Source organism: Uloborus diversus, chromosome 8 (genome assembly GCF_026930045.1).
Source record: "Uloborus diversus isolate 005 chromosome 8, Udiv.v.3.1, whole genome shotgun sequence".
Classification (NCBI taxonomy): Eukaryota; Metazoa; Arthropoda; class Arachnida; order Araneae; family Uloboridae; genus Uloborus; species Uloborus diversus.
Genome location: NC_072738.1, coordinates 102,230,616 through 102,374,794, shown reverse-complemented (window position 1 = coordinate 102,374,794; position 144,179 = coordinate 102,230,616). Strand labels below are relative to the sequence as shown.

Sequence of the window (144,179 nt, the reverse complement as noted above, 5' to 3'; positions counted from 1 at the left end):
ATTCAGATTTAAAAGTTTAAAAATGTTAATGTTCTTCCATTATAGCTTTGAAATAGCTATGCACTTTACTTGTACTTTCTTGACAATTTGCACTATACTGACTTTTTTTTATTTTAATTATATCACACACAAAGCTTGAAGCAAAGGGATGCAAGTGGCAAAATTAAAAATTTGGAGATAACCAGTACAAATGGTAGGTGAACCTCTCCTCTGTCTTGGGGCAAGAGATTGTACTAGTAGCCCTGGTAGGTGCTGCTGTACAGCATGATAGCATGATTTAGAAAAAAATTTCAAGGAAAGCCTACCTAGGAGCTGATCTTTAAACGCGTTTTACTTGAAACTTAAAATAGTCCATTTCAATCCCTTTGCTTCTCACTGCCTCATTTGATCATTTTTTATTCAATTCATATTGTACAATCGATTTTTGACAGGGCTCAAAATACTTAAAAAGCATTTTTAAATTACAGACTTACTCATTTCTGTTTGAGGCATGGCATGCTTCTGATATCCTATAAGAATTGTGTCGATAAGGTCCAACTGCCTTCTGTAGCTACATAAGTATTTTAAAGACAGCTTATCTACATCTGAGCCAGAACAATTAAACAAAGACACACCTGTAAAACAAAATAATTTATTTCATTTTCCCAAATTACATTTACAAAACCATTTGAATGCTAATAAAATAATATTTATGCATTGATTATAAAGTAAAAACACAAGGAATGGAGCATTAGTAATAATCTGTAGTACATATGAATATGCAATACGTTCCTTGACTCAAAATATGAAATCAAAGTTGAAAGAGACTACGTAAAACATTTTAAGTTTCAAATATAATATATACCCAAACCTCTTTTGTGCAGTTTTTTTTTTTTTTTTTGTGCAAACTTTTTTTGTGCAGTGTATGAAAATTTCAATCAGATTGCGACTGAATTGACGATAATATTTATAAAACAGACGAAGTTAATTATAAAACAAACACTTTTTTTATGCGGTCCCTATCCACCACACAAAAAGAGGTTTGGGTGTACAGTAGAGTCACGGTTATTCACTATTATGTGTTATTTGCTGTACCACCAGTATTTTTGGTTAAGATTTAATTTAGAAGCTGAAAACCATAAATCTGAAAGATGTGGCCTATTGGATTGCAAGTGCCTGGGACAATATCACGGCACAAACTATTGTGAGGTCATGGAATAAGCTCTTGGCCGAGAACAGAAAAATGCTGTGAGTAAACCGGTTTGAAACCCAGAAAGACATTTTGCTCTTAGTGCAACATATCCTTGGATGAGAGGATACATCTTTATTTGAAGCAGGAAAGTTGCCTTCAGGAGATGACTAGTATGAAATTAATTGACGAGAGAATTGTCACACTTGTTAAAAGCAGTGATGCTGAAGATGTTGAAGAACATGAGACTGTTGAACCTCATAAGGAAGCTCACATAGGGAAGGAAGGGGTTAAAACTTTAGAAGCAGTCATTGCATACACTGAGCAGCAAGGAATTAGGGTTGTCAACATTATGATGCTCCAGAGATGGCAACTTGGCAGCAAAGAAGTAAGATACATCAGGAAGCAGCTGAAGATCATTAGTGTTTTCACTCATCTTGAACTCTCCTATTTAAAACTTCTACATGTAAATCAATAACATTAAATTGATTCATAAGTTTATTTTAGCATGTTTTATTTCTTCATTAATACAACCCTCTCTATTATCCGCTAATTTAGCTTATCCCTCTTTATGCCAGCTTGTTTATGGCAGACAATCAAGACTTTCTTAATGGTTTTAATTTTAAGGTTTTAATGTTTAAAATAGTATTAATAAAAGGAGAATAATAAACTTTTAAAGTTTACTTACTCATTTTGTCGATGGAAGTTTTAATGTTCATAAGTTTTTTCCATGTCCAATTTAACAATGCTTTTGATGTGCAGCCTTCGTGAATTGAATCTAAAACAAATATATGTACACATCAGCAAAAAGCAATCTTGCTTTTAATTAAATACACAATAAAACTGATAAATTAAAAACTATTAAACAATATACCAGGGGCGGCAAATAGGGGGAGCGAGAAGGGGCAGTTGCACCCCCAAATTTTTGGCTCAGAATGATAAGAAACGGGCAAATGTAATTCATGTAAATCGAAAATCACTGATCATATGCAAAAGGAAATTACAATCAAAAAAGAAAAAAACGCCAGCTGATTCTCCATAATAGTTGATCAATCTTGAAACATTTCCAGACACAAGCAAGTACAGGGTGATTATAATTAAAGTTACCCTGTTAAGACCTCTCTAGTGACCGTTCTGCACATCGGATTTCGATGAAACTTGAAATATAGATTATGTAGACCATGGGGAGTAGAATTATGCAATAAAAAAAAATAGTTCAAAAATCTACCACCAGAGTAAAAAAGGGCACATGAATCAAATAAGACGGGGACTGTGACACAAAATCGATTTTATTTACAGAATTTGTTCAATGTGCATTCCATCTGCGTCAATCACATGTTCAAAACGTGTTATAGCGTGATCCACAGTTGCACGAAGAGTTTCCCTTTCAATAGCATGAACATGCCGCCTTTTGCTGTCCTTTAACTCAGGCACTGTCCGTATGCTTCCACCATAGACCCGATCTTTCAGGAAGCCATACAACCAGAAGTCACACGAATTTAGGTCTGGCGATCGCGGGGGCCAAGCTGTAGGAAAATGCCTAGAAACTGTCCTGTCATCACCGAAATGCATACAAAGCAGTGCCTTTACTGGACGAGCAATGTGAGGGAGTGCACCATCTTGCATAAAGACAGTTGAGTCCAAACACGCTGGTTGTTGGTAAGTAGGAATGACTTGCTGCTCAAGAAGTGCACAATATCGGGGACTTGTGACGGAACACCTTTTAGGACCTAGCGGTGGGGTCTCCTCAAAGAAATATTGACCGAGGATGAAATCACCGGTGAAACCACACCATATGGTAATGTAATCGGGATGCAGTGACTGTTTATACACAACATTGTTGTTGCCGGATGTTTTACGTGTGTAGAGCGCCCCCTATCGTCGATTTCTGAACTATTTTTTTATTGCATGATCCTGCTCCCCATGGTCTATATAATATATATTCCAAGTTTCATCGGAATCCGATGCTTAGAACGGTCACTAGAGGGGTCTAAACAGGGTAACTTTAATTATAACCACCCTGTATTATTCACTATTTGAATGATAACTTGGAAAATCTTGATTCATTTGTAGTCTTTTTCGAAAACCTGGTGGAGAATCAAAGTTTTTTCCACTAAAGAGGTACTCTCCTCATGCAGGCAGAATATTTCATACTTGTGTGCCCAGTGCTATGATAATGCATCCAGAGAATGCTGCACGATTTTACTGGAATTTTGCATAAGTTATTACGTTCATATTTCAAATGTATGTCAAGTTAGTGAGTGAACACCAATTTCTTCTACTAGAAACACATTTCACCAACTCAATACATTGTATACTTTCATAGAAAACTCTTACAAAAGACGTACTTTTTTTGAAAAAAGTCGCACATCAACAAATTCATTTTCTAGGTGCTCTTTAACTTGGTCATCTCTGAGTGACACAAGATGGTCTCTAAGAGTTAAAGCTGTAAAAGCCCTCTTTGTTAAATCTGAACATTTGAAAGCGGCTCTTTCAATGGTGGTAAAGCTGATGCCCTTTAACATGTATGACTTTGTTTGAGTTTTTATTCGCTTTGTTTGTACTGTGAAGATTTTTTGAAAAATGCTTTACTCTATCAAAACATCTTTAATCCACTAGCCTGAATTTTCGGACTGTCGAAGCTTCAACTTAATCTAAAATTGAAACAATTTGGAATTTTTGCGCTGATGTATATTTTAACCAAGAGTGAAATGAAAAAAAAAAAAAAATCTTACTGCGGACCAATCTTTAAAAAAAATCCAAATGAATTTAGAAGAGGTGTCAAAAATCTACATGATGATATAAAGTCATAAAATTGAATTAATATTTTGTATAAGATAATAGATTCAGTTTCTGACGAAATTAAAACAAGATCTTATGATAAATTTTTATCTGTGTTGCTGTCCAATAAGTTCAATATTTATATTGATATTTTATTGAAAAAGAGAAATAAAATATTACAATTATAAGTAAAAGTTATAGCACAAAAGCAAGAGGAATTGTTTTGCAAATAGCGACTATACTATTCAATGATGAAAAATGAAGACTAGCACAATTTTCAGTGACTGGCGTTGTTTTAAGGAGAAAAATTTTGGCGATGTGTTTTCTATCATAACTTTGTTGCTTGAACTGTTTTTGAATTATTCCAATTAGCTCAGCTAGTTGTGAAAGTTTTTTGTGTGTTAGGAGGTTAGAAAATTATCTTCCGAGCACAACGGGATAAAAAAACTTTCCTCTTCAATTGTATTGGCAAAAAAGTACCACACTGCACATTAATGGAATCAAGTAACAAGATTTCCGGATTCTGAAAACCATACATTAAAACTTTCTAAAAGGTAAAAACTCTAGTATTAAAATATTTTGTGATATAATTTATTACAAAATAAGCTAAAACTAGTAATTAAAATTTGAATTCTTTGAATAACCTTCTATTTTATCCTGTAAACCAATATGCATTTTATTTCATTCTCAAGGGAACTCAGATTCAAAAAACTCGACCCCCCAAATGAAATGTTGAAATGCTGCCCCTGCAATATACCATTTATATAATAACAATTTAAATAACATCAACCGGGGATAAGAGCCACCAGAGAGCAAAGAGGAGAAAAATCAAAAAAAAAAATTCCATAAAATCATGTGGAGAAGTGATGATACTTAAAACTGCATCAAAAAGCCCACGGAAGGCACAATATTCAAAAATTAATTTTAAAAAAAAGCCTACCAAATCCATTTTTAAGATAAAGTAAAATTTTCTCTACACTAATTATGCGTCAAATTTTTGAGTGGAAATTAATGTAAGGCACATTGCTGTTGAAGTATAGTAGTATTCCAGTATTCTTCAAATTTCAATTACAAAAAAAGATCAGGAAAACACAGATCAGACCAAGTTGGTTTAAACCTAGCTTGGTTTGAACCAATGTGGTTGAAACCAAACTACCCTGCCTACAACTACTATATACTCCTCATAAGCTTATAAAGGCTGTCCGATAATTAACGCAAGATTCGAATTTACCCCCATTTTTGCAGTACAGTATACTCTCGTTTTACGTGGATTTATTTTACGTGGTTTCGATTATATGTGGTTTAAGATTTGACACCTTTATTTTATTTTATGCGGATAAGTTTCAGTTTTACGCGGATGCGGCAATGCAAACAGATAAAAATTTCCCCTCTTTCAAAATCCAAACTCCTAAAGATTTCAGATAGTACCTTATAAACTCCATTTTGGCGTGCTAATCATCGAGCTTGGGTTACTGGAGACATTATTGTGATTGGTTCCAAAGCTCTTTCCATAAGTAAAGTTATTAAACTCACACAGTTCAGAACTCACTGGAAGAAGAGCTTTTAGGAGCGACAAAAGAGGCCAAAACCAACGAGGATACCAATGTTGGTGACGTACAATCAAAAAAGTTCACATTGAAAATTTTTAGCCATTTCTAGACAATAGAAATGATCTTTCTGATTTGTTAGTGAAGGAAGACTATCATGGAACTGATGCAAGTGATCATGGATGGGTTAATGCTCTACAAAATTAGATAAAAATTCGTGATGACTGCCAAAAGACTATCATAGCCAGCTCCTCTTTATAAACAGAACACGTAATTAGTTTATGTTATCTTTATGCATGTTGTGCATAAAAGTCGATATAAGTACACATTAAACTTATTATACAATTAGTCATCACTAGAATGAAGTGTTTTGTTATCTATGGAAGCAAACCCCTATTTTAACACTAGTTTAAGGTCTCAATTTACGCGGTTTCGATTTATGCGGCATTTCCAGGGAACGTAACCGCCGCGTAAAACGTGGGTCTACTGTAAATCGTTGGCAACCCTGAAAATAGAACTATATGACAGCTGAGAGTTTAGGGCATTAAAAATGGAGCGTTATACAATACACACACACACACACACGATAAAGCATTTTAATTATTGGACAATTATTTCAAAAATAATGAAAGTAGAGGCTGGTTAGGCAGTTGCTGTTATTGGTGCTCGATATCGCAACACGGTAATGCACGGGTTGTTGTGGGCTTGTTGACATAGACCTTTGACTTCAAATAACCCCATAAGAAAAAATCTAATGATGTTAAATCACAGGATCTAGGGTACCAATTCTGATCACTGAAGCGAGAGAGTACACAGCCAAGAAATGCTTCATGGAGTAATTGAATTGTTTCACTGACTGTATCGTAGTATAACACTCTATTTTTTACAAACCCTAAACTCTTAGCTGTCAAATTGCTCTTTTTTCATGGCAGTCAACAATTTACAGCAAAAATATTGGCAAATTCAAATCTTGCCTTAATTTTGGGACATCCTTTACTATAAGTAGAATTAATTTTTTTTAACTTTATTAGGAAAATTCAATCCTGGACAAATCTCCTGGAAAAAGAATATTTATTCTTTTCAAAGTAAAGATAACTTTGTTGCATTTTACACCAAAAAAAAAAGAACAATGGTATGATATTATGATGAGCAAGAAGAACCAAAACATGAAAGAAATCACACAGCTCAATAATATTCTGTCTTAACATACCACTACATCGCCATTCTTTAAGACATTGCATGAAGAAAAAAGGCAAGTTGTACTCCAGGGCCAATTGCATCAGCATTTCTCTTTGAGAAATCTTTAATCAAACAATAATAAAATGAATAAATATTTAAATGATGATGTAAATATCAAAATTACATTATGACATACTAATATAGTATACAGGGAAAAGGATGATCCCAGAGTTAAAAAGTACAGAATATCATCATAGTAAATTTTTAACAATGCTACATATACACAGAACAAAATGCCAGTTTGGAAAAAAAAAGAGAATTTCATACAAATCGAAAATTATTGCAAGATACAGATACATATATCAGAATGAAAATGCTAATGAATGCATTAAAAATACTTAAAACAATTAATCAACCAGGAAAATTAAAAAGTAAAAATAATTTAATAACTGGAATCAAGGGGAGAAACAAATAAATTACAGTAGAGTCTTGATAGTTTGAGATTCCATTTTAATTCAAGATGCTTCATATATATTTTAAAAGTTACATTTTTTGTAGCTAAATAATGATTTTCATTAAAATCTCAATATGAAAATCATTTGATATTGAAAAACTCATTTAACTACATACAATAAATAACAAAAAGGCATTGAGATGTAGGTGTTAAACATTCTAAGGTGCATAAAATATTTAATGACTATAAGATAGGGATTAAAAGTTGCTTTGGAGATAATAGCTTGATATGCAAAGTGACTTGAAAATTAAACTGATTTGGCAAAGAACATATAAACATACTCTTTTGGAATATCCAATTTCAATCAAAAGAAGGTGCACAACTTGACAACACATGATTTGTATATATGAAATGTAACTTTTCTTTTCGAGATATATACATTCGCAAATACGAACATAGCTGCAGAAATCACGACAAAACTTGTCGAAATAGATTCTGGAAGAGTTGAAATACCTTTTTTGGTTGACTACGAATTTACGCACAAATGAGAACAGAGTTTTTAAAAAATTAAAAATTAGTATAAGGGTGATTAAAAGAGAAATTCATGTTTAAATTAAGAGTGAAATTTTTTCATGAAGACAATATTTCCATTTCTTCGTACAGGGAAATAAAAGGTGCTTGTAATTTCGACGTCCGAGCAGTATAAAATTTTAATTGGGAAGAACTTTCTGAACAATCTGAGGTGGCGTGGGCCCCAATTACCTTGGACTTTTGAGACTCTACTGTATTAAAATAAAAAAGTAAAGCAAACAGTTTTAAGGTAGAACTAGAGGATCCAACAGACATTGTTCTGTTCAAACTTTGTAAATCGAAAAGTAAAACAATTTCAATAAACTATCAAGTGTTTGAACTGTTTTGTTGAAAAAAATAAGTAAAAAGAAAATGATTTAAGCTGCTTGGTGTCAGAATGCATATATTTATTACAACTTGATTTATCTAATGCCCAATGAGCAGTTGTTTTATTAACTATTCTTTCTCCAGGGTTCATACTCACTTCGGGTAAAAAAATTCCATGACTTTTCCAAGACTTTTTCATGACTTCATAAAAATTTTCATGACCTTGTTACACAAAGAAAATAGTACTATTTAATGTCAAACTTGGCAATTATTTCTATGTATTGCCTGATTAAAGTCTTTATTTTCTAAATAAAGCCTTCAACAAATTAAAATAAACTCTTACACATTTAATGCTTTTTTTACGAATGGTTGAAATAAACTCGGATGCAACTGAATTACATGTTTTGAGTGGGTGTGGTAAAATCAAAAACATGCAACTCCACTACTATGCAATATGAGAAACAAGAAGTGCTGAAAATAATGGTGAACTCAAAATTAGTAATGTCCCAGCAGTAAAATCTCATTACAAAAAAAGTTGGACGGCTGTTACAGAAGCGGATGCAATAGGATTCCTAAACTCAGATTTGTTTTTGGGATCGTTAAATTTTCGAGCATTAAAAGCTTTTACTAATGTGGCACACACAACGAACTAGCAATACTATTAAATACCTCAAGATTTCTAATCCTTTTTTAGCTACTGTTACTTGATTACTGTCTAAGACATTTTCCCATGACTTTAAATTAATTTCCATGACTTTTGATGAAAATATCAATTTTCCATGACTTTTCCAGGTCTGAAATTTGTTAATATTTTTTCCATGACTTTCCAGGATTTCCATGACCCGTACGAACCCTGTTTCTCTCGTACTTGATAGTTTGTTCCTTCAGCCATACTCAAAGGATAAAAAGTGTTCTCAGATATTAAGTGTAAAAAACTAACTATCCATCTAGAACAAACGGCAAATCCCGCTGCAACATTCCCCATATGAAAAAGAATAAAACCATTGAAAAGATATCGTTTAAAAAAATGATAAAGGTAAAAACAGTTCTCTGAATAAGTGAAAATCACTCATTCCCCCCCCCTCCTGATGTAAAATAAACATTCTTCAACTAAAATAACTAAATACTCTTTAAAAAAAAAAAAAAAATCTTTACAATTTGAAATATTTTGCCAAACAAACAAAAAATACAATAAATTACATTAACAGTAGCTTTAAAATGTAAACAAATGATCACACAACTCTTTTGTTGATAGCCAAAGTCGCCAAGCCACCACGTTACTGTAAATCAGCCGATCAGTGAGCGAAGCTAACTCCGACCGATTAACGTTCCCATCTTTTGAACGAAAACTTTTAAAACTTCATATATTGCCTAATTTGTTCCTTCCATCAAAGATAAAGATATTCCACTGCACTGATCTTGGTAATTTATCTGGACGAAAATAAAATTTGCTTTGTCTTTAAATTCCATCATCTTTTCCTTTAATAATGTACTGATTAGTTTGATAATCCTTAAAGTATTCTTGACATTGGTGCCAAAACTCAGATGGATTTGAGCCAAGAAAAAATGTTGCTTGGTACGGTACTTTCTGATTCATTTGGTTAAGAAAACCTAAAGCATCGATCCGGTCACATAATTCAACTACTACATAGAGTAAAGAAATTACATAGAGAGGCCCCGCTATGCTAAGAAATTGAAGCCGGAAATTGCACTGCTGTATCCCAAGATTCTTAGCTTCTTGTTAATTATATCTTAAGATACCTTTTGATTTAAAACATTCCATTACTAAAGCTCAATTGGTTGTCAATTTAACCTAAGATTTATTGTTGCAAGTTTATGAAGCACGTTTTTGAAATTGCATTAAAATATGAATAAAAATGCAAACCAATTCGTCAGCTACTTCATTTGGTCCCTTTGTAAGATTGGTGAAAACTTCTCGTAAAGCAATCATTTAATTATAACCCCGCCCATCATTGCACCGCTCTATCCCATAATTCCGGCTTCAATTTCATCTTTTTATCATAGGCGGAACCTCTCTATGTATATTTCTTTACTTTACGAACTACCACGACAGAACACACGTTTTGCGTGAACCTTCCAGTACTTTACTTTAAAATATATAACGGGACCTAAAATCATTGCTTTCAAGAAATGAAAAAAGGCTTCACTCTCTCTCTCTCTCTCTGTTTTATCTATTATCAACTGACATACCACAGTAGGAAATTTCATTACAAAAAGCAGAACTGGCTTTCTTATTGTCCTTTGGCAACGGGTTAAATATTTATTTCAGTTCTTGCTCAACAATAGGTTAAAATTAATATTCATCATTTGGGAGATATAACCATCCAATGTTTAAATTAATTAATTAACGAAAACGTTTCCAATTTGATCCATCGCACTTCAAAACCATGCTTGCCACAACTTAATTACACACAAAAAATTTGATCAAAATTGGTCGAGCCGTTTAAAAGCCTTATGGTGACAATTGTCCACACAGAAGAACATTATATATTAAGATAAGCTAAAATAACTTTCAACTTTACAAAGAATTGAAATCTTTGCAGAATGCAAAACCATTGGAATCTCAAAAACGGCATGTTCATGTAATTGTTTGGCAATAAATGTGTTCAATCTCAGCACATCTTAAAAATATACTTTCAATTTTACTTTTATATTAGAAATCATGAAAATTCATTTGAACTACAACAGGTGTTTTTTTTTTTTTTTTAAGTATGAAAAGCATTAAAGTAAAGTGGATTTCTGAAAAAAATGGAAAAATTTCATTCATTGTGCAATATCTCAGTTTCTTTCACTTTCCTAGCCCAACAAAATCCCTCCTACTAACTAATTGACATTACCCCCAATAACTATACACAAAAGTAAAGTTACACACTGCTACATTTACTGTATTTTACGATTATTATTTTTTGAGCAGAAATATAAATTCCATATATGAATGGTGAGTATGGAGACAAGGCATCCTGAAACTCCTGCATCACAAATTGGAGAACATTCATCATGAATACAAAATTTATCTTGTGCGAAACGTCCCTCGAGAATGTGCATTCAAGGAGCTGAATTTTGTTCCTGTACTATATTTCAAGAAAGTGAAAAAAAAAAAAAATAGTCCATCAATGTTCTTAGTTGTTATTAGAACCAAATTATGTTTCCCATTTACCTTCATTTCCTTTACAGAGGGAAAAAACATCTTTTTCCCTATGCTTTTTAAAGCCTAAAATGAAAAATCATTTTGGGCTTTAAAAAGCTGACTTCTGAGTCAATGTAAAGTTGATATTCTTCAGGGACTCGAATGAGCTGAAGAATTTTCTACATGAACTGAAGTTGTTGATATCCTTTTACACTGAATCGTACAACTATCTAACAAACACAGCCATAATGAGGAATAACCAATTTTATAAAACCGGAGAAAATTTTAGCACCACAGAATTATTTATTCCTATGTTGTTCAAGAGAGACATAATACAAGAAACTGTATTGACAAAAGAAGGTGATCACAAAATTTCTAGTGGTGACAGAAATTTCAGCTGTAAAGCATTTAGTCTCTCGTATTCAAAAATTAAAAAGTGATGTGAAACCATAGTTATGTATAACACATGCTTTTTAAATGAATAATTCCTTCTATTTCAAATTACAAGTTCATTAAAAAATATTTTCATTATTATATGTGTTTTCTGAAGTAAAAATAAGAAGCTTTAAGAAAAATATTCCAAATTCCTTTCTTTTATACCTTCTTAAGGCTTTTATATCAAAAACTAATTTCCTTTGTATCCAAACACACAATTTGTTCTTCTACACCAATTCTTGAAGAATATATCTATCGCATCTCAACTCGAAAGACTGTGTTGGTGGCACCCTCATGGTTGATAAAAGCTCATCTATCTAGTTGTGCTAGGCAGTCTTTACCTTAAGTGCTGGTGGAGATGTGTTGGAGCACCAATAGTTTGTTTGTACCAAATGTTATAGTTACTTAATAAAATGATTTTAACTAAGTTTTATCCATTTGCCTTCTGAACATACAGTCTGAGGCCTCGGTGGCCAAGTGGTATTGCTCAGCAACTGCTTGCAAGCAGAGAGGCATGGGTTTGATTTCTGCCAACTGCCCTGGGTGTTCTTCTGATTTCCTTGTGTTGTAATAAATCTGAATTGGGCTATCTGTCTTAGGTGTCTGAGCAAAAGTTGGGCTTCCACCTAAATGGGGCTCAGTCAAAACGGAAGCCGCTCATATTAGTTTCAAAAACGAATTAACGCCTTCATTATCCATAACCTTAGGGTGCTCCATGGGGCATCAGAAGCAACAAACACGTACAGTCCACTATGAATTAACCGAGTGAACCTTACCAATATCCACAGGGTAAAAACAACTCCCATATTTTGCTATTAAAATTATTTAATTGGTAAGAGGGAGAAGATGCTCTGCATTTATCTTGAAAAACTGCTTGATGTAATGTTTATTTATCAATTATTATTATTAAGAGGGAAGAAGGAACAAATTGCTAATTGGTAAAAAGTACTTTACACAAAAAGATGCATCAGAATTCCCTCTTTCCCCCCTCCTTTGTTCGGAGGAATACATGTGCACAGCTAAAACAAAATTTCTGGTCTGAAACATGAAAAAATCCCAGAATTCTAGAATGCAGACTTGCCAACCTTATGAAAAGAAAAAACGAGAGATCCAGTCAAAGCTTTACGGGAGAAAAAGGGAGATTTTAAACGATGCTATAATATGTAAAAAACTGTTACAACAAGTATTTATTTGATTTTTTCATGAAAGAGAATTCACTTGTATAATCGCTCTTATAAGTTTGTAGATATTTCTTTTTTTCAGACATCGCTAAAGATGAATGTTAAACTACAACGCACGCTGTAGATCAAGGAGCAAGATGAAAACACGCGGCGCAGTTAGCATGCGTCTGAAAACTGAACGATATCGCGAAAACGGCAACGGCGCATGCGTGAGATAGCATTTCGGTCGACACTCCGAATGCACCCATCGGATGTTTGCTGCTCACCTTGCGTTCGACGAACCTCACCGGTCGATCGGTAAGTAACCGGTTACCGCATCCGTTACCATTCTAAGCAGTTGATTGGTTGATTGGAGTATGTGATCATTAGCTGTCACGTGATTAACTAACCAGTCGTGCTCGTCGAACGTAAGCTCACTGAGCAGTGCGGGTTTGCTCTGCTAGCCACGCCATCTATTAGGGCTGTGAGTAACTATTTTAAGGTAAAAAATTAAGTTTAATTTTAAAAAAAAAGAAAAAAAACCCGTAAAGAATAAAAAAACGGGAGAAATGGATACTCAAACGTACAACCGGGAGAATGGAGTAAAAAACGGGAGTCTCCCTTGAAAAACGGGAGAGTTGGCAGGTCTGTAGAATGTAGTGCATAGCTAGAACACAATCATTAATGAACACAGTCAGTAATCCTCATATATATAGTAGCGAATGACCGAGTTAACGCTCCTGATCTCATCAACAATGAAACTCGCTCCACGGCATGACGATTTAATAATATTTTTAGTAATGTTTGACATGCAGGGAAATGCTTTATTGTGACGAGGCTGAGCTGAATTCGGTATCTTAGCTGTTTTACTGGTAAGACTGTCAGTTTAAGAAGAGTGAAGAAACAAAAAAGTGGTCAACTATTAACACTATCTACTGGAGTTTAGGGTTAATCCACTGGAGTTAGGGTTAAAATTTCAACCATCGAAATATCACCAAACAGGCAATTGCTTCGTTCAAATGTAGAAGAGTAGAAGCAATTTTTACCCATCATACCTTGATGTGCAACTTTCTAGTATATTAGTTATTTTGTTATTTGGAAACACAATGATGAAAAATTACCAAAGGCACTCTTTCAGCTCCTCCATGAATGTCAGTTACCAAGCCACTCATGATTAAAGATGAATAGATTTCTTTCGGACTTATTACAACTTGTGGACTCTGCTCAGCCATTTCTAGCAGAAGCTAAAGAAAACAAGCAACAACAATGTATAACAAATTATCAGTAATGTAATTGTAATGCCAAAATATTTTTCATAACTAATATAATGACAAAAATGAAGCATAAAAATAACATTGGTATGAACGATATGAATTGCTAATTGGCATTAACAATGGCCGCTTTTTAATTAGTATTTCAGAGCTGCAGCAATGTTGGAAGTTTATTTCAAAACATATTTTAAATAATCAAAGCATTAGAGTACAGTTATTTTGCTTTAAACCAAAGTTAATGGAAATCAAATTAGCAATGTATCTGTTTTTATCATCACAATTCAAGTGTGGGAGGGGGGGAAGTACTGTGTTGCCTTAAATTGTGTAGAAAATCTATCCAAGCTGAGCTGAAAGCAGATCCTTTCAACTCACTGATAAGCTCTATATGCAACTCACTGATAAGCTCTATATGCATGTACATACTGACACATGATTAGGGCAGAGGTTTTAAATAGTGTCGTGTGCTGCATAATTCACACTTTAATTTCTTTCTTAACTTTAGTTTAATTTTAAAATTAACACCTGAAAACTTTTGTATTTAAAAGATGAACAATGAAAGGTTGGATAGTAGTAGATTTTTTAACACAATTATCTTTGACAGATGAAAATATATTTAAGCATAATGGTGGTCCTGACCAGACAAAAGCAACAATGATTAACAAAGGCAGTAATGGGTGGCAAAGCTCGTATGGGTGGGCAAGAGTGGCAACTGCTCCCTCACTTCTAAAAGTAAAGGAGCTTTGCTCCTCACTTTTTAGAGTTAAAAATTGACAATCGATTGAAAAATGATTTTTACTTTCTTCTATATCTAATATATAGAAGAAAGTATTGGATTCGTGCAAATTTTCGAATTTCGAATTTTGACGGATTCGAACGTTTTGAGGTGTGCTGAGTCCATTTCGACTATTTTTGGAAAATGTCTGTCTGTCTGTGTGTGTATGTGTGTGTGTCACGTCTGTGTGTGACCAGTTTTTTGTGGCCGCTCTACAGCAAAAACTACCGCATGAAATCGAACGAAATTTGGTAAACATATTTGCCCCTATGTGAACTTGTGCCCATTGGTTTTTGGCGCGAATTCCTCCAAGGGGGGTGGAGCAATGGGACGTTTTTTGAGTTACGCGTGATTGCTATTCCTTAGGAAGTAACTGGCGGAATCAAACAAAATTTTGTCCATATGTTGCCATTAACAGGAACAGGTGCTGATTCAATTTTGGTGTCAATAACTCAAATGGGGGTTGAGCTATAGAACGTTTTTCGTCGTCAATTGTGACTGCTGTATCTCAAGAAATAATGAACGGAATGAAAGAAAAATTTATTGGCAAGAAGTCCTTAGTGAATATAAGAGCTGATTTTATTTTGGTGTCAACCGCTAAAAAGGGGGTAGCGCAATCGCCCGTTCTTTTTTTCCATTGTGAGTGCCCTATCTCAAGAAGAAATGCTACGTTCTGGTTGAAATTTGGAATATATGTGAATCCATATGTAAACAGGCTTTGGTTCAATTTTGACACCAATCGCTCCAAGAGGTGTTGATTTTTTTTTTTTTTTTTGAATAAAAATAGCTTTATTAATGCAACAATAAGAAAGATAAATCGTAATAGATTGTCATCTGCATATTTCCCGTGATTTTAATTGTATGGAAATGATCGGAAATATTATCTCAATGATTTAAAATTTTTAACTGTTGCCATCTTATGTTTGTTAACAAATGAAATATTTGTAATTAATTCAAGGAAGGCTTTTAAAATAACTTTCAATTTTCGCTCTCTGCTTTGCTTTTGCAATAATTCAGACATTGGGATGGTCGTCAAGTTTTTGCATGTGTAACTTTGTTTTCATTGGGAATATTGCTTCCTCGTCAAGCATGGGGAGGGATAAGAAAAAAAAGAAAAGTATAGAAGAAAGTTTCGTGATGGCCACAACATACTAGTTTATTGGGTGGATTGATTCACTTCATGAAAGTAAAAAGAAAAAATTCTAAATAAATGGCCTTTTCTCATCTTATTTCATAAGAATGGAACTTTGAAATGGAAGGCAAAGGTCAATGGTGGCCATCCATCCCTATTTTGATATGATACCCCACTTTTTAATCAGTAATATTAAAACCCAGTAATATAGTTCAATTGTACAAAAAAAAAAAAGCTTCATGCCCCCTGACCCCTACATTTTAACCCCCCCCCCCCCCCCCACTTTTTTACGGTAGTAGTCACCTATGATAATTACTCTACTCAAGGACAGATAGAAAGACAATGAAACAAAGATATTTTAAAGAAGACATTCAATTGAGAACCAACTGATTATTTTGATAGAATGAAAGATATACCTTGTTTTGATTTTCTTGCTATATTTTCCGTGAGGATAAACTACTCTTAAACTAAGACAAGAGAGACAATATTCTGTCACCTTTTTTTTTTTGCAAAAAATGAATAAAAAAACATAAAACCTTCATGGAAAGAGTATTGAATTAAAATAGTGAAAAACATTTAACATGAAACTGATGCGACCAAAATATTTTTTCATGTTAAAAGATTTGTATAAAATTTTACAGTATACTGTATGATTTACTGCAAGATCATTTAACAGACTTCTCATGTTAAGTGTTTTCACAAGAAACGTATTTACTGTGGTTGAATCAAGTTTAAATAATTAGAATAGTTTGGGTACACATTTTTAAATTATTTCTCACATTATGTTAATTTATTTTGTTGTTCTAAATGATGTTTATTTTTATGCCAGTATTTTATGAGCAAAAATATAGTAAGCATAATATAAGTTTTAAACTACAAGTAGAGCTTCTTAGTACAAGTCAAAATTTGCAGTGCCTCCAAACTTGTGATCTAAAAGTTCTCACTATCATTGATATTTGAATAAATTTATAAATTGAAAATTAATGTTGAATTAGCAAATGAAAAATACCATTTAATAGTACAATGTATTGTGATTGTGAGTAAATTAACTATTTAAATATTGGAAGTTCAATGCATGGACAATGTTGAAAAATAATTTAAATGACCTCAAAATGGTTCATTACAACATGAAGTTAAAAGAGAAGTGTACACTTCTCAGAGATGAAGAGAAACTTATGTTTAATAGTAAAGAAAAACAAATCACCTTTTTTTGAAAACTGAGATATGTTCCTTTACAAACACCAATTTCAGAAAAAGAGATTATTTCTGCAAAAGACATTAATAAAGATAATTAGAAGAAAATAATAAAAAGAGCTTTGAATGCATTAGTATTAATTGGGTACAATATATCTATGATTAATTAGAAATATTATAAAAATACATTAAATATATATATATATATATTGTTACGAATTCTATATTAGTAATTATTGTAGTAACGTAACCTGTAAATAGTTTCTTGTAATGCATATACAACCCCTTTACATTCGGCTAAAGTATACGACCCCCTATTTCCTTTTTTTTCATTGATAAAATTTGACAACGGTCTACGCATTTCGGGAAGCGTTTGGAATCTTGTGGAATATTTGAGAGCTTTCTTTCGATGTTTATAAAAGCGTCCTGCGTGATAAAAAGTTAGTTTCGATTGAGAATTTGTACTGAGAGTGTATTAGCTCTGTTTATTGTGAGGCATTTCGCTGTGTTGTTTTCGTATTTGGAAGTAAATACGTGTGTAACCGTTGAGTTTACGGTGTTGATTGATACTTGTTTAATTGCTAATGATTAATTTAGCAGTTGTTAACGATTTCTCCTGTACATAGTGTAAATAAAGCTCCTGTGTTTTTATCAAGAACTGTGTCGTCCTTTCAAGAAAGTTGGAAGTCTCGCCGGATCCGCTACAATATATATATATATATATATATATATATACAGTCAATTTTTGATAACTCAAATCTGATGGCCCGACGAAAAACTTCGACTTACCGCTAGTTTCAGTTTTCGACATTTTAATATTAAAAACCAATGAATATTTTAATTAATATTTACAGATAACTGACAAAATTACAGAACTTAAGAGTTTTTGAGCACGATATGCACAGTTTCGCCATAAAGTGTTCAGATGACGAAGTTGTGTCTGGTCTTGAACTTCTGCAGCCATCCAGCACTGGTGTGGAAATTTTCTATGTTCAGTAATATAGCGAAATTCGTTGCTTTCTCATGCAGCAAATCGTCCATAATTGGATACTGCTGGAACCACTTGAATTAAGCTGATTCTACTTCAGGAAAGTTGCACATTTTCATTTGTTTCAAATTCGGATTCATGAATTCGTACCTCTTTTGAAATTTCTCTATTAATATTGTTGACAGAGTATTTGGAGCTATATTTCAATGCATTATCTTTCTTTTTTATTGTTGGATACCTTTTAATGTTATAAATAACATTTACTTTACTTTCTAAATCCAAAATTTTTAGCTTTCGTTTAGACATCTATAAAAAAACTCTGTCTCTTTCAGCCATGAAGAGGAACGTAGTACAGCAGCATGTCTACGTGTAAACAGTACAGTATAACAAAAGAAAACAAGTCATACTCATTTTCGCACGTGTAACTACTTTATTGCACATTAGCTCAACACTCTCTTTGCTTAAGAGGTCTATTGTGCAGGAATTGTAAGTGAAGGTGAATGAATTTTTCTCTCATAATCACTTGAAATATATATATTTTTCTTTTTTGTGTTCTTTCGAAATAAATTTCAAGTCAGCTTTGAAAAAACTTCGTGTTAAAGGTAGTTAACTTTGAGATAATGAACATAATTAGCATAGAGTTAAAGACAAAGGGATCGGGACTTAATAAAAACTTCAAGTTATAGTAATATTCGAGTTATTGGACTTAGAGTTATTGCATATATATTGTATATATATAAAATTTCTATTAATTCCATTTTTCAAAAGAAATATGGTGGTGCTCCCATCCCCCCAATGGGAGGATTGCACCACCATATTTCGGAGAGCTAAAAAAAAGAAAATCCAGCAACTTTTAAGTATGATAAAATAGTCTCAAGCAGAAAAGTGTGTCATTAATTTTATGAACAATGCAATATACATGAACAATGGGGTTGTTTCCTTCAGTCAAAAGTACTACTTTTAGGCACTGAAATTGTTTTAAAAAAAAAACATGAAGCTAGTAAAAACTTTCATTTTCCCAATGCATAATTTTTAATTAGTTTTTTTAAATGTCTGATTTTGGAAATAAGGTGGTGTAGTCTTTATGACATCACAAGTGATGAATTTAGACACGCGGGCATGCTGAATGCTTGCGCTTGCAGTTTACCACGTTTCCAGCTTGTGATGATTAAGAAGTGAATTAAATGTTGCGCTCTATGATTGTTATCAACCATATTATTGCCAGTACATGTAAGTAATGAAGCGACTTAAATATTGAGCTTTCTGCTAATGACATCAGTGAGTGGCATTTTATTACTTGTGATGTCATGTACAGAAGCATAAGAATGAAATTGAATCTGCGCACCAATTAAAATAATCGTTAAAAAATATTAAACTATGTCAAATTATTTTTTAAATGGTTAAATCTAGAGATGAGTGGTTCATGAACAAGCGGGTCAAAAAGAACAAATCCTCAAAATGAACGGATCCGTTCGTTCACTTAAAAAATGAACGACCGCTTTTTGAAAGGTGAGCAATTTGGAACATTGTATTGATTCTTCTGTGATAAAAACACATTTTTTTAAAAAAGTGACATGCATCTCCAAATTTCTAACTCTCATTTCATCTCAAATTTCCTTTTTCTCAGTGCAGTACGATGTATTCATTTCAAACCTTCTTACTTTCAGGTTTTATTCATCATTTTTCTTTAACCGTTTCAATTCATTTGCACTTTTCCAATGCAGCCATTAGTAATGTTTTGTGTAACTTGTTTAGGCTACTAAGAAAATGTTTGGGCTACTGAGAAAATGCCCACTTCCTGTCCCTGCAACAGCTAAAGTCCTTTTCACGCTTTCTGTCGCAAAATTATTTCTAAATCACTTTTTTGGCCATCCTTTCATTTTCTATAACATCTCAATCAACTAACATCTATTTGACTTTATTTTTAACTTACTTCCAAAGACTTCCAAGTCCCTTATTCAATATCCAAATATTTTAAAATGGATTATTGCTATATACATTTTTTTTCCGTATTTAAAAAAGTGTTACGGTTTTTTTTTCTGTTCTCATCGGTACTGTGAAATAATTTTGAAGCTCCCTAATATTTACGTGGGTCTCTTTTTAGCCTACCTTCCCAGTAAAAGTCAGAGAAAGAAGAAAAAAGCATGAAAGAAGGCTTAATGCATCTTAAAAATATCCTGAAAAATAAAAAAAGTCAAAAATAAATAAAATAGTTAGATAAATATTGAAAAATTAAAAATTGGAAAGTAGGGTATTGAGATGGGGAAAAATGTCTGTCCGTCTGTCTGTTGTTCTGTCTGTCTGCCCCCCCCCCCAATAACTTTTGAATGAATAGTCTGATTCGAACAAACTTTTTTTTGTTCGAAAGATCTCGGTGAGGACACCTCATTCCCATATTTCACTTTTTGATTTGAACTAATTTTGTTCAATTTTGAACAGTTCAAAAAAACTTAACATTAGCGCCTACAGGGAAATTCAAGGCAATTCCGAACTGTGAGGTGAATTTGCTTCAAACAAACTTTGTAGGAAAAAACTTTTGAAGAAAAGCTTGTATATAAAATATCTTTTTGATTTGAACAATTTTCCATTCAATTTTGAACAGTTCAAATCCCTTAACATAAGCGCCTACGGGGAAACTGAAAGTCAATGTAGATTCTGTACTTGAAGGCGGATTTACTTCAAACAAATTTTGTTGGAAATAGCTCTTGACGCCAAACTCTGATTCCGAGAATTTAGGGGCACCTGACTCTGACTCCTGTGCCCGATAATTAATCGGACTCCGACTCCCCGACTTCAACTCTGACTTCTTAGCTTTGGCAAAAATTTATACACAGAGGACAGATGACTGACTCCGATTCTTGGATATTCGACTCCGACTCTTTCATCCCAAAATGAGATTGACTCCCACTCCGCAGCTATAGTTTTGACTATGAAATAATTATTGTTGATATGACTTGTTTTTATTTTCACGCTAAAGTTTTTATTTAGGCATTCAGTTTTTGCCGAATAAACTCGAAGTCATTTATGTTTCTACATTAAGATATGTGCAGACGATTTTTTTTTTTTTTTGACAATGAAAATTATTTCTTTAAGTTGACATTTTATTGTTTTTATTTATTTTGGTAATTGCATGAATTCATTTAAAAAAATATTTTTGACAACAGGAGAAAAAGAAACGATTCTTTTTTTGTTGATATGATGTATTTATTTTAATAAACTTATTAATTTTAATTATTATTTTTTCGTTTTGAAAGCTGTTAAAGAATTTTTTAATGGAAAAAAATTGTATAAGCTGCTTTGTTTAAAAGGTGCTTTTTTTTTTTTTAAAGATTAGTGAGGAATATTTTATTCCTAGAAATCAGCTTAAAATATTAAAAAAATAGTTTTGAAACAATTTGTGATTTTAGCTATTTTTGAGAATATTGATCAGGTACTAGAAAGTAGTATGGGTATATGGGAAAGTAGGCTCGTTTAGTTCTAGACAGAACTTCTTGTTAAACTAAGTTATCCGGTACCCCGGCTCAGCTACCAATTTATTTATTGTTACCCTTTTCGTTATACGTGGTCTACTGGCAATACTTTAAGTATACATACTGTGTTGTTGCTGGGAAAATTTAATAACTTAAGTTTTTTTGAAATGCTGAAATGGAATCTGTGATTTTTAGAATGGAAAACATGTCTTACAAATCGGCAACTAAGAAATATTTTTCAATATGAACTATGATTGCTTTATGCATTTAAACCTGAATAAAGTTTTTTGATTCCTTTTTAATAGGCTTATTTTCTTACTTTTAAATAATTATAGTTATCTTTCCTTCGAAGAAGATCTGATCTAATGAAACACATTGAATGTGCGAGAGTGTGTTGCGCAGAGAGATCACCTGCAACTTTTTAAAATGAACCAAATAGTTCAAATGAACGAGTTAAATGAATGAATCAAAAGAATGAATGATCCTCTGATGAACGGATCATTAAAAAGAATGACATTGCCCACCTCTAGTTAAATCCTATGTTTATAAGCATGCTCTTTCAGAAAAAAAAACTTTTGAAATTCCAGAAATAACCGAATTGTGTGGCTATAACGTAACAGCTGCGAGGTTCCCTTAGGTGATGAATTATTATATCTAAAAAGCATTTTTCTAATGAAACAGCTCCTTTGTTTAACTATTCAGAAGCTGCTGTTTCAAGTCTTTAACTGAATCCTTAGCCTACAACTAAAAAAAAAAAAAAAAAAATAAGCAATTATGTTTTAAACTAAATACAGTAAAGCTTCAATGAGTCGAAATGACGAGTCCTGAATGGATAATCCCACTATTTTCCATAAGCAAGAGTTCAGTGATTGGAATTATTCCATAAACTGAATTTTAATCCTCCTGGCAGCAAGTCTGAGCATTCTCGGGCTGGTCTATGGAGTTTATCATCGAGTAGGTGTGTCCTACTGCTAAGAGGGTTAATTGGACCTAGACAAAATTTAAAACTGTCTACAAACACAAATAGTTTCATTAAAATTTTCTGTAAAAGCTGCTGCGCTCCTCCCGAGGCTTATATAGCGTATAACAGCCCTCAGTTATATTTACGTCTGTTTCAGTATTATTAATTGGAGGAATCCCAAAATCAGTGACCAACATTCGTCAAAAAAAAAAGGAAAACATAAATGTCTTTTAAAAAAATATATTAAAATTGTCTGAAAACTTAAACAAATTTCTGTGACTGACGTTTGTGTATTCATCTATATTATCTGGGTTTGAAGTTAATACATTCTATCCTTTATCTGTACAAAATCTGAAAAACAATTTAAACATTTTGAATGTATTTATTTATTTGATATGTGTGACTTTTATGATCATGTCTTTTCATAACATTAATACAAAAAGTGCTTTCTTAAATTATACCTAAGTTGTGATTTAAAACCATGTTCAACAGTTATTTTAAAGAAATAAATTATATTTTGTTAACCATTTAATACAAGAAAAAGTTCAAATAAGTACTTACGAAAGTCTAAAGAAGAAGGGAAAAAGAATTCTTCAGCAACTGTTGTGTATTTGAACTTTTTTATGCTCTGTGGAATTACATGAAGACTCTAATACAGAAAGAAACACTGGGTGAATAGACTTTAGGAATATGCAAAAGAAATTAAATTGAAGTTATATATGCTTAAGTCAAAAGTATCTTCATGATATAAATTATTTGAGGTTTGGTGATTATAAGTTGTCTGTAAGTGGTATCTATTTGGAGAGTGCCTTTTTTAGGATTCCAACACTCATTATTTGTTCATTGAAATAAGACTTTTTATAGCCTTATTAAAACTAAGATTTTCTTAAATTTTTCTTCTTTCTATCACAGCACATCTAGGAGCGTGCTACTGTTAACAGTATCAGAAACATGAAAATCATGCTCTATTTAATGACTTTCAAAGGATTGAAGAAAATTGTTTTTAAGTACAATGCGTTCTTAAACAGCATTTTAAAAAACTATTACGGAGAATCCGGGACCCTGAAAAGTTCTCTTTAAATAGAGAAAAATCGCAGAGTGACGTTAAACAGATAACCAATTTTATGTTTTAAAAAATAAATTATCAAACAGAAATAATACAAATCAAAGATGATATAAAGCAATATATATGACGCCAAAATTGAAGAAACCTTTGTCCCTACTACTTTGCTGTAAGTGTGAGTCTCGACTGTGATGAGCTGAGAAAGAAACAATTCAATGTTATGTACAATTTTAAGCATTACATTTGGTGCCCTAGTCAGGAAATCTGGTTGTCAAAATGAAATATTTGATTGCAAAATAAACTTAAAATCATTTATTTTTAATTCTGCTTGATAGAAGCTATAATTTTCATTGCATGAACTTGCATTTATATTGATTGAAAAGCATTAATTGGAAAAATGCTAAAATTAGACATTGCCAATACTAAAAGCACATGAATAAAAGGCACTTAATGTGCTCATTTTGGTGGCATTCAAGCAAATTTAACAGCAACCCTCTATGTTTACTTCCTTTATCATGTCTAATGAAACAGGGTATAGGTTTCTTTAATTAACATTAAATTAACATCATATATAAGTATTATTGCATTTTGCGGCTTTATTAACACAAAACTTGTGTAAATTAATTTCATATTATTATTTATTTATTTATTGAACAACAAACAAAATTGATAATTACCAATAGTGCATCACCATCGAGCTTTTGTTTTACTTCCCTCAAAGAAAAAATGCCAAAAAATGGGCTCAATACAGAAGGATCACATCTAAAAGTTGTTACGAATGAAAACATAAATGAGTGATTTCTGCAAAATTTATGCAGCTTAAAACATATTAAAAAATAGTAAGCAAACAAAGTGAAAATATTACTTCAAACAAAAAGGCATCTGAGCTTGATACCATTGATTCAAATCAAACAGTATCATGTGATATGCAGTTGGGTAATCATAGGAGTGCGACCAAACTTCCCACGAAATGTAGCATAAACTCATATTTTCATTGCTGCAATCACCTATGGAATGGAAAATGCAAAATTAAAAGCAAAAAATTTTACATAGAGTTTTTATGAATAAAAATTTTAAAAACTAATATAAAGAATATGGAAATTTATTATGTCTCTCTATTACTTAGAGCAATGCAATTATGGAATAAATAGAATTGTTTAATTATTTAACAAACATATGTTATTAAATAAAACCCTTTAGATTGGGCATGTTTCATTCATTCAAAAGTACTACTTTTAGTCACTGAAATTGATAGAATAAGCAAAAAAAAATAAATAAATAAATAAATAAATAAATAAAAATAAAAAAAGAACAGAGCGAGGAAAGACTTTTATTTTCTCAACCTTTGATTTTAATTAATTTTTCAAAATGTCCAATTCTGAAAATAAGGCTTGTTCTTTATAACGTCACAAATGATGATGTACTATGGCGGATCTGTATATGGCGTTTCCACGCTATGATAATCAAGAAGGGAATAAAATGACTGCGCTCTGAGCTTGCTATCAATGATATTGTGGCCAGTACACGTGAATAAAGATGCAAATTAAATATTGAGCTCTGTGAATAGAATTTCATCATTTGTGATGTCATTGGCAGAAACGTAAACAATGAAAGCACGCCAATTAAAATAATTTTTTTTTAAATATTAAACTTAGTCAAATTATTTTAAAAATGGTTAGATCCTATGTTTTTAAACATGCTCTTTAAGAAAAAAATACTTTTAAAATTCTGGAAATGACCCCATTACTCCTGAAGGAGCGTATTTGAAAATATTTTTACACACCAATTCAATGGATGACGTCTGTTCGTCTTAATTTGCATATTGTGTCCCATCGTTAGACACTTTTTCAGTTAAAAAAGCCCCGCCGATTCTCTATGGGGTTTAAATAATGACTTCTTGCTGGCCTGTCCAGATTTTTCCCTGAATTACAGTAAATTCCTGATTATCCACAGATTAGGGTGGCATGGTAACTGCGGATAAGTAAAATTGCGGATAATCCGAATTATAGGTAAAAAATGATACTGGTGTATACAATAGCTAAAAAATAGAAATAAAACTCACACATATAGAAAATTATAGCTAACATCAATAACATTGATTGCAAAAAATACATGAAAAAGCTAAAAACAAACGATAACATAATCATAAGTCACCATCGTTGAAGAAAAGAAATTATTTAAAGACCCGCGGATAATCCGACCGCCGATATAATCGGGAGTTTACTGTCATCTCAAACCATGACTGTGATCCTCAAGACACATGGCAACTTACATTGTCTTGGTGAAACAAATAATCGTCACTGGTGATAAGGTGTGCTACAGGTAATAAATGTTCAGCTAGCATATCAACACATGATTCTGAATTTAAGAGATCTCAGACGAACACAACTGGTGGTGCTCCATTAGCTGCAAAACCTGCCCACACTCATTACAAAGCCGCATCCGAATTGTTTGGAAAAAAAATGTTTCGTTTTACAAATCATGCCAGTAATGGTGAAAATCATCTGTTCCGTGCAAATAAAAAATTTTGTCATCAGAAAATATGGTATATTTCCATCGAGAACCAACAGAAAAGTGTTTCTTAGTGAATTCCAATCAAAGCTTCTTTTGAACCTTTGTAAATTGTGAATGTGATCGTAGTTTAGCACATGTAACATAGGAATTCTTTTTTGCAAAACATTACGCACCATTTGGGTAGTGCAAGGTACATTCATTTAACTTTTAATTTGAGTAGAAATGCATTTTTTTAAAGCCAGCTCCATGAACGATTGCTTGTTTCTGGCACTTAGTAAGTGTGAGAAGCTTGCCTGTACGCTTTTTCTAGCCATACTCTTTTGGATTCTTCAAAAAATTATAAATTACTATATTAGATCTGTTTACCCTTCTTGCAATTTCACGTGCACTAATTCTACATTTTTTGCAAGCATTACTTTGTCTCTTTTCACATTCAGAGAGTAGTGTGCTGTTCAGCCTGATAAAAGTCGAGATTAAGCGAACAATCTTACTGCGTAACAGATTTGAGTTATTGTAAATAATCATATTATACAACTAAATATGCAAATTTTTGTTCCCGGACGCAAAATAAATGTGTGCCTTTAGAATTTTTCCCCAAGTGGCAAACTAGTAAAACCTTAAATATTCATGCAATTTAATAATTTTCAAAAACATTTAGTTTGTTTGAAAATGTTTCGTTTCGTGTATTTTTATCATAAAAATATTTGCATTATTTTCCAACCAAGTAGCACCTAGAATTGGTGATTTTTTTCTTGTCCTTATAAGTTTTGTCATGGCTGTACACAACAGAAGGAAGAAATCTGCAACTCAGAAAATATGAAGGGGGAAGTGGGTCAGTTAAGTTTATATACATCAAAAATTAATAGTTTTAAAAAGGCTTATAACTATTCTTTTAAAAATATATTGTAGAAGTAAAAAGTTAAAAAAAATCAATTAAAATGGCTTATTGTATTGTTTCTATTTTAATGAGTTAAGCATTGAAAATAAACAGATTTAACAGCATTTTCTTAAAAAGCAATGCAAAAGCATAATTGGTTTAGAATGCAGAATTAATTGAACCATTTATTTCAAAAACCAATCAAGCTAAACACTCTAAAAGTTCTAAAAAAAACATTTTCATTCTTATTTTAAAAATTTTCCATAAAGATTACAATATTTTAAACTGATATGTATACATATTTAGATATATTTCTTTCAGTAAAAAGTCTTGCAATTGAGATTGAATGATGTAATGTGATGATATAAATGCTTTCTTAAAATTATAAACTTTGTTGCTTGACTGATTTTTGAAATAAACCGTTCAATTGCAAAATGATACATACTGTCACTTCCAGGCACAGCATCTGTGTCATGATGAACATCTGCTTGGGATATAGTTTGACACGACAGAAGACGAGTTCCGAAAGATGGATTTAGTTGCAAAGGCATAAATGGATCATTCGTCATGGGATATTCAAAGCGTTTGTTACAACTACGCAGCTCCTTAAATAATATGTGCAATGATCAATAACTAGTGTAAACATAAGGCAGATGTAACAAATATAAGTGAATAAAAGTGACAGTGAACATTACTCCCATAAAAGCCTTTTTTTATATACATAAGTTGTTCAGCTGAAATTTTTGACTCAAAGTAATTCGATTTTGTACTAACAGCAGAATTGATTCAATATTACAAAAAGGAAAACAGCACAAAATCTACAAGAAAATAATTTATTTTTAACGGTATTGGATGATTTTAAGTTTCTTCAAATCCCAAAATAGCAGAAATGGTGAGTCGTAAAAAGGTCAAGATGACCTAAGACCCCTTTTAAAATGCTTCTAGGAGCTTCCCTATTAAGAGACCTTTTTTTTAATTCCATTTCAAAGGGAGAGGGGGGGGGGGAGTTTTTTATATTCAAATTAAGTTTCAAGAACTTTCCATTTGTATTTTGTTATTTTTCCTCAAGATATCTGTGCTTCATAATACAAATTTGTTTATGGGACATTTTTTTCATTGATGTTCAAGTTGCTCAATTTATATTACGGGATTGAATCAAGGCTATTTTTTTTTCAATTTATATACTTGAACATATTTAAAATTTTGAAAGCAAAATCAATGCTTTTGATTTGTGGTTATTAGCCCTCATTCTGCTAGCTAAACATGTCTGAGTCTCAACAAGTATCCACAAGTCTTGTCACTTACATAACTTCTGTCAGTGCAAAAGGCTCCCTGACCAAGGTATTTCTAGATTTTTTTTTTCTTGTGCTCATGATATTTCTCTCACCATTGTATTTTTTGTATTACTACATTGCATTGTTATAACGTACAGCAGCTGAGAGCAGATATTTAATAAAATATAATATTATTTTCTTGTTTCTTATGTACTTTTTCCTTCAGCAAAATAACTCAGTCCTTTTGATCCAAACCAATAACATGCTAAGTTATTAATAATTACAAATTCAAACTTTGATAAAATTTCAAATTATTTTCCTTTATTTTGAAGAAGAGGGAAAAAAAGTTAACTTACAATGTAAAGAAAACCAAATGAGTCAACATACTCTCTTTTGAAATAGGTCAAAGAGTATAAAGTAGCAACTGACACATCTTGAGGCCTGAAAAATTATGCAAGGAACAATTGTTTACCATAATGCAATGATCAAAAGCGTAAAAGAACACTGCAACAGTTAAAATTATAAGGTGATTATCTGCATAGTTTTTCCAGAGTTTGAAATTTCTTCAAACAAACATCTTCAACAGGGTGGGTCGTTTTATTATTAATTACAAAAAGAAGCTAAAAGGCCATGAGTGAATGAAGTGGTAAAGTATGAAATGTTACTGTTTTCAGAAAAGTTATTATGAATGCATTGATTTGAATAACAGTTCAATTTTCAAAATGTTCATGTGTTAACCCATCTAATCAAGTTATTTTATAAATTGATTAGAAAATTCTTAAGTTGCATTCATCAAAGAATGAAATAGATTTGTTTTCTCCACCAAAGGATACTTAATAAGTAAAGTAAATTTTTGAGTATTGCTTATTTTACCATGTTCTTATTTCAAGTTTTGTACAATTGAAGAATAGTCCCAAAAAGCGGGAGCACCCACATTTATTTTCAACATTACACCAGTTGTGGGTGAATGTTTGTTATACAAGGTTACTGTATATCAGAAACTTTCAACTATAAATGACATAATCTTTACTAATAATAAAGCTGAAAGTCTCTCTGTCTGTCTGTAGGATCTCTGTGATGCGTATAGGGCCTAGACCGTTCGGCCGATTTTCATGAAATTTGGCACAAAGTTCGTTCGTTTATAGCATGGGGGTGTGCACCTCGAAGCGATTTTTCGAAAATTCGATGTGGTTCTTTTTCTATTCCAATTTTAAGAACAAAACTATCATAAGATGGATGAGTGAATTCAGAAATTATCATAACGTGGAACCGTAACATGGGCACAAGTCAATCGGCGAGAAAATTCACCATACATTATTTGTAAATATACAGGTGAACCAAGAGAGCTTTTAATTTTTCTATTACGGGCAAAGCCGTACCGGTACCACTAGTATGGAAAATAAAAGGGGGATACGCTCACATTTAGACCACTTTGTACTTTAGTCTCTATATAAAATGATAAATGAGTTTTTTTTTTATGAAGGAAAAATAAAATTGCTGATAATCAATACTAGGGAAAAAATTAGTTTTTATTCATACTGCAGATATTTATAAAAATAAACATTGTTAAAAAGATTTAAATTGCCGAACAAAATGACAAAGAAAAAATTACTTTTGTTTTTCTTTTAAAGGACCTCTGATAATCCACAAGTAGCAAAAGTTTCTAGGATCATTTTCAGGTTCTTGAAAAGCAAAGGTAATTGTTGGTTGCTCATCAGAGCCGCTTGTTACAGTGAATCTGAAATGGTAATATTTTTAGTTACAAAAGAAAATATCATCAATTGCACATTCATAGGCATTAGCTCAGAGCAAAAGATTTTCAGCAGACCATAACTGAAATATAAAAAAATGTACAAGTTTTAAAAGCCATGGGATATTTATATGCATTTTTTTTTTTTTTTTTTTTTTGCATTTATGACCAAGTCAGAACACTCTCTGGTGCTTCGGGTAAATATTAGACTGTCCCAAAATTTTATGGAGAATTTTTTTTTTTTGGAATTTCAACTCGCATACCATGGATAATTGTGACATATTACGCAAATAACTGTCGTGCAAAATTTTAAACCATTTGAAGAGTATTAAGTAACAGCTCAACACCCTTAAAAGTTTTTAAAAACCTAATTTATTGAGAAATATTTTGTTTCTCTAAGTTTTATAAAATTTACACAACACAAAAACACTTTCTCTTAAACTTTTCTTTTAATAATGCACTATAATTGAAATTTTAAATCTTCTTTTTGCTGAAATTACTTTTTAAAAAATTTTAATGGAAATTTCACCAATTTTTAGTTTGATTTCCGCCATTCGAAAAACGAGTTGACGCTGTTCTACATCATTAGTAAGTTTGAAATAAAAATCTCTTGATCTGCTGCAATCATTTACTACCTTCAATGCCAACACTACTTCCTGAATTTGGTGTAATCATTTCTTTTTGTTCATGTATGAAATTAGTATAAAATTTCATTACAGAAAACAGGTTTCAAGACTGCTCTGTAACAAAATCCAACAATGGCTCACTCCAAAAAGAATTTATATCTAAAATCCTTACCAGATTTTGGTTGGTGTAAAGCTTTAACCATGGCAGCTTTTTCTTTGGAGGTGCGAGATCTGAGATAAAACCTAATGCAACTAAATCCACACTTATATACTAAAAGTTCTCCATAAAAATTATTAGGTGCTATAAGAGTCATTTCACTATTAGTTTCTTTATAGTTCCTTTAGTTGTAGAAGGTGTAGGCCATTATGTGGCTCATTGCAGCTACTGGGGGCATTGAGCCAAATTTTTATATAGATTTGCTGCCATGAGCAGACATATTCTTTTTAATGCTTGGATCTCATATGATGGTAGCTTTAACTCCTTGCAAAAGCACAAAATCTTCAAGCAATAAATGCCTTTTGCCATCCATCTTGCTTGGTGAAAAGCACCAGGTGAACTAAGCATACTAAAAAAAATGTGATCAGCCTCACTAAGAACAATCAGTGATAGCTTTAAAAACTCTAAATAATCACGACAAAGTTGGATTTCCTCTTTTAGTTGTTGCCTAAGGAACTGTACAACATGATTTTGTTTATTCTATAACCACTGCTTTTTATTTTCTATTAAAACATAATCAGTAGTGTGTTTATCAATTGATTCATAATTATCTCGGCTTATAATATTTCAAAAATCTTTTAATCGAGCAAGAATGGCAAAGTGTAATCCTGATGATGGATAGAACAGTTCAAATACATTAGTAGCCAGGATTTCTAGTATATGATGTCTATATCCCAAAATAGGAGATGCTTTTGAAACTCATGCTGAATTTAAAAACTTACCTATAAGTTAAAATGAAACTTAACTATAAAAAATAAAAAATAATTAAAACTTAATCAAAAATGAAAAGAATGTAAGATTTAGTTTGTGTACAAAATGCTAACATGCAATTTTAACTTTAGAGCGTAACTTAAGTCGGGAACAAAACGACAATGTTCTGCAACATACGATGGCGGCTAAATTTAAGAGGTTCCGAGTTCTGAAAATACTAAAGCTAACCAGAACTGATTGCTTTTAATGTGAAAAACATTAAGTTTTAATCTTTATTATGCTTTAAACGTAAAAATTAGTAAACAACAAAAATATTTTTATGTGAAATATTTATTGCATCATACATATTTTGTGTCAAAAGGGGGAAAAAAATACTTTGGATGTTCATGAGAGGTCTGTTAATCTTAAAATATTTGGTTAAATTTCTTTACCACACCTTTAAAATGTCATTTGGCGCAACTTTAGCTGGTATGCATATTGATTTCAGAAAGATTTTTTTTCGGGGGGGGGGGGCAATCTAGCAAATATATTATTTTATATAGCTTTAAATCATTCTCACTTTTTTACAACACAAGAACAAATAAATAATAATAATAAATTAAAATGCAATGGTAAGGAATTAAAGTTTTTTGTTTCATTAAGATTTTTTCTTCAACTATAGATACAAATAAAGAATAACAGCACAATTAAAGTAATTAAAAATATGTTAGGCAATGCAATAACCCCGATGCATAAAATGTTTGTCCTTACTGCAGTGAAAAGTCATGAAGATCCCATAACTGGATTCCACCAAAGCTGAAGCCAACTGCAAGGGTAGCAGAGCTACGAATATACTTTAAAGCTGTTACAAACACATAATCTGAAATTGAAAGGGAATGAGAGGGGGCATGAGAGTATACTATAATAACAGTGTACAAGAAAAGGAACTTTGGGCTGCAGGATGTTTTAAAGTGATTTTAGAATAAAATTGCTTTTAAGCGTATAGAGAAAAAAAAATCTGGTGATTCACTCTTCTCGCAATCTTTGTAGAAGAAATGGGGAGGTATGGTCCCGAGTGCCATTCTAGCTGATTCCAAACAACAAACTACTAGGTCAGGTGCAGCTCTACTGAAGTGAATATTTGATTACAAAACTTATGTTCCCTCTTATTTGATTTTAAGGTAATATATCTATTTTAATACAATTATAGTAAGATCTGCTCATTTTGGGGTAATTTCAATTGGAAATTAGGGGATCAATGAAAATCTGACCTAACTTCAGTCCTCCTCATCTTTTCATCCATTTGGATACAAGCAATCCACACTAGTATAAACCAAAACAAATGAATTAATCTGAAATTAAATACTTCAAGTATGTTTAGAACTAAAAAATGTTCAACTTACAAGAAATTTTAAAATTTGATTTAAACTAAAGGTCTCCAAAGCAGAATACTTGACGATGTTCTGCAACATAAAATCGTTTGACCAAAATTGTTCTGCAAGTACTTCAAACATTGTATGCATTTTTTTTTTTTTTTCAGTTTTTAAAACTTTACTGTTGCCATGCATTTCTGCGGAACCTAAACTAATGGAGATTCTCCAAAAATATCTAAAATGCATAGAAAAAGCAAAGATATAAAATTTTATAAATATCTGAACCTAGGTGTCAAACCACGTAGATTTTACATGGAATGAAAAAGTAAGCAAAAAAATGTTAATAAATAAATAAATTACTAAAATAATAAATAAAATGAGTCAAGTTAGGGCATTATGTAACAAAACTCTTCAAAACTTTCTAAATAATTGAAATATTTTCGGGATGCAAAAGGATTGAAATCTTAAACAAGACACGCAATTTTCGGCGATGGACGTGTTTCAATGTTGGCAAGTTTTCAAAACATACGTTTATGGGGGAAAATCCAGTGGATGAAGATCGATAGGGAAAAATAAAAAAAAGGGGAACCAAAAACGCTAGAAAAATCAGAATCTTTTCAGATTAAGAATATGAAATTTCTGCAGAAACTGCCAATTTTCTACAAATATCTTCCAACTCAAGACAGAATTTTGCACAAATTCTGCAGATTACTTAAGTTCAAAGTAAATCTAAAGTTCCTGCAGATGACTTATCGAATTCAACATGTTTCGCAAACTTTCCACCTAATTATTACAATTTCCGAGAATTTAAGATTTTCTTCTAATTTAAAGAAATCAGCAGGATTTGTGCAAAATTCTGTCTTGAGTTGGAAGATATTTGTAGAAAATCTGAAGTTGCTGCAGATTTTCTGCAGAAATTTCACAAAAATCTGTCGAGTTTCTGCAGAAACTTTGTCTTAGTTTTCCTCTCACATTTCAGCAGAATTGCTCTGCAGCTCAGACATCTGTTCTGCGACGTATGTCGCAAATTTAGTAGTATTCTGCTTTGGGGCTAAAGGTGAACTTTATAATGAGTCAATCTAATTTTTCAGGTAATGTAAATATAATATATTATTTTATACATTTTTATTTACATAAAAAACATATCATTGCCTTTTTGGAATTTACGAATGTATGTGAAAAAAGTTAATTAGTGTTTGTCTTTTTCCATAACTAAGCATTACCCGTTATAGGAATTCATTTAAGGAATTCCAAAGGAAAGAACCTAAAGAGATTCAAACAATTTTAACTGAGCAAGTATTGTAGCTACATTTTATAGTTCTACAAAATGAGAAATTTTAAGGCACATTAATATTAAGTCACAGTCAAATTCAAAAAAGTTAAAATTATATTGTCTTAACCATAAACATTATTTCTTTACTACATACCATTAGGAAATTTAGATAAAGAACTATCCCGGCCCTGAAACTCAAAGCCACCATCTTTAATTGCTTTACCTGCAAAAGAAAACAAAAACTCAAAATAAAAAATAAAATTTAAAACAGATTTTGTTTCGCAAATAAGGAGAAAATCAACATACCATTCAAACAAATAAAAATATGCTGGTTCTTGGAAATAACATGTTCTCTTTTCTGGGGAGAAAATTCTTCTTTATTGAGAACGCAAGTTATATTTGGCAATTTCTCATCACACACAAATTCTTCATCAAGACACAGATCAAGGAAATATATTTGTCCATGTACAGATCCAATAGCAATCACTCCAAACATACATCGAAGAACAGGGTTTAAGAAATGGGTTTCTATGCACGCTCCACCATTGCCATCAACTATTTCTAATGATGTTACCTATAATTCCAAAAAAGAAAAGAATAATGAAGTCAGTTATCAAATAAGTATGTTTAGTAGCGGTTTCTAAACTTTTTACTTTTTTGGTCAAGTCATTCATTCTAAGATGTGTTGCCTCCTTTCCTCCTCTTCCTTAGCATTCTCTATTTAAGCCTCACATGCTATAAAAGGTAAGTAACCCCCCCCCCCCATAATGCTTTGAAATGTTCTACAACAGGCTTTTGGTTGATTGCAAATGTTCTGCAGCATATGGGACACAATGGAGTTTGATAAAGAGAAACACATAATAAAATGTGGAAATATTTAGAGTAAAGTCCCTAGTCCAGTGCTATGGGGACTAGGGACTTTTACCCTGGCAACATTCTGAAGAAAGAACATGGGATTTTCACCTCAAAAATATCTCAGGCTGTTTTTGATAGAATGTAAGTCACTTTCAGTGACAATCTACAATTGTTCTAAGATATAGCGTTTGTTATGCACATGGGCGGATTTATGGGGGAGCAGAGGGGGGCAATTTCCCCCCCCCAGTTTTGGGAGGACTTTATGTAGTACAACACATCTTTCAAAAATAAAAATATATATATATATTTTTTGGAATAGTTCAGATGGGCATGGTTGGATTTATAGGGGAGGGGGGCATAGGGGCAATGCCCTCCCCCAGTTTTGGGAGGATTTTATATAGTAACAACACATCTTCCAAAATCTTAAAACAAAAAAATCACGACTTTTTCGTTTTTGAATAGTTTAATGAAAATGAAGAGAAAAACGAATGTCCTTTTCTGATGGGAGAAAAGAAAAAAAAACGGGGGGCGGGGGGGGGGGGGAACGAACATTAAATACAAATAGTACAGCTGTCACTGGGGTGCTGAAAATGTGTCTAAATTCACTATTTTTGACTGAAAACCATTCGGGCAAGTATATGAATGAAAATATAGGCTAAACCAGCGATACATTAAGTTGCAACACTTATAATAATTGACGATTATTTTAACAAATTAGAATCTAAAGCAAAGGGGACCCCCCCCCCTATTCGCGCTAACAGAACGATCTACTCGTTATGATTTGTGTCAACATTTCAAGTATATTTGTCCATAATATTTATGTTCTTAGTAGATTAATTGGCCTTTTGAGAAATTCTAAAAAACATATTTTTTTCTCTTCTCTGTCTTTTTTTTTTTTTTGTAAAGAGAGAGAGAGAGAGAAAGAAAATAAATACTACCGCAAACTGAATAAATTTCAGTTATCTGAGTATTCTGATTAAATGAATCTTTTTACTTAGAGGGAGAGTACAATTTTACTTAATTTATAAATACTGTTTAAAAAGTATGGTAAGTCATAATCATCTAAGTCTAAGTGAGTCAGTCCTTGTCATAATTGAAATCTAAATAACTGAGTCATCAAAAGTTTTGGAAAAATTTGCTGAACTTTCATAAAAGTCTATAAAAACCTAACAAAGATTGGTAAAATAGTAAAAATCCTTTAACCGTAAAAACTGACGAATTTTCGTAAAAATTACAAAAAAAAACTCAAGCAAAAATTTGCAGGTAAGACTGGATTACAAACAGGGTCAAATTTGCCTATAAGATAAACAAGCTATTGCTTAGAGCCTCTGCTTTGAAGTGGGTCCCTAACTCCCAAAAATAATTCATGATTCGTTCCTTAAAAAATGGAAATTGTTTGAAAAAACTAATTTCAAAGTGCTTGAAAACCTTGAATATTTTGAAACGTGTCGCTACAAACCTTAAATTTTAAAATTTCTAACAAATGGTAGAGGGGGAGGAATGCCAAATTATGTCAAACTCAGCTCCTTGCCACATCCTGTATTAAAAATGTAAAAATCATGGTTCTCACTTTTGTTACCATATTATTTGAAATAAATTTTTGTGACTCACATGCTTCATATCTTGCTATTTATTCAATCCCGAATGCCGTATTTTGGAAATTCTTTTGTATTAATTGCTTTTATCTTGCTTCTTCTGCATATTGTCCATCTGTTTAGCACGGAAAAAAATCACGGAAACTTCTATTTCTGCCCCACTTACAACTGAAGAAAAGTTGTTGTCATGTGAAATCTATGGTTTCCTAATAGCTATTTCTCACAAAGTCAGAATAGGATTCTAAAAATTTACAATCAAGTACTAAAATATCAGAGACTGGAAAGCACAAATGAAGTGCGTTAAGTAATTTTATTTATTCTAGAGTCCTTGAAAATAATTACATAAGTCTTTGAAAATTCTAAGCAAAGTGTGCTCCAATTACTTCTACTGCATATTGTTAATCTGTTTAGCCAGAGAAAAAATGATACACTACCTCTATTCCTTTTCATTTTCTGCACTACTTATAGTTAAAAAAGGCTGTTGTAATGAGAAATCTATAGTTTATTTTTTCTTTCAAACTTAAAATGGCTGTTTCTTACAAAGTTAGAACAATACTGTACAACTGTATAATCTAGTTATGAATTTCTATGTCTATCCAATTAACCTTTATAAGGCTTCAAAATGCAGAATTTTATATCCATTTTACAAAATTTCCTCCGGGGGCAAAACCTGGCCCCCTAAAATTGGAGATATTCTATTTCACACTTAAAAGGGAGCCTTGCGTCACTCTCTTGATACCAGCTCCCTCTCTTAAGGTCAATTCAAAAAGGACAGCATGAAAACACACATTAAATGAAAACGACACACAAAAAAATAAAGCATGAGATTATGCATTACAGGAAACAGACAAAAACATGGGAGTGGAGGGCGATAAAAATGTTGCTAAAAAAAAAATCCTGCCCCCCCAGGAACTCAGTCTTAAATCCGCCTATGGTTATGCAACATATATGCCAGTTTTCAGCACATTCTGGTTTGGCAGTTAGATACAGTTAAAGAATAATTGATTAGCTATTGCCAGAAAAATAAAACGTTACAGTCCAGTCATATTAGGGGTTTCACCTCGGAATAAGAGATAAGAAGCTGTAAACTTGTATAAACCTTTATTTTGTCTTTTCAAATGTTGTCTCAAAAGTCTCATAAAATCACAAAACTTGTGTCCACGTCTTAAGATATTCAAGGTCAAATCTCACAATTTTTTTTCTTTTGTAATCTTATAGGTTTAATGTGAAAAACATATATTTTAAATATTGTAGAAAATAAAATTCTCTACGATTTTTGTATAAAACATTTTTTAAAATACATTTTACTGTTTTTGAGATAGAGAGCAAAGAGTGCAGCCCTTACGTATTTTCAACAAAACTCAAGGTCAATTATTATTTCCAATAAATAATGTGCCATAAAAAGTCTGTATATCCTCAAAAAATATATAGTTAGGAACAATTTACGATACTTATTACTTATCTGAGTATACAAAATAATATTTTTCATTAATCAAATATATATGTGTTAAATTACACCCAGCTGCTCCTGTAATTTAAAAAAATGTTAAGTGAAATATTTTCATTGTATTTTAATTATTCTACTTTATATTAGTTACATTTTAAGTGGGAAAAAAAAATACTTTTCTTCAAAATGTACAACTTTTTAAGTTCTTTTATTACTGTAAAAACTATACCTGGTCATGTGGAGCCATATAATAGGAGAGTTTTAATTATAGCTAGCAGAGACAGATGTTCAATTGTTTAGTTTCAACAGATTCCCTTTTCAACGAACTACATCAACAAGAAGTTTTCTTTAAAAAAGTTGATAAAGGAAATTTTAAAACTCTAATATACCCCTTTGAAAGTTTTGATAAATACCCTTGTTTTAAAAAAACATATTACGTCTGCTGCTCATTTGCACATATACATAATTTGTTAGATCACCTGGCAGGTAGAAAGTCCCAGCAAAATGATCTTTCTTTTTGAGAACATTATTTTTTGCCATGAATAATCTCCTCTTAAAATTTCAAGTTGCCTCAAATACATTTTTTACGTTTTCTGCAAAATATTTTTGTATGCGTCTGGAAATGTTAAAACCCCAACTAAATTGTCAGGCTTTTTTTTTTCTTATTTTTTAAACCTTAAACTACAACATATCAAAATTGCATACTGCCTCAAATATATTTTTGGAACCAAAAAAAATTTCTTTTTTAAATTTAGGGGTTGATTTAGCTCCGCTAATCCTCAACCAGGTCTGCAGTTCAGAGTTGGGGTATAATAAGAGAGATATGTGACAAGTTTTCAGCTTGCCTCAAATACCTACCCAAATATTGGTGCCAGCTCTTGGTCTAAATGACATTGGCTATGAAATCCTCAACAAAATTGGCACTTTTAATTTCGTTCAAGTGTCAAAGTGACTCGTAGTCACAGTGAAAGTGACTACGATGTTGCAGAAACCTCTAATGCCAACGTATTTCACACACACAACTATTTTTGGCATTAGAGATGGTAATGGTTTGTTACGAAGCACAAACAGGCGCCACAGGCGGCAATCGATACTAGCATAGAATGGAGCCCACTACTAAGGATATAATTTAGAGTTTTTTTTTTTTTTGTTTATTTTATTCATAGATATTCTTTACCAAACACTCAGCAGCATATAATGAATCGTACCAGGGATCTCAAAGTAGATACAGCAGCATTCTAGGGCTTCGCAGGTAGAGGTCAGGGGTGCTGCAAAATTTCTATGGTATCAATGTGTATATAAGTAACACAGATGGGCTTTGGTGCCGTGAGAAAATGTCAATTCTTCAAAGGGTGCCGGGAATCAAAAAAGTTTGGGAAGACCAGGATTATACAAATCTTGGGGTTCCCAAACAGTTTACGTCAGATCTTTGCCAAATTTGGCATGGATGTCCTTTGATGCTCAGGATTTTGCATAGAGTGTTTTCACCAAAAAATCTGTGAAATGGAATGTTTATGCCTATTAATGATAAGGACTGAATTTTTGGACTGAAAGAAAATTTAAATTTGAATTTTGAGTCTTAAAATTTTTCTTTCCTACATGTTAAAGAAAAATTTTACACTATCTTTTCCTTTTTTTCCACTTGATTGTTGAACAGGCAACACTTGACACAACTTTTATTTTCACAATAGACCATGGCAAAAATTTCAAAAATCTTTATGACTTAGCTTAAAATATCATCATTAGGCACAAAACAAAATCTAAACTCTAGTATTACTTTTAAAAGTTATGTCACAGAAATCAAGAACTCTTATGCTTTGCAGTTATTATGTCAACAATGCTCTCTCCGAAAAATAATAATAATTTGAATTCTGAATTCAAATTATGTTTTTTGCAATCTCGAGTTGCGACAGGACCCTACTCATTGGACTTATTGTTTGTAGAAACGGCTCCTGTGTCCCAAGTCTGCCCCTCCTCTTGGGCGGTTACGTGTGTATAGTTGTGTGTTTGTGTAGGCTTGTGTGTGTGCGTAGACCTGTGTGTCAACGTATGCACACTAACGTGCATACATTGGCGTAGTTGTATGTGTGTAAAGGTGTGTGCGAGTGTGCATATGATGTATAAACGTGCTTGTGTATGAGCATGTGTGTGTAGGAGATGGATGCCACCGACCAGGAGAAGCAGATTCAGGGGGCAGTATTTAGGACCAGAGGAGCCACACATGCAGAGGACGATGGGCGATGGTAGCCCCTGGTCCAAGTTGAAAAAGGAACCACAACATTAAGTACAGTCAAATGAAAACAATTAGCAATCGTGATTGCTCAAAAAAAAAAAAGAGCACAGTTGGATTTTGATAGACATTCATTATAAAACATTATAAAACATTCAACTTACCTTCAGAGGTACAAGAACAGATCTCACAACTTCACAAGTGCTTGCATCAAACATACAAATTAAACTTTCATGATCTTGATCAACTGCCAGAAGAAGACATGGGAATGAAACATGAGATGAATTAAACTCCACCACTGTAGTTATTAATGCCGCTGGATTTTTTAAGGATTTGCCAAAACAATGACCACCAAACCACTCACTGTTTTCTGTATTATATACATCAATTACTGTATCGTGGACAATCCACATCCACAAACCATCTGGAAAAAAACAAAGGCCATACACTATGTTATTTATTTCACAATTAAGAAACTTCTTCTGAAATAATACCACCGAATTAAAACAAAACCTCAGTTGATCAAAGTGATAGAGACTAGACCTCCTTCATTTTCCATACAAAAGAGAGTACTTAAAGGGGGAAACAGTTTAGACCGATCAAAAAATCACTTTTTTTTATGTAATAAAGTGCTAGTAAAGCTTTAGGAATACATTGCCAAAATTTGAAAGAAAAAATTTTGATTAGTTCCGATGCTATGAGCACTTAAAGTGATAGTGGAGATTTGAAAACGTTCACAGCATTTTTTTTTCATTACGTTTTTTTCTTGAAACAACTTTTTTTTTAACTGGTGTGCATTCTAGCTCAAAGAGTTTTCGGCCAATCATTCTGAAAATTTGTGCGAATATTCTTTATTCAATTATACTCTATATGAGCCTAACTATTTGATGATATTATTAATAAAAATATAATTTTTAATGCAAGTGCGAAAAAATGGTAGAAAAGCATAACATCATAATCAAACACTTCAAAAACGTGCAATTTTCATCTTTTTTGATCATAATTAGGTTCATAGTCTAGTGAAATATGTTGTTTACAAGAAAGAAAAATTATCCTGATTACAGGCAAAAATTGGTTTCAGTAATGCACACCAGCAACAAGCTCTGATGGCGACTGCACATGGACAGCAGCTTCTAACTCCACTAATTCTGGTTGAAATGACTTCAAAAAATTACACAGTGTACTTCAAAAAATGAATAAAATATCCTCCACGTTTAAAGAAATTCTGATAATTTCTTTCCTGTTAAAAAAAAAAATCACAAAAAATACTAAAATTACAGCCTTCTAAACTGGTTTCCCCCCCCCCCTAAAAATGGCTGCTGGAAGACTGCAGAAACTGAAACTTCAGATTTGAACATGTATGCATTTACCAAATAATCCTACTAATTGTGATTTTTCAACTATATTGCTCTAATTGAAAACATTGATTTCTTTAATAAATGCCACACAGGTTTGAAAAATGCAATGTAAGTTTACTATGACACAATATACAGTCGGACTCTGATTTAACGAACCTCTATTAAATGAATTTCGTGATTTAACGAATATTCTTCTTTATCCCTGACTAAAATGAAGGCAAAAACCCCTATTTACTGAACAATGAACTCCGCATTAACAAATTATTTTAAGTCAGATTTTTTTTTTGTTTTTTTGTTAATTTGAGTTTGGAAATATTGGACTGTTTTTCAAATGTATTTTACAATCCATAAAGACTTTTCTTGGAATCAGAAATTTTTGACAGGAGAGGGGCAATCAACGAATCTTGATTTTGATGCAAAAAGAGATAGCTAATGAAACTCCCATTAAAAATGTTACTTTTTCTAATGCTTTACATGGCCTGAAAACTGTAAAAACATATCTTGTGCTGCAAATGACACAGTATTTTCTTCTCTCCATAAAGTCCAAAGAGAACTATTTCGAGTCAAGTATCAAGGAAATTGTCAAAGATCTATTACTCAGTAGCTTAAAATTTCAAATTAACTAGTGTGTAATAAGTCGTGAAATGCTGAATAAAAAGTGCACACTTTCAAATTATGGATATTTTTGCGCAGTTGCTTATTAGGGGTTTTAGATAAGGTAGGTGCAATTTTTTAAATTTTTTTCACCCCGATTTTACGAATAACCCCGATTTAACGGATAAAAGTTTCAGTCCCCAGTTAAATCAGGATCGGACTGTAGTAAACTTAACTAGTGATTGTATTATTAATAAAATAACGCATTTAACATTAGTTTTTACACCTTAACTTAAAACATAAATGCAAAATTTAAATATATATATATATATATATATATATATATATATATATATATATATATACTAGCAGTACCCGCACAGCGATGCCCATGTTAAAAATTTAATGGAAATCCGTTGAATAAAAAAAATTGACGCCCCCTCCCCTTCTGATGTGAAATGATCGATTTTCTTTGTATAAAATGCGTACACATCTTTTCAAAAAAAAAAAAAAGACTATTTAAGTTTCTTTGGAATTTAAAACTTTTCGTCAAATCATTAAATTAGATTTACAGTTGCTTTAAAACTTGATTTAGCGAGTGAAGCGGTTTTTACTGCAATTTTAACTACTTCACCAAATAAACAAAAAAAGACATCAAATAATATCTTTCAAATGTAAAAATAATTCCGCAGCTCTATTGTTTATCGCCAAGCTTGCCCAGCAACCACGCTATCACAAAAAAAAAACATCCCGTGGAACATTAAAAAATCATCGTCAGAAAAAAGAAGAAAATGTCGTACATTTCACTCGGATAAAAACAAATCAAAAGTTTCTTTTCTTTCAAAACAAATCGCCAAAACAATGAATTACATTAACGGCTGCCTTAAAACAATAATCCTAGACTGAACCCCTGCTCAGCGGCTAACGTGCCAAGCGACCACGCTACCGGAACCCAGCCTTTTTGCGAGTGAAGCAGATGTTTTTTCTTTGGCAAAAATAAATGTTCCACCAAACAAACAAAAAGGTATAAAATTGCATTAACAGTAGTTTTCATATCTGTATATATTAAGAGCTGCGTTGCCCGGCTTTGCCCGGTCTACTTTGAGAACAAAAATTGTGTCAAGTGACATATATTAAACAATTAATTAAAAGAATAACTTAATAACTTAAAGAATAACTTAAATAAAAGAAAAAAAAAACATCATGCAAAATTACCCTTCCAAACAATGACGACAGATATTAAAACACTTTTAAGAAATTAAAATGCGAAAGATGGATTTCAAAAGTGTAACCATGGAAACATGAAATAAAATAAGTTTAAGAAATCAGATGCAAAGGATTCAAAAAGTGTAACCATGGAAACGCAAAAAAAAAATGGTTGACAACCTGAATCAAAATGACATATTTCGAAATTGATTTAAAAACGCTTGTAACCTGTTTTTCTTTGAAGACAGAAACTAATTTTTTCGACCAAAGGTCGAGAGAGATCTGGAGTAAAAAATCTCGCTTTTTCCAATGCTGTCAAAAAGAAAACTGTGGGACAATTCCTTCACTTTTTATTGATAGATTTAATGAAGAAAGTATTGCCTAAATTTCAGCTTAGCCTAAAAAAATTCGAGCTAAAAACGCAAATTACTCCCCTTGTAATTAAGTTAGAGCATTGAAATAAATTGTTTAGAATGCAGAAAATTCTACCCTTTTTAACGATATATAATATTAATATGTGCAAGTAATTTTTCACCCCTTTAATAGCCAATAATAGGCAATTTACGTGAAATTTGGGCCTAAATTTGAATAAAAAAAGAATTATTTAACGGATTTTTTCGAATTATAGCCTATGTTACTCAGTAAGAAAGCACCTTTCATATAGTGAAAGACTTTTTCAAATAGGTGCAGTGGTTCCGGAGATTACCTCGAACATATAAACACACAAAAATCCGCCCTCTCTCTTTATAATATTATTAAAGATTTATTAAAACAATGCTTTATTTCTATTTCCATTGCTTTTGAATTTTTCACTTAATTCAAAAATTAGATATATTAATTTAGTGTTCCAGAAATTTATCATTTGATTTAAAAGAAAAAAGTGACGAAAATGCACAGATAATTCGCAACCTGAAATACAACTGTCTACAGTGACACTGAAGTGATGTTTTTGTTACAAACCAGAAAAAAAAAATTTCAATAAAAAAGGGGTTCAATTATTCAGAGGGTTGTTTGGTTTAAACCACGGTTTAAACCAATTGTTTTTTTTTTTTTTAAACATGCGTTTTTTTTTAAATGTTTTTTTTTTTTAAAGCCAAAACAAAAATCCATTTTACAGGTTTACATTGATTTCCCCACACATACTGAATAAGAAACTGTTGGGCTGAATGCCTTTATTTTTGGTTCTTGAAGGATTTCACCAATATTGTTTAAAAAAAAAACATTTTGTGACTTACCTTTTGCCATTCCGAGAGAAAACCTTGCGCGGGGAATCCCATCCACCTGCCACCAACACTCAAATGTCCGAGTTTGAATCGGAAGTGTTCGGAAAAACATGTGGCACGCTATGATTGGTTGCCGTCATTCGGCAGATGTCGGTAAATTTCCGAAAGAGCACGTGTCGATGACGTGATGAAATCATGTTGAGGTGTTAAGTGCTGAATGCCAAATTAAATAAGAATAGTGCAACCTGCAAGCTGTATGATTACGGAGTAGTGTTGTTCTGGCAATATGCAAATCATGTAACGTCACATTGTTTCGGGAAAGGCCGAATCTGGCTATAAATACGCAGACCGGCCGTAGCTCGATCGCTTGGCTTCGTTACTTTTTCTACTCGTCTCCTCGTCTTGTGTTGTCTGTGTCTTGTGAACGTGTTCGTCAAATGTCATCATAAATTTTCGCTACTGGCCTCTTGGGTGAGGTCTGGTCTTTCTTGAAAAAGCACTGCTGATGTCTTAAGTTTGGAAAGCGCGTTGTGATGACGTCTACCAAAGTGAAAAGTTATAGTTTTCCCTGATGGGGGTTATTTGTTCTCCTGTGAAAGAAGATCGTGTCCATCCTTGGTGTGCCTTTTCCTTGATGTGGTGAACTGTTGCTCACGCGGTACGAACTGACCTGCCTGCAATTCGTGGAAATTGCCATGCCGTCCAACGACCGGTGAGGCGTCACCATGGAACACCAATAGGACTTTTGATCCATGCATGGACTTATTGTAAGATCTCTTTTTTTAATTTTTCTTCGGGGAACAAATCATTGTGTTGTAATCATTTTTCAATATGTGTCAAATAAATGTTTTTCAGTGTAAAGAATGATTCATGTTTTATTTTCTTCGGGCAGACCACTACCTCAAATTTTTAGTTGGAAATGAGTTGCCTAATTTTCAGCTTAGCTGTAGGCCATTAATCTCAAATTATATCCAACAGAAACAAATTAAGATTGGAAAAAGCTTCAAAGCTAATCTTTTTGTTCAAGGCTTTCAACTAAATGAATTTTTTCTGAAGACTGTTGGAGAAAACAACGGTTCTTTTGGTTTAAAGCAAAATATTTTTAATCTGTTACAAACAAAAACTGTAAAATTACATTCATAAATAAATATACAGGGTGTTCGAAAAGTCCTTTACACATTTAACCTAAAATACCATTGTTATGTGTCGAGGACTTTTCGGACACCCTGTATATGTAATGCATTCAACTCATTTCAGAAATATGTGTATAAATCTTTTTACAATTACATAAAATCAACTTTACACCACAATAACATATGCATAAATACATAGCAACTTTTACATTATTGAAGACTTTTAAAGACGGTTGCATTGCATTTTTCAAATTCTGTTTCCTGGCTTTTCCACCACTCAGTCACTGTTGCAGAAGATATAATGTTTTTGGCAAAAAAAATTTCTTGAAATAGAATTTGCTACACATTTATTTGTTCTAAAGAGTTTGCATTTAATATTTTTTAAACTTCAATGCTGGATGCAACATGTATGCCAGTAAATAAGCTGTAATTTAAGCCATGTTACACCAATTTTTGTATTTTTGATTTGGTTCTTTGTTTTAGCGATAGTCGATATCTTTTCCAAGTCTTTCCAAAATAAGAACGGAATCGAATATAGAGCAGCACTTTTTTTTAAAACTTTGTCAGTACCACAGTAATCGATTTTTTTGACTGTTCAATCATGTACTGTTGTACATTTTGCTTTATTTCAATATTTGCGACATTGTGTATATAAAAATCAGCGTTTTGTAAGATCAGAAAGAAAAAATATGAAAATTGTTCTTTTGAAAAGATGATGCTTAAAAATATAACTTTTACCTTTATTCGATAATTATTCATATTATGTTGGTTTTATAAAAAAAATTTCTTGGATCTTCATTATATTTTATGTTAACCCGCATTACAACCACTTCTTGAAGTATTTCGTATCATAAAGGGTCTATATATACATGCATACTAATATGTTAATCAAATCAAACATTTCAATCAGTGTTTCCCGGGAGAAAGCTATTTTAACTATTTAATTTAGTTACAAGATTTTGTTCTTATCTCTTTAATTAATCAAGAAATTAGGTATAATGTGACTATTGAATAACTGTTAATTACATGGAACCTTAATTACCTTCCGAAAATTGTTTTTCTCACAAATAGTATTTAAACCAAAAAAAAACCCGGTTTAAACCAAAAAAACCTGGTTTTAACCAAAAATAAAACGGTTCTTTTGTTTTTTTTTTATGAAAAAAACCGGTTTTTTAACCAACCCTGATTATTCAAGGGACTTCCTTCAAATTTTTAGCACAGGCATCACTGTATGTTGAAAATAATTTAACTAAATTACTCTCTTAAATTGTAACTTAAAAGAGGAGTTAATATGATATGGTCATGAATATAAAATATATACAGTAGAGTTCCAAGATCCACACAGCTTGGGAGTAGAAGTTTTGTAAATTTTGAGATTTCACAGACAAAATTCACAGTACAAACATTACAACATTATTGAAAGGATTAAATTTGTTCATCTTCTGGAAAACTTCTGTGCTTTTTTCTAGACTTTTGAGACTAATTTTCAAGTTTAGCATTTTTGGGAATTTCATGACCCTAGGGTAACTAGGGGACCTTAAGTAAACAAAGTGATAAAACCCATGTCTAAAAGCAAATATCAATCAATGTAAACTACTACAGTGAAATCCCATTGCAACAAATACCAATACAGGGATATATCCCTTTCAATGAAATAAATTATCAGTCTCAATTTAATTTTCATTATGTTGCTTGAATTACATTAACAATGTTATTTCCGTTACAATGTCTTTTCAAGTTCGTTGTAATGGGATTTCACTGTACTCGCGCATAAAGAAAATTCAGTGTGTAATTAATATAAATATATGCAATCATTTATTTCCCATAATTAGTAACATAAAACTGAAATTGTTCAAATTTTCAAAAAATCTTATGAAAATACTCACTCTTGCTGATTCCACCAAAAACATTTTCTGCATCATCAGAAACATATGATGAGTTCAAGTTTGAAGAGAAAGGGGCTATATCCGTCACTTCAGTTGGAAAAATGTTGCATTTCATTTTCTAATGTATCAATAGTGCTGAAACATTGTGATTTAATTAAAACCTAGTCAAATTACATACATATGATTCAAAAACAAGTACCATAATATTTCTTTAAAACATTTATCAAGTTCCTGAACAAATTTTACCGCTCCAGCTCGGTCACATTTGTAATTCTTTTATGATGCACAAATAACACCAGCCTGTTAGAGGAGTAGATTTATAATTTTGATTAACAGTTTAATAATACATTGAATTGTGCAAGATAATTGATGTGAAATTAAAACTGATGAAAAACCATGCTGATATTCAGTTTTTTACGATCGTGATTTTAGGAATTGCTACTAATGATGATGTACATATGTGGCAACATTCGAAACAAGCATTTAAATCTAGGCATTGCAATGACATAAGAGAGGGAAAAAGTTAAGACTTTTCATTCTCTGGTCAGGACTTTTAGCCAGGGTTGGCTTTCTGCCAGCAGAAACTAGTTTTTGGTGTTCCAGTGGCAGAAACTGGTTATAACCGGTACAAAACCGGCAGAAACTGGTAAAAACTTAAAAGCGTCTTTAATAACCAAAGTAATTATTAAATGATATTTGTTTAAGTTAACTAAAAATAAAACTTAATTTCATCATTTAAAAAAATAAATCCTATGCTAGTGCCCTTGATTTAGTTCAGAAAAGGAACTTTTCAATTGCAGATGCTCGAAAAGTTTGGATTAATATAACAAAGGAAGAGAAATAATACGGGTGCTCAGGAAATAGGAGTGACATACAGAATTAAACAGGCATCACTGATTGTAATTTGCTTGCTTATATGCTTCATCTAAATTGCTTGTGATTGAAATTATTGTGTGCTTCAAGAAAGTGCCAGAATTTTACTTGCCAATATTAACATAGATTTTGTCGCTATGTCACAGCTTTATAAAATAAATTGGCCCTATTTCTCAAAACTTATTTTTCCAGTAAAAGTTTTACCATTACCCTAGTTGGTGAACCAGTTTAGAAAAATATACATACAATAGATGAAAGTTTCACAAACATTGCTTGTTCCTTTATGCATTGCCTACTAGCTCTTCTGTAGCAAGAATATTATAAAATTTCTTGTTTGTGCACATTAAATTGAGAAACTGTTTAGATTTTTGAAAACACCTTTTCTAAGAAGCAACTGCAGGGTTAAAACAATGTCACATTTAAGTTTTAACTGTGAAGATATTGTAATTAAAGTGTGCTTTGGGGTTAACAACTAGTTATGTTTTTCCATGCATTCTATTGTATGTCAGTAATTAATTTTTTGTCATTTTGTGAGTTTTTGCCAGTTTCTGCCGCAAATGTGGCAGAAAGTGGTTTTTGCTATGCCGGTTTTAACTGGTTTCTACCAGTGGTTTTAACCGCCTCGGCAGAAACTTGCCAACCCTGCTTTTAGCACATCAAATAGGTAAGAGATAATAGAAAAATCTATGAATAGAAGTTCAGGTCCATCATTTCAAATTTCTTCTACGCACTTGTTTTAATTGATATAGTGAATCATTTAGCATAAGTAAAATTTAAAAAAAAAAGTTGTTTTTGCCATTTTTGGAATTCTTGAAAATCTGAATCGCAAACACCCCTGAAATTTTCTCACCCACATTTTTACTTCCTTTTACAAAAATGGAAGTATTGTATTCGCGAAAAAATTTTCACGCAAAAATCGACCTTAATCCTTTTTGCTCATCCCCGAATGAATGTTAAGTTCTTTTTCGACTCGACCACACGTGGATAAGTGCTTAAGAACCTATAGACAAGCAAAAGATTTATTTTGACGATTCCCGAGTTAGTTACAATCAGTTCTCTCATGACGTCAGTATGTACAACGAGAGTTTCTTATGATGATAGCCAGTATATTGGCAGAATACTAGAATTTGACGAAACTATCAACTTGAATAAAGTTAGCTTTTTAAAAGAGAGATGCTTAGGATTTAGTAAGCCCAAAAACTATGTTATTCAGTTAGTAAAAAGTTTTTTTTTTTTTGGCACATTCATATTGAGTAAATTAAACTGAATTCTTCCATGCAATTTCGTATACTAATGTAGAAAGAAAGCAAAGAAAGAACCATAACGCAAGATAAAAAAAAAAGTTCCTAAAAGGCATAAAAGTAATGTAAGTGCAAGAGATGAACTACAAAAAGTTTTATATATGCATGCATCGCTCGTTATTCGATAGTTACGTTTAGTCAACCCGGTTTTTCGTAAAAGTACCAGTAAGGGCAAAAAAAATCAGCTGTAATAAATGTGTAGTATACTTTTTATAATGGGTTGTTCACCTTTGACAAATATATCAGCCAATTTTAAATCCCTGCTTAACTTTCAAAAAATGTTGACTCGTAACATAAGCATTGTTTCTCAGGGTTGCAAAACTGTTAAGCCAGTCACAACGCCTTTTTACTTTCTTTTACAAAAAAAGGAAGTATTGTATTCGCAAAAAATTTTCACTCAAAAATCGGCCTTAATTTCCATTTTTCTCACCCCCGAATGAATGAGTTTTTTTCTGACCTGACCACACGTGGATATATGCCTAGGAACGTACAGATACCAGAAAAATCCATTTTGACCACCCCCGAGTTAATTACAACGAATTTTCTTCTGACGTCCATATGTACGACGTCCGTATGTACGTATGTGCAGATGTATGTCGCATAACTCAAGAACGGCATGTCCTAGAAAGTTGAAATTTGGTACATAGGCTCCTAGTGGGGTCTAGTTGTGCACCTCCCGTTTTGGTTGCATTTGGATGTTTTTAAAGGGGTCTTTTGCCCCTTTTTGGGGGGAAATCATTGCTAATTTTGATGTAAACTCAAGTGGTGTTGCAATTTGGCGGACAGTTGGCAATATATCACCAGTCTTTTGGTCCCCAAGATTTGTTGCCAACTTGGCGACAAATTTAGCGATTTTTTTTAATTTAAATTTTTAAATCTGGTTTTAATTAAGCCACTGTTGGTGATATTTAGAGAGTAAACCATTGAATCACATTAAAATTGTCAATGATGGGAAAATGACATTAAATTGGAGTAAAAGGAAGTCATGTGAGGCACACATCAGCTCATTTCCTCTAATGAGAGCCTTACTTTACATATTATCAGACAAAATGGGAAGATTTCTATAATTGGGAATCTCTAATGATCTCTTTCAACTGACGTCGAATCTTTGGCCCCAACCCATGAAAAAAAGAATATTTTCCTTTGAACCACACAAACATTTTCTAAAAACTAAAAAAAAATGAGTTTACTTGACTAAATTTCTGATAATGCATTATCTAAACACTTAACAAGTCACCCACTGCTTAACAAAAACCAAATGATTGCAACATGTTGACATTTTAGCTTTTTTTTTTTTTTAATGATACTTACAACTTGCTGACATTAAATTGCTAAATATATCTAATTATTCACAATCACAAATTTTAAGCAAATTAGTTTTATTTTAGCTATATTAGCTAAACAGTAAAAGGAGTTTCTTTGGATACTTGGAACTTTGGCACAACCACTAAATCTTGGGCAATAATAATTTAATACTGCAACATTGGCAATGTCAAAATACTCTTTCAAATCAAAAAATTCATTAAGAATAGGGAAAAAAAAGAAAAAATGCTTAGAAACTCAATAGTTGAAAACTTCCAAAATTAAACAGTTTGACTATTTTAATTTAAGGGACACTTAAAATCATGTCAAAATAGAGTTATTATAGGTATTTTATTTATTTTTTTTTAAAATTTTTAAGGAAATATTACAATAATTGAGATAATGATCACCAATTTTTTTCTAATTAATGGCTTCTTCACCAACCTGCATAGTCTTTGACATTCAACAATTTGGTTACAGTTAGCAAAACTGGCAAGAAACTTATGTTATGAAAATCATTCCACTAAAATTTAAGCTAAGTGCTGTGTGGAAGTTTGGAGAGATTTATAGCAAGCCAGAAATGAAAAATAAATAATGAGAATAAAAAATGTTAACTCACAAGTTGCATTCTACATGTTTGGTACAGATTTTGAAATGGGTTGACAAGACAAAAAAGTTTGTGAAACGCTGCCATACAGCAACATAGAAGAAAGAGTTACAAAAATAAAATAATTGTTGCCAAAAATCTCTAGGCATTTAAAACATATGGGTCATTTTCCCTAAACAGCGCAATTTGGACAGGGCAAGGAATGGCATTCACTGTGCCAGGGGAATGACACTTAGAGGAAATAATGCGTTTTACTGACGATATTATAATTTATGTGGGAAAAGGAAACACTACTTTTATGAAATTGAAAAAGATCCAATGTCGTGGTGTCCAAAAAGTAGTCATTGTGGTTATTTGTTTCCCATACATTTTACAGGGGAAGGACGACAGTGGAATGACAAAAATTAAAGTTAACTTATATATTGTCATAACTGCAAACAACAAATACCAATGTCACTCAAAGTAAGGGGGGGGAAACTCTATACAAACAAGAGTCAATCATTCATTGAGCGATTATTACAAAATTAAATTAATTATCAAAGACAGGGTAATGACAGTCATTAAAAATATTTATCAAGATTTAACTTGATATTACCCGAATAGACTCGACACTGTATATTTATTCAAAAAGAACTAATTAAGATTATTTCTATGAGGAGACCAGAATTCAAAGATTGAATTATGAGTTAATACAACTATTACCAGGTGTGAGAAACATTCATTCCATTCCTCGACAGGGGAATGACAAAAAATCAAAGGACATTTTTTACTATTTTTTTTTTAAATAATGCAAACCTTGAAGAATTTTTTTTTTCTATTTTACAACATTGCATAACACTTCTTAAGAGGTTAAACAACATTTTCTGTACAAATATGCATGGCTTCCTGAATCTTTAGAGCTGATTTTGCTTTAAGGTGTAGGTAGGGACACACAGGGGAATGACATTTATCATGTCAAAAAATTATTTAAATGTATAATAATAATAGAGTGTTTGTTTTAACTTATTTTACAAACATAAAAACATGTTGTTAAAGCATTCTAGCGTCAATTTTATTTCTATACTAGTTAGTTTGTTATTTTTGGAGCAAGGACAAGAATTTAGCAGTTTAGAGAAAATGACCCATATTCTTGTCGAATTATTTTTGATGCTAAAGACTACAAACTAGTAGAGTTCGACCTTACTGGTACTGCCGAACTAAAATGGTTTTATTGCTTAAAACTTAGTGAATTGGTCAAAATCTGAACTTTTGAAATAATTCCTATGATCTAATTATTGCTCCAAATTTCAACTCACTTTATTAGCAACATTAGAAATCTTTGGAAAAATAACTGGTCCTCAGTAAGCATGGAGGGTACACTGGTCCTTAAAGAAATTGACTAATTCGTGAGAAATATACAGTGTTCGTACTCAATTTCAGAAATAAAATGAAGGAGTTTTGAAGGAGTAAAATGAAATTTTGAAGGAGTACTAATGAGCTGTCATTAAATGATGTTGCACTTTTTTTCAACATGTTTGACCCCCTTCCCCTTTTGTCACACTTCACCTTACTCCTCCTCTTGTCATACATGTCATATTTTTTATAATCATATTTGATATAATAACTGTATGGTGTCACTTATTGCCACCCTCTCTCTTCCCCTTGTCACAATTTCATGAACCCGTCTCCCCTTCAAAGCATTGCCCTTTTTACAATATCATAACTGCAATTTACTAAACAATTGTTTTTTTAACACAATCACTTAATTTAGTACGGTACAGATGTGATTTACCCCCCATTTGGCGACATTCGATTTTTTTGCACAAAATTAAAATATTTTTCTCGCCAATGAGGCGATAATTTTTTTTGCATGCCATCCCTGGTCAAACTAACCTGTGTTTAGCAACCCGAAGGCAATCTTACAGATCTGTTCAAACTTGTTTACTTGGGTTGTTTGGGTTTCACGCAGGAGAGATACATGGTGTTGTTTCGTGCAATATACCTTACAGGAATGCTTATTTTGTGTTAGTTTAAATTCAGTAGTTGTGTTTTGAAGTAAAAACATTAGAAAATGCCAGTTTCTTCAAACTTGAAGGTTAATTAAAAGTTAACTCCAACGTGGTGTGTATCTGTAACATGCCATTGTCATATGATGAATTGTTTTAGAGTGAGTGTGAATATTTATACCATATAAAAAGGTAAGTTCTTTATTTTAGAATTCAAAAAAAACCTCTCACTTCCAAAATTCTTCGTTTTTACAAATCCTTGAGGGGTTCTTGTAGTTTTTAACTTTATTTTTACTGTATGTAAATTAATTTTACAGAAATAGTACGGTTATTTTGTTCTAAAAGTTAATTATTATCGATGCCACGAATTATTTAGACATTCTATTAACGTGCCTCCTTTAGGTACTGAATTTTATGTTAACAATTGAAAGTTCTTTCGGTTGTACTCTTAAAAATGCTGAATTTTATTAATAAATCTGCACAATAATGGTGCATATTTCACACTTAAAACTGTGTCATTATTGTACACTGAACGGAAGGAGCCACCCTTGGGTGTCTCCATGAAAATATACATAACTGTGACCATACTCCGACTGTAATGTATATTAACAGTCGGAGGGATAACGGACCGAGCGGAGCGAGGTCCTGGCGAGCCAGAGGTCCCATAGTACTTTCGTAATGAGACCGAGGCAGGGCCGGCGAGCCGAGGTCTCATTACGAAAGTACTATGAGACCGAGGGCTCGTATCCCGGAGAAATGATGAAAAAAAAATTAATGCATTAATTTCGACTTGTAATTAATACAATAATTTATTTCATTGTATTTTAATATGTTTACAAAAACCCCGGCCCTGTACATTTTTGAAGCATATATTCGTGATGTTTTTTGTTGTGCTTTTATGTTGTTTTTATATATATTGTGTTCTGAAGTGCTTTGATCATGTTTTTTAATCTGATTTTTTCCTGTTGGCGCTAAAAAAGCATCGCTAAGAACGATGTATGACATATGTCGTCATACATCGTTTTCTTGGCGACGCTTTCTTGGCGCCAACAGGAAAAAGTCGCCAAGGGTGGGGTATATCACATCAGTTCCATTTAGTACATTTTCTTATGTATTTTTGAATAGTTAAATAATGATCAGAGAACCTAACTTATTTTGCTCAGAGTGTGGTGGAGAAAAAACAATATAATCATAAAACTTTAAAAAATAGCAAGCACCATTTAAGCGTTTTATTTCACTTATGAAATGTCTTTGACATATAACGATATTTTCATTTTAAACTTTTTCGACTTCTATGATCAATTAGTAAATCACATCTTTATGAAAACAATAAATACACGAAATTACTACATTAAATTCGCCCTTCTACATTCGCTCTTGTGACAAAGTTAAATTATCAATCGAAGTATTTTATGTTACTGTCATAGAGGAATATTATGTAGTCTTAAACTAAAAAAGAAGGAGTTTTGAAGGAGTCAAAACCAAAATGAAGGAGTCTGAAGAGCCCTTCGGAAAAATTTCTTAAATGAAGAAGTATTGGAGGAGTTTTGAAGGAGCGTACAAACCCTGATATAATTCCACATAAATTTATAACCACTCAATTAGATTATATTTTTTGCAAAATTTTCATAATATTGAGCTTTGGCATTTTTAAATTGGAATTAATTTAAAATTCATATGTGAAAAATTTACGTAAATGTTATATAATACTGTAAATGTAAAAAGTAAAGAAATAAAAATGTAAGAAACAGTAATCAACCACTGCTCTCGAGAACTTTTGAATTCTATTTCACAAAGGTCCAAAGCAGTTTTCACTAGCCTGGGACCAGTGAACCACCAATGATTTTGAAAACTGCTATTAACATCACTTTTGTTTCATCAAAAATATGATACAACACATTTCAGGAATACTAATGATAATATTAAGATGGTAGTCATTTGTTATTTCATTTAAGAAATTTTATGTCAGATGAAATTCATCAAGAAACTCTTAACACACAAACATATTAAAACGACAGAAATTTAATCAGTTTTTTATTATTTTTAATAACATAAATCAAGATTCTGGGAAATAAAAGTTAATTAAAATGTTTTTGTAGCAATTTCCGCTAGATGCTCCATAATAATACCAATTGAAAGCAAAAAATTAATCTTCCAAAACATTTAAATACAGGAAAGTTTCAGAGCTCGCAAAACGATTTATATAGGTATAGATAAAAATGTCATACCAAATTTATCAGCCTCGTAAAACTCTTTGACAGACAAGACTGCTTAGCAAAACACACAGAAGCAGAGAGTTTCAAATTGTTAACTAGTTTTTCAGATATTTAAACACATGGACAAGCATGCAATACGTTTAAACAAATAATAATTCAAGCTTAAGATTGATTGAAATATTCTGCAAGCCTTTGAGCTGAAAGTCGCGATGAATTTTGTTTCATTATTCAAAACTGAGAAAAGTAATGTTCATAAATACACGCGCAGACCATATCATTGCTTAAAATTTCATTTTTCAAACTAATTTACAAAATAGATCGCTGTGATAAACATAGAAAATATTCCGTCGTAGCATCCAATCCGAAACAAGATTCGTAGGATCCGTAACAGAACAAATTTTATTGCTCACAGCCGTAACGTACAGAGAGAAAAACTTACGGAGCAGATCATAATTACGTTCCCATTTTGTACAGACATTCCCAAGGTTCTAAAATTTGTCACCACATTCAAAAATGGCTTGCAAATTCACACGTTCTGAAAATTGTCCTCCATTGCTTTGCAGCTTTTGAAATTCTGGTATTGCACCAGCAGGTACCGGCGAAATGGGAAGATTGGGCGCCGACTATTGGGCGCCGCATATTGGACGCCGGGAACATTGGGCGCCGGGAATATTGTGCTCAGTATTCCCGGGGCCTAAAATGCTCGGCGCCCAATGTTTCTGGCGTCCAAAATGCTCGGCGCCCAATATTCCCGGCGGCAAATTTTGAAACGCTCTCAATGCTTACGTTACGGTAGCTACCGTTTAGTTAACCACGTGACAGCTAATGATCACGTGCTCCAATCAACTGCTTAGAATGGTAACCGGTTGATCATAGAACGCTGCGGTTAGTAACCGATAGACCGGTGAGGTTCGTCAAACGCAAGGCATGCTTGCGTTCGCAGAGCTCAACTGGTAGCTACCGATTAATTGATCACGTGACATCTAATGATCACGCAGCGGTTAGTAACCGGTTACTCAGTGGTCGACCGGTTAGGATCGCCGAACAAAACCAATTACAGTACATTGGCGAAATGAGAAATAAAAACGAACGCGTTCTATTAAACAGCATGGTGACTTGGATCATGGCCCCACTGAATGCGCTGGCGCTTACCAGGCCTTGACAATTTTTGACTTTCTTGTGTTAAACCGGGGCAACTATTTCTGCACTTGAACATGGCCACACTAGATGGAAAAACTTCAAAACTTCATATTTGCCCATTCTGATCGCAAGGAGGCGCCACAAGCCACGGTTGCACCAACCAATAAACGACAAGTTTCAAAGCTTGTTTATTTTAATTAATAAATGGAACATGTAACAAACATCAATATTTCGCAAGATGGACTTTTAGATCTTGTTTCTAGGGCTTACCGCTTCGCTTTCAAGTCTTTGAAAAAGACAAAATAGTTTATGGTATCGCCAAATAAATACTTCATATGTAACTTGAAGTAGTCCCCGACAGTAAATAAAATTGAAACTAATCGCCAGATTAAAAAATGCTCCGCTACGTACCTATCACGGAAAATTACCCCCGCCCCCCCACACTTTTTTTTTTATTTTAAGAAATGCTAGATATTTAGAGCTGCTCCTAATGCTATATTATTAGAACAAGATTACAAAAATTTGTAAGCAGATCTTAGATTCCTGCGGATACTTGACGGTGTACTGTGTGTGTGTATTTCATTTTTCCAACAGAAAATTCATATCCTAATTTTCGCCAAACTTGGCGATCAAATTTCCTGCAAAGTTTCCAGTTCAAAGCTCCTTTCTTATTCATGCTTAAAGTGTAGAAAATAGTTTTTTATGACGAATTCAATGTTTACAGGATTTTACATCGCTAAATATTTTAATTTTCTTAAAAGTACAGCAAATTTGCGATACTTCGAAGTCCGATAAATCGAATATTACTATAACTCGAAATTTTTATCAAGTCTTGACAACTTAGTCTTTAATTCCATTCTAATTATTCTGAATAACTCGAAGTTAACTTCTTTCAACTCGAAGTTTTTTCCAAGATTACTCGAAATTATTTCGAAAGAACGAAAAAAAGAAAAAGAAAAAAAAAAAGAAGTGACTATGGGAGAATAATTATTTCACCTTCACTTGCAATCCGAATTTGAAACGAATGAAGATGTGCACATTTTCTGAAGTAGAATCAGCTCTATTCAAGCGGTTCCAGCATGCTTTTGATTTTTTTCTATCAATACATTTGATTAAACTGTGCATATTGTGCTAAAAAACTTAAGTTCTGTAATTTTGTCTGTTATATGTACATATTAATTAAAGTATTCGATGGTTTTTAATATTAAAATATCAAAAACCAAAACTATCGTTAAGTCAAACTTTCGATAAGTCGAAGTTTTCCGTCGGTCTTTTTACATTCGAGCTATCGCAAATCGAATGTATGTTTAAAAATATCATAGAAATGGCAAGTAAAAGAAAATCATATCATTGTTTTCTTTTGCAAAGACAAAATAAATTTTGTACGGAACTCTCCCCTGCTAGGATTTTACAAAATATCAACAGTGTTGATATTTTGTAAAATAATCTGTTCCCCATTTTGTTTTTTAAATTAGTTTCACAAATTCATGTGTAGATATTTGAGGAGTTTTTTTCCCTATTGCATGTATTTGTTAAATGTTAAAAATAAATTTTAAAAAATAATAATAATTTGAATTGTGGCTGCTTGATGAGTTCGAATTAAGTTATTCACGATCATGAATTGCGATAGGATCCTACTCGTTGGGTTTCTTGTTTCTACAAATGGAATGAAATGGAAATGACCAAGAAATTTGCACCCGTCATAATATGACTGTTGATTTTTTAGAATAGGTAATACGAGGCCGTAAGAAAGATAAATATTTTATGGCCGAATCTGACTTTTATCATAAAAATTATTTACTGCGTGAACACTTTATAACAATTGAAAAATATATTGAAGTAATAGCACCTGGGATGCTATAGGGTGGGAGCCTGGGGGTGGGGATGGAACCTGAGCTAAAGTGAACGCTCTCCGGTCTGTGCGCCTTCCGATGTGTGTGTGTACACCCAAACCTGTTTTTGTGCGGACTTTTTTTTTGTGTAGTTTATAAAAATTATTTATAAAGCGAGCGAAAATTATTTATCAAACGAGTGCTTGGTAGTATCATCAAGGGTCGACAGGGGCACCCGATGGGAAGTCACTGTGACTTTCCAAAAATTTCTTAATTCGGGAAATTTTTCGGGAGTCGGCAAAATTATCATCGCTTGGTTTATTTTGATTTCGTTTAAATATAATATTTTGGGTATTTTCTACGTGAGACTTTTTTTATGCAGTCCCTATCCACCGCATAAAAAATATTTTTTAACTCAGTTGCGAAAACTTTTAAAGCTACTGGTGAAGTTTCAAGCATTTTTTTTACACGATTTTTTTATGCGGTCCCTATTCACCGCATAAAAAGAGGATTGGGTGTATATATATATACATTTTTTTAATGCTCAAAGCGTGTGAAGCAACAGGGTCGTTTCCGAAATTTTAAGGTTTTTTTTTTTTTTTGAAATTAAAATTTTCGTCAAATGACGTACGCCCGATAATAAGTCGAGAAATCACGTATTCACAGATGCCAAAACGCCAGCGCTCACAATCACGCCAAGTGGAAACAAAAACAGGGGTAGCCAGTGGCGCCCTCTTTGTTGCCATGAGTTTCAGCGATTGCCACGGCCGTTAAGTATTCAGTGGGGCCATGCTTGGATACATTAAAGCAACCCCGAGTAAAATGTAAACAGAGCCGCCCCTTTAAATTGTGAGGTAGAAATTGCAATGACTACTGATTGCGAGTAGTTGGTGGTAGCCAAACGTGTCATTTTAATTTTTTCTAGGAAATGGGGGGGGGGGGGGAGTGTGCAAAGGCTGACACTGGTCGTTCAAATTCTCACGAGCCCCAGAGAGCATAGGAGCAGTGACTCAACATCTTCGCACCCATCCTTTCTTCTTTTTATTTTTTTTTTATAAAACTAAAAACTGAGACAGATGAAGGTGAAATTAAATTAAATGAAAAGGATTATATTCTTTCCTGAGATAAAATGTATTTCTTAGATCATTAAATGGTAGTATTTTTTACAGATTTTCTCACGACATTTTTATTGTTAAAAAATATGAAATGACCAAAATCTTCAACATATTGTTCAGAGAAAACCAATAAATTAAAACATCAACAACATAAGAGAAGCACACTCAGATCGTAATTCAGTTACTATTCTCAAGAATATTAAAAAAAAAAAAATCAACAGTCAAAGAAACTCATTTTGAAACAGCATGTATCTACCATGTTAAAATCTGTTCTGCGTCTCTTTCAATGTGAGTTTATTGCGAATGTTTACAGCAAGCAGAATTTTCCAAACATAACAACAATACAGATGTAAATTAAGATTCAGAAGAAACCCTACGAAAACGGAAATATTTCACAACACAAAAAACAGTAAATCGTGAAATTAAAGCGAACTAAAACTTTAAACAGCAATATTTCGCATTGCAATTTCTACCTCACAATTTAAAGCGGCGGCTCTGTTACATTTTACTCGGGGTTGCTTTAATGTATCCAGGTTACCATGCTGTTTAATAGAACGCGCTCGTTTTTATTTCTCATTTCGCCAATGTACTGTAATTGGTTTTGTTCGGCGATCCTAACCGGTCGACCACTGAGTAACCGGTTGCTAACCGCTGCGTTCTATCATCAACCGGTTACCATATTAATATGAAGCACGTGATCATTAGATGTCACGTGATCGATTAACCGGTAGCTACCAGTTGAGCTCGTCGAACGCAAGCATTCCTTGCGTTCGACGACTAACCTCACCGGTTACTAACCCCAGCGTTCTATGATCAACCGGTTACCATTCTAAGCAGTTGATTGGAGCACGTGATCATTAGCTGTCACGTGGTTAATTAACCGGTAGCTACCGTAACGTAAGCATTGAGAGCCTTTCAAAATTCGCCGCAGGGAACATTGGGCGCCGAGCATTTTGGACGACGGAAACATTGGGCGCCGAGCATTTTAGGCCCCGTTAATACTGGGCACAATATGCTCGGCGCCCAAAATGCTCGGGGCCCAAAGTTCCCGGCGCCCAATCTTCCTAGACCGTTTGCAGACATATACGTGGATTTAACAAATCAATCTCATTTCTAAAGCGAAGTGTCAAATTTTAGTCAATTATCAAAAAATTGTCACAGCAGAGGGAGGCGTCTTTATGCTTGAGGAGCAGGTTTTCAATGGCATTTGGCGGGGGGGGAGCGAAGTGAATTTTTGACCTTTGTTAGTCAGAAAAAAGTCGTTTTGATTTTTTTCTTTTTCTTCTTTTTTTTTTCTTTCTCTTCTCTTTTTTTTTTTTTTGAGACAAACGTTTCGGGGGGGGGGGGTCCCTAACCCCCCCCCCCCTTAGCTACGCCCCTGTGAGAAGCTGCGTTTTTCAGAATAATTTACAGGCGTTTTCCTTATTGACCATTGAAAATTCTGTGATATCAAAATTAGATTTCAATGATGTGATCGACACATTTGCTTCTGTTAAAGACAAAGAAACCTTTTTAAAGCTTGATGTCCGAATTAGTTATTATTATTATTATAAATACAAATACAAATGTGACGACCAGCAACAGGCTCTGGGCCCAGCTAGGCTGGTCCTAGTCAATTAATTAGTCCCCAATGAAGATCAATGGCCCTCTTAAAGCTATCCACTCCCTTGCTCATTACCACCTCTTCCGGTAAGCTATTCCAAGTGCCCACGACCCTGCTAAAGTAGTAGTTTTTCCTGATTTCCAAGTTAGCCTGAGATTTAAATAGCTTAAAACAATGACCCCTTGTCCTGCTTTCCCCGCAAAAATTTAATCCATTTACATCTTTCATTTTGATAAATTTAAATAACTGAATCATGTCCCCTCTGACTCTCCTTTGCTCCAAGCTATACATGTTAAGCCTATTAAGTCTGGTATCATAATCTAAATCTGAGAGTCCCCTTACTAATTTAGTTATCCTTCTTTGAACCCTTTCCAATACAAAAATATCTTTCTTCAGACAAGGCGACCAAAACTGAACAGCATACTCCAAATGAGGTCTTACTGAACTCCTATATAAAGGCAGAAGAACTTTCTTAGATTTGTTTGAAATAGATTTATTGATGAACCCAAGCATTTTGTTGGCTTTGTTACTAGCAATATTATTATTATTATTACTATTATTATTATTTTGCTATTTTTGCAGTTTTAGATTTTTTTTTTTTTTTTTTTTTTTAACTCATTTTCACTTTAAGGTAAGGCAATTTTAACTATGTGACTATCAAGTGTTTGGTATTCAAATCCCAGGTTTCTGTAGTAATGTGTAGGTTTCTAGTATATTAGGTTTCTGGTATAAAACATCGACTTTAAAATTGGGCTGATTTTCTCATGGGGGGAGGGGGTGAAACACCTTCTTTCCAGGACCTGGGCACCAGTTTGTGTTGATCGGATCCTGCGCTTTAATGCTTTTTTTCATCCTTATTATTCACCGGCTTAAGTACGGCTCTGCCTTGTCGGGCTGAACCTGACAAGGCAGAGCTGTACTTAAGGCGATTATACCAGTGAGGCCCAATCGAGCCCCACGCTAGCTGGGGACAGCGAGAAGATTAAAAAAAAAATAATAAATCCCACTTCAGATAAACAGGAGAAAAAAAGAATAAAAAAAAAAATTTCAAATGTAACATTTAACTAATCTTTAATCTGGGAGCTACTATTTTAGTCCAATCAATGGAATATGGGAGGTTACTGAAGCTTTCAGCTAATTTTAAGTTTAGTAAAAGCTTCAGAAGTTAAAGTTAGTAAAGTATATCTCCGAAACTATGTCAAATAAGGGACAGCCTCCAAACTTAGATCTTTCATCAAACGTGATCGTTAGTTTTTAAAAGTTTGCCTGTATTGAGTCATAAAGTTTTCAATTTCAAAAAAATACCAAGTGAGATTTCTCTCTCCCCTAATATCTCCAAAGTTAACCTAAAATTGCGTTTTAAAAATTCTAATATGAAAAAATTTCCCGAGAAGAGTCCCCAAACCTTTCACTCCTTTCCCTAACCATGGGCGGATTTATGGGGGGTCAGAGGGGGGCAATGCCCCCCCAGTTTTGGGAGGGCTTTATGTAGTAACAACACATCTTCCAAAAATTAAAAATTATTTTTTTCTTTTTTGAATATTTCAGAAGGGTATGGGTGGATTTGTAAGGGGGGGCATAGGGGGCAATGAACCCCAGTTTTGGGAGAACTTTATATAGTAACAACATATCTTTCAAAATTTTAAAACAAAAAATCCTTGCCATTATTGAAATCTATATAATTGAGTCATCAAAATTTTTGGAAAATTTTGCTGAAATTTCATAAAAGTCTATAAAAACCTAACAAAGATTGGTAAAATTGTAAAAATCCTTTAACCGTAAAAGCTGACAAATTTTTGTAAAAATAACAAAAAAATCAAACAAAAATTTGCAGGTAAGAGTGAATTACAAACAGGGCCAAATTTGCCTATAAGATAAACAAGCTATTGCTTAGGGCCCCTGCTTTGAAGTGGGTCCCTAACTCCCAAAAAAAAAATTCATGATTCGTTCCTTAAAAAATAGAAATTGCTTGAAAAAACTAATTCCATTTTTAAGTGCTTGAAAACCTTGAATACTTCAAAACGTGTGACTACAAACCTTAAATTTTAAAATGTCTAACAAAAGGTAGAGGGGGGGGGGGAGGAATGCCAAAATGTGTCAAATTCAGCTCCTTGCCACATCCTGTATTGAAAATGTAAAAATAATGGTTCTCACGTTTGTAACTATATTTGAAATAAATTTTTGTGACTCATATGTTTCATATCTTGCTAGTTATTCAATCCTGAATGCAGTAATTTGGAAATTCTTTTGTATTAATTGTTTTTATCTTACTTCTTCTGCATATTGTCTATCTGTTTAGCAGGGGGGGAAAAAAACACAATACACTACTTCTATTTCTTTTCGTTTTCTGCCCCACTTGCAACAGAAGAAAAGTTGCTGTCATGAGAAATCTATGGTTACTTTTTAACCGACTTCAAAAAGGAGGCGGTTATCAATTCATACCGTATGTATGTTTTTTTTTTTTTGTTTGTCCACTCATAGCGTCTCACCTAGTGAACCGATTTTGATGATTCTTTTTTTAATGGATAGGGGATGGCTCAACTTAGGTCCCATTACTTTGTTTGACCATATTTGTTCTTCAGAAAAAAAGTTATGGGCAAAAAACAGTAAATTTTATGCAATTTCCCTATTAAATGATTTTGTAGCGAAGTTCGCACTTTTCATCCGTGGATAACGGTGGCTCAGTGGTAGAATTCTCGCCTCCCACACGAGCGACCCGGGTTCAAATCCCGACTAGGACAAAGTGAATTTTACTAAAATTTCGTTTCTACTGTTTCCCGTATTTTCTCGAATCTTCTATTAATTTCTGTATCTTTCCAAGTCTGGAAAGTTCCAGCACTTTCTCAAGTTGTATATAAGGAGATGTAACGTTCATTCGTGGTTCTGAATAAAGATCTCGAGTTGAGACTAACGAGTATTCGCTTCATTTGGCTTTCACATTGTCCTCGCTTTCTTCATCTACGTGACAATAGGAAACTCATTGTTATAAAACTTTGGTGCCCTATAACAGTAACATTAATAGTAATTGTAATGATAATTTTGAATGATGGCTTCTCTGAAGCAAGCATCAAATTTCTTCAAGGGATATTTCGATAATGGGGAATCTGGCGCTGTCGTCTCATTTTTTGCGTAAATAATTTTATTTTAGTAACCCTGCTGATTTATAGTAACCCTATGTGAATTATCAAAATCTTCCTTTCTTCAGTGCTATTGCTCCATAGTAGGGGTAAACCTAACCTGGAAGCGAGATGATGCAGTGATTAGGATCTGCTTAGCCTTCACAATGCTACCATTAGGTTTGACTCAACTACTCTGTAGTATTTTTATCGTTATCATCTATGCCGATAACAGATGATCGGGGCTAAGTAAAAAAATACAGGATTGCATCATGAGCAACTTAGATGCTGTGGAATGTAAATTAGTTAGGAAAAACGTAATACTTAAATGGTTATAATTAAATTAACTACGCATGATTTCCAGAGAGGAACAAAGATAAGTTTTTAATGCCAGTCGCTTAAAGTTTAACGCGTGTCAATAGTTTTTTTTTAGTATGGAGCATTTTTAAGAAAAAAATGTGAAGTTTCGTGATGGTAACTTCTTATTATTTCTGAAATACCTACATTTACACTAAAAAGAATGAAATAAAAAAATTTTGAAAAAAAATAGAACCAACTTCAAAATTGCTCTAAAAAGTGAAAAATAATTTTATTCTTTAAACACCATCGATAATGCTTTTAAACATAGTTTTTGAAGTTGGCGCAAAAACGATAGATAAAATCATTCACAGTCATAACTCAAATACCACTATAAATTCAACCAGGACCAGTTTCTTCACTATCACATACATTATGCATTGATGACAGCATATATGAATAGCGATATAAATGTTTCGTTCGTAACTTAGGATGCTTTTCTGAAAAAAAATATGAACGAAGCATGGTTACACTGGATTTTACGTTTTGTTTTTGCGCCAACTTCAAAAATTATGTTTAAAAGCATTATCGATGGTGTTTAAAGAATAAAATTATTTTTCACTTTTTAGAGCAATTTTGAAGTCGGTTCTATTTTTTTTTTCAAAATTTTTTTATTTCTTTTAAATTTAAAATAGCTATTTCTCAAAGTTAGAACAGGATTGTAAAAATTTACAATCAAGTACTAAAATATCAGAGACTGGAAAGTACAAATGAAGTGCGTTAAATAATTTTATTTATTTTACTTACTCTAGAGTCCTTGAAAATAATTAGATAAGACTTTGAAAATCCTAAGCAAAATGGGCTCCAATTCTACTGCAGATTGCTAATCTTTTTAGCCAGGAAAAAAGAAGGACTACACTACCTCTATTCCTTTTCATTTTCTGCACTCTACTTATAATTAAAAAAAAGGTTGTTATAATGAGAAATCTATAGTTTATTTTTTCTTACAAACTTAAAATGGCTGTTTCTTACAAAGTTTGAACTAAACTGTACAACTGTATAATCTAGTTATCAATTTCTATATCTATCCAATTAACCTCTAAAAGGCTTCAAAATGCAGAATTTTTATATCCATTTTACAAAATTTCCTGCGGAGGAGAAACCCCCCAGCCCCCTAAAATTGGAGATATTCTATTTCCCACTTTAAAGGGAGCCCTGCATCACTCTCTTGATACCGGCTCCCTCTCTTAAGGTCAATTCAAAAAGGACAGCATGAAAACACACATTAATGAAAACGACACACAAAAAAGTAAAGCATGGACTTATGCATCACAGGTAAAAGACAAAAACATGAGAGTGGGGGGGGGAGACAATAAAAATGTTGCTAAAAAAAATCCTGCCCCCCCAGGAACTCAGTCCTAAATCCGCCTATGTCCCTAACACCATCGCAGATAGCTTTAACTTCAGCTTTTTTAGAAAATTCCGCGGGATAGCACTTTTTCTTTTCTAAACATAGACAAAGATTGATGTCAGTTTTGGAAAAAAATCAAGAGCGAATCATCTCCTCTTTCCTCTGTCATTATCTAAAGATCCTTAAATTACCTTTTTAACACTTTAAAAACGAAAAAGTTACTGTGGATGATTGGACCCTCTGACGTCAATAAAGTTAGTTTAAATCTAACTTCAGTTTTGAAAATAATTCAATTGAGAACCCCTACTAATTTTTCTTTAATTTACCTAAAATAATGATTTTGGCGTCACTTTTTAAAATTCTTCCGGGAGAAGCCTTTGTCCTCTCCCCAACTAAAACTGCATTTTAAGACTTCAATTTCTAAAACTTTGTGGAGGAAATTCCCCGACTTACTGCTGATGTCATCAAAGACAGTCTAAAATTACGTTTTTAAGTCAATTAGCATTTGGTATATTGCTTTTTTTTTTCAAAGCCCTTTAAGAATTTCTCAATGTCAATCTTGTCTTACGTTTTTTAAATTCACTCTAATTCTGTTTTTGTGTCTCAAATTAAATGCAATCATTCTTTAAAGGGCCCTTTTAGAATTATCCAATCTGGCCCCGAACTCGTTTAGGTTGGCTCTGGTCAGGAAAACAAACCAGAGTGTCAAACAACTCATTTATGTTTAATAGTCAGAAAGAGAGGCGTTGCAGCGTGCCCCCTTCCCCCTCTCTGTCCAGAAGGTAAATTCTAGCAGCGTTAGTGATTGTAATACACTATTTATTTGTTTTACAGCATTTTTCCATTCAAACCAATTTATTTGTATACTGTGTGATACATTTAATGCGACTAGATTTTTAAAATTGAGAATTGGGTAGGGACATATATGCCATCGGTAAGTGTCATTTTTTAATCACCGTAATGTAATATATATCAGAAGTGAAGAATCTCAGGTCTCAAATAAAAAATAATTTTTAGGTTCTCCTCCCCTCCTGCCCCCTTTTTTTTTTCTAAAATCATTGCAATTGCTTTTGAATTATGAAATATGAGACTAACTAATGAATGGATAATAGCTCAGATGTACCCATAAAAAACTAACTTTGAAAACTAATTCAATGTCAGCTACAGAATCAATCTTACAGCACAAAAAACACTTTGCCTAAGACCTACTCTGCTGCAGTGATGTTCCCATCAATTTTCTTGACGGTATACTCACAGTAATCAGTAATGTACAATATGTGTATGCGATCATATTTCATATACATAATGGGTTATAAAATGATGATTTTTTAAGCTTGAGGGTATAATGTTTAAAAAATGTTTGAGATCAGAGCCGTGTCCAAGGGGAGGGTTTTAGGGGTTAAACCCCTCCCATTAGGAAAAACAAAACAATGAAACATTAAATGATTTTTCAAAATGTCTTTTAAGTTTTAATTAATTTTAGAGTTAATACTCTAATAGTGTTCAACCTCTTTAATATTTACCCATCTTTAACAATAAACATTTTCCTGAATTGTAGGATTCTCAAGCACCTTCATTGCTAAATACACTCTGTCGCAAAAAATATATGCACCTAGAGGAAATAGAGCCACAATCATGAAACTTGGCACAAATGCAGTTTGGTAGATGATTAAAATTTCAGCGCCAATGAAACAAGGCTAAGCGCGCTATGAGCATGTGAGTTGCACAGGTGGGAGAGTTTAAAAGCATGAGTACTTGTGCCGTAGGGCTATTCAGTCGAAATTGTTGACTTCAGTAGGCTGTATTGTGACTTAAGCTGCCTCTAAGACGTAACCAGCGGCAGTACGAACAGCTGACAGAGTTTGATAAGGTCCGTATAATAGTCCTCAGAGAAGCAGGTTGGTCAAACAGCAGTATCGGCTGCCACCTCGGTCGGAGTGATACGGTAGTTGCTTGGTGTTGGCAGCAGTAGATCACGGAAGGGTCATCTACCGTCGCGGAGGGTCAGGGCGTCCCAGGAATACAATTGAAAGCGAGGATTGAGCGATCGGAAGAGCGGCCACGCCAGAGCGGACAACGTCGCCAGCATCGATTTAACGCCACTTACCTCCTTCCAGGCATCCGGTGAAATCAAGGGAAACCATTAGGAGACGACTGGCCGAAATTAGCTTGGAGCCCACGTCCATTAAGACGCTTGCCAGTGACTCCACATCACAAGCAGTGTCGACTGGTTTTTTGCCGACCTCGGGCAGCTTGGAGCGTAACAGACTGGAGGTGTGTGATCTTCAGCAATGAATCCCGATTCAGTCTCAGTGCTGATAATCACCGTACACATGTGTGGAGATGCACCGGCCAGAGCTTCGATCCGGCATTTGTTGTCGAGCGGCATACAGCTATTTGACAAGGTGTGACAGTGTGGGGAGCGATTTCTTGGGACACATGATCACCTCTGGTTGTTCTCCAAGGCACTTTGATAGCTCGCAGATACATGGACAGTATTTTAACGCTGATTGTTCTGCCCATACTATCAAGTCGCCCTGGTGCCATTTATCAGCAGGATAATGCTCGTCCACATACTGCGCGATTCGCTCAACATTGTCTTCAGGGATATGACGTACTTCCATGGGCTGCCAGTTCACCAGACCTTTTGCCAACAGAGCATGTCTGAGACTTGCTGGGAAGGCAACTGCAGCCATCCCGGGATATAGAGGAATTAACGACACAGTTGCAAAGATTATGGCATGATCTTCCACAGGGGGTCATAAGTGACCTAATTGATTCGATGCCACGCCGTGTTTCGGCTTGTATAGCTGCCAGAGGTGGCTTTACTATTAACTGATTTGTAACCTTTTGCATGCTGTAACTGCTTAATAAAATTATCTTTTATTCTGAATTTTTTTTATCATCTTCTTATCTCCTTATACACTACGTGTCTGCCAAGTTTCGTGAGTGTAGCTCAATTTCTTCTGGGTGCATATATTTTTTTGCGACTGAGTGTATTTGAAAAAAATAACAATGAAGGAATGGCTGAAAAGTCCGACAATGCTGAGCATGCAGGGGAAACTTATTTAAAGAGAGTATTAGACAATGATGTAGCCAAAAGAAGAAAAAAAATAGAGGGGCACGGGAAATGGTTACTTTGCTTACTATTAGGTTTTTTTATGCTCAAAAAGGGAAAGTATGTTGGGTTTCGGAAAAGGATATATGTATCCTCAAATCCTTCCCTTTGGATACGCCTTTGGTGTTTGCTGGATGAATTTGTCGTTTCATATATCAGAAGAATGTTTTTATGCGAAACAGCAGTTGTTTGGTATCAAATTTATATTTTCATTAAATTCCTGAAAAAAAAAAGAAAAGTAAAAAAAATTTCATTTAAAAAAACATAAAATGTAAAAAAAAAGGTCTACTTATCGAACAAAAATGGTTTATTCAACATGCTTAGTTACTTTCCTTTGAGAATATAAGTTTTAAGGAAAAAAGTTTGAACCCCTTGAAATCCTGGACACGGGCCTGGTATACAGCGGACATGGAGTTATGGGAACCTTAACCTTATGGGAACACCACTGCTTTGGTGTCAAGACGAATTTATTGCTAAAAGGAATCTTTCATTGGAAAAGTTTTTTTTTCCTCAAAATGTATAAAAGTTCCATGCAAAAATACAAATGGTTATAAAAATAAATATATAAAACTTGGTTATAAAAATAGATTTTAAAATTAACAATGAGTAACCAACAAAAATGTTGAAGTATCTAGTTTATTTATATGTTTCCTCATTGCGAGTGTAGACATCTAAGATAGAGTTAGGGGAGGGAAAGGGTTCAGTGACTTTCCTATGGTAATATTTCAAATCTGAAGAAGTCCCGAAAAGCGCAATTCAAGAGGATTTTCGATGATGTTGAGGAGAGGGAGTTTTGAAACATTCCCCCAGAATTATTACAAAATTGAAGTTTTATAGTACAATTTAAGAATACTTCTTTCAACAGAAAAGGAAAGGAATAAGCTCGAGGACCTCCTTGGATAGACCTCAATAATTTAGCTGTTTTAGAATTAGAAAAATGATGTGAGAGCCCCCCCCCCAAGCATGTGTAAATCAGATGCATAGTAAGAGGTAAGTTAAAAAATCAATCGCCCCCTCTTTGAAAAAATTTCTGAATCTGTGCTTGGTACCTATTTTCTGCGGTGTTTTGGGAAAATTATTTGCAGCATTTAATTTTATGTTCATATGCAAGAAAAATAATTTTTGAGAAAATCCATTTTGTTCCAAACGCTGTTCATTAAAGAATACTGCATTTTATGTACTATATGCGCACTTCCAAATTTCAAATGGGTTTTATACATAAAATTTTAGATAGATAGAATTTGAGACATCGTTTTTGGTGGTTACAAGCTGACAACCTCAATTTTTCTACTGAACATTTCATAAACCTCAATTTTTCTACTGAACATTTCATATACTTTGGAAATGTTTCTTCTCTTTTTTAGCTTGCAATATTCATTAGGGTGCTCAAGCCCCCCCCCCCCTTTGGAAAAAGTATTTCGGTCACTGCCATTGTTATGTTGCAGCTTGTGACAAGACTTTTGGTTGCAGCTGCAGCCCTCAAAAACTTGGAAACCCCTGAGACCTGAGATAGATAATATTAACTATGCAAAACAAACACTTTGCTAAGAGCTTGCTTTGGTAAGGTCTTTTCCATACCTAATTGCCTCATTAGTTGGTCATAATTTATCAATTTAACTTAACTAAAATCTACTATTTTAAATAATAATTTATACACTGATATTCACTTTTTAAACAGCTGCAAATAAATACCAATGCAATTAAATAAAAAAAAATTTTATTACATTTCTTTCCCGCTGGTTTTATGATTTAAAACCAACTTTTTCAATATTCACTATATAAAATTAGGTGCAATTTGTGCCAATTGTACAGATCATTTGTTGAATACTAAATCAAAATTTATATAATGACCGAGGAACAGGTCCGAGAATCGGGAAATGATATATAAGTTGAAGGATGAAACAAAAATTCTACATAAAATTGTATTATGTAGCATTTAAATATTTTTGCAAAGAAAATAGTTTGAAGATATGGTTTGCATATTGTACTTATTACAGGTAAGATCAAAAATTCTTCTAATTAATGAAGTAAATTGTTTTTAATTATTTTATAAAATGTTCTATAAAGTTTCATTCTTGAATTTTTCAGGTAAATCAGGGACTGGTAGACTTTTGAAGTGCTGAATAGCTTGCAAAGCACTCTGAAAGCATAAATTATATACTGGATGTGTTGGACACTGAAAGGAAAGCAGAAAAAATATTATACTGTGTCAAAATTTCAAAAGTAAATCAATAATACAGTGCACTCTGTCCAATTCAAATGATTGGTTAATTTCATTGTTCAGTCCTCTCAAAATTTAATTTGCTTCTATGTTTTGAAATGTTGTCTACATTTAAAATTTTTAATGCTGTTTTTCAGCTAATTTGAAGTCTGATCAACAATACAATATGCAGGGGAAGAAAACATAAAATTCAAAACACACAAGTTTCAGAAAACATTTCGAAACAATTCATTTAGGAATAAACTCTGAGAGCTTTGTTTAATCACAAACCAACATCAAGAGTGAACTTTTTCGCCCCATGCCATAGATGACAAGAATATTTTGTGCATAAAAAAATTAATTTATAGTCATTAAGAAGGCTAGTGTAACAGGAAATTGTTTACGTTTGAATTTAAAAGGCACGTTACCATCGAATGAAATGGGTGGTATTCGAAGTATGATATAAGTATCAGTGTTATGATCTGCAGTCTTTTTTGCTACAATAATATTTTTCTCCAGTTTTATTACTATCAGTCTTAGTTCAACTCTTTTCTCCTGTAAATCTGCCTGGGGTCGGATAGAGCTAAATTCGGCTCTGTATAAGCAACGCCTCCTAAATACTAAATGCCTATCGCTTTCAATCTTTTAGCATAGAGCAAACTGATCCTAGATAGAACAATTTCGGTACCTTCGCGACGCCATCTATTGAAGGTCGAAAGTGTTAGAAATTAATAGTGGAGAACACAATTGATTAACTTCTAAAATTAAATTTTGAAATTGACCAATTAACGATTTGATTTGAATTGTTTGGATCCATCGTCATAGCAACTCCATCCATGTATTGCCGTCAGGTAGCGTTGTTAGAGTACCGGCGGAGGATCACCTTCAGAAGCAAATGGGATAGGCATTTAGTATTCAAGAGACGTTGGCATAAGACACATAATGGCAACTTTACAAGAGAGGAAAAACTTTTTTTATGTCACATCCAAAGGATCGGACGTGCACTCTTTTAACCCCGGTAAAAAATAAAAAGGAGTTTTTTTTTAAAAAAAGAATTACATTCATAAGGCTTGATGTGGAATAGGCTTCTACAAACAATGCATTAATAAACAGAAAATGAATTTTTGGATTTACGGTTAGCTCTGAGGTACAGAATTAACACTGTTCTCCATCAGGCTTCACAGCCTATTTTTAGAGTCATAAATAAGTCTTTTATCTGAATGAAAATGCAGAGACTGCTGATAATTTGAGCAGCGATTTTGAGTTAGATGAATTACTGTAATAGGTTAGCATAACTTGCATTTGAATGAGATTACTGTTTATCTGGTCGTCCCCTGCCAGTATGGTTGTAGATTTTATTCTGAGTTAGCACCTTGCTTGATAATTGTTCTGACTATTCAAATTTTGCAACTGAGAACGGGTATGGCGATGTATTGGTTGGTTAATAGGTCTCTACTGTAGATAGTTTCTATGCAGAACTTGGTAAAAATAAATTTCAAAACTATAATAACTTACAAGCTCATTATCTTCATCTCCAATTACTTTGATTTTACCAATGTGACCGCTTGCAAAATGTTGAGCCACAGACAAACCACTCAAGGAATAACATGTATGGTAATAGTCTTTATTTCTGAAAATATAAGCAAATGGAAAATGAACACACACACACACATATATATATGTATATATATATATATATATATTTACATTGAAAATGTATTAAAGAGGAAAAAAAAATAGAATACCATAAACCACAAGCCCAAAGATGCGCAAAGAAGCCAAACAAATAAACCAGGTAAATATAACTATCAATAGAACAACAAACAGAAAAGGTTACAACATAGATAAATGATAGAGATGAAGCCAGTACTCTTCAGCAGTGGAAACTTCATCCTATGGTCGAAAGACCAAAAAATTTCTACTGAAACTAATAATAGGATGTCCAGTTCCGAAAAAATAAACATTCAGGATTACATTGGGCAAAATGCACCACATGTGAAAAATGAAAGCAGATTTTGGGAACTAAGACCTAAAACTAAGCACTGGGGTTTCATCTCGGACATTAGAAGCCAAGGCTATCAATAATGTCCCTCCACCATACCACCAGCAAAAATCAAAAGTCTTACCTATGTGTCCAGGTGCAAATCTAAATCCACATCCATCATTGACATTTCTGTGCCAGTTGATAAAAATTAAAATCTAACTATTCCAATGAATAAATAAATAAATAAATAAATAAATGTGGCATCCATAAAAACAGTTCCTAAGACATTCCAGGTCGACCGAAAATTTAAATTAAAAAAACATCATCAACTGGAGTTCAAACATTTGGTTTCCTCCAGAAAAATCATACATGTGACAAGTAAGATGGTTACAGTGAAGCAAAGTGTTGGTTAAAGCTATGCTAGAGAAAATATTATTTACGAGATTATTCGGGAAATGGTTTTCAAGTAGTTTACTTTTAAGTAGATTAATTTCTTGGTGGAATGCTGTAAACGTGTTGCAAATTCTTTTGATTCTGATGGCTTGCGAAACAATGATGCCAATAAAAACTTTTTTACTGAGGCAAGAAGAAAAACTTTGCAGACAGTTGACTTTGAATTGAAATTTGCATCTTTTATCATAAATAGTGGTTTCACAGTTTTAGTATAAATTTTTTGGTCTTTCGACCATAGGATGAAGTTTCCACAGCTGAAGTCTACTGGCTTCATCTCTATCATTTATATATGTTGTAACCTTGTCTGTTTGTTGCTCTATTGATATATACGTATATACGTATATATATATATATATATATATATATATATATATATATATATACACTGAAGTGACAAAAGTCATGGAATACGTCTTAATATCGTGTAGGTCCTCCTTTCGCCCGGCGAAGTGCAGCAACTCGACGTGGCATGGACTCAACAAGTTGTTGGAAGTCTTCTGCAGGAATATTGAGCCATGCTGTCTCTATAGACGTCCATAATTGAGAAAGTGTTGATGGTGCAGGATTTTGGGCACGAACAGACCTCTCGATGATGTCCCATAAATGCTCGATGGGATTCATGTCGGGCGATCTAGGAGGCCAGATCATTCGCTGGAATTGTCCAGAATGTTCTTCAAACCAATCGCGAACAGTTGTGGACCGGTGACATGGTGCATTGTCATTCATAAAAATCCCATCGTTGTTGGGGTACATGAAGTCCATGAATGGCTGCAAGTGATCTCCAAGTAGCTGAACATAAGCATTTCCAGTCACTGTTTGGTTCAGTCGCACTAGAGGACCAAGTCCATGCCATGTAAAAACAGCCCACACCATTATGCTGCCACCACCAGCTTGAACAGTGCCTTGTTGACAATTTGGGTTCATGGCTTCGTGGGGTCTGCGCCACACTCGAACCCTACCATCAGCTCATAGCAACTGATATCGTGACTCATCGGACCAGGCCATGGTTTTCCATTCATCTAGGGACCAACCGATATGCTCACGTGACCACGAGAGTCGCTGAAAGCGATGTTGTGCTGTCAGTAAAGGCACTCGAGTCGGTCTTCTGCTGGCATAGCCCAAGGAAGACAAATTTCGCCGCACAGTCCTACCGGACACGTCCCTCGTACGTCCCACATCGATTTCTGCAGTTATTTGACGCAGTGTTGCTTATCTGTTAGCATTCACAACTCTACGCAGACGTCGCCGGTCTCGGTCGTTAAGTGCACGCGGTCGACCACTGCGCTGTCCATGGTGGGATGTTATGCCTGAAATTTGATACTCTCGGCACTCTTGACACAGTAGACCTGGGAATGTTGAATTCCCTAACGATATCCGAAATGGCATGACCCATGCGTCTAGCTCCAACTAACATTCCGCGTTCAAAATCTCTTCACATAAACAACTTGAACACAAATGAAAGCTCTGCGAAAGCACTGCACATTTATACCTGTTCTACGCGATGCTACTGCCATCTGTATATTTGCATATTGCTATCCCATGAATTTTGTCACTTCAGTGTATATATATATATATATTGATATACAGGGTGTTAGAAAAGAAAAACTCCCCTATTGTGAAATGACATAATAGCAAAACCGTATGAGATACAAAAGTGAAATAGGTTGTATGTTGAACCAGCCCTCTGGAATTTTTTATACACCGGTTTTCAAAAATAGTTCAAAAAATCAGAGAGGGCTGTAGTCAAATGTTTTTTAACTGATGTATGAAAGTGTGCTTATTGAACAGCGGCCGAATCTCACTGCCCACATCGAACCCATTGTTTCGATATGGCTACCTTTCATAGCTGTAACATTATGCAATTGAACACTCTTAAAAATGTTATGCTCAAAAATGAGCATTAGTATGTTCTCATTTGAGAAATTATTACTTAAAATTGAATTTCTCCCAATCTTGTATCTGAAATAAGGGAGAATCTCAAAAACTTCCATATATTACAAAAAAGTAGATATTATCTTGATTTAAATGCAAATAATTAATGAAGAAACCTCACGTTCACAATTAATAAAGGGATTTTTAACAAATTTTTCTTTGGATCTCTCTCTCTTCCATCTTCCTTTAAAACTAAAGAACTATTTACAGCACGTGTAACGATACGAATTTGATTCACTCCATTCTGCGCACAGCGCAACGTTGCCAACCATTCAACCAAAGTATCTCTCCGTGGCAGGAAACAGAAGGAAGCTATAAAGAGTCATCTTGGATTATCCACTGGATTAAGGATTGGATTTTGGCATTAAATAAGGTGAAATTTTATTTCTTCATTTCAAACAAGTTTATAATAGTACAGTCGCGTCAATTTATAGCGAAACCGTGCACTTTAGCGAATTTTTGGCTACACCTAATAGCTTCATGATACTGCTCCATAAAGGTCCCGCTAGTTCCTGTTGGCGATGAAATCGGGTACCAGAGTTACAATAATAATCTATTTCTTTTTCTTCGACTTCGGTATAAAACAAGCGCGACTGCAAATTAAGAAGAGTCTAAAAGTAATTAACTGTGTAGGATTATTTTGGATAATTACTTCGTCATTTGAAACATATGACTTGTAAAAGTGACATCGAATCAGCTTTTGAAAAAATAAATACAACTTTTTATGTTTATTTTCAATAATTTTGAATAATTCCAAAGTTTTTACTGACTGGGAAGGGGGAGGGGAGAGTTGAACTTCCTCATAGTTTCTGAAAATTTTATTCAGTCCGCTATCAGCACTGTTTACTGGGGGGGGGGGGGGCTATCCCAATGACTGGTGGCCTGGTTGAACATTTCAGAAATCTGGTAAGCCTTTCTATCCATATGTATGTTTTTTCGATGTATTTCTAGTTTTACCAATTGCGTTTATGTTGTTATTTATTTATAAATAAATAAATTAATAATTTTAAGCCGGTTTACATACAAATAAAAACTAAAATGCTTTTCATGTAACTTGCCTTAGACGCATATTAACTGAGCCGTTGAGAGGTCTAAAAAGTAAGGGATGTATGAAACTGATGGCCCCTCAATTATTTCAAGCATATCTGAAACACAGAAGAAAATAATGGACTTCAGTTGTTTGTTTTGAGTGGAAGTTCCTAATAGGATACATTTTCTGTTATGAATTAATCATTTAATTAAAATAGAATCATTAGCTTTAGAATTTCCTAAATATAAAAAAAAACTTTAATTACACATTGGTGCAGCTAATTTTAGATCATAATCTACTTAAAAGTAATAAAATTTAACAATGTGAATAAACTATTGGGCATGATTAGATTACTATAACCAATAGTAGAAAATAAACTCAATGGGAAAGTCAAATGAATTGCTTGGAGACATACATACAAAACTAAGATTTGTAGACTAAAAATATTTTATAAATGTTATATTTTTCGAGTTTTTATTGATGTCACCCCATATTAAAATATTTATGTACTCAGCATTTATTATGGATATGTTAATGTCATACAAATTAAGAAAAATTACTACTTTAGTACAGTTGTGGGTATTCAGAACAGTGTACCAGAAGAGGCTATAATAGGCAAGAGGGTAGATAGCTTTAAAAGGGCCATTAATCTTCATTGGGGACTAATAAATTGACTAGGGAGCAGCCTAGTCAGAGCCTGTTGCTGATCATCACATTTGTATTTGTATTGCAAGAACAGATTTCACTTCATGCTAACGTTTCTTTTATTAATATCAAGTAGTTCTTTTTTTTTTTTTTTTCAAATATGATTTTTAATGTTTTGAAACTTCAACCTTTAAAAACGTTTGATTTCTACTTTTTAATTAAGTACAAAATTTTTTCCTATTACTTTTTATTTAAGAACAAAATAAAAATTTGCAGTTTTCTTATACACCATAACTAATATAGTTATGAAAAGTAATTGTTCAGCATATTATTGTATATTATAAACGTAAATGATGATGGAAACCTTACCTGAAAGCAAAGCATTAAACAAAATCACATCTCAGGATTTGTACACTCCTTCAAAAAACTCCTCCTATACTCCTTTATTTAGGAAATTGTTTTGAAGGGCCTTTCAAACTCTTTCATTTTGGTTTTAACTCCTTCAAAACTACTTTTTTAGATCTAGATTCTCTAATCGTCTTCTATGACAGTAATTTAAAATATTTCAATCAACAACTTGACTTTGTCACACGGGCAAAGGTATAAGAGTGATTTTAATGTAATAATTTGATATATTTCTCCATAAAGATATAATTTACAAATTGGTTATAGAAGTTATAAAAGTTGAATGTGAAAATATTATTAGATGACAAAGACATTTCATAAGTGTAGTAAATCATGCTTAAATGGCGCTTGGCTATTTTTTTTAAGTTTTATGATTATTGCTTTTTCCTCCACCACGCTCTCAGCCGCAAAAGTTTTGTCCAATTAATATTTAAATTCTTAAAAATACATAAGTAGATGTGCTATATTAAGTGATTGTATTAAGTCATTCCTTGCCCCGGCCGATACAGGATCGGCCGCGCAGTTTGTGTTAAAACTGCCCCCGCAGGCTCATTGCAAGAAAATGGTTTCTAATTGCCTTTGATGATCCTGTGTCGCCACGGCGTTTCTAGCAGTTTTTGCATCGGCCGAATATGTGTCGGCGATCCTTCCAGGGGCAGAACCCTGTTATTGCGCTTCTTTGTTGGGTTCTGGTGCTTTTAGGGGAGCGGTAATCAAGCTCTTTTCCTTAGTCAAAAGGGATATAACTTATAGTATTTCAAGAAACTGTTGTTGTAATTTATTTTATTTTACTAAGATATTAACCTTTTAATACTCTTGGATGGGACACGTATAATGCTTTAAATAATCAGGCAATACATTTTTATCTTTTCGTGGAAGCTTTGTTTCTTATCATTCTGGCATTTGAACTCATGATAAACAAGTGTGAAAATATTTCCTTACTCATTTTACCAATATTTCTATGCTTGAATAAAGCAAAGAAACGGAAATGTTTTTTTCATGTTATCAAAGATCCACCTTCTTACACAAGCATCCTTAACTAAATGTTTCATATATTCCTCAAATTTTATAATTTATTTTACACAATATTATTTTTTTAAATCATCTGATATATCTTAATTTTGTACGAGTATGTTTCTTTTTTTAAATTATAATGTGTTTACTATGCTTTTTATTTATTTGTATACTATTATTATTTTTTTATTAGTTTTTTTTATTTTTTATTTTTAAATGATGATACTTTCAAACTTAAATTATAGCTTTTTATATTCGCGGCACCCTTTGATGGATTTTTAGTGATACGGTTTTGAATACTTTTAATTTCACAAACAAAAATTATGACGCCCGCATTGACTATACGTAATAGTTGACCATGCAAAACATAAAATATATACTACGGTACAAATGAAATGATAATAGCTTGAGTTCTTTTTGCTTTACTCATACAAAACAAAACATTCGTTTTCTCCCTTTCTTTTTCAGATTTTTTTTATTGTTTTAAATTAGCTCCAATGTTTTAATTGCACCTCCTTTTATCAGATTTTAAAAATAGAAATAAAATATTTGGTTTCTTTTCAATAATCAAATTGCCTTAGTTAGTAAATAATCTTATAAAACAAACTAAAACTTATCCAAGTATATTCAGTAAGTTACCGCCCATAGCAAGGGCTGAGGCAGAAATACATGAAATACACCGCCAGCTCAATCAATTCCAGCCGAGGACTGCAGTTTCGTGCTTATTAGCACCCATCAGCCCGGCATAGGATTAACTGAGCTGGAGGTGGAAAACCTCTTAAGGAAGTCTTATGTATTTCTGCCTCAGCCCTGGCTATGGGCGGTAACTTACTGAATATACCTGCCTTGCCTGCAATATTCGAGTTGAACCGAACCATTGTTTCGGTCACTCGTCTGGTCAGTGCTAATTCTATATTAGCTACCAGTTTGTTTGGCACTCTTGGCTTCCTTAAGAGGTTTTCCACCTCCAGCTTGGTTAATCCTATTTCGGGCTGATGAGTGCTAATAAGCACGAAACTGCAGTCCTCGGCTGGAATTGACTGAGCTGGCGGTGTATTTCATGTATTATCCAAATATGTTTAAAAAAAAAAAAAAGAAAAAACAATCTGACTCAATTTCAAGCAAGATTTTCTTTTTTTTTCTTCTGAAGACATGTTCCCAAATACAAGCAGTAAAGCTTGCTTTTAAAATTTTTTTCTGATTTAAACTGTTGTGTTGTAAGAAAATAATGTGGAAGGATTGACCACAAGACACCAAGGGGGACATCTCCTTTGGGAATCGACCTCTCTCACAATGCTCCCAGGCCATCTCTGTTATTCCTCTCTCAGCTGGGGGCTTTTAGTTGCATGCACATAAGTATCCTTTAGGGAAATAGAGGATTAGCCGCAAGTTTTGATCTTTTGAAATTATTTATCTTTAAAATACTTCAAACGCTTGAGCAACTGATACCTAGGCACTCAGAAGGGATTTAAAAGTCATCAGAGTTATGATAAAAGAACTGACCAGCAAAGGGATGTCTCTGTTTATTGGTCGTTTTGAAGGGTCACAACGTATCAAAAGGCACCGAAGAATACTTTTTATCCTTTTAGAAAATCATTCCCACAGTTAAAGCGTTTTTGTCCATTCAATTCCCTTGCTCACAGATTGGATGGATCAGTCAATTGTTTAAAAAATGTTTTGTTGAGCCCTTTTGAAAGATAGATCATCTTACATTTAACAGTTTTGATTTTTTAAGTTTATAAAACGAAAAAAAAAAAATGATATACTGAGACAAAAGCAAAAAGAAAAATAAATTAATAAAATATTTAGTGAAATACATCGCCAGCTCAGTCATTTCCAGCTGAGGACTTCAATTTCGTGCTTATTAGCACTCATCAGCCCGGCATAGGATAGTGACTGAGCTGGAGATGGAAAACCTCTTAAGGAAGCCAAGAGTGCCAAACAAACTGGTAGCTAATATAGAATTAGCGCAGACCAGACGAGTGACCAAAGCAATGGTTCGGTTCAACTCGAGGATTGAAGGCAAGGCATGTATTTTTGCTTTAGCCCTTGCTATTGGGCGGTAATTTACTGAAAATATTTAGTGTTATAAAAAGAATTGCTTTTCGTCCCATCCTCTATTGTTTATTATTTTCCCATTACGTACAATGTAAATTTAATGAATATTTCAGCACATATTAGCAACCTTGTATTTTATTGCACCATTTAATTCAGTGCCAAAAAACTAACAAAGCGAAGCGATTTTCGAATGTAAGTTGAACAGCAAAAACAGCATTAAAATCCCGATAGCAAAATGAGGAGAAAAGAGCTATTACAAGGTAGCAAAAAGCAACTCCGTTCGTTACTGCGGCATGCGCATTAAGGGGTTTCGGGCTGATCAAGGAATGGGTTAAAAAAGCAATTGTTTAGTAAATTTCAGTTTTGACATTGTAAAAAGAGTCATCTACAACTGATGCCATGCCTTGTCAGAAGACGGGCTCATGAAATTGTGACAAGGGGAAGAGAGAGGGTGCCAAAAAGTGACATCACACAGTTATTATAACAATATGTTTATGAAAAATATGACATGTGACAAGGGACGGAGTAAGGTAAAGTGTGACGAAGGGGGTCAAATCTGTCGAAAATGAAGTGTGAGACCATTTAAGGATAGCCCAAAAGTATTCCTTCAAAATCTCATTTTACTCCTTCAAAATTCCTTCATTTCATTTTGGAAATTAAGTACGAACCCTGCATCTTATCAAAACATTATAATGTATTTACAAATCTTTTTGAATGTTTAGAGAAGTTATCCTATTTCTTAGAGTAAGCTGAATGGATTTATTAGTTTGGACTGCTTTATCATAAGGTTTTTTTTTTTCTCTTCATCCAAATTGAACAATTTAAATATATTATGTTTATAAAGGTAAAGTAATTGATATCTACACATTATTGAAGATTTTTTAATAATGAAAAAAAAATCGGATTTTTAAAAATTTTTTAAAAAATAAAAAGAATCACAAACCCTGCTTACAAATGAGCATGCGTGTCTCAGAAATAAGCTCATTTCAGTTTCAGAAATAAGATCATTTCAGTCTCAAAAACAAGGATTTGTCATCTAAAAAATGAGCATGTCTCCTCTCAAAACCGAGCATTTGTCCTTTAAAAAATGAGCATGTGTCTTCTCGAAACCGAGTACCTTACTCCTCAAAAATGATAACTTGCTGAATCATTTCTGAAACGGGGGTGTATATCAAAAATAAGAACTCCAGTTTTTAATTTCAAGCCAAATAGTCTCGGAGCCATTCTGAGCAAGTGATATGCTTAAATATGAGCAATTTTGTCTCTATTCAGTGTTCGCGATCAACTATCCGTAACTTGGGTCCCAAGGACCCATTAATGAAATAGATTTGGGTCCTTTGGCGGAAAAAATGAGTCCCTTAAATTTTAAACAGAAAATCTTAGCACATAATTGAATAATATACAACTATTTATACTTAGGGAAAAGAAACTATCCACATAGTTATTTGAAAAAGGTATGAAATAAACTAAATTGGTTAATTTTGCCCTTTTTTTCTGTGATTATCATATGTTCAAATAATACACTTGCAATATTTAGTTATTTGAGAAACTATTTAGTCAGTTACAATGAGGTAAACTCAAAATTTACTTTAAAGTTGGATTTTACCATGAAATAAAAAATAAATGCCTTTGATTGATCAAGCAGAAAGCACTCCTTTAACCTTTGCTTTCATGAACATTTTTCTAGGTGAAAAAAAGCAACTAGCCCCCCCCCCCCTTCCATCAATTATCAATGGCAATTTCATAGAAATAGAAAAAAATCGCAAGCGAATTAACACAACGCAAAAATCGCGATCGCAAAAACGAAACATTTTCTCACATGAGTATGAAAATTGCTCATTTGCAATCTTAAATTAGAAACTTTGACTTCATTGTGACTCTTTTAAAATATCTGTGTTGGCTTTGGTGCTACTTTTAAGATTTCGCCATTTTCAAAATGGCGCGATCGATTAATACGGGACTTTTGCAAGTCCAAATAAAAATAGCCCCTCAGAAATAGGTGAATTACTAGAAAATGAACAAGGTTAAACTGCTTTTGTATAAAATTCATATTCATAAGTAATTTAACAAGAAAAAAGTTAAGTTCAGAACTTTGTGTTTTGCGCGATCGGGAAAATGTACGCCTTTTTTTTTTTCACCCATCCTTTTATTGAGGATGCAAGATAATAATTTTCAAAAGTAATTCTGGTTAGGTGAATGCAAAATAGATAAGCTTTTACTACTCAGTTGTCCTGTATCAATCCTGAAGATTGCTTTCAGGAATTTCCCCAAGATAAAAGTTGAGGGAGAACTTATTCTTAGAATACAGTACAATGGGCTATTTATGAACTTGCAATATTTTGCTCCTTGAGCTCTGCCCAGGAGGTCACTGTAAGCTCCAGTCTTATCACTAAAATTCCATTGACTGGTCAACAGTAGGGGTGTGTTTGAATAGCTGATACAGAGATAGGGTCATTTTAATCCTTTTCTGTTGATTCTCCTGGTCATTGAAGCTTAAAAGCATTCACTAGATAGATCTTCAGCATTTTCCACAATTTTTTTTCTGGTTTTTATCTTTTGGGTGTTCTGGGTCCCTAGGACCCGAATTTTCGCGGAAGTTGCGTCCCTTTCCCGCGAATTTGCGTAAAAAACCCGCTATAGCGCGTAAACGCGAACCCTGCTATTATAAGAACCTTGTTCTAACCGTGAATGGTCAACATTACGCAATTGAATGGTTACTGCTGAAAGGTGGCCGTATCGAACACATCACAATGAGATTTTACCTTTGTTCAGTAAGCACTTTAATACCCTAATTAAAAAACATTTGTCTAGAGCACTCATAAATTTTTGAACTGGTTTTGAAAATTGATGTATAAAAAAATACCAGAGCCCTGGTGTAACATACAACTTATTTCACCTTTCTATCTCACAGTTTTGCTATTATGTCATTTCAAAATAGGGGAGTTCTTTTTCAAACACCCTGTATATATAGCTTTGTTATTTTTTCAGTACTAAGAATTTTACCAACAATTTAAAACAAGAAAATTCATTTGAAAAGCTTACTTTCCAGGCTTATCTATTAGCCCACCATGAGGAAACTGACAGTTAATTAATATGTATTCTTGTAATGCTTCTTGGTTAAATAACCAATTTTCAGAACTCAACGTCTGATGCTCTGGAAGAAAAAAAAGGGAAAGAAAATGAAAGATGTTGTAATGTTTTAATAATTACGAAAACATACACACACACACAGAACTTGAACAATTGAGTTAAATTTCTATAATTTTAAATGTAATAAGTCCTGATCAATCATATCACTGAACACTCAGAATAAGAAAATCTTCCCAACACAAAATGTTTACATAACAAAATCAAAAAAAAAAAAAAAGCCTTTAAAAAAGAGGAAGGAAAGCTTTACATAGAATCTTAAATTTTAAAATGCTCGTGAAAGAACAATAATGTGACAGTCACTCAGGGAGGGGTACAAGGGAGGGTGATTGGGGCGATCGCCCCTCCCGAGGGACTCTCAACCGGTAATTTTTCTAAAACGAAGTTCAAAAAACGCAAATCTAAATGAGTTACATTGATGTTAGATGAAGGAAGGTTTGGGTTTGGGATCCTATCCCAGAACTGTTTTGGAATTAAAGTCCAAAACCTTTGTGATCAATATTTTAAAATCAGTATACATAGCAAAATGCAATAAAAATCACTTGCTCCTCCCTTGAAAAATTTCTGTATCCATCCTTGCAGTCACTTAATTTAATGTTGAACATAAATGTTTAAAAGTTTCAGAGTTAAAAGTTTTTTTTTTTTTTTGCATTAAATGTTGATTTAATACTTAAAAAGAATCTGAAGTTTTTTATTTTGGAGCAGAAAATCTCTTTCTTGTAGGGTTGACTTAACCCTTCAAGCGGCCGTGACGTAAAATTCCTTCACCCAGCAATGTATTGAAGAGCGGCAGTGTCGAAAAATTTGGCCTTGAATATTCTGCTTCGAGAACGGCTGCGGCGTAAAATTCTATGGAAGAATATTCATGGCGAAATTTTTCGACACGGTCGCTCTTCGATACATTGCTGGGTGAAGGAATTTTACGTCACGGCCGCTTGAAGGGTTAAAAGATTTCAAAAATAAAACATCTGGTCGTTATTTTATATAAAGCTATCAAGTGCTGTATGGTTTCTGCAACAAAATAACCTAATACATTTTCAAGACCAGGTAGTTTTGCAAAAATACTTTTCAGTTGAAAATGCTCATGTAGGGTGTTAACAGAATTTCGAAAGCGTAATTTTGAGACTTTTGGCTGCTTTTAAGAACTGTAGTGTTTTTGCAGTAGGTTTCATAAGAAACAAAGTGATACTTTGAAAAATACTAGGTTTACGGTTGAACTTCTGATCTAATATATTAAGATTAAAATTCCTTTGAACTATTGACATTAAAAATTAATATTTTTTTTCCTTGCCAAAATTAGTTTATATTCTAAGTTTCTATTAGTAAGTTTCCTGAAAACTAGATTGGATACCTTATTCTTGCTGAAAAAAAAAAAAAAGAGCAGTTTTTTCTATAGGCAATCCTTTTTATTTATTTTAGAAATATACATACCAGTCAAACAGAGTGCTCTATGAATGAGGGGGAAAATTCCTCCTTGCCAAAATGAATAACAACTATCAACTAGTTTATTAGTTCTACCTTGAAAACCTCCTTCATATTTCATCTGTTTATGAACAAGCCATCTCTAAATAATACAAAATTTTCAATATGCTGAACTGATCAAAGGTAATACAAAAATAAGTTACAAAATCCAGTCAAGAGTTACTTTACTTTGCACCTCCCCCCAAAACAGAAGTAAAAATCAGTAAGTACTAAAAACAATAAGGATTTTTTTCATTTATAATATATAATTCGTACACCATTACAATGTATTACAATGACTTCCCAATGCTGGTGATTCTTGATGGCTCAACTCACAATAAGTTGAATTTCTTGATATTTTCAAGCTATTGTTTGGTCTCTTGAGAAAATGTTTTTAAACCATCCAATCTTATATGTTTTAACACACTTGATAGTTTAAGTAGGTATTGACAGCAAATTACCAGCGAACATGCAATAAATTTGAATAGAAAGGCTGTGAATTGTATCATTTTAAATTGTTTTATTTATTAATTAAAGTTAGCATCTAATTTCTAGCCTGCTTTTCACAGAGCTTCTGATTCAAAATTTCAAAAAATTTTTACTGTCAAGAAGTTGGAAAGATGCCAATGAAATGCATTGAAAACAGATATCGAACAGTACAATATCAACAGTAAGGACATTAGGCTATTTTGTTTAATCCTCACTTCAATACTTCTTTAGATTTATCTATTTCAAATAAATCTAAAGAAGTTCTTCTGCCCTTATATAGAAGTTTGGTAAGACCCCATTTGGAGTATGCTGTTCAGTTTTGGTCTCCTTATCTTAAGAAAGACATTAATGTATTGGAAAGGGTTCAAAGGCGGGCTACAAGGCTAATAAGTGGACTTTCCCACTTAGATTATGATTCCAGGCTTAGAAGGCTAAAAATGTACAGTCTTGAGCAAAGAAGAGACCGAGGGGACATGATTCAGCTGTTTAAATTTATTAAAACAAAAGATGTTACGGGGCTAAAGTTTAGCACTGAAAACAGGACAAGGGGTCATTGTTTTAAGCTATTTAAATCTCAGGCTAACATGGATATTAGGAAAAATTATTATTTTAGCAGGATAGTGGAACCTTGGAACAGCTTACCGGAAGAGGTGGTAATGAGCAAAGGAGTAGACAGTTTTAAGAGGGCCATTGATCTTCACTGGGGATTGTAAATTGACTAGGACCAGTCTAGCTGGGCCCAGAGCCTGTTGCTGGTCGTCACATTTGTATTTGTATTCATTCATTCGGACAACCTGGACCCTCAATACCTCAATTAGTTCGGGTTAAAGAGGTTTTACTGTATATGGGTGAAACAAAATCCAAATTAATATCGATAGTTGGCGCAAGCCTTACCCGGCAACATCAGAATGCTGTGATTAGAATCTGCGTAGCCTTCACAATGCTGCCAGGTTAGGTTTGCACCAACTATTATTCATACATACTCACAATTTATAAGAGATGCTAAAGTTAGAAATAAATCACAAACAAAATAATTTTCAAATTATCCTACACACTGAAACCTGTTTTTGTGGCTTGGATAGGGACTGCATTTAAAAAAAAAAAAAATCCCTCAAAACTTTAGGAATAGCTGTAAAAATAGTTTCACTACAAAAACACTGATAAATAGCACAAAAAAAAAAAAAAAAAAGACTGCACAAAAAGAGGTTTGATTGTATAGGTAACCCTATGCTTCAATGAGAAATTATGGAAATTTGCTGAGCAAATTTTGACAAAATACAAGATATTGCATAGAGATTACTTTTTAAAAGTTGACAAACAAACGTTATACGTACCAATAAATTATTTATATTAATTACATTTTCCTGGCCCATAAGTACGAGAGAGGCAAAGCCACAAAATGTATAACCACCATGAGCCTCCATATCAGGAACACCACCAAAACCTCCTTCATAAGTCTGACACCTAAGCAGTAAAATTTGAGAACATTAAAGTTGATTATAATTTCAAAAAAAAAGTGTACAAAAATCTGGAAAATTTGTAAGGTTTCAACTAAGGCAGACCTGAAAAAAATTAAAACATTCCCAAATATTGTGCCATTAGGTGTGAAAAAAACACAACAAGCAAGGTATGAATTTGCATTAGAGTTCATTCAAATTTCTGAAATAACATTTTGACAAGAGGTTATTCTGATGATTAACAAAAATAAATTTGTGATAAAGGAGTTCGAGGGAAACTCTAGTTGGAATTTTTTTTGTTCCTTTTAGCATAAAGCTCCTAGTCAAAGTATTTTAAATCTAATATCTATTTTGATTTCACTCAATTAGAACAGATGATATTCATAAGAAAAAAAAGAAAGGAGCTGATGTGTGCCTCACATGACTTCCTTTTACTCCAATTTAATGTCATTTTCCCATTATTGGCAATTTTAATGTGATTCAATAGTTTACTCTCTAAATATCACCAACAGTGGCCAAATTGAAACAGATTTTTAAAAAAATGCCAAATTTGTCGACAAAACTTGGCGAGCAAAAGACTGGCGATATATCGCCAAGTGTCCGCTCGCTAAATCTTAACACCACTTGAGTTTACATCGAACGTTTTCAATAAAATGTTACAACTAGTTACAAACGAGTTGGTTCCTTGTTAAATTTTCAAAAACTGCTGTAAGTTGAACAAAGTAAAAAAACAGAAAATAGTACTCAAGAGCACTTGTAATTTCTCTGTACATGCTCTAAACAGAAGAAAACGAGCTGATGTGTGCCTCACATGACTTCCTTTTACTCCAATTTAATGTAATTTTCCCATTATTGGTAATTTTAATGTGATTCAATAGTTTACTCTCTAAATATCACCAACAGTGGCCAAATTAAAACCAGATTAAAAAAAAAAAATCACCAAATTTGTCGCCAAGTTGGTGACCAAAAGACTGGCGATATATCGCCAAGTGTCTGCCAAATTGTAACACCACTTGAGTTTACATTGAAATTAACAATGATTTCTCCCAAAAAGAAGCAAAAGATCCCCTTAAAAACACCCGAATGCAACCAAAACGGGAGGACTCCCTACGTACCAAATTTCAACTTTCTAGGACATACCGTTCTTGAGTTATGTGACATACATCCACACATAAGCACATACATACATACAGACGTCACGAGAAAACTCATTGTAACTAACTCGGGAATCGTCAAAATGGATATTTCGCGTGTCAATACATTCTTAGGCACTTATCCACGTGTGGTTCAGTCGAAAAAAAACTCAACATTCATTCGGGGGTGATGAAAATGGAAATTAAGGTCGATTTTTGAGTGAAAATTTTTTTGCGAATACAATACTTCCTTTTTTGTAAAAGGAAGTTAAAAAAATGAGCATCCAGCATTCATTTAAACTTTGACATCTTGAATTTGAATTATGTTTTCTCAATCACGAATTGCGATAGGGCCCGACTCGTGGAGTTTCTTGTTTCTACAAATGGAATGTAATGGAAATGGCCAAAAAATTTGCACCCGTCATATTATGACTGGGGATTTTCTAGAATAAATAGGTAATATGAGGCATATCCATAAAAAAAGAAATTGTGAATATGGTGCGATAATAAAGATAAAGATTTTATGGCCAATATCCACCAGAACACTTATCATAAATATTATTTAAAGCGCATAACAAAATGTATTTTTACTTCTCATCAATCTTAAATGATGGGAATCAGTGGTCTGGAAGTTTTGTATTTAGATGAAGTTTTGCCTTTTAAGTTCATCTTAGCTGATATTTTCCTGAAAAAACCCAATTTTTACTCTACCCCCCCCCTTTAAAGGTAAAATCTGTTTAAGTTATGCCTTGAATGTAAACACTTTGTAACCATGGCAATGGAAATTTGTGTTCTTAATAAATATTAAAACGAATAAGCTTATTCTTGTCTTAAAGGCAACCTGAAAAATCAGAGCAACATCAATTTTGGTCAAGGGATTACTCAAAAAAAGCGGGAAATGTTACTGTATTCCATGCAGTGTTCACAAGATAACTATGAGGTTTGCCAATACTAGTTTATTCGATAAGTTTTGCATTAAAACTCAAAAATTTATTTCTTTATAAAAGTTTCTTTTTTCTCTCTCTCTCTTCTTCAAAACCTTTAATGAAATGTTGCGCATGTTTATTATTACAATAAATTCCAAAAATATCATCTTACCTTGATACCCAATGAGCAGTTCCTTTGATAAGTTCAGGACACCAAATATTAGTTAACTTAGCAACAGAAAGAGCACAATATACTCCTCTAATAAAACAAAAAAAAAAAAAAAAAACTGTGTTACATACATACTAACACTGCAACTAGAAATTGACAAATCAATAAAAAATAATAAGTATATCTTCATTAATAGAGTTTTTTTATGTTACCTAATGTCACTTTCAGATCCTTCATGCATTACAAAAGAACCATCTGGCTTTCTCATCCTTAGTAGAAAGTTCAGAAGTTTTTCTCTGCAAAAAGTAATGAATACTTATGAATAAGAATTTCATTTGTGGAAGAGGATCCATATATGGGGCAGTTGAAGCAAAGGGATGTAAGTGGACATTTTCAAGTTTTGAGTAAAACATGTTTAAAGTTGTCTTCCTAGGTAGGCTTTCATTGAATAATTTTTTTCTGAATCATGCTGTATAACAGCACCTACCAGGGCCAATAGTACAATCTCTTTTCCCACAACAGAGGAGAGGTTCACCTTCCACTTGTACTGGTTTTCTCCAAATTTTTAATTTTGGCACTTATATCCCTTTGCTTCTCACTTGCCACATCTGTTCATTTCATCTACGGGTTTTTTTTAATTATTTCTATGGTAATGAGTCATAATCAGAGGCAGGCCCGATGAGAGGCCATGTCAGGCTAGTCGGAAATTAGGGGCCCAAGCCTTGGGGGTCCCGGTGACAATGACGCAAAAAAAAAGGAAAGGAAGAAAAAGGGGGGGGGGACTCCAAATAAGGGAAAACGTAAGGATTAAGTAAATTTTACTTTTTTGGTATTTTCTGTAGTGGCACTTAAAATTAAGTAAATCGTTTTCTAGTTAGCAGTTTTGATTTTCTTTTTTGTCCCTACCTCTTTTTTTTTCTTCCTCCCCTTTTTCTTTTTTTTTTGGGGGGGGGGGGAGGGGCCTGCCGCAGGGTTCGCAAAAACCCAGGGTTTTTTAAAAAAGCCCATGGACCCAGGGTTTTTTGGGTTTTTTAAAATAAAACCCAAAAAAAACCCAACTAAAACTGGGTTTTTTTAAAGAAATGTGGGTTTTTTTGTCTTTTTTTAGGGAAAATGTGGGGTACTTGTAGCATATTGTAGCGTAAGTATATGAACAAAGCACAAAAATTGACTTGGAGTAAAAAAAAAGCTGGGAAATTCAGAGTTTTCTGAAGAAAAGTATAAAAGACGACATAACCCAAGAATGGTGTGAAGTTTCAGATTTTTTGTTTCCATTGCCAACAGTTAAGGCAAAGTTACTTCTCGAGTGATAAAATCTATTGTTCATTTGTTCGTTTTTAATTGCTTTTTTTTTTTGCATTTTACTTTATTGTATTTTACTTTTATGTGCAAAAATACTGTAGAACCTCAAGTAGTTTAAATCCCTTTTTACTGAATTCCAGCTTAATCAAGACATTTCTTTGAATTTTATGTTGCCTGTTTTTCTATTTCTGTGTACAGAGTAAGAAATATTAAACTTTTTCCTAAGATAATGAAAATACTGCATATCTTATTGTTTCCTATCCGACCGCTTGTAAAACCTCTTAATTTCTAAAAAATATACCTTGTTTATTCGCGATTTGTGACATGTTGGTTTTCAGAAAATAATTCACATGAAAGCCTTTTAGCTAGAGTGGTTTCCTCTGTACAATCTACAAATATTGAGAAAATCAGACGTGACAGGACTTAGTCAAGATAATTTGAGTTATTTATTGACCAGTTAAAGAAAAAAGTTAAATATATTAATTTAAAATCTTTGAAGTATTTTTTTGATGCCATTAAGAGTTAAAAATGTTTATCGATTAGAGGCTATGCTAGTTCAGATTTCCCCCTTACCTACCACTATGCATGGTCTAACAGGCTGGACAGGGTCCTGAAGACAGCACTGTCTTTTGATCCAGACCAGGAGTCAAGCAACCCCTGATCTAGAACCCACAGAGGTATTAATTTAGAGTTGGAACTTGGAAGATTCTGTGACCACGAACATATTTAACACATTGTTGCCCTCCTAGGTCTTTTTAGAGGGGTCCAAACAAATGATTGTCTCCATGCAATAAATCTAGACTTTAAGGAGGGGGTCTCTAGAGATATCTGATGTAATTTCTCTAAGTTTTTCTGCTTTAAAGCGTCAGTATGCGTCCTTGCAGTTTCATTGAGAAAAATGACATTACGTATGGCTTGGCGGCTTTTCTTTTGCAATATGCAGCTTGTGCTACATCCAAAATGTGATAGGAATAGCCTGCATTAGTTGTCCTTCTTCAATAATCCCCCAAATGGCAAAAATGTTGTCTACAGTGATACTTGTATGCCATCTCCTTTCACCAGGCTCATTTGTTACAGCAACTTTTCCTTAAATATTTTCGGCCTCACTTATACACTCAATGGTGCAAAGTGTTTCTTTCACAAACTGTGCGTGAAGCTGTCTCAAAATTTCAAAAAGTTTGAGGTCATCTTTTGCGAGAGATTTAATAATGGTGCATTGTGCAACAGATGAATGCACTTCTTGCTCACTCATGGCGTACCTATAACATGACCTCCTGAAGCAGCCCAGATCTCCAATGTGTATGAAAACACAAAAGCTCTTCTTCAGACATTCCCACCAACCTATTGGCAAGGCACCACCTCGGATTTATTACTAACAGCAGCATTGTTAGAGTCAAATTTCGGTTTATATTTGATCTGCCTTCATAGTTTGGTTAGTGATTTTCTGAGATGTTGTTACAAATAAAATTTCTTTCTAAATTATTTTGGAAATCATACTGGAGTAAAGAGCTAAAAAGCTTGCCCTAAGTCTAACAATCTCTACTACTACAATACTACAAAATGTGACATAAATCATAAGTTATGCTGAAAACACTGACCTATCTATAACATTATATGCTTCTGTAGTCCTTAAAATACATAGGGCATTAACAGCTGCATATGTTGGAGCTAAGTGTGCTTCCTGCCCTGGTCCACCTGGGGAAAAAAAAAACTTCATGAAAATAAAGAAAACAAAATAATGAAACATCAACATTACAATACCTTTTATAAAGAAAATGTTATTAAAATGATAACAAACAATAAGCGTATCTTAAAGAAGTACGAGAAAAAATCAAATGTAAATAATAATGTATATTTAAAAGGGGCTTTTTTAATTTCTGAAAAATCATATTTTAAAGCTGCATGCTGATAAATATTTTTTATACCAAAACTGATGATTTAAGAAAAACTATAAAAATTATAACAATGGACAATAAGCAAATTAAAAACTTTCATAACAATGCATAATGAGACATGTTTTTACTCTATTTAGAAAAAAAAAATAACAAAAATAATAGCCGTCTAGAAGCAAAAGGGTGTAAGTGACAAAAATTATAATTTTGAAGACAACTATTGCAAATAGTAGTAGAAAAACTAATCTAGTACGTGGGAATAAATGTTAGTGGAAGCTTTGACAAGAGTTGCAATACAATGAAATTTAGATGATTGCAGGGTTGGATTTAGATTTAATAGAGCCTTAAACTATTTCGGGTAAGGAAACTCTTTTGTAGTTAAGACAATTTTATGTAAACGGCAAAACACGCCATTTTTAATCTCTTTTTTTCACTGTATGTAGCTTTTCCTCTAATACATAAAGCCTTTTTTTTTTTTTTTTTTGTATTTTAAAGAGTGTCTGCTGTCTTCTATAGACTGACTCTGGAGGGGAGAGGGTATCAGAAGAGTGATGCAGTAACCCCTTTTAAGTGGGTGCAGAATATTTCCAATTTTAAGAGGGGGGGGATGAGGGCATGTGATTTTCCTTTGGGGAAGGTTTTGAAAAAAATATTTATATTTTTTTGAAATTTTAGGCCTCATGAAGGCCTTTTTTAGGTACAAAAATATCAGAAAAAAATAGACAAACTATTTTTTTTTTTTTTTTAAGTTATATACTTTTGCAAAATAAGATAGTACAAAATAAAAATTGTTTTTGGTTCGACAAATCTATGACATTAATCGACACAGATTTAACAACGGGCTGAATTTGGTACTTTTGCCTTGCTCACTCCCCCTAACTCCCTTTGCTTTGTTGAAAATTTAAAAATTCAAGTTTTTTAAATATATCTTTACAAATTTTTAAGCACTTGAAAATTATTTTTTTTCAAGTATTTTTTATTATTTTAAGGAACAAAGCATGCAACTTTTCAGTCAACTGACAGCCCCGAACAACATGGGCTTTAAGCTATATCTTGTTTAGCTTATAGGTAAATCCAATTGGAACCTTGCAGTTGTTACAGTTTAAACCTCTTTTTTGTTACTTACACCCCATTGATCTTATTGCATCATACAGTTTTCAAATGACTTATAATGAAAAACTGGTGCTCAATTTTGGATTTCTGGCTCTGAAAACTAGAGCTTCTTTAATTAAAAGAAAATAAGAAAATTTTCACCTGACCTCCAAAGCCACCATCTGGATGCTGACATTTCTGGAGAAACTTAGTGACACTAAAGAAATGCATCAAAATGAGTGAAAAGAATAAAAATTAAAAAGAAAAAAAAACAAAGAACAGGTGAAAATAAGATAAGTATATTATTTCTTGTATAATAAAACATTTTTTAACTGTGAGTAAAATCGTCAGTAAAATTTTGCAGCAGATTGAGAAAAAATAAGAAAAAGTAAACACTTTAAATCCCTCGATTACAGGAAAAGCTTTTAAAACAAAAGCCAGAATTTTATCTGTTTATATTCGAGAAAAAAATGGCAACAGATCTTTGTTCTCAATATATTTTTCACTGCTATAAATTTTAATAAAAGCATTGCTGCAAAAAGTTGAGATAAAGCACTGAATAATAATTTGAATGGAGGAAAGCCTTCGAAAAGTGAGGATTTTATGTCGAAATCTAAGTGTCATAATTAATAGTTTTATACAGTTTTTAATTGATATCTCATCTAATTATTATCGGAGGATTATGTTAAATAGCTAAACATAAATACAGGAAGATTACGAATCTATCAATACCTGGTTAAATGGTCAGTTCAATGTCGTACGGCAGAAGTAACTCGGAGATACATATACATACGCTCCAATTTTTAATTATATAAGATGAAGATAAGAATTTAGCTAAAAGAAGGGAACAGTGGGGAACATCACACTCTTCTCCTTGCATCCCCAATGATATATAGCCTGGGAGTTTTGAAACTTAGGTTTTAAAAGAATTCCGCTGAAATATTCTCAAATTCCATCCTTTGCTCTAACGTTATTAAAGATGGCCTCTTGGGTTGAAATTTCGAAAAACTCTCAAGAAAGTGCTCACATGGTAACGCCTCAGAAATGCCCTCCCATCCCTATCATTCAAGATCGAATGAATTTTGTCTTTTGGAATTTTATTTTGAAAAACTTCTGGAGGTCCCGCGAACCAGTCCTCCTCCTAATATCATCGAAGATCCTCTAAAACTTCATGTTAATTCTTCAATCCCAAAAACCTTACGAGGGAGATTCCCCAAACCCCCTTCCCTTAGAATGTTATTGAAGGTCACCTACGATACGCGTTAATGGGATTTCAATTCTGTTTCCCCCAGGAGAAGATTCCGAACTCAACTCCCATTAACGTTTCCTAATCTGCTAAAACATAGTTTCCTACAACATCAAAATTTTTTCCGAAGAATGCCTCCCCCCAAAAAAATTTCTAATCTTGTTTTCAGTACATCAATTACAAAACATTTCTGCACTCAAGCCCTTTGAAATCTTGAAAACTCCTCAATCTGTCATCGAAGGTTGGCTTAAATTACGTTTTCGGAGCATTAACTTCAAGAAACTGACAGTGCACTATTTTTTGACAAAGAAAGCCACAATCGCGTTTTTAAGGTTTCAATTTCTAAAAATTTCTAGGGATGGCGCCCAAATCTCTTTTAATGTCACTATGCATCATTTACAACTGTATTTTTTGAACAAAAGTTTAAAAAAACTTAAATTCATTTCCTTTTTTAATGTCACAATCGGAAATACTTCAGAAATAAACTGTCGGGGGATGACCCTCGAATCACTTCCTCCATTAACATCATAATAGATCACTTAAAACCTATTTTTTGAACAACAATCTTGAAAATTGTCCCTGGTCATCCATTTCTGGACATAATTGAATATAACGTACTGCTGTGTTTGTACTAAAGTCGAGTAATATGGCTCCTTGCTAAACCAGAAGCTAAATTTTCTCTCTCTCTGCATATTGAAACATGAATTTGAAACGATTAAGGGGTCGAAAATGGGTAGCCTTCCCCCCCCCCCCTTCGCCCAGTTTTTTGACCTAGCGACGGTCTTGTGCACTCCTTCAAATGTTACGGAACAACCCCAAAGAACGAGTCCCCAGAACAAGATAAAACTCTGTAGAATTAACTCCCCTGAAAATTTCAACAGTTTCATGCCTCTGCCATGAACCCCCCATAGGCACCCCTTTAAATTCTAGCATTTCCCTTTCAGTAACTACTTGTACTCCTTATTCACTACATGCTGTGATTTTTAGGGTGGTCTTTCCCTTGCAGTGAAAAAGCAGTTTCGGTATATCTCCGTTTTAACAAAAAAATTGTTCAACACAATATTTTTAGTAAAAATTAATTTTTAATCAAACTATATCACATTTTACAGTTTATTAAAAATAGGAAATGCAACTTGACTGAAAAATGTAAAGCAAGATGGATGTGTGTGTTGGGAGGGGGGAGGGGCATTTTGAAGTTTTGCCCCACCTCGGGAAAATTCCTAGATCCGGCACTGCCATAAACAGGTTATCGTTATAGACAGTTTGATTATTTATGCTGAAATTTTGCTAGGACCAAGGAAAGTATTGTTATAAACAGTATTGTTATACACAGGTTTCACCGTATTGTACAAGGATAAGTCAATGTGCAGCATTAAAAATTCAAATCTATAAGTTTTTGAAGCAGATAATGTAATAATAAATTTAGTAATATCCTGCAGTGGCATCAAAAGTTAAAAAAATTACAACACAAATAACGTAAACACAAATGTATGAATAAAGGATAATATATTTTACCTAAAGTAATTGTTATTATTATACAGAAATAGGTGAAAACAGTAAAAATACTTGATTTTCCATGTAGAAACTTGGTGAATATTTACTTTTGAAAACTTAATACATTACTGAAATTTTGTTTCTTCTGTAACTGGTTCATCCAACAGCTGAATAGAATGCAATATCCAATAACAGAGCCATGTCCGACTTGCATCTAACACCTGAAACATGAATAAATATTTCCTCCATTGCTAGGGAAAAAATCAGTACTTACATTTCAGGGGCTTTGCTAGCCCCAAGGGCTATCGCACAGCTCCCTCCCCCTCACCAAGAATGAGAACCTCTAAAAACACACCAAGGCCCTCTAAAATCAATCAACCAAAAAACTTTCAGTGGTGTTGTCTGTGCCATGATCCCCCGCCCCCCTTCTTTGGTGAGCACTTCTGCATCTCATCCATATATATGAAGGTGACGGTGTTTCTCTGTTTGTGCCCGATGGCCAGAAGACCCCATAGCACCTATAGCCCTGTAACTAGGCACAAAATTCGAACATACTCCCGGGGTGTGCTCCTCAGAACCGAAATTCTAAATTTCTAATTAGTTTTTTCATAATTAACTAATTAAGCTTAAATTTCATGCTTTTTTCAGGTTTTTTGCATAATTAGGGGGTAAAAAATCCCCCACCCTCTAACATTACATGTCATTGGAAAGAGCTTTCCTTTCCGAACAAGATGGTGTTTGTTCCATTTCAATCAATTAATTAGAACAGGAGATATAAGCGATTCTAATTGAGCCATTTTTCAAGGCTAACTTTAATTTGAGTTTCTGCTATGTCCGTCAGAACAACGTACCCCTGGGGTCTGCACGACAAATCCTAAATTCTGATTTCGGACTAGAAAAATTTAAATGATTTTTTTAAAAAAATCATTAAAAATGACCATCAATTCTTCAGATGTCATCTTGCGCAGTACACATGCGCAGAAGACCTGACAAACGAATTCTATCTTGAAATCAGAAACGAATGGCTTAAAATATCAAATTGACTATAAAACCACAGAGGATTCCTACGGAGGTAAAAAAATATACATAATCTTCAATTCGAGCAATTAATTATTACGCTTAAAAACGTTGCAAAAAGGAGACTATGGTGTAATGTAATTGTATGCGATTCGTCATTAAGAAATGTAATTATCTTAATCGTTTTTGGTGAAACCTCTCTAAATAACTATTCAAACGGTGAAAGACGGAAAGATAAAAATGTTTCCTTCAAATTAAAGCCGAGATTGTGTTTTACGCGATGCTTAGAAACTTTTAAAAGATCTCTATCTGGCGGACTGGGAGCCATCTTGTACATATACAAAAAGAAGACTCCGGCGTATTTTAATTTTCTTGCGACGATATTTAACATATGTGCTTAAGCTTAATTTTGTCTGCTCTGAAAAGCGAGTCTCGGCGTTGTTTTTGGGAAAATCTTCAAAACAATTACGCAAACCATGAAATACTAAAAGGAATAAAACGTTTTCTCCAATTTGAGGCCCTGATTCAGTTTTCATTGATAAAACAATAATAGAGTGGAGGAATTCTTTTACACTTGAAAGATACTATTTGGTGTTCTTTTTCGTTTATTTGTCGAACCATTTTAAATTACAGAACAAACCGCTTCACTCGCTTAAGGGTCAAATCTAATTTAAACTTTGGTGAATAGTTTTAAATTCCAAAAAAACTTTAATAGGTTTTTTGTTGTGTTCACATTTTAGTTCAAGAAAAATGATCATTTCACATCAGGGGGAGGGGGGATATTTTTTTTATTTAACCGCCTTCCTTTAAATTCTTAGCATGGGAGGTTTCGCAATATCTATTTTCCTTTTCATATATGTGTACTTAATTTTTTTAATTTGTGAAGTGTTTATTTCTTTTTTTTTTTGCAAACGCTGCTTTTTGCATGCTAGGCGGAACAAGGAGATAGCTTTTTTTTTGCACTATTTTGTTAAATGAATAAAGTGCAGTTTTTTGAATGATCTTTGTTTAGATTAGGAAAGTAGGGGGAGGATTTAAAATAAATAGAGACGGATAAAAAGCATTAGAGATACATTGTATAGGTAGATAGCGGCAATTTTGGCGTAAAAAGGTGAATGACACTAAACGTAACTGGAAATAGGTATAGAAAATACGATAAAGATAGATATAGGTTAATTAATACCGCTGCCAAATTTATTTAAACTACCGCCCTAAACGGCGAACCTGGCATAAAAACAGGGGGGGGGGATTTTTTTAATATTGAACAGACTTTATTTAAATTATTAGCACGAGCATCGTCATGAGGGTACTGCTAGTGCAGAAATAAAGACAAATTTGATAACAGCAGTACTGTTTTTAACAAACTTCTATGTCAGTTATAATCAAGACTACAGAGTTGGAGGGAAAATGGCCGACTCTTACTCCTGAAATTTTAAAGCCTTGCACTCTTACTTCTTTCCCCCAACTTCAGTCTCAGGCTGCAGCCCTGGTTATATCATAAATTAATAGCTGAATACCCGTCTGCCCTGTCTAGTGGTCAGAGGAGACCAACTGCGATGGGGAGTTCCCCCGGTCCATTCTGGCTCAGGCATGAATGTACTTTATCTCTCCTATCCTTGTCCTTCCTTGCTGTGAATAGTTGCCTACCCTATAAACGGGTCCTTATGGCATGTGTGTACTGTGGAAGTCAGACTGCACATCAAATTACGGTACAATAGGAAAAGTGAAGCAGCACACCTCAAATTGCCAGCCTGGCTGGCACACAACAATAGCTGAATACCAACAGAACACAATTAAAAATAACAAGAAATCATCTCACTCTTAAAATCCTAGTTTAAATAACAATTTCAGTTTCAGCATATTTCTGCGATTTTATTTTTGATTTTTACAATATTTCAAGTAAAATTCTATACACTTAGGTTGAAAAAAAAAAAAATATAAGTGCTCTAAATTATCACCTTTGTCCTACCAGCAGCAATTGTAACTTGAATAATTGGATCTAGCCTTTAATCAGTGTTAGAAAAAATTAGTCACATTATGAGATAAAATTTTTTGTTTTGACTCCTAAATTTTGATCTTTTTCAACAAGCGTATTCTATCATGAAGATATTGGGAAATTTGGTATCATAAGGAGTGACAAGGCCTTTTAATTTTAATATACTGAGGTCATATTGCTATTCATTTTGCATTCAAAGTTGAAATTTTTAATTGAATTAACACACTAAATCCACTGAATTGATAAAACCCACCCAAGTTCCCATTAGAGGAAAAACTGAGAAAATCGCAGATATTTACAAATTAAAAGGGATTTTCTTTAAAAAATATTTTTCAATTTAACAGACATTATAAAACCACGAGAAAGTCCCACATCAAAATATTTTTTGAGTGAGATGTCTTTTAAAAGTGCACGATTCTCATGGCCTTGCATTCTATCAGGAACCATGTGACCCACAATTAAGAAGTTCTCCTCCTTCAATGATAACTTCTTTTCTCAAGGATTAAGGGAAGGAAAAAGATCTTTCCACATTGATTGGCCATGATATGATAAATCCACATAACTTGAAAAATAAAAAATAGAATCATAACAGTGTTAATGAAATGATTTGAACTCGTGCTGAACCAAATTTAAACAAAAATAGAAATACGAGCTTTTTTAAACCACACAAGAGAAAGAAGTTTTTCATCCAAAGAATAAAATATTTCCAAAAAAATTTATAATTAAATCATACTTCAAGTGACGCTGGCAAATGAATCAAACCTTTCTTCAAAAATTGTACATGTTTCTCCCGTTGTAATGTTGGACACCTAAACAAAAATATATTTACACATAAGTAAGTGAATTAATCTATATTTTATTAAAAATAATAGCAAAGTAAGATAGAAAATTGATAACTTAATTCAAAGATTACATTAATCAGAATTTTAAGTGTCCTTGTTCTCACACTTGTCATTTATCAGTCAGTTAGAATGATAACCGCAGGAAAATATTTCACATTACTAAAAGCAGGCCTATCATTTAAGGAAGTTGGGAGAAGGCAATTGCCCCCCCCCCCCCCGTCTTTGAGAAATCAATGTATTTACATATACATGGGCATAGTTTTTGACATAATATGCAGTGACTATGATCCTTTCCTGGAGGAAAAAATGAAATGTCGGGCCTGCCTAGAAGATAGTAGCGAAAATATTTCTTTCCTTTTTAATAATGTGAGTGCAAAACTGGATCATCACATTTTAATTTATCATGCCTGATCAGCAAAAATATAAAACAATTAGCAACTTTTAAGAGCCATTAAAAGCTAATCAGAAAACTGCCACTAAAAGACCAGCATTATATTTTTTTAATGTGTTTTCAATACAAGGCACAAATAAAGTACGCAACACTATTTAAAAACAACAGCCTCTCCATCTGTAATTTACTATTATTTGCTACTGTTACTACTCAGAATATTTAATTTGTGCTATTTAATTTTTGAAAGATAAAAACTCGGCAAATTTATTGTATTTTACACTTTAAAAAACAAACTTTTTTGTCAGTGGAAATACTCTGAACAATGCTTAAAACCCTAACTTTCTACTTGAATGTTTTCAATTAAAAAGAAAAAAGAAAAAAAAAACTGAAAATTATTGTTAACAAGATTGATTAACATCTTATGAAAATCATTTCTATCCAAAATCACTGGTTAGTTGAAGGATTAATTGACCAATTTGGATAATTTTCGAACAAGGTAAACTACTTACAGGTATGAAATGGAAAGGCTAATTTTTTTAATCTTTAAGTTTCATGTACATCCGTTAAAAAAAAATGGATAACATATATTTTTAAATACACATACTATTTGTTAACTCTTCATGTTTCAGAAGAAAACATGACTATTCAAAAAAACCTACATTTCTGTAAGTAAAAAATCAAATTTTCTAGAAAGACACAGGAAAAAAACTTGCATCTACTCCCTCAAAATGTCTGAAAATTTTACATCAGTAATGCTGCATTAAAGTTTTTATTAATGATTAACATTTAGAACTTAGTATTAAATTTGGTCTTGAGTTTTCCAACAGCAGTCCAATTTTCTTACAGACCAGACATCATAACTTTTGATCATTGTCAAAAAAAATTAAAAATAATTAAATAAATAAATAAAAAATAACATCATAAATATATGAATAAGTAAAAGAAAAGAATCTAAATAAAGTAACATAAAAAAGTTGTTTGCAGTCCTTTCTGTTGTGTAAAAAATAAAGAGCCTAGAACATATTATTTTTTAGCCAAACGTTAACGAAAAATATTAAAACTTTGTAACCAAAAGTAAAGAATTTCAAATAAATAATTTTTCATTAACACAATGAAATCATTTGCGCTTTGATTAAATCAATCTAGTTCTCCTCTAACTTATGTAAATTGGAAAATGCAATGCTAGATTTATTAATGATTTTTTTTACATCTGGATTTAAAAACAAAAATTTTACTCAGAATCTTTTCATTTTTTTTTTTTTTTTCACCCCTAAAAAGAATTTTTTGTCCTATTAGTTTTTTTAAATAAAGAGGTTTAAAATTTTCTTGTAGGTGCTGATGTTAAAATTTTTTGAATTGTTAAAAAAATATCTTTAAAATAACTCAATTAAAAAAGCTTTTAAATAACATATTCTATGTAAAAAAATATTTCTGATAAAAAGTAAATCAGCTTTTAAGTTAAAGTTCTACATGGGCCTTGAATTTCCCTGCAGATGCTGTTAAACAAGGGAAAAAAATGGGTGTGTGCAGTTCCAATTGTTCTAAACATTACTTTGCGTGTCTGCCAAGAGGGGGGGGGGGGGGGGGTGAGGAGTGAGAGAGAGACTGGAAAACAAACATGACCATTTTCCTATCTGAAAACTCTACTTTCAAATGTCTTAATATTTGATACGTCTATTTAATAATTTATTTAATTTTTGATTTTTACTTAGTTTTAGCAATTGTTTTACAATAAATTAAGCTTTCATTGCTTTATTTATTCATTTCTACAGGAAAAGTAGGCTGGAAAAAACTATCAATACTAAAACTCAGAAACAATACTTACTTTGGATCCACATCTAATAGATTTTTGATAACCTGAATACATTTTTCAACTGAGCTTTCAACTTCAATCTGGAAGCAAGTTAGACAAAATTTAGAACAAAACAATACATAAATAAATAATAATGATAATGCATTTGAGCATGCCTTCATACTTTTTAGGATAAAATTTATTCTTCACATAAATATGCTATTTCATACAAGAAATCAAAGACATTAAAATATTTGAAAAGGCAGACATTTTATTGGCTGATATGGTATACTGACTCATGTATACCATATCAGCCAATATATGTAGCTGACCAATGTGATGCATCTGCACTTGAAAAGAAAGAGCTCAAAACCCCATTTTTTAAAGTGATTTTATGAAAAACAGCAAAAATATGACCTGTTTGTTCAATTTTTGTTGATCGCAGTGAGAAAACTTAAAAATGATGTTTTACTTTTGAACTTTCATGAAGTATTAAGAAGGTTATGGCATACCTAAAAAATCATAATAATAGTTTTCAGAAACAATATAGGATCTGTTCAGTAAATTACCGCCCAATTAGCCAGGGCTAAAGCAGAAATACATGAAATACACCGCCAGCTCAGTCATTTCCAGCCGAGGACTGCAGTTTCGTGCTTATTAGCACTCATCAGTCCGGAGCTGGAGATGGAAAACCTCTTAAGGAAGCCAAGAGTGCCAAACAAACTGTTAGCTAATATAGAATTAGCAGAAAAGATGAGTGACCGAAGCAATGGTTCGGTTCAGCTCCAAGATTGAAGACAAGGCATTGTATATTCAGTAAATTACCGCCCAATTAGCCAGGGCTAAAGCAGAAATACATGAAATACACCGCCAGTTCAGTCATTTCCAGCCGAGGACTGCAGTTACTCGGCTGGAACTGGACTCGGCCCCGAGTAAGTAATCCCCCTGAGTTACTTACTGTACTCCTCGGCTGGAAATGACTGAGCTGGAGGTGTATTTCATGTATTTCTGCTTTAGCCCTGGCTAATTGGGCAGTAATTTACTGATTATACAATGCCTTGCCTTCAATCTTCGAGCTGAACCGAACCATTGCTTCGGTCACTCGTCTGGTCTGCTAATTCTATATTAGCTACCAGTTTGTTTGGCACTCTTGGCTTCCTTAAGAGGTTTTCCATCTCTAGCTCAGTCACTTTCCTATGCCAGGCTGATGAGTGCTAATAAGCATGAAACTGCAGTCCTCGGCTGGAAATGACTGAGCTGGAGGTGTATTTCATGTATTTCTGCTTTAGCCCTGGCTAATTGGGCGGTAATTTACTGAATATACAATGCCTTGCCTTCAATCTTCGAGCTGAACCGAACCATTGCTTTGGTCACTCGTCTGGTCTGCTAATTCTATATTAGCTACCAGTTTGTTTGGCACTCTTAGCTTCCTTAAGAGGTTTCCCATCTCTAGCTCAGTCACTTTCCTATGCTGGGCTGATGAGTGCTAATAAGCACGAAACTGCAGTCCTCGGCTGGAAATGACTGAGCTGGCGGTGTATTTCATGAATATAGGGTCTGGTGGGAGAAAGTGGTCAATGGAGTAAAGTGTGGTCATAAGTCAAATAAAAAGCTACAGGGGCGGATCCAGAAATATTTGTAAGGGGGATAAAGTTTCAATGCCCAGAGTTATATCTCCTACGTAAAAAAGCTTCTCTTATGCAGGGGAGCCCACCCCCTCAAGGATAATGCTCCCCCCCCCAATGAGATGAAAAGCCATTCAAATCCCCCCTTGCTAGAATTTTTCTTTGTTTAAGCTTATTAGAGATGATTGTGCTTTTGAAAAAAAAAAAAAAACGGAAAATAGCAATAGCCCATTTAAACGAACCCAGGCAATACTTTGAACTGCAACGGGCTGAGAAGAAATACCTTACAGAACAAAGCAAAAATCAGGTCAACAGTGATTCCATGTACTATTTTTTCGGAAATAAAAATTTGAAGATTGGTAATAATCATAATAAAATTCTTGTTGCCCAAACCTCTCCATTTGCTGTATTTGCATGCAACAGCAGTTGGAGGGGGAGTAATGACGTCAATCTGAAGCAAAATAATACAGGAAAGCCAGGTTCAATAGTAAAAGGTGCCGCTGCCGTGTGTTTGGGCGTAACAAACATCAGCACACAGTATCTTTTAACATAATAAAAGCTTTTAAAGTCTGATTTTTAAGCACAAACAATTTTCCTGTATATTATCCACAGGGGCATATAATCCGCAGGTCCTAAAATCGGCCTGAAGAAAAAAAAACTATCGTATAACCCCTGGATAATAAGATGCAAAAAAAAAAGAAGTTTTGATGCGACATACAATTTTAGCAACTAAATTAAAAACGTGAAGAAGTAATAACTTTTGAGTTATATTCAATACTAAAAAACAAAATAATCTATAATAACATAAAGATTTTCTCTCGAAATTGTTATTATAGTACACTAATTACTTGAAGCTTGAAGACAAAGAGTCAAGAAAGGAGCAAACGGTCTAATCATGTGCATATCAAAGCTTCGACTGTATGTTGTTTATTCTACATAGACTGAATCAGGTAAGAACATTCAAGCTATCTAAAATAACCAACATATAGGCAAAGTTTACGATCTCTAGGAAGAACATTCAAGCTATGTAAAATAACCAACACATACAGGCAGGGTTTATGGGCCTATTGGCGAATCCTGCTGGATATATTTAGGTTCAATACGTTGGTGTCGAGAAAAAAAAATGCACAGATATTCCGCGGCAGCGTATAATCCACACCTCATTAATTTTCCAACTTTTTAACAGATAATCTGTGGATTATATACAGGAAAATACTAAAAGACAGCTAATAGGACCAAAATGATAAAAAGCGGTCTAAAATGGACTTTACCCTAAAAAACAGACTATAGCGGGAAAAGTGAACCATTTGGGAGTCCTACTTTTTAACCCGAACAAGGTTGGGATGGGCTGCTAGTACCATATATTTCAAAAAAAAAAGTACAATAAAATTGACAGCTGTAAGTTAGCATATCTTTGTGTTCTAAAATCGAAATTAGATAATATTAAGTAAAAGTATATTTTTGTATTCCTTTAATCAATTATTTGTTTTATTTTGTTTGTATGTAGAATGCTTGTTGAGCAAAAAAAATTGTTTAATATAGGAATTTTATTATAGCATGTATTGCATATTTTACTCAATAGAAAACAATTGTCTGCAAAAATTTAAAAGTATATTTGAAAATACAAATAGCAAAAAAGTGCAGATATGAAATAAATCTTTTGGTAAAATTAATTTAGTAAAATTTTTGTTAAATAATTATAAAATATATCTTTGTTTTTTTTTTTGCCCTAAGTTTTTATTATTATTATTTTAAAACATGTGTAACATGAAATGAAATGAATCTTTACTAATAATAAAGCTGAAAGTCTCTCTGTCCGGATCTCTCTGTCTGTCAGGATCTTTGTGACGCACATAGCGCCTAGACCGCTCGGCCGATTTTCATGAAATTTGGCACAGAATTAGTTTGTAGCATGGGGGTGTGCACCTCAAAGCAATTTTTCGTAAATTCAATTTTGTTCTTTTTCTATTCCAATTTTAAGAAAATTTCCCAAGCAAAATTATCATAAGATAAACGAGTAAATTACCAAGTTATCATAACGTGGAACCATAACATGAGCAAGCCAATTAGCGAGAAATTCATCATACATAATTTGTAAATATACAGGCGAACCAAAAGACATTTTAATTTTCTACTACGGGCAAAGCCGTGCAGGTATCACTAGTTATTTGAATGATTCCGGATTAGTAAATTGAATTAAAGCGGGTATCACTAGTGTATAATATACAAACACTTAGAACATTGTTATAATTATTGAGATTTAAGAATAAAAAAAAAGTTTTAAAATTAAGTGAGCTAGGTTGCTCCGGTCCAACGTGCCCCACAAAGAGTGAACCAACCTACCGCATTTTCTTGGTCTGAAAAAGTGCTATCATATTTTTTTTCTTTTTGACAAAAAATGAATATATTGCCAATTATTATGAACTAAAGAAACTCACTTCAAGAAAGGAGTTCAATTTCTCCCCCCAATCTTGATGAAAACCATTAAAAAAAAAAAAGTTAGTTTTCTGAAAATTACTCAGGACTACTGAAATAACACTTTTGGAATTAATTTTTTTTTCAATATATAACCATACAATGTGATTTCATTATAGGATTTGTAGGATCATAGGTGCTATTTGTTAGTCATAAAATAAAATTAAAAATATAAATAGTATTAAAATAATTGCGACCAGTCCAACCTGCCCCGCAGTCCAACGTGCCCCACCTCCCCCTACTCCTGTTCAGACCTGCAAACATTAGAACTTTTGCAAGTTTCATGTTTTTCCATGGAAGAATGCATTTGTTGTGGTAACTTATGCATCTTTTTTGTGATGGGTGTGACAGTGAGACCAGGGCCAGATTTAGGGGAGGGCAGGCAGGGTTACTGCCCCGGAGCCTCCACAATAAAATTTTTACAAAATATCCTAACTTTCACGGGTCAAAAATATCGAATATATACATCTATATCAAAATGTTCGGATATATATCAAAGTATCGGATATTTTCGAAAATATGATGATCTTTTCGAACCCTGATTAGGGGCCTCCACTCCTTCGTTGCCCCGGGGCCTCCACACTTCCTAATCCGGCCCTGAGTGAGACCTTATAACTTTATTTATACTAAAAATCCTGTTAACTATTTTTATTATGAAAAATTAAGTGTTCCACAGGAGAGACAAATATTACAAATAGTAATATACACACATACAATAAAAATGCTCCTGCTTTAAATAGAAATCCTTGGTGAATGAAAATACTATATTTTTCCTAAATACAAGTTTGTAATATTACGTTAACTTTAGGCTCAAAAAAATAATAAAAAGATAACTTTTATGCAAATTTTCTTCATGATTTCATAAACCTCATGTTATTAGCTTTAATTTGATATATTAAGTGTAGCAACAAAACAGTTTTTAAATTTCAAACCTCATGTCCACTTTTTCGTGGAATTGCCCTTCAGCACTTCTTTAAAGAAGATTTTTCCTCCTCAAGCCATACTGAGAAAACATTTTTACAATTTCATAAGCCATCCCTGCGAAATATCTTTTATCATATATGTTTGGAAATATTTTACTTTCTGAAGCTAAATTGGGGATATTTCGATAATTGGGAATCTGGCGCGGTCGTCTCATTTTCGGCGCAGATAATTTTAGTTCGGTAACCCTGCTGTATAGTAACCCTATGTGAATAGATGTTTCCAGTCTCTTTGCTTAGATATGTAAAGAAAAATACCTCTCGCGAAGGCGCTGGAGCCAAAAATTGACGCCAATGAAGAAAGATCGCCAGATTCCCAATTATCGAAATCTTCCCGCTAAATTGATCATCGAAAAGCAGAAACAAAGTGGAACGCATGACATAAATTTTACGCATCGGCTTGCTTTTTACACGAAAAATACATTGATAAACAATACTTTATACCTAAAACGGGAAATATATATTTCTCACAAAAAATAATAACTGCAAAATGAAATGACACCAAGATGCGACTTAGAATAAACAATCAATTGTTAATACATGTGAACTGAAATATAGATGGGTAAAACTCAAGTCGAAGACAGAAAATGATCAAATCGAAGAGACGAGTAAAACATTACCTGCTCAACTGATGTAAAAGTTTCGAAATTATCGTCCTGGTATCTTTCAGCTTGAAAATTGGGCGACAAGCAGCGCAATCGACTGCAGAATTCTTCGCAAAGATCGTCCATATTGTCAACAATAGAGAGAAAAATGATGCCATTTCTAGATTTTCTAATTAATCGGTCGATACTATTTTCAACCTGGGTTGCGTTCGACGAAACTCACCGGTCAACCGGTAAGTAACTGGTTACTAACCGAATCGTTCTATGATCAACCGGTTACCACAGCGGTTACCATTCTAAGCAGTTGATTGGTTGATTGGAGCACGTGATCATTAGCTGTCACGTGATTAACTAACCGGTCGCTCTCGGTCAAGCTCGTCGAACGCAACCCTGGAGTGCTATCTGAGCGATGGAAATGAACTATCTCCACTAGAGTCCAGAAGGGACTCTAGTTATGACCACCCAGAGATTGCAGCTTCGTCCTTTTTATGGATTCATCAGAGTGGAATATTCAGTCGCCGAGATGGAGACAATGTTAAAAACCAACTATTGATTTCGTTTAAAATTCCTTTAAAATCGTGTTTTTCAGACTTTTAGCTTTCTTGGTTCCTCATCGAAAAGTAGATGAAAACTCATGTTCCTTTGCCTTATTCTTTTTCTCAACACTTTTTAGATAATCTTTAATCTGTACAAAACGTACCCATGTTCATAATGTATACAAATGTCAGTGATCATGAAATGGAAAGCTGTTCTATGTGGGATGACTTTTGAACTGAGAGGACAAAAGCACCTGCTTTGCAGCTGCCTGCGCCCAGGAGGTATCGAGTTCGCCTCCCGCGGATGCTATTCCCTTTCCCTTATTCTCTCTGGGATGTAAACCTTTCTTTTTTTTTTTTGGAGACAAGATGCTGTGTTCGCAGTCCTCTGACTATTTTCCAATTTCACAGGAGAGAATTCGCTCACTCAATTTCAAGAGGATTGCGTGCTGACTTTAGCTCAAAAAGTAGTAAAGTAATACAAGGAAGGGGAATCGAATGGAGCTTAGTAGACAAATTGCCTCCTCGAGAAGTGGTACTGATGATTAGTGTTTGGCACTAATCACTTACAAGAAGGGTAAACAAATCGGAATTTTTAAAAAGAATTAGTTATTTTTTAGGGTATGAGTGGTTATATCCAAAGCATGCAGAGATTATTTTCGATAAAAATCGTGACCTGATAATAACCTGTCGAGAAGTTCTCCGCTGGTTAAAGAGCATCAAGAGTAAACATAAAAGGAAAACCCATTTGAAAAGCAACTAAGAAGAAGAAAATAGAAGAAGACCTTCGAGCAGAATATTTTAATTCATTATAATAATGTTTCCAAGCATCGATGTTCTTTCTATCGATGTCGCACATCTTTTACGAACTAGAAAGAGGTGCGACGAAAACATACTTTTGTTATTTCTATTCTATTCAAGAGTCACAACTGACTTCAACTGTATTTTTTATGTCGAGGTCTGCATACTAGTGCCTTGCCTCCATTATTTTATCTACCGATAGATGGCAGCACCATCACCGGATCGAACAGTTAATGAGAATTTAGAACTAGTCCAAGAGCTAATAGCTACCTGGTACTAGCACCCCCAGAGGTATCGTTTCACTTGGAGGACATTGAGACCACGAGCATATTTAACGTCGCCCAGTCCCCTTTAATGACGACGGTGGGTCTTCGACCAGCGGGGATCGAACCCGAGCCCCTCCGGCCCCGAGTCCAATGCCCTACCGATCAGGCTACCACGGCCCTATACTTTTGTTAAAACAACCATGTTTCTGTCATCGATGTATCAGGATCGATATTTTTCTAACAACGATGCTTTTCTGACATCGGTGTATTTCTACCATCAATGTATTGCCTTCGGTTTTTATTTTGATGTCGATGTATTTCGGTTAAACCAAAAATGAGACATCACCTTAAGTAATGTGAATGTTCATAGCTATGAGGAAAGCTTAACTCTACTAATTTATAATCGCTACGTGTATCCAGGGGAGGACTGGGTCCCCCGCCCCCCGAAAAAAAAAAGAAATGTCAACCTTGAATAAAAAAAAGCGCATAGATTTAAGGGGGAAAAAAAGCGATGGCGCACAAGTTTTTTGGCGAAAAAAAAAAAAAAAAGAAAACCCCGAAGGCGAATGATTTGAGGGCAAAAAAAAAAAGAAAAACGACTGCGCGCTGGTAAAAAAAAAAGAAAAGAAAACGAAGGCTTACAGTTTCAAAGGGCAAAGAAAAAAGCAAAGGCGCATAGGGTCGAGGGCGTTCAGGCGGGAAGGTGAAACGGAACGCTATCAGACGGACTGGCGGGAGGCACAAGGTTAGTTGGAATAATGAGTGTTACTAAAGCTTTCCCAAATATACAGGAGAGTTTATGTTAGCTTTCATTCGATACACGCTCTGTCACAGAAAAATCTATGCAACCAGAAGAAAACGAGCTACTCTCCAACCACGGATTGTATGGAATTGGCAAACGAAATGGAAAGATTGGGCGCCGAGCATTTCGGTTGCCCGCAGGGAACATTGAGCACCGAGCATATTGAGTGCCGGGAACATTGGGCCCAGTATGCTCGGCGCCCAATGTTCCTCGACCGATTGGCAAAAGTCCTGTTAAGACGAGTCTATCTGAATGAGGTGTTAAGAAAATTTTTATGCACGTGTTCCGCTCATTTGAATGAGACTGTGCTTAATTTAGACGCTAACACGCCTCTGCGAAAACTGACATCCCTGAAAACTAAAAGAAGCGTCCATTTCAGTCTGTAAAATGAATGTTTGCCTTTCCATACAATATGTGGTCAGACAGTATCCTCACGAAAGTTATATAACATGTATTGTATGTGGTTTATGATGAGATAAGCAAATGATTACAAATTCAGAACAAAAGATCGTTATGATGCGACAAAGGTTACAAAACCGTAAGTAGTATAATTTCATCCTGCATCTATACACATCAAAAATGGCGTGGTATGGAATGAAGTAGGTCACCTATGACCCCTTAGGGCTAGCCTTGACGACCCCTGTGAAGGATCATGCCATAATCTTGGCAGTTGAGCAGCTAATTAATCAATATTCTGGGGATGGCTGCAGGTCTTCCATGAATGACTCAAAAAAGCTCTATTGGCAAGAGGTCTAGTGATCTATAAGGCCATTAAAGCACTTTATTTCCTTAAAGACATCGTTATCCATGCTGTGACACTTCACACCTTGTCTAGTACAATGTACAATCATCGTATGCCGCTCGATAGCAAATGCCGGATTCCTTCTTTCTTTTTTTTGTGTGCTATCTACTTTGAAAGATAGCAAAAATTTGCTTATTACATGATTTCGGTTTTTGGATTATTCAGCTGAAAAATTAAAGGAAATTATTTCAACTAATTTGTAATGATGATTCAATATTTTGTACTTTAAATGTATATATGAGTTATTTATTAATTAGAGTTTTAAATGTAGCTAACTAATTATTACTGACTGATATTAACTTTTCTTTGTGTTCAAAAATCTAAGTTATAAATCAATAAATACAGCTGGTGAAGTCAGTTTTAGCATCTACGCGTTTTTTGAGTTTGTTATGTAGGAATATGCATTGAAAAGTTAGATGGATTTTTTGGATCGATGTATTGATACTCTGATCTAGGGGTGCGACATCGATGTCGATGTTTTTAACATCGATGTATTACTTTCGATGTTTTCAGAACATCGATGTTTTGGTTTCGATGTTTTTTCGATGTTGATGTTTTTGTATTATAATTAAAAATTATAGTAAAATTTGCTCCAATTTTCTCGCTAGGTAATTAAATTTACGTATGGAATTGCTCCAAAAATTTCATTTATTTGCGCACATTTAAAAAGATCGATTTTTCTGTGTAAAGGATGATTTTTGGAAAGATCACTACAAGATGGTAAAAGATAACTGGAGGGTGAGGAAGAGGTCCAAGCTATTGGAAGAACTGGACAATGGTAGTCTGCTGCCAGTTCTTGCAGTCGATTCTAAGACTCCAATTCTTAACCTAAAGGAGAATCCTATATATTACTACGGTGAATATTATAACTGTACAAATTCAGAACTGTTAAAAGTTGTGTCGAAGTATTTGATAGTGATGGCGACTTTTGTTTCATCGGAAAGAGTTTTTTCTCTGCCTGGTGGAATAGTCAGCGAAAAGAGAAATGCGCTTAAACACCAAATATTGGGGGTTACTTATCGTCTACCCAGGGGCGGATACAGACTAACATTTTAGGGGGCTCATGCTAAAGAGTGACCCTCACCCCCTCCTCCATGAATAAACTTATGGTTTCTGGTAAGAAAAATTTCTGAAACTGCTTAGGTGTTTAAAAAATACCACATCGGTCAGGGATATGGCACCTAATAGGACAAAAACCTCACGAATAAATTTTTATAAACAATTAAAAGAAGAAGTATTTCAAGTATTTACTTGTAAAAATAATTCAAAAACTGAAACAAAAACTGAAATTATTTACATTTTATCCATAAACTGTTTGAATACAATGCGAACGGATAATATTGTCGACGTTTTAGGGGGGGGGGGATCGTGACCCCTATGACCCTCTCCTTGTATCCGCCACTGCCTAGGTGGGCACCACTGCGAGAACCTATGTATAATGAGGTTTTGCGCTAACACGACACTCAAAGTTTACATTTCTTGCACGATAATAAATCCTAAACACTGATTTAAACCGATAAACTATTTACAGCACATTTAAAAATAAACTCAGCACGACTAAAAAATGAACTATCTAAAAATTACAACAGAAAAAAATTCTAATCTAATCTATAGAGACTTTACAGAAAAAAAAAACATTTATGGACTCAAATGTTTTTTCAATTTGATAGTGATGCCTGAAGCTGGATATGGTTTTACAAAAACTATCGTTGATTAAATTTGTTGCTTATAAAAGCAAACGGGCGTCAGGCCCTTCTTTATTACTTTTCATTACACTGGCTCCTGAACTCAGCGCTGCAGACTAACTGTCTCGAGAAAAGCTATTTTTACTGTCCCTCCCCCCCCCCGAAAAAAAATCGAGAACAATTTACTGTTTCTTATTATGGTTTCGGTCCGGCTTTTGTTTTTTTCAAGCAGTCATTTTCACTACTCAAGTGCAATGAACCTTGAAACATATTACAAAGTATTGTCGCAGATTTTGATGGGAGGAGGGGGTCATGATCCCCCTCCTCCTCGTATACACTTCTTACGGTTTCGATCAAGTTTTTTATTTTTTCGAGCAAACATTCAAATACTGTTGCGGGTTGGGGAGGGGGGGGGTTATGACCCCCTCACTCGTATCCGCCTCTGCGTCTACCCTCCATAAGTCGTCCACCAATTACTCACAATTTGTGTTTAACTTTTTTGCACTAACAGTTCAAAACATATTTCTTGCTCTTAATAATAATTGTCAGAATTAATTTTGTACTTTTAATATAATTTGCACAACTCTTTCTCATCATACAACTGACTGTAAGTGCTATGATATATTTTTTCGCAGATTTAACTAGTTTGTATTAATTGTTGCATGTCTTACCATTTTTTTTTGTCGTATTATAGTACCAAGATGCTGCGAAATTATTCCTATTAAATTGTATTTATGATTTGCAGTTCAGTAGTTTCAATATATTCGTGGGGTTCGTATTCTTTTGTATTGCTTAAATTAGATGCAATGCTCTGATCCATTAAGAAACATTTGTTAGAGATTATCATCTATGTAAGTTTGTAGTGTAGTATACTAAAAAATGTATGTTAAATATTGACAAAACGATCGATGTTTTAAAACATCGATGTTCAGAAACATCGATGTTTTTTGGTCGATGTATCAATACCATCGATGTTTTAATTTCCAACATCGATGTTCTGAAACATCGATGTTTTGTCATCGATGTCGCACCACTACTCTGATCGATGCTTTGAAACTTTTGAAGTTTTGTCATCGATTTCGCACCTCTAATAAGAACAAAAAACATAAAATACAAATGCCCGTAAAACTTATGAATTGCATGCAAGTTACTTCGATTGGTAAGATCTATCTGAACAAACCGACTGAAAATTTTATGGAATCATTAACTTAGTAAAATTTCATAAATAATATTTTCAGAAAAAATATATTCAGGACGAAGTATTTAAGTCTAAACACAAAATTACACACGTCAAATAACAGAATTTTTTTAAAAAATACAAAACACTTTTCATAATGCACTCAAAGGACAAAATAACTTTTCTGGGTCAGAAAGGGCAATTTAAGAATTCCTGTACTTTTCGAAAAGTCCAAGAAAGTGACACCACAAACGAAGAAAAGTGCGGATCAAGTCATGAAGAGAATTTCTTATCAGAATGTTGAAACAAGCATATTTTTCTTATTGGGAAAGTTTGGTTTGAAATGACTAGAACCGCACTTTTCTTCGTTTGTGGTGTCATTTTCTTGGAATTTTCGAAAACTACAGGAATTCTCAAATTGTCCTTTCTGACCCAGAAAAGTTAATTTGTCCTTTTGAGTGCATTATGAAAAGTGCTTAGTATTTTTAAAAAAAAATTCTGTTATTTTATACTTTTTAATGTAAATGTATTTCAGAAAAAGAATAATTTTTCCCTCACGAAACTTCCCCTTATTTTTTCATGTAAACGCTCGGTATTAAAAGGGAAAAAACCTGTATACGTGTCTAAAACTTTAAGCAGTTGTCAATAAAATTTAATCCTTGTTCCTCTCTAGGATTTATGCTTGCTAATTTCATGCCTGTTTCAGAGAAGCCTTGATTCAAGATTTTCATTATGATTGCTTTTAACGTTACTGTTGCAAGGCAACAAAATTTGTAACAATGGGTTTTATATTTAAACATTTTACAGGGGCACACTGTCAAAAATGAAACGCTCATTTTTGACGATCTGGCAATCCTCGAGCACTATTTCGTTATTTTCGACGATCCTTTCGTCACCAAATCACGTGATATTTGACAAAACCAGAAATCTCAACTTTTTGACGAAATTATTTCGTCCCGATTTCGTCATATTGCAGTGCATTCTGGGAGTTTTCGTTTTAGTCTTGTACTTGCTCGTTAAATTATCCTAAAGGATTCATAAAAAAAGGTTAGTATTTATTAAAATGTGTATGTGCAATGTGAATTTTTCTTTTATTTATCGTTACATTTTTGTTTAGTGTTGTGTTTATAGTTGTGTTTAAAACACATTAAAATTGAAAACGAACCGTTCGATTAGGTTTAGAACTCTGTGTGTTTTTTGAACTAACTTTGAGTCACCTCCACGTTAGGCTTAACTAGAGTTGTTTTTTTATTTGCAAAAGCAAATGTTGGTTTATTGACATTAGTTTCCAAAAACGTACTTCCTTTATTTCGTTAAAAAAATGTCAAACATGGCCACAGAATTTGTACAAATTTAAACTTACAGAAAAAAATTCCACCGTAGCTAAACTAACGCAGATGATAAATACAGCGCTTTTATAAATGGCATAGAACTTTGAAGCTTTTAATTTCAACGTTGAATATATTGCATGGTTATGTGTTTTCATTCTTATCCCCATGAATTTTACAAAAATAATTCTGTAAAACAAAGTGTATTTTTTAGTTTAATAGTTCAAATTTATTTCACTGTGCATTTTTATTTTCTTAAACAAATATGTACCCATTCCCCAATAAGTATTGATATTTTTTCTTCTTCCACTCTACATGTAATGTTTTATTCAATGTTATAATTTATACAGTTGCTCCCAAAAGTGTTCGTACACTTATCATTTTCAATGAAATATTGCTCTACCCATTAGTAAAAATTAATATTTTGGAATGGGTAAACAATATTACAAAACTACATGAAATATTTTAATACCAAAATAAAATATGATTTTGAAGAAATTAATAATCAAAAAGTATCAAGAACTTTATAGCACAAAAGTGTTCGTAGAAAATATTTTAAAATAATTGTTTAGCAATCTTTGAATAAAACCGATGAAACTCGAGGAAAAAAAGCGCTTGATGCAATAAAAAATACATGCAAATCGCTTAAATCAGCTTTTGGATCCGAAATGATACCCTCTTTTTTTTATGCTCGTAGACAGGACTTATAAATGCTTACCCCATGTTGTTTATATAATCTCTTTCCCTACGGCAGAAGTTTCTAGCAATAAGTGCTTATGTTCATTATTTGTGGAGCCTTTTTTTTTTTTTACTTGCATAAAACATGAAGTAAAGTAAATATCAATTTAATACAAATCATTTTAAGTTAGAGAAGATATTAATTTCCGTAAAGAACTCTAACTTTGTGCTTGATATTTCAGCAGAATATTTTCAATATTTTTTTCAATTTTTCCGCAAATTAAATAAATTAATGAAAATAGAGTTTTAATGTTTAACCTCGATTTAAAAAAAATACATATATAGTAGCATGTTTTGAAAATAATAATGATAAGCATTTTTTGTTGTTTATTTCCACACTTAATACACTAAATTTATAAGTTTTTCTATGTCAATTTGTGTTACATGATTTGTGATAATTATGAGTTTTTCTATTATACATAGTTTCTACGGCTAAAATTAATGCAGCATTAATTTTATTGCCATATTTCACGTTTCAAGGTGTTGTCAACAAAAAATGAGAAATCCGGGTCTACATGAAACCAGACTAAGAAGTATTTTATAGATGAGCTACCAATCAATCCAAATGTAAATTACAGTTGTGATTTTTGCTGGATGCAAAGTAAAATATCTGAAATTTTAACCGAACAGCTATACTTTAATTAAAAAATTGAAAGGATAATTTAAAAAAAAAAAAAAGAAAATCCATCGATATCTGTCAGTTAGTTCTCAAGACACAAACAAAGAAAAGCACTATGTTATTGGGTTTCCCCTGTCTTTGGCAACTCTTCTCCCTTGGCGTGTTTTTTAATTACTGCGTGAAAATTACATATTTTAGAAATCAAATATGCTTGGGGAAAAAGTAATACTTCCTCGGTAATACTCCCTCCGTCTCAAACTAGTAGAGCGACGTTTGAATATTTTTGTACCAGTGATTGATTCTGACACTTTTATGATTTTGTTTGAATATTTTTTAAAGATTTCAAGGTACTATACTATCAATTAATCGAGTGTTGGAGCCCTTGGTTTTTGACTTTAATTTGGTAGTGGTTTAAGGAGGTAAGGCTCGGTAAGTAAATGTTACTTATTGATAACATAATACAATAAAATTTCTGAAAAAAGTAAAAATAAATCATAATCATCAGTTTCAGCACTACTTAATTTGTTGGTATCTTAATAGAACTGATTTGTGGTGGAGGGAGTACTTCAGAAAACATTTGTCAAGAAAACTGCAAATCTGAAAACAAAAGTCGGGGAAAAAACGGTGTATTTTGGCTGTCGGCTGAAATAAAAATAAATTTAAAAAAAATCACAGATCAACAATTGTCACACCCTTGATTTTTTTATAGCTCGAAAAAAAATGAAAATTCACGTCTTGATATGCAAAGGAATTAACTAGTTTAATGACTAAGTAATGCTGATTGTAGATAAATTGGAGAAACTCTAATTCCAGAACGTTATTCAGAAATTAATTTCAGATACCAACTGAGAGAAATCATTGTCTGTCTGCCTAAATAAAAATTTTGCCCATCCGCTGTAAAAATAACTCTCTCTTGCAATCTGCTTGGAAAAATAGCTGTCACCGTCGGAATAATCATATTTTGAAAAATATGAAAATGAAATCAGATGCTCCTTAAAGTCACAAGAGAATCGTAGCTTTTTAACTAAAAGGGAACAATTTTGAAAGAAATTGTAGAAAAATGCTTTATTTCAGAAATAAGCTGCTGCATTTAATCTTAAAACTTGCCTCGAAATAGAAAAAAGATCAATGTGCATGAGGGCATACACCCATGGACTTACACATTTACTTATTATACATATATTTTCTTTTTAAAACTCTTTTAGGATGGATCCAACATCATGAAGATAATCAGAACCAAGACAGACGAAGATTTTTTTCCATAATTATAACAATATTCAGAGTGTTCGTATATTATACATTGATTTCATGTTACACATGTTTGGAAATAATAATAAAAACTTAGGGGTAAAAAGTAAAGGTATATTTTATAATTATTTAACAAACATTGCACTTAATTAATTTTACCAACAGATTTATTTCACATCTGCATTTTTTTAAGATTCATATTTTCAAATACCTTTTGCAATTTTGGTAGAGAATTGTTTTCAAAGTATGAAGTATGAAATGCATGCAATAATAAAGTTCCTGTATTAAACATAAATTTGGCCAAATAAACATTCTACATACAAGCAAAATTAATCAAACAAATAATTGATTGGAAAAAGAAAAAGGTAAGCTTTTTCTTAAGACAATCTAATTTTGCTTTCTGTATCTAATTTTAGAACAAAGATATACTAACTTAAAGTCGTCCATTTTATTGTACTTTTCTTTGAAATTTGTGGTATAAGTTGGATAAAAATCTTTTTTTTTTTCTGGAATTTTTTCATGCAATGCAATGAAGAAGAAAATCAACAGCAAATTTCTCCCGAGCATATATCGATGTAACTGTGCATAAAAGTGGCACATGATTTATTTTTCCAGAACCCAATGTCTGCTGAGGAAGTAGCACTTTTATATTCCCAGTAGGATAGGGCGATGTAGGAATTTCTACATCGTGATGCATCGCCATCCTTACATCGCGATGTAGTCCAAACAGTTTGAAATATTCTTCCCGCTTTAGGGGCCCCCCCCTCCCTCATTAGGGGAGTTTTCCTTACAAAAATCCAGGCTTTTGTCAGATTTTTTTCTAATTTGGCACATAGGTCCTTTAATCACATGGGGTAATACCCCGTATGAATACTACCCCATGGAAACTATCCTATGTGAATTTCCAGCATCAAAGGACATCTGGGCCGAATCTGGAAAAGATTCGACGAAAACTGAATTTTTATAAGGAAAACTCCTATGGGGTTTGCCACACATAGCGGGACGAAAACTACAATATGGGAATTCCTAAGCATCAAAAGACAAATGTATACCAAATTTGGAACAGATCAGACAAAAACTGGGTTCTTATAAGACCCCCCCCCCCCTCCCCCGACACACACATGGTTTCCTACTCCATAGCGGGACGAAAACGGGAATTCCCTGCGTCAAAGGACATCTGTAACAATTTTGGAAAAGTCCTGATAAAACTGGTTTTTTATAAGAAAACCCCCCATTTGGTGGTTGTCTCTCTTAGCAGCGCGAAAACTACTTTATGAGAATTCCTGAGCATCAATGAACGAACCTCTATGCCAAATTTTGAAAAGATCCGACAAAAAATGAATTTATTTCAAGGAAAACCCCCATCGGGGTTGCCCCCTCCCCCCATAGAGTGACGAAAGCTAACCTCCGTGAATTCCTGCGCATCAAAGAACCTTTATGACAAATTTAGAAAAGATCGGACAAAAACTTTTTTTATGTAAGGAGAACCCCCAATGCGGGGTTGCTCCCCCCCCCCCCCATCATGGAGGGTTGAAAACTACCATGTGTGAATTTCCGATTATCAGAGGACCTCTGTTCCAAATTTGGAAAAGATATGATAAAAACTGTTTTTTCATAAGAACCCCCCCCCCCGTATGGGGCTTGCCCCCTATAGTGGAACGAAACCACCCTATGAGAATTCCTGAGAATCAAATAACGAAACTCTGTGCCAAATTCAGAAAGATCCAACAAAAACTGGATTTTTTGCAGGAAAACTAAAATAGGGGTTGCCCCCCCCCCCAAAGAGGGACGAAAACTACCCTGCGTGAATCCCCAGGCATCAAAGAACCTCTGTGCCAAATTTTGGAAAAATCCGACAAAAACTAGATTTTTTCAAGGACCCCCCCCCCCCCCCCCCTTATAAAGTGATGAAAACTATCCTGCGTGATTCTTGAGCATCTAAAAACCTCTGTGGCAAATTTAGAAAAGATCGGACAAAAACTTTTTTTTAATACGGAGAACCCTCAATGCGGGATTGTCTGCCCCCCCCCCCCCCACAAAGAGAGACATCAACGACCTTGTGTGAATCCCCGAGCCTCCAATAACGAACCTCTTTGCCAAATTTGGAAAATATCCGACAAAAATTAGATTTTTTGAAGGAAAACCCCCAATATGGGGGTTTTATTAGATACTATGGGGAGTTTAATCTGCAATGATTTGTTTTACCTTTTTTAAGAAGTTGTTTGTTTGCATTTTTACGTAAATAAAAATTTGTTTGACATATTTTATGTGCCTCTTTTTTCAACAATTACTTGTCTTTTTTTGATGGGGGGGGGGGGGCTGCAGGCCCGTTATTTCAATTTTTTCCCAAGTATGGGAAAGAGTCTGTACTCAAAAATTTTACAGAAAACCAAGTAAAACGACGGCCAGTCATGTGTAAAAACATGAATGTTCAAAAATCAAGACGGGAGGGGGGGGGGGTCGTCAATTGACCCCCTGACCCCATAAATGACGGGCCTGTGAAAGTTACTATACTCATTAAAATGGGAAACTACGGTGGTAAGCTTCTGAAGTTACGATTTAATCACACGCACACGAATCTTATAAAATACAGTCGAACCTCGCTATAACGAACTTAAAGGGACCATTAAAATCGATTAAAAACGTGGTTTGCTTTATCCGAAAAACAATAAACAATAAGACAAGAATTGCAAAAAAGTTCATTTCAGCAGTTATTTGTTTTAAGCGTGTTCGAATTAACGAGGTTCGACGATATTCTGAAAAATAAAAAAAAACTAATGTGCTCCAAGATTAAAAAAAAAAAGGAAATAAATTTTCTTAAAAATTTACGAAATTAAAGTCCTCATATATGACGAAATTAATTTGACGAAACTAATGCTCTCAAAACTACGAAAATGATTGTTAATTTGACGAAAGTAGAATGAAGAAATATTTTGTTACATTTGACGAAATTCGCATTCTCAAATCACTAACAAAAGCAGTTTCTTCAATTTGACGAAATGTTCGCTCGGAGCATATCCCTGGAAGTAGTTTCGTCAAAAAAGAAGAAAATTTCGTCAAATTTGAAAGTCCATTTTTGAGAGTGCATTATATGAAATTGCTGTTACGTCATCAAAGATAGACTAAAATTGATTTCATGTTTGAAAATATTTCGGGAGGAAAATCCAATCTTTGTTGGAGTTAGGGAAGACTCTTACACCACTAGGTACAACCCACATTTATGTGTTTTTCAATTTTGTTGAAAAGCTTTCCGGACAGCCCCCCCCTAACCTTCTCCAATATCTACATGTATTCAAAAATAGCCTAAAATTGCTTTTTTAACACTTCAGTTTCGGAAAATTTCCTTGAGAAGTCCCGACCCCCCCCCCCTAACGTCACCAAAGAATGCATAAAACTAATTTTAATTTAAAAAAAAATGGAGGGAGTTCCAAGCATCTTTTCTATAAGCGTTACTAAAAATTACTTACATTTCCAAAATTTGACTTAGCTTTTGGAATGGTTTCGGTGGGGCTCAGAATTACTTTTATTCTTCTTCTGCAAGAAAAATAAGAAGGAAAAAAAAATATTTCTTTTCTTGTTTATTAAAATCTTATCAAATACTTTTGACTCTGTGTCAATTATTTCCCATCAAAATGGGTGACAAATTGAGGAACCGCCCCGGGCGGCAGAATGTGTACCTACGCCATTGGCTATAGCCCCCTCAAATAGAAGTTAAACATACATAGCTTGTTTAATTTGAAAATTATAACTTTAAGATTTAAATAAAAACGATTGCAGAACGAAACTGTTTCCTCCATGCAGGGCCGCGCCTTCCCTATGTGCAAGGTCGTGTGGTGCACGACGGCGCCAGAGTCAAAAAAGCGCCGAGCTCTATCAATCAAAAATTTTCCAAATGGGAAAAATCTCTCCAACCAAATTTTAAAAAATAATAATAATAAACGAAATAAAATTGAACTTTTCATTATATCTAATGGTGGCAGTGAAATAATATTGCTCATTGAAACAAGCAATCCGTCTCACTTCTATCTAAACGGAAAAAGGTATAGCCTTGTGTCTAAACATACTATTTGAAAACGCTATATTTTACACTGAAAACACGTGATTCTAATTAATGCATACATTAGTATTTTTATTCCTGATGTGGACCCGTACATGCTATTTTGGTATGTCTATAGCACACAAGGTTGAGCATATGAGACTCAAGAAATTTGCTATTTCCCACTTGGTTCTTCCGGTGAATATGTTGTATTATAATTTGTGCAATATGTCTTTTTGTGATTTTTAACTATTGTTTGTGGTCATTTGACTGATTACTACTGTTATCATACATAAAAACAATACGGCTAGACCCATTTTGATATTAGTTACTTGTGCGTAATATTTATAAAGGGTTGGTTGGGGTAAGTGGGACTCCTTTTGAAAACACTTCGTTTTTGAAACCTTATACAAAAGTTTTGAAACAAAAAAATTTAAACTTATTGTCTAATTTTATCTTGGACATTTTAATGAACAAAAGTCCATTATTGTTTCCTAAAATAATGCTTTAAATATTCTTAACTATTATATTTAAAAAATAATAAGAAGAAGATGGGTGTCCCACTTAGCCCTTAATAAGGGGTAAGCGGCTCACCCTCCTTTTATTTAAATTTAAATCAAGCATTTTTTTAAAAAGGGGTACGGAGGTTTTACTTGACAAAGTATGTAAATTTTTAGTGTGAATTATTTTTTTTTTGTAAAAGCATCTACACGTATTTATGAGATATTTACTGTTTTTTAAATCTGTATGACAGAATTTTTTAAACAAAAAAACAAAACAATTACATTTGTGAAATTTATTGAAAACCTATAGGTACATATTTTACTTTTAACATATAAAAGTATGTTGAATAAACGTAATGCAATTGATTAAGGTCAATTTCGGTAAATTAGCCAAAACTATAAACTGAAAAAGAAATTGGAAACACAAAATGGCTGCGTCTGTTTAAAGGTGCTAAGAAAGAGCTATCATCATACTGGACTTCATTCTCAATAATAATTCCAACATCCTCAGCGCCAAGGCAATCAAAACTCACCATTTCTATTCGTTCTTGCAAACAGTTTTTTTTGAATTTGTATCATCAACTTCCAACATTAATACCTATATCATACTTTATAGTTTACTTCGATGTAAGTTTCGCGAATACATAATCACAATCTTCAACAGTTTTTGCAGCTGAACTATCAAGACCTACTAGGTAAGGTCATCATAGTTGTCTTGTATTTCACTAATACAAATAATTAATCAGAGTTGCTTTTGATTTTGAAATCCTCATTATTATAGGGGGACCCACTTACCCCTTACAGCAAAAAGTTACGGCTTAAGTGGGACCCTTCCTCTTAAACACTTATTAATAATATTTCATAGAAAAATTATTGTTGCAGTATGAAATTTGAGTTAAACTATACATGAAAAATTTAGAATCATAAAAAAATAATAATAACTAACTTGGAAACAGTTTTTTGAAAAATGTTGCTTGAATTCTAACAAAATATTTTTCAGATTTCTTTTTTCTTTTTTTTTTTTTTTGACTAAGTTTTTTGTCTTAAAATTTTTTTTCCAAGAAACCCAAATATATGCAAAACCAAATACTGTGATGAAAATTAACATAATCAGTGTAAAAAAAATTTGAAAACTTTATCCATATTTCAGTTTTTAAAGGGGGTGACCCACTTACCCCAGTGACCTACTAATCCCAACCAACCTTATTGTAGACAACAATTTAGGTTAACGTTTTAGTTCCAAAAAGTAGCGACTTGACCATAATTACCCGAATATACACCCCCTTAACTATTTGTGTATTACATTAGAAAACGAGTTTTGGACGATGCATTTGTTTTAGATATTAAATTCAATGCATTTTTAACTATTTCGTATTTCAGAATTATTTGTTTTACAGGAAAGGATTTCAGTTTCAGATTTTTTGACAGGCATAAAAGATTAATTAATTATTCATCAATTAGAGATTAGAGGGATATTTAGAGCTGCGTTATAATTTTTATATTTAAAATATTTTCTTTTTCCAAAATGCATTATCATGTCAAAGGAGCTACTGAACACAAAGTAACTTCGAGATCTGAAATTAAAACATACAATGATCGAAAATTAAATATTTACACATTGTTTTTTTCATAAATTAAAAGTCAAACGTATATTTTTCCATATCATATTTGTCCGCAAAATTTCACTCCCGGTCATGGACGGATCCAGAAATTGTTCAATATATAATTTATACATGCTTGGACGGTGATATGCCACCTCATATTCATCTGAAACTATTCTAAAATATAGAGATTTGTACAAAGAGGTCTCCCCTAACCTAATCCTTTCCTTTGCCGTTGAAAGAATGATTCTAAAATTACGCTTTTGAATTTCAAATTCGTAGTAATTTCGAGGCAAAGTTTCAAAGCTATCTCTCCCTAACATGATCGAAAATCGTCTAAAATTGCTATTTTTTGTTAACTTCAGTTTCGAAAAATTACCGGAGGAAAGTCACTGAGCGCATCTCTTCCATTAACCCTACCTGAAATGTTTTCAATAAGACTTACGTTTTGCAAAATAACCGAGGGGAAGGAATCAAAACACGTCTTCCTAACATCACCAAAGATCGTCTGAAACAGCCCTTTTGAAACTTCAATGCCAAAAAGTTTCCGAGAGGGATTCGGACCCCATTCCTTTGCTTTATGTCGTCAAAGATGGCCTACACTTACGTTTTAGAACTTCAATTTGGCAAAATTGCCTATACAGGATCCCTCATGGGAGGCACCAGTCCTTGCTCCAGGTGCTAGTTTTATTTTCCCCGAACGCCACTGCATAAAGGCGCTCAAAACACATTTGCACGACGGCGCCGATCAGGCTTGCCGCGGGCCTGCCTCCAAGCCTTTCCATTCCATTGCAGATCACAATTTAATCTGTTTGAAGTTTTGACCAAATGAGAGAATGGGAGGGCTACAGTCTCCTAGCCCCCCCCCCCCCCACCTATTAATATGCCACTATGTATTGTAGTTATATTTAAATGTAATGTATATTTAAATTCGCAAATGTATTGCAGTATTGTAAGTCTCGAAAATTTTGATTTTATCTAGTGTAAGTTCGGACCTCAAGGGGGGGGGATATAGCCCACTTAGCCCCCCCCTGGATCCGCCACTGTGTACCATCATAACATAAAATACATAATTTTGAAATATTTAACCCATATGACGATATTACTTCTTAAGGCAAACAATTATTCTCCATCAGTTTTTTCATTTCTGAAAATATAGGCAAATGATTTGCTAAGTTATCTAAATTGAATTTACCCATTTTTTATTATTCTGAGTGAAATTTTTCGGGGTGCAACAGCCCCCTCTCACCCCGCCCGCTATTTGCCGCCCCTGAACTAACATCCTGGTGCCATAATCATTTCAAAAGTTCCATCAAAACATTAAAAATCTGCCAAAAGATTGATTCGGCAATTAAAAACCATTAAAAGTTCCATTAAAAAGTGTTGGAAACATGAAAATTCATATATATGTTTTTCTCAAATTTTCAGTATGATTTGTAGTTGAATTTCGGACACTGAGCGAACACGAGCATTAAATAAAAAAGCTCCATTATCTATTGTTAATCAACGTTATGACCTCAACCGAAATATTTTCTTTCTCCCAAAGAAAAATATTCCCAAGAAAACAAGGGATATCATCAGAAAATGCTCCTGATTTTCTGCAGTCACGCAAAGTTTATAACAATAGCAAGATCAACCATCAGACAGCTCGTAAAAAACAGAATAACAGATACTAAGGAATGAGACAAACAGATCTAAGGATTGATGCATTCCCAACTTTTACATCTGATGAAGATGCATTTCTAATGCGTCTCTAAAAGGTGTTTCCCCATTAAAACTTATTAACCTGAGACAAAAGATCGCCAGGAAGCCAAGTCTGGTAATAATTGGGAGGCTTGAATTATTCATACCCTCATGATGCTTCAAGGATCATAAAACCTAAATTAGTCATTAACTATTCCTGTGGAAGCTTCGATGAGACTGAAGCACAAGAAATGACACGTTTCATTTTTGTTTCCTCCAGATTAAGATCCTACTAGGTTTGACATTGACTAGTAATAATACAAATTTGCATAGACTTATAGACAAATCTGTATTATTAGTCTGTGAGATTTAATGATACTGATTTGCAAGCAGTTTGAAGTTTTTTCTATGCGGAGAATTAAATGATTAACCTCTGTAACTGAAGCATGAGATTCTAGTTCTCTTGTAAAACATCAAGTCTTTCGTATGCCTAAAGCGTGAGAAGAGGTGTAAACAAGTGTAGGTTTAGAAAAGCTTTTCAATTGACGACTTAAAAAAGAAAGACGAATCATGAGATTACTAGATCACTTAAGTTAGGGTAAGAGACGACGATGAATTAGGCAAGTTTTCATTAAAAACTCGTATTTTTGATTAAACGATTATTTATGAGGAATTCTTTATTAATTAAACATAATATCATTTATTTCCAGGAAAGCCTCGAAAATCTCAATTATTTTCAAAGTTTTTTAAGGTGGTGTAGTGGTTACGACGCAAGTCTCATGCCCAAAGGCGCAGGTCAAACCTGGATCCTGTCGGTCGATTTTAAAGATGCAGAAAATTGACAGCGTCCATGTCACATGATAATGCGGCATGCAAAAGATCCCTCGAGTAGTCGTTTGGCATGGAGTATCTCTTGGCAAACTTGAATTCCTAATGCAGTTTCGCATCGAATAGAGCCCTGGTGCCTCCATCTAATGGGGAAACTTGGCGTCAAAATCCTCGAGGCAACGGCATTCTACCGATAGTGATGATATGTGAAAGAGTGGATACTATGCCGGGGGATCTCACGAGATCTGCAAAAGGCAGTGCCTCTATCGCTGCCCTATTAGAAAGAAAAAAAAAAGCTCGTTAAAGTCAGCCTTCATATTTGTTCGTAAACTACATTAATACTCACTTTTATAATTAGTCATTTTTTGGTAATTATTATAAAGCTTATTCAACCGACTCATCAACGCCAGAGTAAGTGTAACAAAAGCTGTAAAAAATTCATTTTACATGAAAAGGTGTTTTTCGATTCAGTACACTCAAACCTGTTTTTGTGCTGTCTTTTTTTTTTTTTATTTTTTTTTTTTTTTGTGCGATTTTTTTTTTTTTTTTTTTGCGCGATATATGAGAATTTCAATCAGATTGGGACTCGATTGACGAAATTATTTTCAAAACGAATGGGATGTAGTATCTTCAAGTGACGACATAGGTACCCCGATGGGAAGTCACTGTGACCTCCCAAAAAACCCCCGACTACTCGGCAAAACTATCATCTCTTGAATACACCACCAGCTCATCATCTCTTGGTTTACAAGTGATAATAGTTTTGGTTGCTTTGGTTATTTAGATTTATTTCAAAGATAAGCAATTCCTAGTTATTTTGTAATTTTTTGGGTTATTTTCGACGTGAGACTTTTTTTATGCGGTTCCTATCCACTGCATTAAAAAAAAAAAATAACTCTGTTGCAAAAACAACTTTTTATAGCTACTCGTGAAGTTCAGAACAATTTTTTATGCGATTTTTTTATGCGGTCCCTACCCACCTCATAAAAACAGGTTTGGGTGTATTTACGGTTACTGCTTGCGTTTATAACACAAAAAAAAAAAAAAAAAAAGAAACCGCGTCTTTTTTTTTTTAATCACGAGGCTTTTTAAACATGATGAATAAAAATAAAAAGTGATTTTTTGACTCTCTGATGCGGAGCGAAGAGTATTAAAACAAACAAATAAATAAATAATAAATAAAAAATTATCATTCAGCATTCAGCTCCTACCATTCATTTGAGTTTTGACGTCTTGAATTCAAATTGTTTTTTGCAATCGCAAATTGCTATAGGAAAATACTCGTTGTGTTTCTTATTTTTACTAATGGAATAATTGGAAATATAGGAGTCCTGTTATGTCTGTTGTAGTGATTTTCGAGATTAGGTAATACGAAGCATATCCACGGAAAAAAAAAGCAACGGTAGAAACCGGTAATAAAGATAACTATATTATGGTCAATTTTCATCCATACACTTACCATAAAGATTATATTTACCGTGTATATCGTCGCGATATTTTTATTTCTTTTTAATCTTAAATGATGGGAGTTAATAATCTAGAAATTTTGTATTTTGATGAAGTTTTGCAATTAAGTTAATCTACATATAGGTGTTTTTCCTCATAAAACGTGATTTTACGCAAAAGAAAAAAAAAACTTTTTTTATCTGCTTGATGTCAGGCAGATAAAAAAGCCTGCCTTGAATGAACGCAGGCGATTTGTAACGATGACGAGTCTTTCTAAATAAATATTAAATATCCAACGAGCTAGATACTTGTTCTCGTCATCGTGGTAATCTAAAAAATCGTAGGAACATCAAAAACGGTCAGATGAGGTAAATAAGCAGTTCGTAATTGCTCAAAAATATGATTAAAAAAAAAAAAAAAAAGAATTTAGCACCAATTAAATGGTTTATTCCGGTACGACATTTCTAAGTTAAAAGCAGTCAAAAGACTCTCTTTTGAATAGAAAGAAGAGTTTTTAAGCGTTAAAAATACAGTACGTTGGAAATTTATAAAACATTTCTGGAAAATCCATTACCTGACAAGCTTTAGTGTCGTAAGTTCAAGACTTTTGCTGCATTGTAAAAATAGTTCCACACTGGTAAAAAAAACATGCGTATGTAGCACTTCAGCATGTTGATTTTATCTATTAAAACATACTATTTCAGGAGCGGATACAGAAATAATTGTTTGAGGGGGCCCAAGAAATTGAAAGCCCCCCCCCCCTATTTTCAATGTTTTATAACAAAGTTTTCATGACCTTATTTTTAAATGTTTTTCTCCCCAGGATCCCTTAAGGCCAATTAATCTACTTTTAAGTAGATAAATATTATGCACTTTTCTACTTTGAATATGGAAGTGAAATATCTTCAACATTTCAAGCCAATTAAATATTAAACCCTACATAATTTCACCGAGATGCTGTAAAATGAGCATTTTTTATAAGTTGAAAAATAAATCCATACTATTTATCAAATAGCTTCCTGGTTCGAAATGACTTTTCTAATCATTTCTAATTTTAATCTAATCTATCTTTAATGTAATTATTTTCTTTTAATGGTCTGCGCCATGAGTCTAAACCCTTGGGCCCAAAGGTCTGAGCCCTTGCTTAGTCAACAAAAAAGAAAAGTTTGTTAACATCCACTGCCTCTTAAAGCGAAAATTTCTTTTCTAATTGAAATTTGCTTAGGGAGAAAAATTGAGGAGGAAAAAAAGAAATAATGTTACAATGCTTTTTAAATACAGTATAACTTCGATTCAACGATACCCCATTTAACGATTTCCTCAATTTAATGATATACTTCTTTGGTCCGGATTTGAATGCTTGAAATATCTATTCTACTCGATTTAACGATATCATTGATTTAACGATTACGTTTTCCAGTCCCTTGACAATCGTTAAATCGAGGTTATACCGTGCAGTATAACTTCGATTTAACGATACCCTATTTAACGATTTCCTCAATTTAATGATACATTTCACTGGTCTGGATTTAACTGCATTGAGTATAAGCTCCTCGGTTTAACGACATCCTTGATTTAACGATACTTTTTTCCAGTCCCTTGACAATCGTTAAATCGGGGTTATACTGTAGCTAAAATCTGAATATTCTTTCTCACAATGACAACAAACACATATAAGTTGAAATGACTTTCAGCCAAAAAATAAGTAACAATAACAGAACAAACGACGACGTTGCAAGAGGGAGGGAGAGTCTGTCGGAAAATTTGTTCCAGATAATAACAGCCACAAAAAGGAAGTAAAATTATTCTAAAATGTCGACTGAAGAATAAATAAGAAGAACGGAACAAATGATATGCCAGGCGTTGTTAAAAGGGAGTGATCGTCTGTTGCAACAGTGCAGTGACCGGCAGTTATAGTGGCGAGTTCTAAAGGAAGCTATTTGGCCGCCTCGGGCTATTCCATCTTAGCCGAAGAAGCCCCTAGTAGCGTCTTCGCAGACCTTGATTCATTCGCATTTTGGAACGAGCAGCGTCGTGAGAAATTAAAAAATCGGTCGCGAGCTCCCGAAGCGTGTCTAGTTGTTTTATCTGTGTGTGTGATTTTTTAAAAATCGAAATTGCAGTCGATTTGTTTATAAAATGGTTGAAAGATTGAATGAAATACGTAGCAATTATTTTTCATTTTAAAACCACATTTGCCTGATGTTTATTTCCAGCTGTATGTAAATAGAGGAAATATTCGCTATTTTAGAAGTTTCAAATTGAGTAAGTGTTTTATTAATTTGTGTTAATTTTACATATTGATTATTCTTTCCTTGATCTGTACTGTTAAAGAATGTTTTCAATGACGATTATTTAAATCCCGCGCAATTAAAAAAAAATAAATAAATAAAAAAATAAATAAAATAAAAAAAAAAACCGCTACGAACGTATCAAGTAACTTTTCTTTATTTTCTTTTACTTTTTAAAATTTTGCAATAATACATACAATTTAAAAGTTAGTGGTAAAACCTGTACCAGAAAAAATGTTTAAAAAATCACTCTCGGGTACATTTTAGAAGTTTTTTAATAACGATGTAAATTTAACCGAGATTTTTCAAAAAACAATTCCATACCTTTAATAAGAATTGAAAAGATTTAACTGGACAAACGAGACGGATAGAGGATGCAGAAATCAGATGTTTTTCTCTAGAAAAGAAATGAGTTTCATCAGTTTGATCTTTCCCGTTAGTTTATTTCGAAAGCATCAACTGGATCTTCTATTACTGACCAATTTGATTTTATTTCTGGATTTGCAAGGCAGATATTGGAAAAAGATTTTAGATATTTTAAGGAAGTACCGAAAAATTCATGTGTGTCAATACATGATCTTCTATCCTGTATTTGCAAAGCTCAATTCGTTCGACTTTGGTTCCGTCCTGTTGCAAGTCCGATGCCGTTTCGCCGTATGATGGGTTCATGGCCTCTGCAACCTTACGCATAGAGAATACAGTTGAACTCTCTTAATACGATCACGTTTAATACGAAATCACGGCTAAAACGAACATTTTGTTCGTTAAGTTTGGTTTGCTATTTAATTGCATTAAAAATTTTCGCGTAAAATACGTACATTAAATTAAGAGTCTCGGCTGAGACGAACAAAAATTTGTGACCTCTTTACTAAAAATATTCGTGGTTGGATACCGTAATTTTCTTTTAGAAATTATTCGTCATTTTGTTAGCTAGTAGAAGTCCCATTGTGCATAGAGAAGAAAATGATAAGAATTTCGCATAGAAAATGAAGCCCGCACATTTTGTTTACCGATGGACATTATTATGGTAACTATTTTATTTTTGAAGTTTTATATTTAGTTATATTTATACTTTTTGGTACTTTTTTTTTTCCTCCGTAGCGAAGACGATTTTATTTCTGGCAGGTAGAAGGAAACCGTATTATTACGGTTATTACAAAATGTTCTAAAATCAGTAAGTTTTGGATTTAGAATTTGGATGAAATACGGAACAAAAATGACTTTCTCGGATTTTTTTTTTCTTTGTGTAAAGTGTACTGTTTATGTTTGTAGACATAGAAAAATGCTTTTCCACGGAAAATAGTAAAAAATTTCGTGATTTTTTTTTTCTTTTTTTGAAAGCAATATGTGATTTTATTTGAATTTCGTATTACAAATAATCAGGGGCGCCCCGATGGGAGATCACGGGAGGTCACTATAACCTTCCAAAAAAATTTCTTATTTGGCAAATTTTGTCTGACGATTCGGCAAAACTATCACCATTTGGCGAAATTAGGAGTTCTATTCGGCAAATTGAGGATTTCCACCTTCCCAAATACAGTGGCTCTCAAAAGTGTTCGTACACCTTGAAATTTTGTAGTAAAACCAAAATAACGCAAAACTGCATTCGAATATGAAGTCCAATTTTTTTTTCACACCATTCCTATGCCATTCTGAATAAAACCCAGTAGTTTTTTTCAAAATATTGCCAGATTTTATTTTTGAAATTTGTCAAAAAACGAAGTGAAAGAGAAAAAATACGCTACAAAAGTCATCGTACACTGAAATATTTTCGAAAAAATCCTTGATTAAAGTTATCACATGTCGCTTTTTTATTATTTTGGCATTGTGTTGACCCTTAAAGGTCATTTGGCTTTAATTTTTTGTTTATTTATTCCTTAATATTGTGCTTATTACTTTAAAATGACTGGTATTCGAAAAGAACCACAAACACCATTCGAAAGTTGAATTTTTCCCCCCACAGTAGCGGTAAATTGGTTTGAAATGTCTCAAAATTAGTTAATTTATTCCATTCTATGGTAAAGTGCTTGATAAAATGCTTTAAAGAAAGAAATCGGATCGAAAACAAGGTAAGAAAAGGTCAACTGGCAAAGTTAACAATGCGTGATCGGAGGTTTACAGTTAAAAAAAATTATGAAAAATACACATTTGAGTGCTGAAAAAGTTTCTGCAGAATTGAATGAAACATTTTACGTTTAATTTTCACCTAAAATTGTTCGCCAAATTCTCTGATTAACTGGATCAAATGGGACCTCTTCCCGCAGAAATTTTCTTGTTCGTGCGAAAAACAGTAAGCTTACGCTTTCCGTCGTAATATCAATAATAAATAAGCTCAAAACGTTTTGGAACAACGTCTTACTTACAGGTGAAAATTAATTCAATATTTTAGGTTAAATTGTTGTATAATTGTAAATGGAAGAAAAAATGAGGAATTTAATCTTAGGAAAATAGTTGGATCAGTTAATCAGGACGGTGAAGGTGTTCTAGTGTGAGGGTGCATTACAGCATCAGGACTTGGAAATTTGGAATTTTTTGATGAAATAATGAACCATTCTGTTTATTTAAATATTTTAAAAAACAATTTTAAACTACTAGCCCAAAATTTGGTAATCGGAAACAACTTTGTTTTTTTATCAAGATAACGACAAGAAGCACGCGTTTGCGTTTGGTGCCTCAAAAATTGTCCTTAAACTTAGAAATATCTCCTCAATCGCCAGATTTCCACTTAATGGAACATATTTGGAGATATTTGGTAGCTGGATTACGAAAATACACCATTGAAACGAAAAGCGAACTAGAAACAGTAAGACTCGAAATGCAGCTGAACACTTACTCAGAAATTGCACAAAAAAAGAAAGAAAAAACAATGAAATCTATTCCCATACGTTTAAAAGCTGTTGCTGATACTGCATGATATTCTACTAAATAATAACTTTGTAAAAAATTAGATTATTTACTAATTGTTTGACATTTTTCCAAAGTGTACGAAGACTTTTGTGACATAAAATTTCCGGCACTTTTTGGTTTTTGATCTTTTAAAAATTATGTTTTAATGTTTTATTAAAAATTTTCATGTAGTTTTGTTAAGAATGGATCATAGATCTTATAATAAAATACCTATTCCGAAATATTAATTCTAACCAATGGATAATGGCCTATTTCATTGAAAGTTGTTGGTGTACGAACACTTTTGGGAGCCGCTGTATGTAAGTTCGTGGCGCCTTTCATAACAATATTCAGTATTTTGTTGCGTGTATTTTAGTAAATAGAATCGATCTATGTCATTTCTCATAATAGCTTTCCTTTATAATATTTATCGTCCATGTATAATAAGTTTTAAATAAAAGGAAAACAATGATGGAGAATTTGCGAAAAGAAAACTATTTTTCTTATTGCACAATCGCTTAAAATGACGCTTACGACTCAGAATGTATAAAATTTCAAATTACAGGGTGTCCGAAAAGTCCTTGACACATTAAAAAAATCATAGAAAACCAACAAATTGTCGTATGAATTTGCGGTTTGCAACTGCAAATTCATACATTAAAAGGAAAGGAAAAGGAAAGAAGATTACAGAGCAGGAATTGTTATTCTCAATACTTGATGCTCATTTTATTAATTCGCATGTTTTCCAGAAACCAATGTCTGAATATTTGGCTCCAAATCTGATGAATCGCAGTTTTCGATTTGAAACATTGAGCAAAACAATGAACCGCACTCATAAGTTTCGTAGGCTACATGTGACCTACGGGCATTAGATTGGGCTCCACTGATTTTAATGTATAGTTTAATTTGTGTGGTTTTTTTTATGTGAGATTCATTGCATATGATTTTATGATTTTTTTTTAATCATAGATCGTTTAGTTTCATTGAAAATTGGAAATTATTTTTGTTACCGATGTTTTTTTTTTTTTTTTTGGCCGGCTCATCGTCAAATCAACGTCACGCTTTCAGGAAAGTTTAGATGTGGGTTCTTGAAACTGAGTTTGCGACAAAAAACGAGGAGGAAGCAATAGGAAGTATACCGACCCACATTTTGGTTAAAATAAAACATTTAAAAACAGCAGATTGAATATTTTCATACTTTAAAATTCTCAAGAAATTCAAGGATTTTGAAAAAATAATGATCTTTAAGCCCAAAGATTTGTTTCTTAATAAAATAATTAAAATATTGTTTAGGTCTTAGCTGATAAAGTTTTGAATAAGACTTCTGCTTTTTTGCTGATGTGCAATAAGATTAATTTAAACCAAATCTCTAAAACTTCACCTTAAGACTTCGCCTAAAGAACATTTATTCATTCACTTCAAGTATCCCTTATTAAAGCAAAAACACCATCAAACCTGCGTTTTTGATTTCAAGGTACAGATGTGATATACCCCCCCCCTTGGCGAGGATAGAATTTTTAGCTCATTTCGAAAATCGCCAACGTTGGCGATAAAACTTTTTCCGGTAGCTCCAGTAACCCTGCAGAATACACCTGGGAAGTACAGATGTGAATGTGAACTAATTCTTTTCGCACGTGTGTCCGTGGAGGTAGGTGCACATATGTTCCGCTCTTAGGGGGATTTTAATTTGAAGTATTTTTAAGTTGAATACTCTAAAATAGTTTCAATTTAAACTTTATTTTAGAGTATTCTTCTTATTGTTACTTTTTTCTGTTAATTTAGTTGTGCTTTATAATTTAAAATGAGTTCTGTTTGCAGTGTTATTGAAAAATATCAATTGAAATTTATGAATGAGTCATCTTTTAATTTTTCGTCAGGTCGTCCAACCTTTGGACGTACCGGAGTGCTAAACAGATTTTTTATTTACAAATTAATTGAAAATAAGGATGTTTTTTTAGAATTTTTGAGGGAAATTGGGTTAATTCAAAATGAAATGTTATGTTCTAGATGTAATTCCGTAATGAAAATTAAAGCAACAAAAAGATGTTCAGATGGGTTTGTGTTTGTTTGCAAAAAGGTTATCGGGGGGAAAGTTTGTGGTAAAGAAACAACAATTAGGTGGGGTTCATGGTTCAGTTTAAGCAAATTAAAATTAGAAGAGATATTTTTGTTGACATATGAAATAATAATAGGAACAAAGAGTGCAGATATTGAAAAGCAATATTTTTTTTCATCTCATACTTTAGCAGATTGGAGAAATTATATAAACGAAGAAATATTAAATTATGTAGAATTAAAATCCGAAAAAATAGGGGGGGATGGGAAAATTATTGAAGTAGATGAATCAAAATTTGGAAAGCGGAAATATAATCGGGGTCACGCAGTTGAGGGACAATGGGTTTTTGGGGGGGTTGAACGGGGTTCGGGCAGAATTTTTTTGGTTGCTGTTGCGGAAAGGGGGAGGGAAACTTTATTTCAAGCCATAAAACAGTGGATATTACCAGGCACTACAGTTTACTCAGATTGTTGGAGGGCTTATGATACATTAGGGGAAGAGGGATACAATCATTTAACAGTGAATCACAAATTGCATTTTGTTGATCCTGTTACTGGCTGCCACACAAACACGATTGAATCCACATGGAGGCACGTAAAAAGTAGTCTACCAGCATATAACAGAGGGGGGGATTTTCAGTGTTATTTAGCGTATTATTTGTTTAAAAAGAATTGTGAGTATAAAAATGAGGACATGTTTATAAAATTTTTAGAAATAGTACGTGACGTTAATTGGGCAGAATATCAAATTAATCAAAAATAAGGATTTTTTTTTGTCAAAACTAACACAGTTTAATAATTTTAACGTAATAATAACAATAAAAAAGAGGATAATTTCCGTAAGAGCGGGACATATGTGCACGGCCTGATGCGGAGGTGAATGGAATAGAATTTAAAAAAGAGGTAAGTGCACTTACTTTTAAGTATTGTACATAACTGTGACCATACTCCGACTGTAATGTATATTAACAGTCGGAGGGATAACGGACCGAGCGGCAGCGAGGTCCTGGCGAGCCCGAGGTCTCATAGTACTTTCGTAATGAGACCGAGGCAGGGCCGGCGAGCCGAGGTCTCATTACGAAAGTACTATGAGACCGAGGGCTCGTATCCCGGAGAAATGATGAAAAAAAATTAATGCATTAATTTCGACTTGTAATTAATACAATAATTTATTTCATTGTATTTTAATATGTTTACAAAAAACCCCGGCCCTGTACATTTTTGAAGCATATATTCGTGATGTTTTTTGTTGTGCTTTTATGTTGTTTTTATATATATTGTGTTCTGAAGTGCTTTGATCATGTTTTTTTATCTTATTTTTTCCTGTTGGCGCTAAAAAAGCATCGCTAAGAACGATGTATGACATATGTCGTCATACATCGTTTTCTTGGCGACGCTTTCTTGGCGCCAGCAGGAAAAAGTCGCCAAGGGTGGGGTATATCACATCAGTTCCGATTTCAATATCTATGAGTCTTCTTACATTCATGAGGGGGTCATGTCTCATTAGGTGTTGGGGGTGAAGTCTTCCTAGCTCTAGGGACACTTGACCCATTTGCAGACTTGATGAATATAATTTTTTTGTACAATTTCTACTTAGAATTATGATATTATTATTTTTACCCATAATAATGCACAAAATGACTAAGGCACATTTTTTATTTCGTTCTAACTATTAAAAAAAGGGGGGGGGGATAAAAACCAGAAATTGGGGCGTCTCCCTAGATTCCTCCATTTGATGTAATGTACATTTTCATTAACAATTTTGAATAAGTAGACATCCTACATTGATTAAAAATATTTCGGGTGAAAAATACCTCTAGTAATGTTACAATGAGACCTTCTGTCTGCTTAAAAGAGGCTTTTTTAAAGGTCTTCTTCAAAAAGGAATACTTCCAATTTTAAGAAGAATTATTATTTTTCAAAAAGAAGGGTGGGTAAAGCAAAATGAGTACTCTGCTGAATATGCATTCAACACAAGAGAATACAAGCTAAAGAATTAAGAAAATAGAAAAACAATCGCAACAAAGGAGAACGTTTATATGTTTTAGAAAATATCTTCACTAATTATTGAAATTAAGTAATGGCAACTCGTTGGAAAACATTTGAAAATGTTATATGATACAGTGACAATAAATGCTGCTGTAGCATATTACAAAAAAATCATGAATGATTATTTAGAGATTTAAACATTTGCGGTGATATCTGGAATTAAAATGCAGTCTGCATAAATGTTTGAACATTTTTTTTAAATATTACATTTTGATTCAGGTTATACAGCACTATTCCTTCGATGAATCAGCAAACCTTGAAAAGTACTACAGAGTTTCTTATGACGATTGCCAGTATATTGGCAGAATGCTAGAATTTGGTGAAACTATCAACTTGTATAAAGTTAACTTTTTAAAAGAGAGATGCTTAATTTTTAGTTAGCCCAAAAATTATGTTATTCAGTTAGTAAAAGCAGTTTTTTTTTTTTTTTTTTTTTTTTCGCATTCAAATTGAGTAAATTAAACTGAATCCTTTCATTCAATTTTGTATACTAATGTAGAAAGAAAGCAAAGAAAGAACCACAACGCAAGATAAAAAAAAGTTTTTAAAAAGCATAAAAGTGATGTAAGTGCAAGAGGTGAACTACAAAAAGTTTTTTTTATAGGCATGCATTGCTTGTTATTCGATGGTTACGTTTAGTCACACAGTCTTTCGTAAAAGTACCAGTAAGGGGGAAAAAACAGCGGTAATAAATGTGTAGTATATTTTTTTTATAATGGGTTGTTTACCTTTGACGAATATATCAGACAGTTTTGAATGCCTGAGTAACTTTCAAAAAAATTCGACTCGTAACATAAGCATTGTTTCTCAGGGTTGCAAAACTGTTACGTCAGTCAGAACTCCTTTTTTGTTGAAAAAATAGCGATTATTTTGCTACGAATTCTTGTTAGAAATAAAAATAGTTACCTTGTACATTTTGAATGCATATTGAACCAAAAAAAGATTTTTTTTTTACTTCAAGTTTTAATTAAAAAGATTTAGAAAATCAGAGCTGCGAATGCTACGTTAGTCATTATGGAATGAACCGATAAGTAACGATGACTTTCAGGTATTGATAAAACTTAACTATTTTACCTTTTGCTTTCAGACGAAAAGGCAACATGGAAACAATTAAGGACGACAACAACCACGCTAACAATAATTTGGAATCAGGAGACGGCAAAAAATCCCAGACATCAATGTTCAAAGCGAGAATGAAACCGTTCAGGTGAGGCGAATTGAACTATTTTTTAGCACATTGTTCATATTCATTGGGTACGTTGTATAGAGAATTATATTTTTACGGTAGCCATAAATATTTTTTCATGTAAGGATTTTAATAATCAGTGACGAACCTACTTTTGCAGCTACAACGCTTCCTAAGATCCATGGAGATTTTTGACTTCAGAATTTTAATGCTTTTTATCGCGTTAAGAGGAACTGATAACATTTTGATCACGTGACGTGTGTCTGTTTATTCCAGGGTTGTGTAGTCGGAGTCGTACTGTCCACCTCTGAGAAGTTGAGCTATGGCCGTGAGCAATTCCATTTCTTTCAAGGGAGAGCAATCAGTAAGAAGAGGAATTGTTAGGCGCAAAGTTGGGCTATACCATTGCAACCCTTTTATTGGCGAGAAAATCCTGTACTGCTTGCATCTTCTTTTCTGAATTATATTGTTCACCAAATGGGCAATAACACAGCAACCCAAATCAGCAAGTTCTTAAACCGTTTTTCCTCATCCCTATTTCAACAAATGGAATCGTTGAATCGGTCGGGCAGCGGAGCTCAACTTCCCAGAGGTGTACAGTACTTACTTTTGGGTAAAAGAGTCGGAGTCGAAGGCTTTAAAATTCCAAGAATCGCAGTCGGCCATTTTTCCTCAGATTCTGCAATCTGTCACGGCTGCGAAAGCTCTAAAATTCCCTGAGTTGGAGTTGGTAATTTTTCTTCCGACACCGTAGAATCCGCAGCCCCGGTTTATTCGTATTTAGGTGAACATATTTTGTGGATTCTCTCATTCAAAAAAAAAAAAAAAAGAGAGAAAGAAAAAGTTAATGTAAGGATTCTATCGAACCTTGGCACACAAATGGATCATGATAAGAACTAGTGCTGATTAGTTTTTGACAAAATTGCTATATGAGTGGCACAGCTTGATACGTGATTGCTGCGTCTCAAAAAGTGATGCGAGGACCGAAGTACAAGGTACACTAATAACCTCGGTAGGAAATGGTGCTGATCGGTTTTTGTTGCCAGTCATCCTGAAAATAGTGGCGCAACCGGTTATTTTTTCTCGTTAAGCACGACTTCTATCGTAAGAAACTGAATGCTAAAAGCGCCGGTTGAACTTAAGAAAACTGTACAACATCTTATTCAAGGAAATAACTTTTTTTTTTGGTATACCGACGGATATCGGTTGTAAATGATACGGATGAGTTTTCTTCACAATTGCTTCTCATTAGAGGTGTTATTGAATGGTTCTCGCTTCCAGCGTAATTGATATGATATCATACCATTTGTGGAAAAAGCAATTCAAGGATTCCGATAAAAGTTGACCCATAAATAGATAGCTTCCTGTAAAAACTAAATCTTACATAATTTAAAACTGAGCGTATGTACTAGAGTTTCTAATCCCGAAATCCCGATTCCCGCGGGATCCCGCATGATATTTAGCGGGATTAATCCCACGGGATTGAGAGCAAAATCCCGCATTTCTTTCCCCATGTAAAGGATTTCCAACTTTTGCCTCTCATAAGACGGATATTTTCACAAGCAATCACCTTCCTCGGATATCTTTGTGTGTCATATGACAAATGGTGGATTTACCATTTAAGAAGACAATAAAAATAGTTTTTTTTTTTTTTTGAGCAATCACGATTGCTTATTGTTCTCATTTGACTGTTTTGAATTCCTATGATTTTATTTTCCCACCACCTCCCTCCCTCTGCCCGCACCACCGTCGCGTCGACCGGCCTCACGATGCTGCTTCTCTTGCGAAAACCGTCTCCAGGTTGCGTCCATATCCTACACACACGCATACACACACACGCCTACACAAACATACACACACTCATGCATGCGCACAGACACAAACACACACTCCTACACATACACACACTCATGTCTGCACACAGACACAAGCACATATACACACACACGAACGCCTACACACATAACACTGCATACACAAACACACACACACATGCGCCTACACAAACACACACGCGCATTCATACACACACACGCTCGTGATTGCGAAAAACATAATTTGAATTCAAGATGCCAAAAATCCAAATTAATATATATTTTTTTGAGATGGAATTGGCATTCTCATTCGAGGTCTCAGTTTTCATAAGTTCAGAAGCTTTGAATAAGCGTAAAATTTATAAATATTTTCAAAAACCATCTCTAAACTTTAAACATTCAGAAAATTACGCTTTAAAAAAAAAAAAAAAAGGCTATTAGAGATTGCAAAACCCGCTGGAGTCGCCAGAATGCAATGTTGGAGCACTTCTGTAACTTAAAAGAAGAAAGCATTAAAAAGCCTGACATTTTTTTTTATATATTCGGCACGAGTCTAAAAGAAGCGACAGAAACGTGGATAAAACACAGGATTAACTTGCTTGACAGTGTAGTAAGTGAAACTGCTCAAGTTTTTAAATGTCTCTTGAAAGTGAGAGGCAGAGCCGTGTCCAAGGGGAGGGTTTTAGGGGTTAAACCCCTCCCATTGGTGAAAAATAATAAACCAAATGAAGAAAAGTGCAAATTTGGCTTAAAGTTGACTTGAATGTTGAAGTTTGTGCACAGCATTTTTTTTTTTTTTTTTTACCATCCCCTTTTAAGTTTCCTAGAAATTTAGAAATGCCTTCTCTTTATCGACTAAAATCATATTTTGGAAAAAGAGAGATATCTTTTTTCAGAGAGTAAACTATTGAATCACATTAAAATTGCCAATAATGGGAAAATGACATTAAATTGGAGTAAAAGGAAGTCATGTGATGCACATATCAGCTCGTTTGTAAAAGGAAGTAAAAAGAACTATTTATTGGATTTTTTCGAATTGTAGCCTATGTCGCACTATGAAAGCACTTTTCATATTGTAACGGATTCGGTGCGACTTCCACTTTCTTGAAATGAAGACACAGTTCTTGATAAAAACACAGGAAATTTATTTACACTATGTACAGGAAAGATCTTCAACAACTGCTAATTATTCATCAGCAATTAAGCAATTATCACACAACACCGTAAACTCAACGTTTACACACGTATTTACTTCCAAATACGAAAACAACACAGCGAAATGCCTCGCTATAAACAGAGCAAAAATCTTCTCAGTTCGAAATATCAATCGAAACTCAACTGTTTATCCATCGCTAACGGCTTAAATACACCGAAAAGAAATTTCTCAAATATTCCACACGCTCCTGGAAAATAGTAGACCGTTATCAAATTTTATCAACGAACAAAAAGGAAATAGAGGGGTCGTATACTTTAGCCATATGAAAAAGGGGTTGTATATTCATTACGGGAAACTATTTACAGGTTACGTTCCTACAATAATTACTATTTACAGAATTTGTAACATTGCCCCCTTCCTAAGGACTGCACGTCCCGGGCAGTACAATCCCCAGAAAGGGTGCCAAACTTCTATCACAAGTTTACAAATATACACATTAATTAATAACTAACAGATACAGAAAACAAAATAATAACAAGAAATATTACTAAACATTAAAAGCAAAAATTTTCTACAACTTTTATGTTATCAACCATGGTTGTTTACGTAATACTCATGAACTATGGCCATAGTATGGGGCTAACCGATCATAATGTACAACCCTAGGTTTTGCATTAGGTGATTTTTGGATCCTCACTACGACGTCATTTAGTCGGTTAAGGACTTTGTAGGGTCCATCCCAATGCGACTGCAATTTGGGTGAAAGACCCTTCCGTCGGATGGGATTCCATAACCAAACCTTGTCGCCTTCGTTGAATTCATGTCCAGTAGACCTTGTGTCGTATCGGGTCTTCATGTTCTCCGCCGCGATGTTGATTCGCTCTCGTGCGAAGTTATGAACGCCTTCCAACCGGGCCTGGAGATCCTGGATGTACTCCTCAGGCGATGAAGGCGCATCCGGAGGACGACCGAAGACGAGATCACAAGGTAGCCGAAGCTCTCGTCCGAAGAGCATCTGAGATGGGGCGTATCCGGTAGTCTCGTGGACAGCACTGCGGTACGCCAGCAGGAACAAAGGTAGCTTCTTGTCCCAATCCTGTTGATTTCTGGATACCATAAGCGAGAGATTATTCAGGATTGTGCGGTTAAATCTCTCCACCATGCCGTCCGATTGTGGGTGTAGTGGTGTTGTCCTAGTTTTCTCAATTCCGAAAATTTGACATAGGCCCTTAAACACAGCAGAGATGAAATTCCTCCCTTGATCGGAATGAATCTGCAAAGGTGTTCCGTATCTCGAGATCCAATGTTGGACTAGAGTCTCTGCTACGGTGGTAGCCTCTTGATCTGGAATGGGATATGCTTCCGGCCATTTGGTGAAGTAGTCGATGGAAACAAGAATGTATTTGTTCCCATCAGCAGTTCTTGGTAGAGGACCCAGGATGTCGATCCCAATTCGTTCGAAAGGAGCTCCAACGTTGTACAGATGTAGCTTCCCTCTGCTTCGTTTCTTCGGTCCTTTACGAGCAGCACAGGCGTCACAAGAATGGCACCACTTCTCCACGTCATCCTTCGCCTTGCTCCAGAAGAAGCGTTCCCGAACTTTATTGAGGGTTTTCAAGACACCAAAATGTCCTCCAGTCGCACTACTATGTATTTCTTTCAGAACATCTGAAATCCTTGATCGGGGAAGTAGTAACTGCCACCTAGATGTTTTGCCGTCGTCAGATTCCCATT

At 33.5% G+C, this 144,179-nt stretch overlaps 2 protein-coding genes across 2 annotated transcripts in view; both read right to left on the bottom strand.

Moving 5' to 3' along the window:
• Positions 1-44,744, bottom strand: part of LOC129228516 (protein ELYS-like) — an 85,291-nt gene extending 40,547 nt beyond the window's left edge. Inside the window, exons 1-16 of the mRNA XM_054863196.1 lie at positions 44,735-44,744; positions 40,506-40,765; positions 34,521-34,788; positions 34,369-34,437; positions 32,340-32,448; positions 29,898-30,023; positions 28,642-28,726; positions 27,457-27,616; positions 24,486-24,627; positions 24,298-24,382; positions 23,119-23,206; positions 17,149-17,210; positions 13,891-14,013; positions 6,707-6,797; positions 1,857-1,946; positions 474-614 (exon numbers count right to left, since the gene is read on the bottom strand). Coding sequence (XP_054719171.1) covers positions 474-614; positions 1,857-1,946; positions 6,707-6,797; positions 13,891-14,013; positions 17,149-17,210; positions 23,119-23,206; positions 24,298-24,382; positions 24,486-24,627; positions 27,457-27,616; positions 28,642-28,726; positions 29,898-30,023; positions 32,340-32,448; positions 34,369-34,437; positions 34,521-34,788; positions 40,506-40,765; positions 44,735-44,744 — 1,909 coding nt within the window. The remainder of the gene's footprint in view (positions 1-473; positions 615-1,856; positions 1,947-6,706; positions 6,798-13,890; positions 14,014-17,148; positions 17,211-23,118; positions 23,207-24,297; positions 24,383-24,485; positions 24,628-27,456; positions 27,617-28,641; positions 28,727-29,897; positions 30,024-32,339; positions 32,449-34,368; positions 34,438-34,520; positions 34,789-40,505; positions 40,766-44,734) is intronic.
• Positions 44,745-71,391: 26,647 nt separating this feature from the next.
• LOC129227258 (protein farnesyltransferase subunit beta-like) lies at positions 71,392-109,036 on the bottom strand. The gene is made up of 13 exons (XM_054861775.1): positions 108,925-109,036; positions 103,258-103,325; positions 100,933-101,008; positions 97,316-97,407; positions 94,614-94,663; positions 93,061-93,157; positions 90,373-90,456; positions 90,164-90,250; positions 87,810-87,939; positions 85,957-86,089; positions 84,421-84,532; positions 73,373-73,487; positions 71,392-71,833 (listed from the first exon to the last, which is right to left on the bottom strand). Exons 1-13 carry the CDS (start codon positions 109,033-109,035, stop codon positions 71,717-71,719), a joined length of 1,272 nt encoding a protein of 423 aa, XP_054717750.1. The 5' UTR covers position 109,036; the 3' UTR covers positions 71,392-71,716.
• Positions 109,037-144,179: the final 35,143 nt, after the last annotated feature.

Excerpts from the sequence above, each read along its gene's own strand:
- LOC129227258 (XM_054861775.1), bottom strand. The coding sequence starts at position 109,035 with ATGGACGATCTTTGCGAAGAATTCTGCAGTCGATTGCGCTGCTTGTCG. Across the intron at positions 101,009-103,257 it reads CTATTAGATGTGGATCCAAA|GTGTCCAACATTACAACGGG; the intron begins GTAAGTATTGTT and ends ATTTTTGTTTAG. Across the intron at positions 71,834-73,372 it reads GAGATGAAGATAATGAGCTT|TGTCCAACACATCCAGTATA; the intron begins GTAAGTTATTAT and ends CTTTCCTTTCAG.